The sequence below is a fragment of the Hemiscyllium ocellatum genome, chromosome 4 (assembly GCF_020745735.1).
Source record: "Hemiscyllium ocellatum isolate sHemOce1 chromosome 4, sHemOce1.pat.X.cur, whole genome shotgun sequence".
NCBI lineage: Eukaryota > Metazoa > Chordata > Chondrichthyes > Orectolobiformes > Hemiscylliidae > Hemiscyllium > Hemiscyllium ocellatum.
In genome coordinates this window covers 98,968,604-99,112,782 of record NC_083404.1, presented here as the reverse complement: position 1 = coordinate 99,112,782, position 144,179 = coordinate 98,968,604, and the positions used below count along the sequence as shown (strand labels likewise).

Here is a 144,179-nt window from a genome sequence, read left to right as displayed (position 1 = left end):
GGCTCTGAAAAACCTCCACATTGCACATGACCAAACAGAATTTCAGGGCACAATCCATGGGCTCCCACCCTTTGTCCACAGATATTGGCATTAGTATTTGCCAACCTCTCAAATCACCATGGCACCAGTCCAATACATTTTGAAGCTGCAGAGACTTGCATTGCAGGCACACCGGCAACTGGCATTGCAAGTCCTTCCTGAAGTGCATGGAGGCATTTGTCAGTCAATGGGTCCCAACTCAGTAAGTCAAGGGCAGCCTCCCATACCAGTCCAGGGGATTGGACACAGTCAGGCATCTGATTTGGATGTTCTTATTCAAAAGAAGGTCAATGTCTCTGCAGTCTGTGGAGTGGGTTACTATTTGTCCTGTGCCTCTGTAATGGCTAGTCTTGGGAGGTGTGGTTGAGTTTGGGAAAATGTGGTTGGGGAGTTGTATAGCAATCAGTCACACCAAAGGCTGTTCAATTAAGTCACTCAAGGGGCTGGGCCACAGTCAGTTCATGAGATTTTTCTGCAGAAACCTATGGATGGTGGGGTTTTGGGGTCAGTGCTGTGAGAAGGAGATTCAGTAGATTATCCTTCTGGATTAGGGGCTGCAGGCTGGAATGAAGGGAGGATGACAATTGGGAAGAGGGCAGTGTATGAGGACAATTGGCAATTGTTACCTCACATACCAGGGGTGGATGGGGACACTGAGCAGCTGCAGACTCATGCAGTTGGATTGAGTGAGGTCCTAGGAAGAACAAAGCCCCTGTGTAGTTCCAGGGGAGGGCTGCCGAGAAGAGGATTTACATTTCTGAGGATATCACCAACATCTTTAGGCAGAGGCTGAAAGTCACTAACCAAACAGCACTCATTGCAATGGAAACAGAAATACACAATAGAAATGAAAATGGCTGTGACCACAGCTGAGTGGGTGGGGTTGGTACTCAATTTGTGAGGAAGGGGTTTGCAGGACCTACTAATGTAAGGGCTGTAAAAGGGAAGCAACATTACACTCCGACCTTGCACTGAGGTCCCTAATTCCGAGCAATCATAATGCATGATCCCATTTGTTTCCTTTAGTCCTCCATGGCTCAGATTTCACTGACCAACTCATAAACACCAAAGCTTTTGGACATTGATACCGGGAAAGAATATTCTCAATGCACCTCGTTCTTCTTGCTCTTTCAGAGCCTCTTGCCACAGGCATTGATCCATGAAGATTTATCTCACATGGGAAAATTGACTTGGAGGTAGCAGAGAGTGACAGGCAATCAGATGAAAAGCCAAAATGGTGCTGCTTACACAAAAGAAGTACAATGAATATTGTCACCTGTGTTACCAAATTTACCTCACTAAGTTTTCTTCTTCCACTTACAAATTCCTTGTGTACTCTCTGATTGCACAGTTGAAAATGTGTTGCTGGTTAAAGCACAGCAGGTTAGGCAGCATCCAAGGAACAGGAAATTCGACGTTTCTGGCATAAGCCCTTCATCAGGAATGAGGAGATTGTGCCAAGCAGGCTAAGATAAAAGGTAGGGAGGAGGGACTTGGGGGAGGGGTGATGGAGATGTGATAGCTGGAAGGAGGTCAAGGTGAGGGTGATAGGCCGGAGTGGGGTGGGGGCGGAGAGGTTAGGAAGAAGATTGCAGGTTAGGAGGGCGGTGCTGAGTTGAGGGAACCGACTGAGACAAGGTGGGGGGAGGGGAAATGAGGAAACTGGAGAAATCTGACTTCATCCCTTGTGGTTGGAGGGTTCCCAGGCGGAAGATGAGGCGCTCCTCCTCCAGCCGTCGTGTTGTTATGTTCTGCCGGTGGAGGAGTCCAAGGACCTGCATGTCCTCGGTGGAGTGGGAGGGAGAGTTAAAGTGTTGAGCCACGGGGTGGTTGGGTTGGTTGGTCCGGGCGTCCCTGAGGTGTTCTCTGAAGCGTTCCGCAAGTAAGCGGCCCATCTCCCCAATGTAGAGGAGGCCACATCGGGTGCAGTGGATGCAATAGATGATGTGTGTGGAGGTACAGGTGAACTTGTGGCGGATATGGAAGGATCCCTTGGGGCCTTGGAGGGAAGTGAGGGAGGAGGTGTGGACGCAAGTTTTACATTTCCTGCGGTTGCAGGGGAAGGTACAGTGAGTGGAGGTTGGGTTGGTGGGGGGTGTGGACCTGACGAGGGAGTCATGAAGGGAGTGGTCTTTGCGGAACGCTGACAGGGGAGGGGAGGGAAATATATCCCTGGTGGTGGGGTCCGTTTGGAGGTGGCGGAAATGACGGCGGATGATACATTGTATACGGAGGTTGGTGGGGTGGTAGGTGAGAACCAGTGGGGTTCTGTCTTGGTGGTGGTTGGAGGAGCAGGGCTCAAGGGCGGAGGAGCGGGAAGTGGAGGAGATGTGGTGGAGGGCATCGTCGATCACGTTTGGGGGGAATCTGCGGTCCTTGAAGAAGGAGGCCATCTGGGCTGTGCGGTGTTGGAACTGGTCCTCCTGGGAGCAGATGCGGGTGGAAGGAGACTGCTCATCAATGGAGCCTGTTGGCCCTGGAGGTTGCTGTGTGTAGAACAGACCAGACATCCTGAGGGTCTTCATGACAGTCATAACTTGATCCTCCTTAGCTGCAACTTTCAAGAACTGGAGCACCCAGAGAAAACCCACACAGACACGGGTAGAATACATAAACTCCACACAGACAGTCCCCCGAGGCTAGAATCAAACCTGGGACCCTGGTGCTGTGAAGCAGCAGTGCTAACCATTGAGCCACATTGACTGGGATACACTTAACACCAGAGGTCTGGATAGGATAGAATTTGTAAGTAGCATCCAAGAGAGTTTTCTAGAGCATTATGTCAATAGTCTGATGAGGGAAGGGGCCATATTGGACCTTGTATTGGGGAATGAGCCAGGATAGGTGGTAGAAGTTGCGGTGGAAGATTTCTTTGGGAACAGTGACCAGAATTCTGTAAGTTTTAGAATACACATAGACAAAGACGAGAGTGGTCCTAAAGGAAGAGTAGTAAACTGGGCCATGGGCAATTATATCAAAATTAGGCAGGATAGGCATGTCCATTGAAGGCAAAGGATAGGAAAGGCAAGATTCGTGAACCGTGTTTGACAGGAGAAATTGTACGACGAGCCAAGAGGAAAAGGGAAGCATACATAAGGTCTAGGCAGCTAAGAACAGAATGGGCCCTGGAGGAATATCAGAAGAGTAGGACTAGTCTTAAATGAGAAATCAAGCGGTCTAAAAGGAGTCATGAAATAGCTTTAGTGAGCAGAATTAAGGAGAATCCCAAAGCATTTTATTCTTATATAAGAAGCAATCAAGTAACTAGAGAAAGGATTGATCCACTAAAGAATAATGAAAGAAGACTGTGTGTCAAACCTGAGAGAATGGGTGAGATTCTGAATGATTACTTTGCATCAGTGTTCACTGAGGAGAGGAACATGATGAATCTTGAGATTAGAGATAGAAGTTTGATTAGTCTGGATCACATTGACATAAGTAGGGAAGATGTGTTGGGTATGCTAGAAGTTATTAAGGTGGACAAATCCCTAGGACCGGAGGGGATCTATCCCAGGTTGCTGAGGGAGGCAAGAGAGGAAATAGTTGGGGCTCTGACAGATATCTTTGTAGCATCCTTAAACACAGGTGAGGTGCCAAAGGACTGGAAGGTTGCTCATGTTGTCCCCCTGTACAAGAAGGGTAGTAGGGATATTCTGGGTAACTACGGACCAGTGAGCCTGACATCAGTGGTGGGAAAGTTGCTGGAGAAGGTACTGACGGATAGGAAAAAATTATATTTAGAAAAGAATGGACTTATCAGTGATAAGCAACATGGTTTTGTGTGGGGGAGATTGTGCCTTGCCAACTTAATAAAGTTCTTTGCGGAAGTGACCAAGTTGATAGATGAAGGAAGGGCTGTTGATATCATATACATGGACTTTGATAAGGTAAACTAATGGAGAAATTGGAATAGCCATTTGGATTCAGATCTGGCTCGAAGATAGAAGACACAGGGTGGTGGTGGAGGTTTGCTTTTTAGACTGGAGGCCTGTGACCAGCGGTATGTCACATGAATCAGTGCTGGATCCACTGCTTTTCATCATTAATAAATACAATTTTGATGTGAACGTAGAAGGTATAGTAAGTAAGTTTGCAGGTGGCACCAAAATTGAAGGTTACCTCAGATTACAACAAGATCTTGATCAGATGGGCCAATAGGCTGAGGAGTGGCAAATGGAGTTTAATTTAGATAAATGTGAGGTGCTATATTTTAGAAAGGCAAATCAAAGCAGGATTTATATACTTAATGGTATTGGCGGGAAGTGGGTGCAGGAGCAAAGATGGAGTGAGTGTGAGGAAGCAAAGGAAAGAGTGTAGCACTTAAGCTGGTGCAACAGAGAAGGTATGTGACCTTATTCCAGCACTGCTGACCATTCCCCTGGATCCCATGGAGTTGGCATTGACCTTGAGCACCAACCTTGGATTAGGCTGCCAGAGTCTGATGTCAGGACTTTCTTTATTGGTTCCCCAGGATGAAGACTCCTCTTATTCATTTCACACCTTTCACCAGAACCTTCAGGTCTCTGTCGAACATTTTCAGTTGATCAGCCATGCTAAAATTGTCCATAGTATTCAGGAATATGGAGGTTAGATGGGCTAGCCTTGGTAAATGTAGGGTTATGAGGATACTGTAGAGGATTAAGTCTGGGTGGGATGCTCAATGTTAGGTCAGTGCAGGCTCAACAAGATTTTCCACAGTGTATTGATTCTGTGATTGTACAATACAGACCGACTCACAAAAACATAGGACCAGCCTCATAGCCAAAATAATGAAGTGTAAGTAGAACCTGGCGGGTACCTAACTTTGCATGAAAATTAATTGCAACAAAATATGGAATTGGGTCGCATTTAAGGTTTATTTTCAAATAATTTCCCTGTGTTTGCTCTCTTCTTGTTACTTCAATGATTAATCCATGAATTTGATTTATGTTAATATTGCAGGGGTTAGGTATTTGTATTATCAATCCCACTCCCATCAATTGAGAAAGCAGAGACGTGTTGGGAGATTGACTGACATAAAGAGAAGCTTATCAGTAGAATTTTAAGCAATAATGGACAAGAAGAAATATAGCAGATTCCAACTGAGGTTGGACAGTTTGATTGAAGAGCAAGACGGCAAGCTCTGTTTGGGTGATATTCACTGTTGTACATCATCTTTAAGATTAATGCATTCAGCTGTAAATCGAAAATGTTTAAACAAAAATATAAACTTTGACCAATTCGTATCTTTAATTTGCACAATTTTGATCAACTTGGATTTTGTCCATCTTTGATTCGAGTTATTTTAATAGCTTGGAGCTAACTTGATTTTTCCTTTGGTTGATGAATCTTGCCAAATGCTTTTATAGTTAGTTCACCTCAGCAATGAAACTACATTAAAATCTGCTCTAATTTTATGGGAAAGTTGACAAGAAGATCTGAAATTCATTTTAGTGTTTCCAAAACATATGTTCAGCATTTTCATGATTCCATTCTAAAATACACAGATACTCTTGCAATGACGCTTTCTGTTACAGTGCCATTATATCGTTATAATGTTGTTAATATTGTCATCATTCTCTTCTCAAGGACTGTGTGTGGTTATTCCTACCAATAATGTCATGGATAAATGTATCTGTGACAAATAAATTGTGTTTTGCAATTCTCTATCTATATCACTCCTTTACTTCCTTGAGCACTTCCATTGTTTTTTACTCTTGAACCTAACCATTCATTTCCCATCCTTCCATGTTGAACACAATTTGGAGGATGCACCAAAGGTACAAAGACACATAATTTACTCTTAGTAGAGAACCTCAATGTCCATAACCAAGTGTAACTTGCTTGTACCACTACTGACTGAGCTAATCAAATCCTGCCACATTCAGTCATATACAGTGGTGGACAACTAAACAACTATTTCAACAGACAAACCTTTATGGTCTGTGCATAGCAGTGACTTCAGAAACATTGAGCATTTACACAACTTAGAAGGAACACAGCATGTATCAAAATCTTCAAAGATGAAGCACATTGGTGCAAAAGACAAGTGTCTTCATTTTCAAGTGCTGAGTGGATTATCCATCTCAGACTCTTTCTGAGATTTTCAGTATTGTGGATGCCCATCTTTAGCTAATTTGATTCACTCTACATAACACCAAGTATTGGTTGAAGGCTCAGGATACTACAAAGGCTATGGATCTGACAACATTGCAAGAGAGACAAAAATGAGGTTTGCAGATGCTGGAGGTTAGAATCTAGATTAGAGTGGTGCTAGAAAAGCACAGCAGGTCACGCAGCATCTGAGGAGCAGGAAAATCGATGTTTTGGGCAAAAGCCTTTCATCAGGAGTCAATTTTCCTGCTCCTTGGATGCTGCCTGACCTGTTGTGCTTTCCCAACACCACTCTCATCTCAACATTCCAAAAAACTTGAGCTCCAGAACTCCTCATGCCTCTAACGAAGCTATTTCAGTATAATCATCTACCCAGCAAAGTGGAAAATCACCCTGATTGGGTGAATGGGTTACACACTCAATCAGGAGTACAATGATGCAGTGACATTGACTGTGCTATCAAGCAGCACTTCCTCAGCAATCATTTTCTTACTGCTGCTCAATTTGAATTTTGACAGGCCCCCTCAACCTTTTACCTCATTAAGACTCCGGTACAAACATGGACAAAAGAGCTGAATCCAAGTGGGGATGTGAGGGTGGCTCCACATTATATCATTGGATTGAGTGTAGTATCAAAGAGCCCTAGCAAATCCATCAACAGGGGAAAGAACTCTGCGGGTTCAAGTCATACCTGAAACAAAGGATGATGGTTGTTGGGAAGTCAGCCATCTCAATGCCAGGGCATCTTTAGGTCTTAGGGTAATGCCGTCAGCCCAACATCTTTATCTGCTTCTTCAATCACCTTCCCTTCATCAAAATGGTGGATGTGGGGATATTCACTGATGATATCACAAATTCTGGAACCATCTGTAACTTCTCAGAAACTGAAGCACTCTACGCCATATGTAGCCAGGTTAACAGCTATGCTTAGAGTGATAAGTGGCAAGTTACATTTGTGCCACACAAGTACGAGGCAATGACCATCTCTAAAATAAGCTCATCCAACCCATCAGTCTTTGACATTCATTTGCTGAATTCTCCAGTATCAACATCCTGATCACTACCATTGACCAGAATCTGAACAAGATCATCCATTAGATGGCTACAAGAGCAGGTGGCTTGGAATTCTATGGAAGGTAATTCACCTCCTTGCTCCTCACTTGACCATCTTTAAGGCAGATGTTAGGAATGCATTGGAATATTTTACACCCACTTAGCTGAGTGCAATTCCAAAATCACTCAAGAAGTTCAATGCCATCCAAGATAAATCAGACTGCTTGTTTGGCACACTATTCACTCCCTCCACCACAGTGAAAGCAGTGTGTATCATCACAAAATACATTGCAACAACTTACTAAGTTGTTCCTTGCGCAAAATTTTCCAAACAGGCCATCCTCTACCATCTAGAGGGACAACATCAACAGAAGTAGCAGGTTCCCCTCCAAGGCAAAAGTGAGGACTGCAGATGCTGGAGATTAGAGTCAAAAGTGTGGTGCTGGAAAAGCACAGCAGGTCAGGCAGCATCCTAGGAGCAGGAAAATCGATGTCTCAGGCAAAAGCCTTTCATCCCCTTCAAGCTATGCACCATTCTGACTTGGAATGATATCACCATTCCTTCATTGTTTTTGGACAAAAATCATCAAACTCCTTCCCTAATAGCATTGTTATGTGTCCCTACACCACATGGGCTACTATGCTTCAGGAAGCAGCTCCTCGCCACCTTCTCAAGGACAATTAAGGATGATGAATACATGCTGCCTTAACTTGACACATTTACATTCCATGAATGAATAAAAAGATGGCCTGTTTAGAATCATATTGGGCCTTTCATGATATCATTGTCATTTGTTTACTTCAATGCTTTATGCCAGGCAATCATTTCATTATCGTTTTGACCCATATCTCTCTCTCTCGGATGGCATAGATAGCCATTTCCTCCAGAACATGGATATACCCAAATGGGTGACACAGAGACAAACCTCCTTGAAAGCATTTCATTCAACATCATATTCAATTTGTATTGGGTTGCTCAATTGGTATGCAGTCTAGGGATTCCCTTTCCTTAATTTTAGCTGCCATTTTTAAAAATAGATGGCCCTTTCACTTTTTGCCAGGGGGCTAAAATGTTAAGGTGTTTGGCTCCCAATCCTGTGAGTAACAAAGACAGAGGCAGTGATGGTTGCCAGCTAGAGAGCCAATTTGATACACTTTGGATTCTTTCCACCACACATACATCTGAACATTTCTCTGAAAATATTCCCAAAACCTATTTGTGTTTGCACCTGGAATTGTGACTAATTAATCAATCTAGCTTCGACTGGATGACTGAGCTTGATTTCTACTTGATCGCTCATTCAAAAACATTTAGAATTGACTTAGTCAGGAAACTATGAATAAATTGCCAATGTTGTGCATTATAAGACATAAAAACTAAGAGCAAGAGTCAGTAATTCAGCCCTTGAGCCTGCCCTGCCATTTGATATAATCATGGCTAATCTCTTCTCAATCTCAACTCTGCTTTCTTGCTTGCTCTCCATAACCCTTCAACCCTTTATCAATTAAAAATCTGTCTAGCTCCTCCTTAACTCTACTCAATGCCCTGATATCCATTGTACTCTGGGGTAGTGAATTCAACAGATTCATCTTTGTTTTAAATCTGCTGTCATTTCCTAAAATCTTTTGTTCTAGATAGCTACACATGAGAAATCATCCTCTCTTGGTCTACTTAGTCAATCCCCTTTAGCATCTTATATACCGCCATTAAATCTTCTCTCATTCTTCTAATCTGCAGAGAGTATACACAATACTTCAGGTACAGTTTCACTAGTACCTTATACCGTTGCAGTTATGTCTCAAAGGAGGTCATTCACCTCAGCTCCAGGGCATCTGTGCAGGAGTTCCTCAACATAGTGGCACAAGCCCTACCATCTTCAGCAGCTTCATCTTCAGGTCAGAATTAGAGATGTCCACTGATGAATGCACTATGTTCAGCAACATTCATGATGCCTCAGATATTGCAGCTATTCATATCCAAATTCAATGAAGTTGTTCAATATCCAAACTTGGTTGAAAAGTGATAAGTACTAGGCAATGACCATCTTCAATATGCGACCATTGAACCACTACCTCTTACCATTCAAAGCATTTGCATTCACTGAATCTGTTACTATTAACATCCTGGGAATTGCATTGACCAAAAGCTGAAATGGACTAGACATATAAGTACAGTAGTTACAAAAGCATGTCAGAGACAAGGATTCCCGCATCAAGGCACTTACCTTCTATCTCTCCAAAACCTGTCCACCTTCTCAAAGGCACAAGTCATCAGTATGATGGAATATTCATCACTTGCACTCCAACAAGAAGTTTAACACCATCTAGGACAAGGAAGCCTGTTTGATAGACACTATATTCATAAATATCCACTCCATTCATCACCAATGCTCAGTACCAACATGTGTACCATCTACAAGATAAACTGCAGAAATTCACCAAAAGCTCATTAGAAAGTTCCAAACTTATGGCTACTTTTACCTAAAAAGACAAGGGCATCAGTTACATGGAAACACCATCTCTTGCAAGTTCACTCCATGTCACTCACCATACTGATTTGGAAATATATCGCTGTCGGTGTTATTAAGTCAAAATCCTGGAATTCCCTTCCTAAACGCATGGACTCCATTGGTTCAAGAAGGCAGCCCACCACTGCCTTCTCAAGGGCATGTAGGGATAGGCAATACGTGTTGGCTCAGCCAGCAATATCCATATCCATGAGTAAAATTTTTCAAAATGTTTCTCTGAAACTAAAACGTTCAGCTATCTAGTCTGGATGAGTGTATTTTAACTTGTTTAAATTGTCCAAATTGTTTTTAACTTTCTCCAAGACAAAATTCTGCTCTTATGAGATCAAGAATGATCAATATTGAAAATAGAGCATAGATTTTCATGTCATTGACATGCGACTCAGATAACATCGATCATCTAAAGAATAAAACTCCATATCACCTTTCAAAAATATATATTAATCACCACAACCTCCAAGGAATCTTACTCACTAGAGTAAGGGTTTCCATTTTCTACAGCAATCATTTGATGTTCTCTCTGATTTACACTCAACTAGTTAGTGTCAAGTGCAGCTAATTTTACCTGTTTTCCACTAAGAATGTCAGTGAAACGGTTCAAACTAATTTGATTTGAAATGTTTTCATCCAGCACAGAAAGGCAAGACTTTGATCTTTTCTGTCAGGGCTAGTAGCTGGATTCAAACACAGAATCTGGAGGTTATTTTGTAGAACAGAAAATAAATCGTGTGACCTCGGTTTCCAACTGAAATGTATGACCAGAATTTGATCTTCTCCTTGTTTGGAACAGTAAGGGAAAGAAGTAATTAATATTTCATTGATAATAAACTGTATCTTGAAGCATCCTCAGCATTACAGTTATAACTGTTTACAAAGATACTAGCAACCTAACACAATATAAGCAAAGGCATCATGTAAACTCAAATGAGAAAGAAGAAAAATAATTGCACCCTGCATACTACTTCATAAAAATTGTTCTAGAAATACTACTAACGCTTGTACAGGAATTACGTTTTCAGCACTGTGCATGTGATCAATCTTTCTGCACATTGTAATATTTTACCAAACACTTTGTATGTGAGCACTAAATAAGTTAATTCCAAATAGGATCGAGACCTTCTGGGATTCAAGCCCTGGTGCACATTCCAGTGGGACTGACTGGAATTTTGATTTCTATATCTGGAATTACTGTATGATCAATCTCTCCCTTGTGAAAGGAGTCATCTTGGCTGTGTGCATAAATACAGCTTACATCGATGTAACTAGAGCTCATTTTTTTGTGGTGCGAAGCAAGCTTGCCAACATAAACTTAGCACAGATGTGTTTGGTGAACATAAGCTTTTCCGTGAAAATGCCTGCACCTGTGTAAACAAAAAATGGATTTCCAAGCAGTTCAACTCCAGCTGCAATGACAGACTCAGAGCACTGAGAAGAAAAAAAAATGCTTAAGCCAAGCTATTAGGAGTTACTGTGATTCTCTCTTAAACTCCAGAATACGATGAAAATAAATCACAAAGCCTAGGTTGAGGCATTCACTGGGCTAGCTGATATGAGTGCATGCAGTTTTAAAATTAATCAGCCTCTACTAAAGTAGTACATTTGTGAACATTTTATTGACACATTTTCATCTGCATGTCTCGTCACAGGTGTCAGTGCCATTTAGCTACAGTGCCCTGGAGGCTTCATTGCATAGAATCTTATTAGACTTCAATTAAAGAACACATATCTGCCAGAGAGATAGGAGAACATTTATTTCTTGATGACTATTAAGTTATGCCACAGGCCTCTCATCAACTGATTTTTTTTTTCTCAGTTGGTTTTTAAGACACTCCAAACATTTTATGAAATATTGAGAAAAAACACAATTTTGTTACTTGTTTCAATGGTACCTTTATTTCTTCAAAGAATACTTTGATGACAACAAACTTGAACTATCTCCACAAAATATATTAAAGATATTCTATTATGAATCAATATTCCAATCTGTATCCTTGACTATAATTATAACAGCTTGAAGGTACGAGGCAAGTCCCTGAAGATTATCCTACACATGCAAACAATAGTAATGAACTATCTGTGGTTCTTCGTTGTAAAGCTTGTTCTCAATTTTAATAAAAAATTCATGTATCTGTTTCTACTATCTTTTTCTCCCCATGGTCTTCAAATCACTCTACTTTCAGTGGTCTTGTCATCATAATACCTGAGAGAGAGATGCTTCTATGCAGTAAAATGGTGTAATGGAGTTTGCCTTTGGAAGAGAATGTCAGAATCGCATTGTCTGGAATCCCATAGGAATTGGTAGCACTGAAAACTGCATGTCATGGAGATAGAGTGACTATTCTATTGTTACAGGTTACACTGTCTGTTGTTTTATAAACAAAATAGGCATTTATACAGTTGCGGGCAAACTCATTTTCATGTATCAATAAGAAGGAAAATAACAATATATTCTGTGCTGCAATCATCTTTCAATGGTTTTGCCTGATTCAAAGAAAGTGAATTGTTATAGTTCAAATACATTTTCTGCGACTCTTTGATCTTCTACTTTTGTTTTTCTCTGCACCTTTGCAGTATTGAGAATGCCCCAGGCTCAAACACTAGCACAGAACTCAACGTTAATGGTACAATGAGAAAGTGACGTGCTGAATCCCATCACCTGCAGAGGCATCTCATGAGGGTACTGTCAATCCCCTCAATTGAGTTGAAGCACAAAGTGTTCAAAAGATCAGAAGGCTTTGCATTTAAATATGCACATACATTATCATGTCAAAGACAGGGTAGGTAGGTGAGCGAAGGATATGAGTTGGGATTGGATTCTGATTCTTTTAATATATCTTTGCTTGGCAAAAAAGAACAAATATATCTATTGAATCATAGTTTTCAACATTGATACGCATCTATGATTTCAGACATTTTATTTTTGTAGTATAACCAATGCCAAATGAATATCTTCAGACCATCCTTGCTATTCGTAGACTGTCCTTACAAATCAACAATGAGAAAAATCAAATATAACTGGCAACATTATAATAAGTAGATTAAAAGCTTTACTTTGCTGTGGCATTCTTATTTTTAATTCTTTTGGTATAATAGAGAAGTGTGTCTTACGTTGCTTAGTCATCAATTTTATTTATACAGTAATAACCAGTTTATCAGATAACACTGACACTACAATGGGAAGCAGGGTGCATCCCCAATGACTAATAAGGGGGATTATGGATATTTCATTTCAAAGATACAGCTCTGCTCTACCTCTTTACAAGATGGAAGCATTGTTTTTCAAATACCACAATGTCAAGACAAGGAAAAATCAAAAGATTTTAATACCTTTAGTTATGCTTTATCAGGTTAGTGGTCAGCAAATTACTAACTTCTTCATAGTTGAGTGATCCAGTTGGAATCCTAACAGATTTCAGTGAGCAGTGTTATTCGTGTGTATATGCTTCTTGATCGCACTTTACAGTTTTACTGATGATTGCAAGTAGCTTGAAAGAGCAATAATTGGCTGAAGTTCTTTTGTTTCTCCTTTTTTTTGGACTGGATGCATGTCAGCAATTTCCCATTTTATTGCATTGTATCCAGTTTTGAAACAACATTAGAACAGTTTGGTTAGAGGCACCACTGGAACACAATGCTTCAGCCCTATTTTATGATATCATGTGCAGTGTACTGAAGTGGATGATTAATGGCATCTGTGATGGTAAGGAACTTGATATTTCTGGCTGAAAGTGATTGCCACTTCTTCAAACTAGCTATGTACAGTCAGGTTCTAGAGTCAGCTCTCAATAAGGATCAATAAGAGGCACCAATTTTAGTTAGCTGGTCAATTGTCCCCACCATTCATGACTGGATATCGAACTGACCTAATCCATCGGTTGGTGCATTGCATGAATTTAGTCTTGTTTTGTTGCTTAATTATCTTGGCACCTCTGTGTATTAAAGGATTTGGCTAACAATGGGTATGTTGCAGATCAGTCATGATTTCATTGAATGGCAGTACAGACTCAAGAGGCTAAATGTCATACTCCCGTCCCAAAGTAATTGATCCATTAGCTGAAGGAGGTCATTAAACGATTACCAGTGGGAGTTTCCTTGCCCATATTTGACCTGATGTCATGAGATTTCATGAGTTGAGTGTCAACGTGAGAACTTCCAGAATCACTCCCACTTCTGGTGAGTCTATTCTGCTGGTGTTTATGATAATCTGATAAGTTTATGATCACCATTTCTGATACCAGCCTTGCATTCCAGGCTTTTGTTCTTGATTAAAGTCTAATTCATAAACTGTCAGTGTGGAATTTTGTCTTACGTCACTAAAATGGAATCCTTGTAGTATGAGATATAATGTACTATTATGGAATTGGTGGGGAGATTTAGTGTCCAGATTATTCAGTTTTCATAATAGGGGTACAGATTGCTTCGTATTTTTCAAATATTAAATGGAAGCAATTTATCTTTAATTATGTACTTTCATCATATTGCTGAGCACCCATAAAGTCAATTTCCTGTAACTGCTGGACAAAAACAAACATCTGCAAAATAACAGTGGTTTGCCATCCCCAATAAAATGTAAAGAAGTAAATAGCTACATTTACTTGGCAGTAAGTTTGCATGATTAACAGACCTCAATAATACTGTAGTTTGCTAGAATCTCTCTCTGTGATATCAGAAGAGCCTTAGCATTCAATGAATCTCTAATTCACACCAATAATTTGAACAAATAAAATGTGAATCCGAAGAAAGCTGCCTTTATTCAATAATAAAATAATTCTAATGTGATTGTTTTAAGTCATAGGAATGACTTTTAGACATTCACTACAGAGATCAAGCCCATGTTTATAATAGCCCATATGAATAAGATCAGTTAAACATATTACTTGCTTATAGTTTAAAATTCTTGAGGAGAATAAATTCATTAAGTGATTTGAAAGCTGCAATATATTTCTTGACAGCACAATGTCTCATGCTGAATTATAAGTGCCTTGGAATTAGATGACCATTTTAAATTTTATCAATTTATTCCAATTGCTTGTTAATATGACCCTAGTGTTTGGGATGCAATTGAATGTAATTTGATTTTGTCTTCTGAATTTACTGACATTAATGCCTGCCTCATTAATCACGGTATTCTCATTGAGCTTTCATAGCCTGCATGAAGTTCATTTCTACCAAAATGAAGTCTGTCAAGAAAAACAATGTACGCTACACAAATGGAACATCTGGCTCCAGCTGGAAATCCCAGCTCTGGTTTAAGTGCAAAGTGAAAACTGTTCATTACATTTATAATTGTCTCTTAAGGTCAATTGTGTCACAAACAAGAGAAACTAACAAAGTCTCCCTAACATGATGCATGATTTTGCAGGCACATAAATTCTGTATATACACTGGAATGTGGCAAATGAGATTTCCCAAACACAAATGATTTTCTGAAAACTAGATAGCTTGTACTTTTGGGTATTTTTGAAGCAAAGCTGCAACTGAGACTCATACAGCATGCCAACTAAATGAAGTTTCTGCCAAAGGTTAGAGTGTTATTGCCAAACATATAAATACAATTGGGCAGCCTAATGGCCATGTGCCATGCAATGGCTTCATTTCTCACTCTATTCTAATCAATTCACCATGTTAATGTCACTGGTTTAGGGGCTGATGAGGCTCCCCTCAGATTCTGGTAGAATTTTATCTGTACTTACAAATTGGGATCCATGAAGGGGGATGTCATTTTGAAGTGCCCACCAGAGCTTTCTCATAAAATAAACTTCTTGAGAAGTGAACAAGTACCACAAACTGAAGTTCAAAAAAGTGAGGCAAACAAGAATAGTTATGCTTCTATGGGCCCCAACAGAAATGTTCTTTGCTCCTCCCACTCTCTAGCGGTGAGACGTGTGCTGCACCTCCATCTCCTATGGCAGCACAGTTGCTCAGTGGTTAGCACTGTGGCCTCACAGCACCTCGGACCCGGGTTCGATCTCATCCTCGAGTGACTGACAGTGTGGAATTTTACATTCTCCTCTTCCCTGCATGGGTTTCCTTTGGGTGCTACAGTTTCCGCCCACAGTCCAAAGATGTGCAGCTTGGGTGAATTGGCCATGTTAACCTGCCCATAGGGATGTGTAAGTTAGCTGCATTAGTCTGTGGTAAATGTTGAATAGTAGGGGAATGGGTCTGAGTTGGTGTGGACTTGTTGGGCCGAAGGGTCTGTTTCCACACTGCAAGGATTCTATGTCAGAGTTACTGTGTTGCTCATGGCCTGTCCCAGTTGCTGGCAGAGCGTGAGCCATAGAAATCTCATTTTCCTACTGCCATGTTCTGCCCTGAATGAGCTGTTGCTTCAGAATGCTCAAGTCAGTGTCTTCAAAGAAATGATACTTTCCGTAATAGGGATTTAGTACGGCACAGGCAATCTTAGAGTAAAGAAAAACAGCACACCCGAAATTCAAAATGCATAAAAGCGAATTGACATCCTGAGATTTTGTATTCTACTAATGGCAAACTGTAAAGAAACCTACAGTGCAGATAGGTTATTCAGCCCATGAAGTCTGCACCAACCCTCTGAAGACCATCCCTGTTGCCTCACATTAATCACCTATCCTGCACAACGCTGGACATTACGCGGCAATTTAACATGGCCAATCCAGCTAACCTGCACATCTTCAGATTGTGGGAGGAAAAGTGAACACCCAGCAGAAACTCACACAGACATGGGGAGAACATGCAAACTCCTCACATACAATCACTGAAGGCTAGAATTGAATCCAGAACCCTCGCGCTGTGAGGTTGCAGTGCCAACCAATGTGGCATTGTGCCATCCAAAAGAAGGAGAATTTACTGGTGTGATTGCCACCAGGGTAGTAGAAATCTGGGCTGTTTTACTCCCAGGAGGTATTTAAGGTTTCAAAGCTGAGATCCTTTGATTTATGTTAGGTGTGAGAGAGTACCAAGAAATATGGAACTAAGATAGGCAAATGGACTTCAGGTATAGATCATCCTGATTTAATTGAATGGTGAAGATGGTTTAAGCAGCAGAATGATCTGCCCTGTTCCTGTGATTCTACGTTGCTGTGTGAATGTTATCCCTCTACAGGACTGTAAATTTTATTATTGTTGTGCCAAAGATATTATTCCATCAAGATACCTTACCTTGCAATATGAATGCGACAAACACATTTTTGTGTGCCTGTATGTTGTTCCTCGATTGTAGATTTAGTTTCCTGCAGAAGATCTGGTGAAAGTAATTTTTTATTGTATTTTCTCAGCACAGCAAAACTAAATCAGTGAAAATCAAAGCTAGGCCATCCTTTTATTTGTGATGCAACAACCCACCTCAAGCAATTTACCGTTTGTTTATATGTTAAAAACAGACTAAAAACCTCTACATGCATCTTACAGCAAGTCAGTAGCATATTACATCAATACATTATAACCAGATTACATCTATTAGTTACCGCTGTGCACCATGTATGCTGTGTATTAAAATAAATCTGCAGAAAATCTATGGGAAATTGAAAATCATTTTAAACTTCAATAAGCTTAAATCAGAAGCAACTTACCCTTTGTAATCCAACTACTGCCCCAGGGCACTGGTCTAACAGGATGTGATTACATAAAGTTAATTCTATGGACTGCAGTACATTTAGCCATCATATTTAAATTGTACAAACTCACTTTGTTTCATTCCAATCCTGATAAGTTTAAGTATCCTATATATTACACATTATTACACTCAAAAGTATTTTATGCATTAAAGTAATTCAAATTTTGTGAAGCAAACTTTGCAAATTGATATAATTTGTGAACATTTTCATTTGCTAATTTGAAAAATTGTCTCCTACTGAACAGTGGCTTCCTATCAAAACCCCCACTTCAAGTAATTGTAATTTCACCTGAAGTCCTTGAAGTAAAAAGTTGAATTGTGTAGTTTCATAAAATTCTCTTGGAATAACTCTGAACAATTCATGGGGACAAAAAAAATCACATTCTTCCATCATTGTTTGTCAGAAGTTCCGACTGGCAGTTAAAACACTTCATATCCTTCATGTAGTTCACTAAGCCTGTGCAATGAATAAGGTTTTGTTTTATTTACTTACAGGATGTGGCCTGCAATTATTGCCCCTCCATAGTTACCCTTAAGAAGGTGTTGGTGAGCTATTGAATGGGAAGTTCCAGAATTTTGTCCCAGTAACACTGGAAGAACAGTAATATATTTCCAAGTCTGGATGTTGAATAGCTTGGAAGGGAATGCACAAATGGTAATGTATGCATGAATCTGCTGCCCCTGTCCTTCTAGATGGTAGTGATTGTGGGAACATGTTCAAATATTGACTGGAATCAGTGAGTGGTGAAAACAGCATCTTTATTCAGCACTCACAGCACAAATTTGAAGCAGCAATAGAATCCCAAAATACAGTTCTTACAAAAGCCCCTTTCTACGCATTTCTTATGTATATTAAAATCCCATATACTATGATATTATATTGTTTTATCTCTAGTACACAAAGGTTTGAAGGGCTTCAGTCCTGGGAGACAGGAGATGGGTTAAAACATGTGCAAAGTGTGGCTGCTACCTCTGATGGGATGTCTGTCTGGTCTGCTTGCATAAATAGGAGGTGTTAGCCCTTTTGTCGTTTAAGTTAGTAAATATTATTAAAACTGCTCAGCCTATATGCTGTAAATAAGTTAAAAGTTGCACCCAAACTTAATAAAAGTTTAAAAGATATTAAACTCATTACTGAAACTGGGTGGTGAGATTTATTCACTATTTGCCAGTATGAGTTTCATTCATTCATGCAATTTCATGAAAGTGCTGATTTGTCAGTTTCTTAAAGGGATAGTGGCCCAGTTAAAAGGTATTTAACTGGTTCCGGGAAATGGTTGGTAATGGCTGATTAATATTATAATGTATGCTTGATGGGGATGGTATGCTACACTTATTCAGAGGTAAGCACTGCTTGTAGTAAGGGCCGATAAGGTGTGGAAATGCAGTGATGGGTTTGAAACGATTGCTTTTAAATTTGGACACTACAGAACTGCTGTTTTATGAATAATGAATGAAACCATGTTATTGTAAATAACAGACTAGTAAAGGGTAATTAATTAATGAATGGGAACCTAGTATTAATAAATATAGTGAGCTGGTAAGCGAGTTAATAAAGATAGCTATAACATAATATCTCAAATGGTCATGGGTTTGGAAGATGCCAAGAGCTTTGATGAAGTTCTGCTACTGAGCGTCAGTGGTGGAGGGACTGAATGATTTTGGATCATTTTTCCAAATTGATGCAGGAAGGCTAGGGATGGGAGATAAGGAAATAGCTGAAGAACTTAATAAATACTTTGTGTCAGTCTTCACAGTGGAAGACATGAGTAATATCCCAACAATTAAGGAGAGTCAAGGGTGGCCATTACAAAAGAGAAAGTGCGAGAAAAGCTAAAAGGTCTAAAAATTGATAAATCTCCTGGCCTGGATTGGCTGCATCCTAGAGATCTGAGGGACATGGCTGAAGAAATAGCAGAGCCATTGGTTGTAATCTTTCAAAAATCACTGGAGTCTGGGAAAGTCCCAGATGATTGGAAAATCACTGTTGTAACCCTCTTGTTCAAGAAAGGATCAATTCACGAGATGGAAAATTATAGGCTGATTAGCCTAACCTCAGTTGTAGGTAAAATTCTAGAATCCATCGTTAGGGATGAGAGTTCTAAATTCTTGAAAGTGCAGGATTGGATTAGAACAAGTCAGCATGGATTTAGTAAGGGGAGGCCGTGTCTGACAAACCTGTTAAAATTCTTTGAAGAAGTAACAAGTAGGTTAGACCAGGGGAACCCAGTGGATGTTACCTACCTAGACCTCCACAAGGCCTTTGATAAGGTGCCTCACGGGAGGTTGCTCAGTAAGGTGAGGGTCCATGGAGTTCGAGGTGAGCTATTGGCATGGATTGAGGATTGACTGTCTGACAGAAGGCAGAGAGTTGGGATAAAAGTTTATTTTTCAGAATGGCAGCTAATGACAAGTAGTGTCCTGCAGGGTTCAGTGTTGGGGCCACACTACTCACTTTATATATTAATGATTTGGATGAAGGGACTGGGGGCATTCTGGTGAAGTTCACTGATGATACAAAATTAGGCAGACAGGCAGGTAGTGCTGAGGAGGTGGGGAGGCTGCAGAAAGATTTAGACAGGTTGGGAGAGTGGTCCAAGAATTGGCTGATGAAATTCAAAGTGAGCAAATGTGAGGTCTTGCACTTTGGCAAAAAGAATATAGACATGGACTATTTTCTAAATGGTGAGAAAATTCATAAAGACAAAGTACAAAGGCATCCGGATGTGCTTGTCCAGGATTCTCTAAAAGTTGACTTGCAGGTTGAGTCCGTGGTAAAGAAAGCAAATGTAATGTTGTCATTTATCTCAAGAGCGTTGGAATGTATTAGCTGCGATGTGCTACTGAGACTTTATAAAGCTCTGGTTAGGTCCCATTTTAGAATACTGTGTCCAGTTTTGGGCCCCACACCTCAGGAAGCACATACTGGCACTGGAGCATGTGCAGCGGAAATTCATACAGATGATCCCTGGAATGGTAGGCTTAACATATGATGAACGGCTGAGGATCCTGGGATTGTATTCATTAGGGTTTAGAAATTTGAGGGGAGATCTAATAGAAACTTACAAGATAATGCATGGCTTAGAAAGGGTGGATGCTGGGAATTTGTTTCTGTTAGGCAGGGATACTAGGCATGGGCACAGCCTTAGAAGTAGAGAGGGTCAATTTAAAATGGAAATGAGAAGACATTTCTTCAGTCAGAGTGGTGGGCCTGTGGAATTCATTGCCATAGAGTGCAGTGGAGGCCAAGACATTAAACGTCTTCAAGACAAAGATTGATAACTTATTAATCTTTCAAGGAATTAAGGGATACGGGAGGAGTGTGGGTAGGTGATGTTGAAATGCCCATCAGCCATGATTGAATAGTGGAGTGGACTCGATGGGCCAAATGGCCTTACTTCCACTCCAATATCTTATGGATCTGGTGCCCATCAAGCTGGCTGCTTTGTCCTGGATAGTGTCAAGCTTCTTAGTGTTGTTGGAGTTGTACTCATCCAGGCAAGTGAGGTGTATTCCATCACGCTTCTGACTGTAGCTTGTAAATGGTGGACAGGCATTGAAAAGTCAGGAAGTGAGTTTCTCTCTGCAAGATTCCTAACATGTGCAATTTGTTTTTCCAATTAAAGAAAAATAACAAAGATTTGCAGTTATGCAACTCCTTTCATCATCACTGGATGTTTCAAAGTACATATACAATCCACAAAGTATTTTTGAAGGATTGTCCCTATTGTACTGCAATCAGATCAAGCATTTTAGTTATAGTCCTGATGGATTATTGCAATAATCAGGATGAATGCCTTTTCAATAAGAAACAGGACACATACCCAGTTCTGTCACCCAAGGTTAAATGCAAACATTGCTCAATATAAATAGGGAATGATCTGATGCAAGGCTGAAGGGAATGACATTCTTACTATTAAAAAGTTCTAACAAAATGACGGGAACGAGCACATTTTTAAAAACAAAAGTATTCATGTGGGCATGGTTGGAAATTGCCCTTAAAAAGCCAAGTTATTTTTTGAACTAATATGTCTGTATGGTATTGGCACTCCCATGTCCTTTGAATGACAAATCCACTTTTCTACAATGACTATATTTTGCTCAGATTATTGATTGGAGATGTTTTAGTACCAACATATTTTTATCTCGATTTTATTGAGTTTAATGACAGTTAATAATTGATATTTATTAATTTTACTTTAAAGTTAAGCACAAGCTCTAACAGCTGGCAGAGGCCAGAGAATTTAGTTTGCCAATTTGGTCTGGATTTGAAAGGGTAAGGAGCAAAGGTCTATTTTTCTGCAGTGCACCGCTTGTGCTGTCATTCCAATGAATAGAGGCTGCTGTCGGCCTATTCTGGTAATAATTATGTGTTCCTTGCATGAATTAGGTACTGTGTGGAGAATATGTTTGCTGCAGGATGGGTTATCCAGTCGAGCAGAAAATCTGAAGAGATGCAGCTCTGCTGTAAAGAGGAATGAGCTTGTTTTACACTATTTTAAAATTTAGGTACCAAGTAACATCATTGCAACTTTGTGTTAGTTGAAGGAAGTGTCAATGGGCAAGGCAAAAATAAGGAGGCTGCTCCCTTTAATTGAGAGTGATCTGGAAGTGATGCAAAAAAAAAATGCCATATTTGATTACATAGGCACCCTCTTCAGCAGGCTGCTACAAAGCTACAGAGAAATAATCTAATAGTGTAAGTGATTGTAGTGCATCTGGTATCTATGACATCACGATAAATGGATGCATTTCCACCCTTAAGAAACTAGATAAGAAAAACATACCATGTATTTAGCTTCAAATGTAATGATATGACAGCCCAGTACAAATATTCATATTTTCTTTTATTTGTTCAGATATAAATATAAAGGAATATGGTCAACTCCAAGGGTGGCATAGTGGTTCAGTGATCAACACTACTGCCTCACATTGCCAAGGACCCAGGTTCAATTCCATCCTTGGGAAACTGCCTGTGTGGAGTTTACACATTGTCCCCATGTCTGTATGATTTTCCTTCAGATGCCCCAGTTTCCTCTCACAGTCCGAAGATGCGTAGATTGGTCATGAGAAATGTAGGGTGACAGGAATAGGATAGGGAGGTGTTTGTGGATGGGATGGTCATCAGAATGTTAGTGTGTACTCAATGGGCTGAATGACCTGCTTTCACACTGTAGGAATCCTATGATTGTAAGTAATAGGGATGACTATAACAGAGCATTATGACAGTAGTTGCTATAGTTTTCACTGACTTTCTGATGCAATCTTATGATAGTTAAAGTCATCCATTCACAAATTGAAGATACTTTTTTCTCTTAGAACGTGACTATCACTGGAAAGACCATAATTTATTACCCATGACTATATCTACAAGGGAAGACGGTAATGAGCCAACCTTTTGACCTGATGTAGTCTATGTGGCATAGGTATTACCACAATGTTGTAAATGAAGGAACTGAACGATTTTATTTCAGTGATGTGGCTGTGGTGAGTCACTTTTGAGGAGAATTTGTACACAGAAGGGTGTCCCAATTCACTAGTTAGTGTAAACGTTGTATTAATAGAGGCTGAAAGAAATACATAAAAGACATCTAGATCACTTTTGTGCAAGCTGATAATAAATTGTCGATATTGAAGTGACTCACCTTGCTGTGAGAGTTGGTTAGCTTACTCCACAGAGCCGGGTGTCCCTCCACAAAGTCACCCTTTATTTATATATGGAGTGTGAATTGATACTAATCCAGGTCCCTCAGAGCCAGCTCTCAGAGTGAACAGGTTGTCTAACAGGATGTCTTCTGCCTTGGGACCCTCCAACCAAATGCCTCAATGTGGACTTCACCAGTTTCCTCATTTCCCCTTCCCCCCCACACCTTATCCCAGTTCCAACCTTCCAGTTTGGCACCACCCTCATGATCTGTTCTATCTGTCCATCTTCCTTCCCACCTATCCACTCCCCTCCTCTCTGACCTATCACCATTATCCCCACTTTTATCTATCTATCCCTCCAATTTATCTCTCCACCCACTTGGCTTACAAGCCTCATTCCTGATGAAAGGCTTATGCTCGAAACATCAACTCCCCTGCCCCTCGGATGCTGACTGACCTTCTGTGCTTTTATAGCACCCCACTCTTGACTGTGATCTCCAGCATCTGCAGTCCTCACTTTCTCCAGGATGTCTAATGCTCTTGTTCTTATCTGTCAGCCAATGCTCCCTAACTGGACTAGCCCCAAACAGAGAACTCATATTCTCTGAGGTCCAATTGGCTGATCTTGTTACAGTAAAAAATGAGGTCTGCAGATGCTGGAGATCACAGCTGCAAATGTGTTGCTGGTCAAAGCACAGCAGGTTAGGCAGCATCTCAGGAATAGAGAATTCGACGTTTCGAGCATAAGCCCTTCATCAGGAATAAGAGAGAGAGAGCCAAGCAGGCTGAGATAAAAGGTAGGGAGGAGGGACTAGGGGGAGGGGCGATGGAGGTGGGATAGGTGGAAGGAGGTCAAGGTGAGGGTGTTAGGCCGGAGTGGGGTGGGGGCGGAGAGGTCAGGAAGAGGATTGCAGGTTAGGAGGGCGGTGCTGAGTTGAGGGAACCGACTGAGACAAGGTGGGGGGAGGGGAAATGAGGAAGCTGGAGAAATCTGAATTCATACCTTGTGGTTGGAGGGTTCCCAGGCGGAAGATGAGGCGCTCCTCCTCCAGCCGTTGTGTAGTTGTGTTCTGCCGGTGGAGATCTTGTTACAGTCACTACAGATTGGATGGCTGGTTTACAAGACACAATGATGCCCACATATGGGTTCAATTTCTGCATTAACTGAAGTTACTATGAAGGATTCTCCTTCTCAACCACTACCTTCATTTGAGGTGTGATGATCCACCACCACTGCCGCTGTCTAACAAGGGAATAGCCTTGAGGTCTGGTAGGACTATGGCAACTTTACCTTTTCTTAAATTCATATCAGCCATATCTGCTCCCAAGAGGACCAGTTCTACCACAGAGACACACCAGATAGCCTCCTTCTTCAAAGACTGTAATTTCCCCTCCCACGTGGTTGAAGTTGCCCTCCAACACATCTCAGGCATATCCCGCGCCTCCGTCCTCAAACCCCACCCCTCCAACCGCAACAAGGACAGAACCCCCATGATTCTCAACTTCCACCCTACCAACCTTGGCATAAACTGTATCATCCACTTAACATTCCCGTCGCCTACAAACAGACCCCACTACTAGGGATATGTGTCACTCCCCGCCCCTACCTGCTTTCCACAAGGCCATTCCCTCCATGACTACCTGGTCAGGTTAACGCCCCCAACAACCCACCTTCCCCTGCCACTGCAGGAATTGCAAAACCTGCATCCACACCTCCTCCCTCACCTCCATCCAAAGCCCCAAAGGAGCCTTCCACATCCAAAGTTTCACCCGCACACCCACCAATGTCATTTATTGTATCCATTGCTCCCGATGCGGTCTCCTTTACATTGGGGAGACTGGACACCTTCTTGCAGAGCACTTTAGAGAACATCTCCGTGACACGCACACCAATCAACACCACCGCCCTGTGGCCCAACATTTCAACTCCCCCTCCCACTCTGCCGAGGACAAGCAAGTCCTGGGCTCCTTTCACCGCTGCTCCCTCACCACGTGATGCCTGGAGGAAAAATACCTCATCTTCCGCCTCAGAACACTTCAACCCTAGGGCATCAATGTAGATTTCACCAGTTTCCTCATTCCCCCCCACCCCACCTTACCCCAATTCCAACCTGCCAGCTCAGCACCATCCTCATGACCTGTCCTACCTGCCAGTCTTCCTTCCCACCTATCCACTCCACCCTCCTCTCCAACCTATTCCCTTCATCCCCACCTCCACCCACCTATTGCACTCTTAGCTACTCTTTCCCCAGTCTCACCCCCCTCCCATTTATCTCTCCACCCCACAAGCTCCCAGACTCATTCCTGATGAAGGGCTTTTGCCTGAAACGTTGATTTTCCTACTCCTCAGATGCTGCCTGACCTGCTGTGCTGTTCTAGCACCACTCTAATGTTGATTAAAATTATACCAAGCTAGGCTTCTATCTACAGATGCCATAGCTAAGATTTTTAATCTGTCTTTTGCATTTTCATTATGTTTTTCCTTCCTTCATTCTTCTTATCATGACTGTAATTCGTGGAAATTTCTTTCTGCTATTTAATCTCGTTACTAATGGTTTGAATCCAAGCTATTCAGGCATGGTCAGCAAGGACAAAATTATTCTCACCCAATGTTCCCATATGTCCTGGACTTATTGGGTTGGGAGAAGACAAAGAAAAATGCACATTTTCTCCATTCGGGCATTTATACTGAAATTGTCCTGCTATTTTCGTCTGCTAAAAGTTTTCTAACAGCTTTTTGCTTTTGTGTTTGCATGAATCTTTAGCAAGTATTCTTTCTTTTTATCCTGTACATAATTTTTTTTACATATTGTGCTTCAATTTTTCAGAACATTACCAACTTACCGCTATGATTTAAAAAAGAGCTTCTTCTGCGCCTCCTGCTGTTCAACACTATCATGGGCACTGGGTTCACATCCTTTGCGATCTTGTTGGCTGATTGAGAAATGTTACAGATTCATCCTGATAGATGTATTACAATTGGCTGTTTTCACTTTATTACAACTAAAGGAAGTCGTTGTTTTAAATTGGTATGTTTTCAACAATGAAACTGTGCATTTATTTCGTGCATGGAAATTTAGCCTACTTACATCTATTGAATGCACAGAAAAATTACGAGTGTTTATCCTTAAGTACTGTATTGTGTGGTCTGTACCAAACACAACATAGAATGCAAGACATAGCCCAGATGCTTTGTGTGTTTTAAATGGCTTACTGTTGCACAATTGTGCCATAGAAATTGTGCAGTGTAAAATTTTATAAGGAACAGTAAGATAGCAATAATGAACCAATTTATATATGTTGCTACAATACACAGTTTAACAGTTACATAGAGACTGATTATGTCAAGTTATTAGTAATTTATTCATTTAAGCTAATTTTCTCCCTTCCCTTCTCAACCTTTAGTTGGATATAAACCCATGCACATTAGTCTTTCACTGTTATCACGTTCAAGTGACCATTATTCATGTATGAGCTTTAACTGTAAACATTAAAGGTTGTTCAATCACAAAAGACTGCAGAGGCAAATTTGATTCGTTTGTCATCACCTGATGTTCACACAAGCAATTTCAGCAGGGGTCATCGGATAGTGAAGAAGAGCAGCAACCGTGCTTGATTATCCTCTTCCTCACCTCCGGTGCTAAGGCTAATTACAGTGCCTTTACTGCTGCTTCAACTGTAATTAACTAATGCAGCATAGATCAGCAATCAGGCTGGGAAATTCTTGATCTATAGCTTAGCTATTTAGTATCTACCGTCACTGAGTCTTCAGAAGCACCAAGTATATATTCAAGCAATAATTATACAAATAAATATAATATTCACTTTGGTGTCATTTTGAAAATTTCCTGATTAAAGATTTTATAGAGAGAGCAAAAAGTAAATAACCTACCTTATAGTGAAGCCACATCATTAGGATGCATTCAATGGAATGGAAAGTATGCCCATAAATATCATAGTTGGCACACTCTCACAAATAGATTAAAATGCTTAATGGCTCTGCACATACTTGGGATAATTCAATTATGCACAGGTTTCATAAGTGAATTGAAGTGGAAAAATTGAATTGTGTACAATGAATGTTTGAAATGCTTCGGTGTAAAGGAAATATTGAAATATTTGAAAGATAACCTTTTACAAAGTATCTGGACAGATGCAGTTCCTGACTAATGGGAAGGAGGAAAGTTATTTTTCAAATCATTTACTATTTGAAGGAAAGCCAATCTAGATATTCCTTCTCCAGATGTTTATTTGAAAATCCAAACAAAATTGCTTAGAAGTGTCTCACAGTGAGCTATTGCAACATATGATTGTTGTTGTTGTATAGGTAAATAGTACACACATGAAAAAAAAGCTCATATTAAAGGGGGTAGTAAACTTGGAAAGAACTAAATGCAATATTAATGTGCAACTGTAGTGAAGTCTCTACATCTGCAATAATATTTCTGACTTCCGTTCACCACCTAGTAATGCTTAGAAAGTAAGTGTTTATAAAGCTAGTCCTAATTGCTGCCATTTTCTATTGAGAGCTTTCCTAAAATTCTCACTGTCTCAGCCACCACCTCATATACTGAAATTACAATTATATTTGAGGGTCATGTAGAATTGGGTCAGCACATTAAGGATCACCATGCTTGGCTGTGCTGCAACCAGTCCAGACTAAAAGCATGGTTCACTTCCAGATCAATAATGGCAGACAAATATGGCTGCAGAAGACTTAGATAAGGATGTTGATAGTAGAGAACATAAGCTTGCACACTGAGGTTGTAGGTGCAGCCAGAGTTTAATTGTGCTGCATTGACCTGAGAATACAACTTAATCTTAGTAATGAATTTAACATCCTGTTCTATAGGTTGGTCAATGGGAGCTCTAGACAAGCATCTGCAGTTATTTGCAGCTGGCCCTTAAGATTTACTATTTCATAGGTGAACCTTAGTAATCTCAACCAGAATCTCAGGATCCTCTGATGCACTTTTGAAATTCCTTGTCACCAAGCAAGTAAACCAAGAGTTTGTGACCTGTCTCTGTCAATCTTTGAGTGAATATACAATCTGAGCATTTTTTTAAGCCCACATGACTGCGAGTGCATTGTTCTCTGTGATCTTCATAGAAAAGTTTCAATCTGTGTACCAAATTGGTCTGCAACATTCATCTAACTGTTCCTGAGAAAGCACTGAGAAATCTGCTACATGTTTCATCAGTAGTGAGGAGTTGTTATGCATGAAGATAGAAAAGCTGATTTTGCCAGCTTAATTACTTGAAATGTTTGCTCCTGATGTTCTTCCCACCATCATGTAGGACCATTCTTCAATAGTTATCATAAGAGTTTAGTAACTTATGGTGGATTCTGTAGAAAATTTGCAATCTGATCCCAAGGAATCCCAAGAAAAGTAGGAATTGAGAATTCACCAGCGGCATTTGTCTTTTGTGAGTCTGCCATTATGCCCTATGAACAATACGCCCAAAAAGATAAATAAAAGCTGCTGAGAGTTCATGCTTTTCATTAAGTATCACATCATTTTCTTTGTCAACAAGTTAAAACTATGCTAATCCACAATTCATGCTCTTTGACCACTTCACTTCGGATGAAGATGTTGTCTATATGACAAATCTGGAAAGAACTGGATGGGCTGCCCATTGAGGAGTGCTTAATGGTGGATTTGCATTTGGGGAATGTTCATGCAAAATATTAATGACGAGTATGACTTTCTGCCCCACAAGTTTTGACAAGGTACTGAGAACATTTGATAATAAGATGGTAACAAGATAAGTTTAAGTTAAGTCTACCATTAGGTTTAGGAACTGAAAATCATTCCAGACCACTCTGTAGATTTAGTGTTAGGAGAAAGTATTCCTATTCCTGGTCAATTCTTCCAACTGAAATTAGAATTGCTTTATTAATAGGTGTGGTATCTTCCTTGTGAATAAGCTTTTAGGAATCACATCTTTAACAAAGTCATATTATGTTGAGCCTTTCATCATCCTTTACCAGTAATTATTTTGGAAATTCTTTTCTGAATTAGCAATTTCTGGTTCCTTGGAATTAATTTCTCCAACTTTTCTGATAAAAGTCTATGCAAACTATTTTACTTAAAACAGGAAAAAAAAACCTGTTTCTACAGAACACACAAAGTTTCCAAACTCTGCTTTCCCTTATATGGGAATGCTGTTTGTTGCATTTGCTTAACTCTCACCCCTTCCTGCACCATGTAACTTGGTTGTAGAAGACATTTTGATAAACATAATTCATGGTCCGACACGACTGTTACATTTTCTCCATTGCCTAGTTTAAATTTTGTGGTATGCCTATTAGAATCTATATTTACATTCCAGAATTTATTAAGTATAATTTTTCATTTCTCTTCAGGTGGAGATTTTTCAAAATAATTTATAGCTCTTTGCATAAGACATTTCCTTTAAATCCTATAAAGGTAGAGGTTTCATTTTTTCCCCCCCAAAACAGCTAACTTTCTTGCATCACGTTTTGTTTGCAGAGCATCATTCACAGCTATGGGTCTTTTTGGCCTCACAACACTGGTAGGGTTTTATGAAATATTATAGTTTCCCTCCCATGGATACTGCCTTTTGTTTTGTAGTTCTTGCTTAAAGTACTGCCTGGTCTTTGGTGATATCCTGAAGCAAGTATTTCTTTCCCTTCACAGAATTATTCTGTGCTATTTATGAACCTTTTGTTTCACCAGTTGTATCACTTTTTCTAGTGTGAAATCTTCATTAAACAGCAATGGGTCTGATAGGCATTTGAGAGCAATACCTATGGTGTCATTAGCTAAACTTTGAGATTTCCATATTCACATCCTTCAACAAGCCTGTAAAGGTTATTAATAAAGTGTCTACTAGGTCACAAGTGTTTTTTTAGACACTTCTGTTGAATTTGGATCTTTCTAGAATCTTGTCATTCATGAGGTTGACCTAACTATCAAAGATCTTTAAGACTTGTTCAAATTTATCTGCTGTCTCATCAATGCCTTGTCTAGTAATTACATCTACTACTATTCCAATGGAGTAAAAATAATGCATTGACTTGATCTACTTCAAACTTGCGATGTAATGTTGAAGCAATTCTGTCTTTCCAATCTTTTTCTCCAAGGTATCCAATTTTGTACTTTATCTGTTCTTCCATGTGCACCAACTTCCAATAGATGTGCAAATTTAGGATGCACAGCTTTTTAAAACTTTCTAGGTAGTTTCTTGGACATTTTCCTACTCTTTTAAACCCTGTGTTTTCTTCCTCGATGATCACTATCTTTTCCTGTCAAACATCTCTGCTAGTTTCATTTTAAATTGAGAAAACCATTGAACAGAACTTTACTGCTTTATTTAATCAATCTGAATGTGCTCTATTCCTGATGTTAGGAATATATGCAGTTATTTTCTAATTTGCCCTTTGTTTTTTAAGTCACGGTTGCCACATGTAATAGCATTGACATTGGATTGGAACTACTCAATATTATATTTAAGCTGTCCTTTTGGCAAATTGGATTTCCCAATGCCTCCTGCTGAGTGGACCACTAGATTTTTTTTTACCCTGTTCAAGGTTTGCTCACTAGATCTTTCATCTTTGTTTGCTTCCTTGACTTAAGTCATGCGTTTTGCCTTCATTTTGAAGAGGGAGCAGTAATTCACAATCATTTCTGTTCAGTTTGGACAATCCTTTTTTCTTCAGAAATGACTGTCTATCCTCATTTTAAAGTCGTTTACAAAGTTTCTTGTCTTCTTGAGGAGGGGGCAAACTGTGACGTACTTTTTTTTAAGATTAGATTACCTACAGTGTGGAAACAGGCCCTTTAGCCCAACAAGTCCACACTGACCCGCCGAAGCGCAACCCACCCATACCCCTACGTTTACCCCTTACCTAACACTACGGGCAATTTAGCATGGCCAATTCACCTGACCCGCACATCTTTGGACTGTGGGAGGAAACCGGAGCACCGGAGGAAACCCACGCAGACACGGGGAGAACGTGCAAACTCCACACAGTTTGTCGCCTGAGTCGGGAATTGAACCCGGGTCTCAGGCGCTGCGAGGCAGCAGTGCTAACCACTGTGCCACCGTGCCGCCCATGTACTGCTTTAATGCAAAGAATATGAAGCCAAGAGTTGCGTGAAGGAGGGAAATAAGCTGAGGAAATGAATGATAAATTAATTAAATAAAAAATGCAACAAACATAATAAATATGGCAGGACAGGTGATGTGTCATAGCTGTAGCATTTGGGTGCTCCTTGACGTCACAGCAAACCATGACAACAACACTTATTAGATTCCCTACAGTGTGGAAACAAGCCCTTCAGCCCAACCAGTTCACACCAACCCTCTGAAGAGGAACCCACCCAGACCCGTTTCCCTCTGACTAATGCTCATAACACTATGGGCAATTTGCCATGGCCAATTCACCTGCCATCTTTGGACTGTGGGAGGAAACCGGAAATCCCAGAGGAAACCCACACAGACACAAGGCGAATGTGCAAACTCCACACAGATAGTCGCCCAAGGCTGGAATCAAACCTGAGATCCTCGTGTTGTGAGGCCACAGTGCTAACAACTGAACCTCATACCACCCTTATGGTGAGTGTCTGCAGCTAGAACAGCAGTTTTTGAGTTAAAGCCACCTACAGAAACTGCAACTCATCAGGGAAAGGGACAAATACCTGGATATCCTGTTCCAGAGAGCAGCCACAACCTTTAAGTTAGCATCATCCACTTTTCTCAGTAGTCGGTGGAAGGTGAGTGACTGCAATTTAGGATCCCAAAAAGGTGGTAGTGGAAAGGTGTGAGCCCTTGCAATTGTCCAACAGGTTTCAGTATTAGCAGCTTGCAGGTATTAAAATAAACAAAATCTCACTGCTGTCACCATGTATGATAGGGTATTACTGCCACCAAATCTTACTGGCATTAGTCCAAACTTCTGACACCAAATAGAGAAGGTCACCTACACAAAGTCTTCAGAAGTGAATGAGCTCAATCTTGATAAATAACGAAGGCTTACTAAATAGTACTTGTTATCCAGTTACTTCACATAGAATTTCATGATTGTTTCTTATGATACATCAGACTCAACTTAGCAGGAAGTAGCTGTTCCTGAAATATACTGCGACTGTCTTGGAAATTAAAACTGCACAATAAGAAAGAAGATGATGCCTACACGGAAATGGGGGTTGAAGTGATTCGACTTAAGGAGAGGTGGCTGCTGGACTTATTGATGTGAGGATCTTTAAAGGGAAACAGCATTACACACAGACCCATGCAGTATACAAGACACAGGTCTGTGAGGTCCCTAATTCCTATCCATTGTAACGCACTGGTCGTCTGTTTGTTGTGCACCTCCTTTGCCCAGACGTAGTGGACCACCTCATTCATTCCAACACTTTAGGACACAGAGGCTCAGGAAAGAATCAGGATGGGTGTGTGTGTGTGTGTATATACGCACATGCGGGGAGCTAATGTCCTGTGTACACCTTGTTCCTTTCATTGCCACATGGTTCAGCAGGCTCTCATCATAGACATTAATCGTGCATCTTGTGTCGATGTGACATTAGGTAACATACTGACATGGTTATATTTGGAGTTACAGGAAGACTCAAAACACACAGATGTAAAGTCAAAATGCTGACTTTTCACAAACATGAGAGATTGTGTGCAGTGTATTGTTATCCATGTCACCAAAGTCCCCTGAATAGGATTTCTTCTTCCTCTCCCTCTCATTAGATCTCAGTGTACTCTCTGGATCCACTGCTGAGTGAAGGGAGCATGCTCAGTACTGTAGCCCACTAGCCCGAGAGGGTTGTGTGTGAGGGTCTTCCTGCCAGAGGCAAGTGATCAGTCTTTGTCCACAACTTCTAAGGGGCAGAAAAGAGTAGGTAGGGTGAAGGAGAAGGGCCCACCTGTCTCTGGGATGCCCTGATCGGAGATTTCTGAAAGGCCAACATGTGCTTCTTCCTCCACCTGGATGCTTCCTTGATGCCATCCTGTCTGTTGTGAGGAAAGGGCAGCTGGAGTGTGCAACTGGTTCCCTGTCCCCTCAGCTCATGCCTTCAGTCCTGAAGATCAATGTCTGGGCTAATGTGTGCACTGTTTGGCAGACCTTGATGATACTGACCTAGCTCTCCATGGCAACCCACTAACCAGCTTATCAGACCACAATCAATGCTTTTACTCCAGCTTATCAGATCACTTTCCCCAAGTTGCTGAAAACCTTACTGCGAATCCTATGCCACTGATGCCCACCCTGAAGTACTCCTTCTCCCTCCACATGTATCTCAGCAAGTCTCTCTCCCCCTGCACCCTGCAGATCATCTCCTCTGCCCTGAAGCAGACCTACTACGACAGCCACATCTCCTTCCCCACAAAGGGCGAAAATGAGGACGGCAGAAGCTGGAGATCAGAGTCAAGATTAGAGTGGTGCTGGAAAAGCACAGGTCTGGCAGCATCCGAGGAGCAGGAAAATCGATGCTTTGGGCAAAAACCCTTCTTCCCAATGGATTCTAGACTACATTCAGATCATTGCAATTTGGTCTTGAATGGGATAGTCACTACCTATGGCAAATCCAAAGCCTCCAAATACGGTTATCCCTCTGGATCCTCTGCTCCATGCTCACAGCCATGCACCGGCACCTACTCTTCTTGCAGCCAGTCCTACCCCAGCTCAGGGCCTCACTCTCCCAAACCTGTAAAGGACCTCCACTGTTCTTCATCCTCAGAAGGTTCCGCACCCTCATCTAACGCTTTTTCTCCAGCTTATCAGGCACTCTCCAGAACCCACTAACCTATCCATGGATGTATGTAGATAGGCACATGGTTCACAGCACTGACCAAACTTCTCAGCAATGAGGACATGTTATCTAACACATCTTTCTGCCGTTCCTGTTGCTTCTTCAGCATTCTGACAAAATCCTTGATGCTGACACCACAGGGTCTTCTCCTATTGAGATAGGTGCCTGATCTCCAGGCAACTCCAAATGCCAGCAGCCGAGAGCTTTTCCTCAGATAGCTGCAGAATTGTCACAGTGATTGCTCACCAGCCTGAACTCCCAAACCTTGTAATGCTAGCATTTTTACGAGTGCCTGAATGTGTGAGAGGTACAAGAGGCAGCATTGCTGATGCTTCTTTCTGACGCTTCAGTAATCTTGTTCTCCGAGCTCAAGGAAGTGGTGTGTGGTGGTGCTGGCAGATTTTCAGTGTAATGGTGGATATTCCACTGTTAACTGCAGTGGAATAACTATTGGCTGGCGAATGTTCACTTCTAAAGAAGAGTCATATCAACTCTTAGCTTTGTTTTTCTCTCTACAGACTTGAGTTTCTCCAGCGTTTTCTCCTTTAATTTCAGATTGCCAATATCTGCTGTTTTGTTTTTTACATGAGGAAAAGGTTTTCCCTTTCAACTTAATCTTTCTGTGGTTCTGTTTCTAATCCTTGTCCAACTGTTGCAGAAAAGTGACACACAGAGTCAAAGGAAAACCAAACTGTTTTTCAATGTTGACAAGATTGTTCTGAAAATGCTTGCTTGCCACTCATGAATCTCTGAACAATGATCAAAGCCACATTTGCCTTTGGGATCATCAGTAGAACCATCATGGTGTGCAAAGATTTCTTGAAAAGCTTCTTGGGAAATCTTTTCCTGCTTTTTTCAATGTTCCTTTTTTTTTGAACAGATTGAGTAGGGAGTGATTGAATGAACTCAGAATAATTGTCTGTAGAATTGTAGAATGACCAGTGCATTGCAGCTTGCTGATTGATAGCCCTGGTGGGATTGCGAGGGCTGGTGGTGAGGAGCACAGGAAGAGATCAATGGGGTCTACTACTTACTGTAAATTTTCATTAAACTATTGCCAATATATCACATATCAATAATTCTAAACTACAGAATAATTTAGTTTACTGTAAGTTGTAAATATCATTTCATGATATATTTTAGAATCTCACTATTCATTTTACAATTGGAACTTATGTGTTCATAATAAAATATACAATATATTTCATTCCAATGTAATAACTGAAGCTCTTTGAAGTTTTTTTTGAGGTTGACTAATCTACAAAAAATTCTCCAATATTATTTCATAGATATTCTAAAGCAACCCTACTTCAAGCACAGGGCACCTATCATCGTCCTTCCAACATTGTTCCACTCACCTACATCATGGTACGAGAACAGCTTTGCAGAAAAATAGGTTGTAAAGATGGTCATAAATATTTTGTGATGTGCTAAGAACAAAACTGATTCATGTCCCACACCCTGATCCACCTCTTATATATGCAGCTTCACTATACGTTGCCTTTCACAACTTCTAGATGTGTCAAAGAGCTTTGCACCTAATGATGTGTAAACCCTATTCTAGCACATTGAAGCATTTATTCAATTAGTCTGATGCTACTAATGAAGATTTTACATAACTTTGTGAATATAAATATAGTATTAACTACAAAATAATTTAGTCTCCTGCAAGTTGTAAATACCATATTGTAGAGATTCACGTTTCCTCTTGCAATTGGAGCTGACATGGTCATAATAAAATATACAACACAATCCATTCCAATGTAATGACTGAAGCTCTTTGAGGTTGCTTTTGTGAAGCTGACAAACCTAAAATAAAATCCAATATTATTTTATGGATATCCTCTGTCAAGAAACAATATTTTATTTTTGTTTCAGTGATTCAATAGATTATCATGAATTATTTATATGGTTCACTCTTCATTTTCTTCACGTTGCCTTTTCCCTTCTGGAATTCTGTAAACAAAAATAATTATTTGCATGCTTTTTAAAAATTATTATCTGATAGTAGAATTTTGATTATTGTCAGCAAATGACTTTTTTTAGATTTTGCAATAAAATATTAATTATACCATATTCTAGACGGTCCACATTCATATTCTCTATGCTACATTAGGTACAAACTACATTTAATGCACATAATTTGCATTAGCATTAACAATTCAAAATGCCCTGATATAAACATTCCAGTTTACATTGTGACACAAGCTCAAACAGATTGATGAACAAATTCTAGTTCATTTCCATTACGCTTTCATGTTTTGTACCCTGTGAATCTAACCAAGCACCCTAGAAAGTAAAAGAGAACCTTACACAGAAGCAAAAAATGTAACAGGCCTAAATTATTTCAAAAGTCACTGAATTGGTTTGAATTCCATCAAAGTGGAGTATTACAATTTGTTTTATTTTTTTCTTTATACAATTGCGTATTAGTTCACATCAGACTTGGGAGGCAATTTGAGTCTAACCTGTTGTAGTAATGCTACAATTTTATTAATTTTTTTTCTGTTCTGCACGAGTTGTTTTATGGCATGCAAAATTAGTCATGCTCATCAAATTACTCTTTATCTGTTCTTGAGATTTTTGCTCTTGCTTAATTCTGTGCCAGTAATCTTTCAAAATATGTTCGACTGTTTTTTGCTGTGCTATGTATTGATCTAACTTTGGGAATGTTCTAACAAGAATACATATTTTTCAAGAACAGCAGATATCTAGGCACTTGGAAACAAGAAACCTCACCATTTACCATTTTCAGTTTATCATTTTACACTATTCATTTCACAATTAGAACTAATTTCAAGAAAAAGCAGCAGACTTAGATTTTTTCAATGCAGAGTGTTCATGTTTTTTTTGGTAGTTCTTTGTTGTTTACCCAAGTAAGAATTCTATCAATTTTAGATTTTACTATTATTTTAAATATATAATTACATTTGTTATTTTGAGCATGATTTTAATACTTCTTGTATTTCAAAGGTACGTGTCAAAACGTTCCGATGAAGCATGCAAACAATTAGTACGTAACACACAATAATACGATGGAACAATATTGAGTTTCTCTACGCTTTCTTGGCAAGAAACTGACTGAAATTTGTGTCTGCAGCTGTTGAATGATACTCCATTCTATAACTACCATTTACATTTTTGTCAAATGTTATTCATTTGAATTAATGACCACCAATTCTATTTTTAAAATATAGAACGTACCTTTATATATGAATTGTAACTTCAAACGTCCAGATAGGTTTGTAATCCAAGGGGCATCTGTTGATCACAGACATTGCAATTAACAATTAGCCAGTGTTAAGTTTGTTCTACTTTTCATTGAGGAATAATTGTAAACCCGAAAACATTAAACCGCAACAATTAACAGTGAAGTGGTAGTGTCCCTACCTGTGATTCAGGAGACCCAGGTCTAAAGCTCACCTGCTCCAGAGGGGTGCAACAACATCTTACCTTATCTACTTTAATGTTGAGGAGTGTTCAAACTGTTGTAGACAGGCACAAGTTAAACAAATACTGTAAAAGGCATGTATATATAAAGAGACCATCAAATGGTGAAGGTGGTGACTTTTAAGGATCTTCCTGAAAGGAGTGAAAAGGAAAGGTATAGAAAGATTTAGGGAGGCAAATCTAAGGTGGGACTGAGTGTGCTATGGGTAGGGCCACCAGGGTGGGGAGAAAAAAGGAATGGATGAGAGACTGTAATTACAGGAGAAAAGAGCTGGGCAGGCAGGGTTGTAGACCTGGAAGTGCATAAGATGATTAGTTGAATTGGACTGGAAAAATTAGAGAGATTTAGAAACAAAGATAATTCTTTTTTAAATTTGAAGTTCAGGGCAACTTACAATTCATGCAGCCCAGTGACAATATAATTCATGAACAACTGGGAGTCTGAAATAGGATCCGAGCTGGCCAAGAGTCACTCGGAATGAATATTAATGTCCCAAACACTGAACAAGCAGCCCAGGAGTAAAACCACGAGATTACTTAAACAATACTGCTTTTTGTTCTTTTTTTAAACACTTTTATTTATTGGTCATTGAAAGGCAGTATAAAACACAGAGTTGGAGTTTGAGGTGAAGATTGTTGAAGGGTCTACTAGATGGATTTGAGTGCTGTGGTATGCTATATTTGGAGGATTAATGGTGTAGTAGGTTTTTAATGGAGGATGTGGTGAGATGTTTGTTGTGTATTTTCCAGGGTATTCAGTGTTATAATGAAACTCTGTTGGAATGTGTTAGTGCCACGGTTTCATTGCAGAATATAGATACTTCTGGATGCCAGTGTGATTCGGGGCAAACAGTCAGCAGTAAGTGTTTATAACTTGAAGAGCTCTACTTTGAGGTGGAGGCCAAACTACAGACAATGCAACACATTATGGATGGAAAAGTTACCTGAAGATGTTGTTCCAGAAGGTGGTCACATGCATTAGGACAGGATCTACAGATTCTGTCACTGGTGGAGGGTATGACTGCAAGTGAGATAGGGGAGGGGACGTAGAGAAAGCATCGGCTTTTGCTATTGTTCAATAGATTCACAATTAATTCAGTTTTGTATACATTCAAGGAGATAGTTTAGAAAATGCAGTATAGTTACATTTCAATTTTTAAAAAAAATTCAACAGGAGGAATTACCCATCTATTAGTAATTTAAAAAAATTCAAATGGCATTAAACTTAAAGAAAAAACATAAAATTGTGCAGTGAGGGTGTCAGCGAAGAAGATTGTACAGTATATAAAATACAGCAATGAATGATAAAAATAATAACAAGGGGGACAGTTGGAGCATGAAAGAAAGCTAGCTAGATTTATCGAGCTGAATCTTACTTTTTTTTAAGCTAAGTGCAATTTACTTTGAGTTTTTTGTGAGGCCAACTGAGTTTTCACACCTTATCTTTAACCAACTTGCTGCATTAATTACCTACACTGCCTCAATGGCATCCCTCATAATTTCCACCCCATCTTATTGCGTGCTCTTTTCACAGCAACTCACCACTGAGTGGCTATCTGCCCAATGACAAACATTCCTTGCAGCTACATCATTTTGAAAGACTGCTGTTCACTTGCCCAAGCATTGACAATCCAAATTGCTCATCAGCAGTAATAGCTTTGCACAACAGTTACAAAGCCATGTTGCTTACAGCACATATCCAACATGACCAAAACTCCTTCACAAATGCAACCGCACTCTCTTGTCTTAGTCCACATGGAACTACTATGCAACTCACTTTGCCCCTGTCCCGAGCTACACCCTGTCTGAACATCCTCAAAGTACTGCTCAAACCTCAATTGTGGAATGTACCCTTAGGCTTATTGACATGGAATTCAATCAATCAATCATGAATGTTGGGCCTGGGAACTCAGGAAATATGGAGGCAACACTGCCCTGTAAATTAGTTTGGTAACAAACTGGAATTGCACTGGCAATTAGGCACTTGTATCCAATCTCAAGAATCCTAAAGAATATGGTCTATGGAGAAAAGATTGAATCACCAGATGTGAGTGCTTACTTATGCAGCCTGTGACAAAGCATCTTTGACAGGTTTCCGAGGTTAATTTTTTGAAAGTAATGCACTGGAACCCGTTGCAAGGGAGGCAAAGTTTTGATGAGATTTGGTGACTCACAGTGCCACAAACTGGATCGCTGAGAAATCCATGGGATGAATCTTAACTGCATTGTTATTTAATGTATCCTGGTGTGTTTAATCACAGCTTATCTGACATCCATTTTTAACTTATGTTAGTTCTGAACATTAGAATACATATGCAGGTATAACAATGGCAGGTGTTTATGGGTATAATGCAGAAGACGCAGGATCAGTTCATTCCAAAAAGGAAGAAAGATCCTAAGGGGAGGCAGGGATGGCCGTGGCTGACGAGGGAAGTTAAGGACCATATAAAGACAAAAGGGAAAAAGTATAACATAAAAAAGATGAGTGGGAAATCAGAGAACTGGGAAGCCTTTAAAGAACAACAGAGGATAACTAAAAAGGAAATACACAAAGAAAAAATAAGGTACGAAGGTAAACTGGCCAAAAATATAAAGGAGGATAGTAAAGGCTTTTTTAGGTATGTGAAAAGAAAAAGAGGTTAAGATTATAATTGGGCCCTTGAAGACAGAAACAATTGAATTTATTACAGGAAACAAAGAAATGGCAGAAGAGTTGAATTGGTACTTTAGATCTGTCTTCACTGGGGAAGACATGAGCAATCTCCCAGATGTAATAGTGGCTGAAGGACCTGAACTGAAGGGAATTTATATTTACCAGGAATTGGTGTTAGGTCTGAAGGCTGATAAGTCCCCGGGGCCTGATGGTCTGCAACCCAGGATACTGAAGGAGGTGGCTCCAGAAATCGTTGATAAATGATCACCAATGCATCCATGTTCTATACACTCAGGATCAGTTCCTGTGGATTGGAGGGTGGCTAATGTTGTCCCACTTTTTAAGAAAGAAGGAAGAGAGAAAACAGAGAATTATAGATCAGTTAGTCTGACCTCAGTGGTGGGAAAAATACTGGAGTCAATTATAAAGGAGAAAATTACGACACAACTGGACAGCAGTAACAGGATAGGTCAGAGTTAGCATGGATTTATGAAGGGGAAATCATGCTTGACTAATCTTCTGGAATTTTTTGAGGATGTAACTCTGAAGATGGACAAGGGAGATCTAGTGGATGTAGCATACCTGGACTTTCAGAAAGCCTTTGATAAAGTCCTACATAGGAGGTTAAGTGAGCAAAATTAGGGTACATGGTATTAGAGGCAAAATACTGACATGGATTGAAAGTTGGTTGACAGGAAATAAACCAAATAAACGGCCCCCTTTCTGAATGGGAGGCAGTGACCAGCGGTGTGCCGCAGAGATCAATGCTGGGACCGCAGCTTTTTACAATATATGTTAATGATATAGAAGATGGTATTATTAATAACATTATCAAATTTGCTGATGACACAAAGCTGGGTGGCAGGGTGAAATGTGAGGAGGATGTTCGGAGAATACAGGGTACCTGGACAGGCTAGTGGATGGATGCATGGCAAATGCAGTTTAATGTGGATAAATGTGTGGTTATCCACTTTGGTGGCAAGAACAGGAAGGCAGATTACTACCTAAATGAAGTCAAGTTAGGTAAAGGGGCAGTACAACGAGATCTAGGTGTTCTTGTACATCAGTCAATGAAAGCAAGCATGCAGGTACAGCAGGCAGTGAAGAAAGCCAATAGCATGCTGGCCTTCATAACAAGAGGAATTGAGTAAAGAAGCAAAGACGTCCTTCTGCAGCTGTACAGGGCCCTGGTGAGACCGCACCTGGAATATTGTGCGCAGTTTTGGTCTCCAAATTTGAGGACAGACATTCTAGCCATTGAGGGAATACAGCGTAGGTTCACAAGGTCAATTCTCGGAATGGCAGGACTATCTTACGCTGAAAGATTGGAGCGACTGGGCTCGTATATGCTGGAGTTTAGAAGGCTGAGAGGGGGTCTGATTGAGACATAAGATTATTAAAGGATTGGACACTCTGGAGGCAGAAAGCATGTTTCCGCTGACGAGTGAGTCCCGAAGCAGAGGACAAAGTTTCAAAATAAGGGGTAGGCCACTTAGAACAGAGTTGAGGAGAAACTTCTTCACCCAAAGAGTGGTGAGTGTATGGAATGCTCTGCCCCAGAGGCTGTGGAGGCGAAGTCTCTGGATACTTTCAAGAAAGAGTTGGATAGAGCTCTTAGGGATAGTGGAATCAAGGGTTATGGGGATAAGGCAGGATAATGACTGAGGATGACCAGTCATGATCATAATGAATGGTGATGCTGGTTCGAAGGGCAGAATGGACTACTCCTGCACCTATTGTCTATTGTTACACATTTTAAACTTTGCATAGCAACTTTTTTTTGTCTGTTTCAGTAATTTGAGGCTTTATTCAATAAGTACCTGGGATCTCAAATTACATTTACTTTAAAATTTAAAAAAATGTTACTGGCTGCTAATAAGATTGTAGTATGAATTTGGCACTCTTGTCTACGATCAAAATATAAATTTGTGGATCTACCAGAGGTTGTAACATAATTAACATCATTCTCTTTATTCTTAGGATGGGAAATTAGTGGCCACCTTTACTTAAAAAGTGAAGGAGACAAAACAAAATAATAGGTTGACTTAACATCTGTAATTGGGAAAATGTTAGAGTCTATTACATAAGATGTAATGGCAGAGCACTTAAAATACATAGTATTATCAAGCAAAGTTACTGTGGTTTTATGAAGGGTAAATCATGTCTGACAAATTTATTAGAAGAATTTGAAGAGGTAATAAGCAGAGTAAAATGGGAAGCAATGAACGGATTTTGAGAAAGAGAGTGTGATTAAGGTATCACAGGTTAGGTTATTTGATACTACCAGTGTCCATGGTGTTGGAGATATATTAGCATGGATAGAGCAATGGCTAACTATTAGAGATTTATTAAGGAATGGTTAACTGAGAAGAAGGGAGGCATTTTCAGCATGGGAACCTGTAGCTAGCAGAGTACCAGAGATCAGTGCTGAGGCCACAATTAATCACAATATAAAATTATGGCTTGGATAAGATAAACGAATATACAATAGCCAAGTTTTTTTTAAAGATTAGATTACTTACAGTGTGGAAACAGGCCCTTCGGCCCAACAAGTCCACACCAACCCGCCGAAGCGCAACCCACCCATACATATACCCCTTACCTAACACTACAGGCAATTTAGCATGGCCAATTCACCTGAATCGCACATCTTTGGAATGTGGGAGGAAACCGGAGCACCCGGAGGAAACCCACGCAGACACAGGGAAAATGTGCAAACTCCACACAGTCAGTCGCCTGAGGCGGGAATTGAACCGGGTCTCTGGCGCTGTGAGGCAGCAGTGCTAACCACTGTGCCACCGTACCGCCCACGAAGTTGTGAATGAAACAAAAATAGATGGGAAGGCAAGCAGTGAGGATGCCACAAAGATTCTACAGAGGGTTATGGAGAGGTTAAGTGAATGCTCAAAAAACAGTCTGAAGTAATATAATGTGGGAAATGTGAGGTTATGCACTTTGGCAGCAAGAATAGAGAAGCTGAATATTATTTAAATGGCTAAAGAATTCAGAAAGCTATAGAGGGATTTGGGAATCCTTGTGCATAAATCCACTAAAATGCTAGCATCCAAATTCAGCAGCTAATAGGGAAAGCAAATGGAATGTTGCCTTTTATTTCAAAGGGCATAAAATACAAAACATATGGACAACTTGCTAAAATAATGCAAGGCACTAGTCAGATCACACCTGCACTATGTGAACAGTTTTGGTGCTCATATTCAAGAAAAGACATACTAGCATTTTAGACAGTCATTGGAGGTTCCCCGGGGTGATCCTGGGCATGGAGGGATTGTGTAATGGGGAGATGTTGAATAGTTTGGGCCTGTACTCACTGGAGTTTAGAAAAAAAAGAGGCAACCTCATTGAAACATCCAAGATTCTGAAGGGACTTGACAGGGTGGAAAGTTTGTTTCCCCTTGTAGCAGAATTTACGACGAAAGGTTGTAATCTTAGAATAAGCTATTTCACATCTAAATCAGAAATGAGGAGGTATTTCCTTCCTCAGATGGTAGTAAATCTGTGGAACTCTTTAGCCCTGACAGCTGTAGGTACTGGTGCACCGAGTGCATTCAAGAGTGAAGTTGATAACGTTTTAAAAATCAGTAAAGGAATCAGGAATTTGGGGAGAAGGCAGAAAAGTGGAGTTGAGAATGACCAGAGCATGATTTCATTGAATGGTGGAACTCGATGGGCCGAATGGCCAACAAAAACCTTTATAATATTAATGACCTCACTATTCATTCACTTTTTTTTTGCACAGAAGGAGTCTTTGAAAATCCTCTTTGTACCTCGCCTAAGAGGCTGGTAGTTCACCATTGAAAGCAATGGCTATTGCTAGTACCAAATGTTTACCTTCAAGTGGCACCAGGGCAGGAAGTGAGCAGTATCCCCATTTGGGACTCTCCCACATCCAATCAAATACTCCAGCCCTACCTCCTACGAGAACATTAAATTGTACCTGATGTTTTCCATGATGAAGGAATCTAAAACTAAGAGGCATGTTTTCAAATAAGGAGGTGGAGATAACAAGAATTTCATTTCTCAGAGGATTGTGGAATTCTCAATCCAGGTAATTGCTTGAGTCATGTTAGATGTAGTACATGGATACATTTTTGGATAGTGATTGAGACAAGGATTATGAGAACAGCCAGAAAAATCAAATTGGTAAAAATTCAGATCTACCACAAAATGATACAATGATGGAGCATTCTCAAGATATCAATGGCCTATTCCTACTTTCATCCTTATGTTCATGACACTAAATAAAAACTGAAACAACTGCGGATGCTGTAAATCAGAAACAAAAACAGAAGTTGCTGGAAAAGCTCAGCAGTTCTGAGGAAGGGTCTCTGGACCCAAACTGTTAACTTTGATTTCTCTTCACAAATGCTGCCCGACTTGCTGAGCTTTTCCAGCAATTTCTGTTCTTGTTCATGACAAGAAACTTCCTTATGATCTCCCTCATTGATCAGAAGCTTTACTGGACCAATTATATAAACACTGAGGCCAGGAATGGGGTGAGTAACATGCCTCTTTAATCCTCAAAGCCTGCCTATGTACAAGATTTAAGTGAGGCATTTGATGCAATACTCACCACTTACCTGGATAAGTGCAGCTCCACTAATGTTCAAGGAGCTTGACACATTCAGGACAAAGCAGTTCACTTGATGACCCTATCTACCAATTTAAAGTATTCACACTCTACACCACATGCACATTGGCAGCAGTGTGCACCATCTACAACATTCACTGCAGCAATTTACTAGTGACCAGTATCACTATCACAAAAGAAGCAAAGACATACATGCAACCACCTGCCCATTGGCCTTATAGTCACATATCACCCGGACTTGAAATATCTCGCCATTCCTTCACAGTGGGGAGACCAATCATGAAGCTACCACAACAGTGGGGTGGACATCGGATCAACTGCAGTCATTCAAGAAGGCTGCTTGTTATCCACAGGAAATACCTGCAATGGCCAAAAGGAAATAATGGCACTACCAACGCACCACATGTCCCATGAATGAACAAAAGAAAAAAGATAATCAATAGGTTTAGGGTTCGAGATTACAATAAGATAAAACAAAGAACTGTGGATACTTAACATCTGAAACAAACAAAAACACAAGTTGTTGGAGAAACTCAGCAGCAACTGTAGAAGGGTGACTGGACTGAAAACAATACTATCAAGATTAGTGGTGCTGGAAAAGCACAGTAAATCATGCAGCATCCAGGGAGCAGGAGAATCCATTTTTCGGGCAAAGCCCTTCATACTCTTCCAGCATCACTCTAATCTTGACTCTGACCTCCAGCATCTGCATTCTGCCCTGAAAACAATACTGTTTTCTCTCGCTACAGATCCGCCAGCCCTGCCGAGTTTCTCAGCAATTTCTGCTTGCTTCGGGAACGCAAACAGTGGCCGAGAAGCTGCCTTTGAAAGTTACAGTACGTGCATTGGACAAAAAGGGGAGCTGTGGTGGAGAAGCGAGCTCCGTGGCTGATTGCTGTGGGAAGACTGAGCCCCTGCCGCGGATTGAGCGGAAATGGGAGCGCGAGGCGATCCGGGCCAGGTTCTATAGCCGCTCGGCCCAGCCACCCGGGACTATCAGCACAGGCACTGACCGCTAGTTCCTCCACACCCACTACCAGCACCATAACTACCCGAACACTGAGTCTTCCGAGTGGGCTTTATGCACCATACCCGAGAGGAAAGGGATTGGCCTCAGGAAGAACACGGAACACCTTCCATTGCTGGTTTATGGCCACTTTCGAGCCTTTGATTGGTTGTCGCAGACGTCAATTTAGGACTGGTCTGACTCGGAAGCAACGTTGACAATTTTTTTTCGTGTGATCGGTTCATCAGGGGAGCTCACCGAATTTTTATCACATTTGCAGTGAGAGGTAATGGATTATTGTGTTTTAGGATGGCGAGAGGGTACAGTGGTAAAATGTGCAAACAGGCTTGAGCAAATAATTTAGGATCAGTTTCATTATACATTTCTAATTCGAACTGCTGCACTCTTGCCAACCTAAAAAAAGGGAGAAAGGATTTGCATGTGAGTATCATGCTGTATGCATCAAACTTTTCAAAGAATTTTGCACAAGGCATTATTTCAAGTGTAAACTCTGGATTGCTACGTTTGGTCCAAGATATGTTTGAAAGTCTGATCAGGTTATTAGAATCACCTGATGAAGGAGTGGCACTCCAAAAGCTAGTGTGCTTCCAATTAAACCTGTTGGACTATAACCTGATGTTATGTGATTTTTAACTTTGTACACTCCAGTCCAACACCGGCATCTCCAAATCAGGTTATTATCAATCGTCTTGGCACTGTTTCTTTGCTGCAATTGACCAGACCAAGGGTAAGGACACACTTATAAAAGTAGACGACACCTCCACCCCCCAAATTACTACACAGTAGAACAGAGGATAGTTCAGAGATAATGAAGGCATGTAATAAAGGGAGAAATCATCATGTTGGTTGGGACAGTCAGATTGGAAGAGAAGATGAAATAACTTTAGAGGCTGGTATCATATTACCAAGACACCCTTTGACTAGATTCACACTCCCAATCAGGGAATTCATATTCTGTGAGGTGACCTCAGTGCAATCACTACAGAAGGAATAGGAAGAACTCAGTGTATTTGGGACACTTTACTATAACAGTATGTTATAGATCCAACTAGGGATCAGGTTATTCTGTTAACACTATGTCCCATGATGTTCCTGGGCCCTTTTAGCACCAGGTCAGGTTCCTTTGATTTGGCATCTGACACAGGCGTAACTCTTGGATCAGTAGTGCCTCAGTAAACTTTCATTCTTCTTCTGGCGGCAAAGGTGTTGAGGTGGCTTCTTCTGTCTTTGTATTCATCTTTGATTTAACAAGGTTTGATGGAGAGGTGAATCCATGGGCTCTGGCAGTATTTCCAAAGGGGCATGGCACATTTTGTGCTCACAGCATCTGAAAATTCACAGCTTTCAAAATTTCTTGATTTGGAGATGCCGGTGTTGGACTGGGGTTTACAAAGTTAAAAATCACACAACACCAGGTTATAGTCCAATAGGTTTAATTGGAAGCACACTAGCTTTTGGAGCGCCGCTCCTTCACCTGATGAAGCTAGTGTGCTTACAATTAAAGCTGTTGGACTATAACCTGGTGTTGTATGATTTTTAACTTCAAAATCTCTGCTTATTCAGGACTGTTGTACTTACCTGAACTTTAAACGTTGCTGGCCTTGACCTCACATTGACCATGCCTCCTACCCATTCAGAACCATTTCTGTGATTCTTACACCAAACTTCATCCCCTTGTCAAACTCTCTCACTTGGTAGTCTTGGATCTGGCATTGGAGTTCCTGACACCGTTTCACACTCAACCCACCCTCGGTCTGGGAAGATCTTGGTATGGAGTCTTCAACCTATTAGGCACGTTGCCGATGCTATCCCTGCAGTTGCATGTGGGGTGGTCCTATAATCAAATAGGACCTGCACATTTGTGGGCAGCATGGTTCAATTCCCACCTCAGGCGACTGACTGTGTGGAGTTTGCACATTCTCCCCGTGTCTGCGTGGGTTTCCTCCGGGTGCTCCGGTTTCCTCCCACAGTCCAAAAATGTGCAGGTCAGGTGAATTGGCCATGCTAAATTGCTCGTAGTGTTAGGGGCAGGGGATGTAAATGTAGGGGAATAGGTCTGAGTGGGTTATGCTTCGGCGGGTCGGTGTGTACTTGTTGGGCCGAAGGGCCTGTTTCCACACTGTAAGTAATCTAATCTAATCAAATAAGAACGGTGCTACCTTGGTATCTCACGAGGCTGTAGACGTTTCTTCAATCTAGCCTTTAATGTTTGGACCACTCTTTCTGCCAGGCAATTAGATGATGGTATGGAGCTAGGCAGTTAGATGGTGGCATGGGAGTTGTCCTTATATGTCCTTATATGTCCTCAACTCCAGAAATAACCAGCTTCCCTGCTAGTACACGATGGCCTGTTATCTGTGACCAACACTTGCGGGACTCTTTGTGCTGCAAAAGATGTGCACAGTTTTTCTATTGTTGTCCTAGTATTGATGAATGGACCCTATGCACGTCCAACCACTTTGAGTGAGCATGTTCAATGATTAAAACATGGAATCCTTGAAAGGACCTACATAGATGACATGTGACTGAGTCCAAGGTTTACCCAGCCATTCCAACAGTTGTGGAGGTGCTAGTGGTGGTAATCGTACTTATTGGCACTCTGGGCACTGCCCCACCAATGCAGCTATGTCTACATATAAACCTTGCCACCAGACATAACTTCTCACCAATATCTTCATTTTGGAGACTCTAAATGATTCTGGTGGAGTTTATCCAGTATCTGCTGGCAACTTTGCTTAGGACAATCACTCTTGTTCCCCACCAATATGCTATCCTCTACTGTGAGCCAGTCCCTCCTGGTCTAAAAAGGTTTCAGTTGTAGTTGTGATGGCCTTTGGTTTCCCCCATTAATACTAATTGTTTCAATTTGAAAAGGATTGTATCTCTCTGTGACCAAAGTCTGACCACACCATTGTCAGCTGTGACTGGGAGTGTGTAACGAAAATTTAATATCATTATAGACTCTTCTATTGGGGATACCAGTGGTGGTGTATCTGCTAATGGGAGGCGGCTCAATGCATGTGCATTCACTATTCAGCCTCGAAGTTCTAACTTATAAAGACTTAGTATTAGAGGCTACTGCTGAATGGGGCCTCAGGCTGTTGGGTGGTGCTGCCTTAACCTCTTTAAGCAGACCAAGAGTTGTTTGTGATTTGTGGTCCATAAAGGTGTTGGTGGAACCTCTTGACACCAAACATGACTGTCAATCTTTCTTTTCCTATCTGGCTATATTTATGCTGTGCATTAGCCAAAGTGCTGGATGTATAAGTTATTGGATGTTCAGCTCCATTGGGCCATCAATGAGCTAATACCACTCTGATGCTGTACAGGGAGGCATTGCATATCACTACCAGATCTTTCTTAGGATCAGAGTGTGCCAACACCTTAGAGTATGATAACTGCTTTGTTACTTCTTTGAAAGCTAAGGCTTGTCTGTGAGACCGTTTCCAAGGCTAACCCTCTTTTAAGGATTGATGCAATGTTGCCAGGATGGATGGTAATTTATGTATGAACTTTCTATAATATTTTACCAGCCCAAGAAATGACCTGAACTCCTGGACAGACATGAGAATTGGGCACCTTTAATCATCTTTACTTTATTTTCCAGTGGGCGTAACCTGTTCTGGTTCACCCTGTAGCCCAAGAAGGCCTTTTGGAGTACTGGAACACATTTTTCCCTTCTTAGGTATACACCCACCTTGGAAAAAGCATCTTAGGACTATATACAAGTACTCAGTTTTCCCTGTTAGCAGGAAGTCATCCAGGTAAATGGTGGTCTGAGGTAGACCTTACAAAATGTTCTCCATCCTCCACTGAAAAATTGAACAGGCTGACAATATGCTAAATGGCAGTCTCATATGTTGCTACGAGCCTTTATGGGTATTAATTGTAGCAGACTCCTAGTAATCCTGATCTAAATGCTATAACAGCTATGTGTGGCACATGTCTAGCTGTGTGAAAGACAGGCCCCCTGTCAGTGTTGTGTATAAGTCTTCTATCCGAGGGATTGGGTAATTATATAGCTGAAAAAAGGGGTTCACTGTTTATGTAAAACCTGCACAAAAACGAACTCACCGATCGGGCATCAACATCGGTACACTGTTTGTGCCTATTTCACAAATTGGACTGGTCTGATGATTCCTTGACTTTCCAGGCTTCTGTAAGGCAAATGGCACAAATGGGCCTTGCAGAATTGAGGAATTGCTTCCTCATCAACATGAAAGGTGGGCTTGGCTCATCTGATAGTCCCTTGACCTTCCTGGAAAACGTCTGGGTATTTAAATAAGTCTTCACTCATGCAGCCATTTTCTAATAACAAAAATGTTGACCCCAATCTAGGTGAATCTTTCCCCACCAATTTCACGCTAACAACCTTGAGCCTTTTGCTACAATTACTGGTAACTGAACAATCTGCTTTTCTTGAGAAGTTGGACGTTTTATCTGTAAAGGTTCCCCCATATAGATTTTCAGCCTAGCTGAGGTCTTGCACAAAGTTGAGGGCTGAAGTCCAGGGTGAATTTTATTAAAAACTGGTTCTGTGATCATTAATATTGCCGCGCCAGTATTGGAAATGGATGACTGTTTAACCAGAAGGTATTTTGATTGGTTCTGATTTGGATGTTACTAAGCAATTTAAGGTAGAAGACAGAGAGTGGTGGTGGGGTGGGGTTGGGTTGCTTTCAGACTGTAGGCCTGTGGCCAACAGTAGTGTGCCACAAGGAACATGCTGGGTTCACTGCTTTTTGTCATTTATATAAATGATTTGGATGTGAACATAAGAGATATAGTTAGTAAGTTTGTAGGTGACACCAAAATTGTTGGCGGAGCAGACAGCAAAGAAGGTTATGGAATCTTGATCAGATGAGCCAATGGGTTGAGGAGTTTAAATAAATGTGAAGTCCTGCATTTTACAAGTGCAAATCATAGCAGGACTTATACACTTAATGGAAAGGTACTTGGGAGTATTGCTGAACAAGGAGACCTTGGAATGCCGGTTTATAGGTTCTTGAAAGTGGAGTCACAAATAGATATGATAGTGAAGAAGGTGTTTGGAATGCTTACCTGTATTGATCAGAGCATTGAGTATAGGAATTGGGAGGTTATGCTGTGCCTGTACAGAACATTGGTAAGTCCACCTTTGGAATATTGTATGCAATTCTGGTCTCCCTGTGAAACTTGAAAGGGTTCAGAAAAGATTTACAAGGATGCTGCCGGGGTTGGAGGTTTTGAGCTATAGGGAGCAGCTGAAGGCAGGGGCTGTTTTCCCTGGAGCATTGGAGGCTGAGGCTGACCTTATAAAGGTTTATAATATCATGAGGTGCATGGATAGGATAAATAGACAAGGTCTTTTTCCTGGGGTGGGGGAGCCCAGAACAGGAGGGCATAGGTTTAAGGTGAGAGGGGAAAGATTTAAAAGGGACCTGAGAGGCAACATTTTCACACAGAGGGTGGTGTATGTTTTGAATGAACTGCCAGAGGATGTGATGGAGGCTGGTACAATTACCACATTAGCAGGCATCTGGAAAGATATGAGGAGTTTAGAGGGATATGGGCCAAGTGCTGGCAAATGGGACTAGATTAATTTATGATATCTGATTGGCATGAATGATTTGGACTTAAGGGTCTCTTTCTGTATTGTATATCTTTATGACTGTATGACTCTTTAACTGTTGCAAGTCAGATGTTGCAAGACTTTCTAGGGTGTACACTCTTCTGAATACTGCCAGTGAGTCCTCTTACTCAGTTTAGGTCAAGTGAGACTGTTTTGCTGTCTTGAGTCCGCATACTGGCAACAGCTATAATGGCTTGCTGTCAGATCATGAATGAAATTATAACTTTGGCTGGGGCTTGGTTTTGTTTTGGGGTTTTGCTGTGGGCCAACCTCGAGTCCCTATGATCAAGAGATGTCCTGAGTGAGGCTATACAGTTGTTTGCATTCAAGTGGTGTTTCCCAAGCTGAGTCGGACTGGCAAGGGTGTCCAATTCCATTCAAATATCTTGTTCCTTGTATGCTCCACTTGCTGCATTTTCCAGTGATAAAGCCAGTTGTTTGAAAGCTAGTTGTCTCTTTGAAATTCAGATGTGCTTCAGCTAGCAGGTAGTTTTGCATAGTTATATCATTAATCTCACATACCAGATGGTCTCTGAACATTTCAGTAAGGGTTAAAGCAAATTCACGAACTTCTGCTAATTATCTTAACCTTGATAAAAAAACCCAGAATTGTTTCTGCTGGTTCTTGAATTGCTGAGTAAAAACGATAGAATCTCAGAATTAGAGGAGGCTTGGGTTCATAATATTCCTTAACTATATCTGTCAATTCTTAAAAGGTTTTAGTATTTTGGTACCTCAGGGAAAGTTACACTCCTAATGACAGAAAAAGCTGCAACTTCACAGGCTGTCAGGAAATTTACTTGTTATTTTTCATCTGCCATAATGTCATTGGTTCAGAAAAATAACACAGTCTTTCCACGTATTGGGCGGCAGGGTCAAATGAGTCAAGCACCTCAAACATGGCATAATGTAAGATAATACTTACCCCAACTCAAACGCAATTGTTGTGAGCAAGTTTCTTCAGGATCATGCTGTACTCTCATCACCACTGAAATAACCATTTAGAGGCTGGTATCCAGTCACCAATTCACGGTTTACTTACACATGAACAGTCTTTGACTGTCATCTATCTCATACAGAATCAGGCATCAGTGTGTCAGTATTCCTGACGTGCAACCTTTTCATGTCAACCAGGGCTCCCTGACTGGACCACATTAATAGCCCCAGTCATATTCTCCGTGGTGCAATTGGCTGACCATCTTACAATTACTCCAGAAGGCATGAGGAAGAATTTGTAGTGTGTACTCTGGATAGTTTCTAAGAATAATATGTTGTGAATCCTACCATGGATCAGGTTATTTTGAATCTGTTGATGTGTAGTGGTTTAATAAATGAGGTCAGACTAAAATATCCCCTTGCAAACAGTGATTATAATGTGATAGCATTTGTTTTGAGATGGAGTAATTTTTGTTGGAGACAACTGTGCTAAACTTAAAAAAGTGAATTACAAAGAATGAGAGCAGAGCTGGCTGGAGTGGACTGTGAAAGGATTTTAGCAGCAAAGATATTAAGGAACATTGGTAGATGTTTAAGAAAATAGTTAATGACTCACATCAAATATATATTTAATTGAGGAAAAGTTAAGGGTAACATCAGATTTAAGGGAACGAAACATACAATGTGTCAAAGATTAGTGGTAAGATGGAGGATTGCTAAAGTTTAAAAAGAAACAACAGAAAATAACCAATATAATAAAGAAGGAAAAAATAAAGGTTGAGGGTAAACTTGCAACGAACATCGAGATAGAAGGTAAGAACAATTTTAAATTCATAAAAAAGAAGAGAAACATCAAAGTGAACATAGACCACTTGGAGAAAGTGGCTGGGGAAATAATAATGGGGAACCAGGAAACGGCAGAGAAATTCAATAAAAACTTTGCATCAGTCTTCACACTGGAAGACATTAATAGCATTTCAAGATCACTAAAAAATCAAGGAGCAAAAGCAGGAGAGGAAATAAATATAATACCAATTAGTAAAAAAAAGCTCAGAAAACTAATGGGATTAAAGGCCAGTAAGTCCCTTGCACGTGATGGGGTTCATCCAGTTGCTCCAGAGATAGTGGATTCATTGATAATAATCTTCCCGGAATCCTTAGATTCTGGAAAGAGTTTTCCAATCTGACAACAGTCAGTATAACACTTTATTTAAAAAGGGAAAGAGACAAAAACAAGTAACTATAGATCAATTAGATTAATGTTAATGTCCGTTATGAGGGAAATGTTAGAATTTATTATAAAATATGCATTGGCAAAATATTTAAGAATACATGTTATGGTCAAGCAGAGTCAGGAGGGCTTCGTGAAGGGTTTTCTGCCTGGTAAATTGACTAGATTCTTTGAGGTGACAAGCATGAAAGATTAACAGGAAGCAATGGATTTAATAGATTTAGATTTACAGAAGGCATTCAGTGAGATCATGGTTGATTTTGTAATCCTCAACTCCACTTTCTTGATTAGCTTACATTTAAAAGTCTGTCTATCCCAGCCTTGCTTATATTTAACTACCCAACTTCAATAACCCTCTATGGTAAATAATTCTACAGACTCATTTCCACTGAGAGAAGAAATTCCACTCTTGTCTTAAATGTGCAGCCCTTATTCTGACCTTATGTTCTATGGTCCAAGACTCTTCTCACAAGAGGCATCAACCTTTCTGCATCTACTCTGTCAAGTCTCCTAAGAATCTTTATTTCAATGAAGTAGCCTCTTATTCTTCCAAATTCCAGGGAGTGGCCCAACCTATTCAATCTCTCCACTTAAGAAGGTATTGGACCTGTTACCAGTTTTGTGAACCTTCTATGAACTGCCTCCAATGCAAGTATGTGTTTCCTTAGTGAAGGGGCCCAAATCTGTGTTCCAGCTATATCTCACTAGTGCCCTATATAATTTTAGCAAAAGCCTCCCTACTTTCATACTGTACTCACTTTGAACTAAAGGAAAACATTCCATAGCCTTCCCTATTATCTGTTGAACTTGGATGCTGGCTTTTAGTGATGTATGTGTGTGAACTCCTAAATCCCTCTATTCTGTAGCCTACCAAAGTCTTTCCCTATTTAAATAATAGGTGTTTTGTAAGAAAATACATGTGACCATAAATAAAATCAACATAGGTTTAGATTACCTACAGTTTGGAAACAGGTCTTTAGGCTCAACAAGTCCATGCTGACATTCTGAAGAGTAACCCATCCCTCTACTCTATAGTTACCCCTGACTAATGCACCTAACACTCTGGGCAATTTAGCATGGCCAATTCACCTACATCTTTGGATTGCGAGAGGAAACCGGAGTACCTGGAGGAAACCCACACAGACATGGGGAGAATGTGCAAACTCCACACATATAATCACCCGAGACAGGAATTGAACCCGGGTCCCTGATGCTGTGAGGTAGCAGCGCTAACTACTGAGCCACCATGCCACCCTCATTTACAAGAATGATACCTGGAATTCAGGGGTTGAGTTATGAGGATAGATTATACAAATTAGGCTGGTTTTCTCTAGAATTTAGAAAGTTAAAGGATGATATTATCAGGAGAAGACATGATAGGTAAAGATAAACTATTTCCGTCGATTGGAGATTATATAATTCGGGTCATAGTGTGAGAATTAGGGCCAGACCATTCAGGAGAGATGTTAGGAAATACTTCTACACAAAGGGTGGTGAAGCTTTTGGCAGTTGATGCTAGATCAGCTGTAACTTTAAATCTGAGACAGACACATTTTTATTCATCAAAGGTATGAAGAGTTATGGGCCAAAGGCTGGTGCTATATATGGAATTAGGCTACAGATCAGCTCTGATCTCAATAAATGGCAGAACACTCTCAAGGGACATACTCTTGTTCTTGTGTTCACTGGTTTTTAAAATTCACACACAACCATTCTCTTTTCTTGAGAACAGGCCTCATTTGAGCTGAATGAACAATGCAGTGGCAAATGCGCAACTAGATCTCGATGTTATTTCTGGACAGAAATTTCTAGTCTAAGCCAAGTTGTGTGAGAGGCACAGGTCAGCAAATAAAACCTTAAGTGAAAGAATTAAAAAACACAAAAGACTATAGATCAAGCTAAGTACATTGTGAAGCATATCTTTTTAAATATGTCGATCAGATTCCTGTTCTGCATGTAACAAATTTCAGTTATTGTGGAATAAATGGCAGTTAAATACATTTTCAGAAGTTGCTGGAAGAATCTTGGGAACCCATGGGCTGGATTTATTACAAGGTCAGGTGTATGCTTTCTTTATCTATTATAAATGTGGAATTAGCAATTAACAGTTGAAGAATACTGTAAATTGATGTAAATGAAAGATTTGTTCCCTCTCTCTCAGTCACATTTAGTGGGTAAACATGAACACAATTAAAGCTGACTGTCAGAAGTCATTAGCTCACCTTAATATTTTTCTGCTTTAAGTTCCCAAGCAGCCAGTTGTGGAGGACAGAAATACCTGATCTCACAGCCTCCAATTTCTGCCTTTGAGCTGGTTTGATCGTTTTTTGCTGAGTGCGTATGTATCCTATCCTTGAGTTGGTAAACTTGTTTTAAATTATGGGACATGGGAACATGGAGGAACAAAAAATGAGCCATTTACATAAATCATGAAAAAAACAAATGCACTGTTACGGAGGCGACTCAACCTGAGGGCCGGAGAATGACTATGAGAGTGTGGGATTGTGCATGAAAACATTTCAAGTCCTAAGTGCAGGAAGGTTTGGTTTTGAACAGAAGGAGTGTGATTTGAAAGACAGTGCTAGAGGAGAGTGTTGAATGCAGTAAAGCATCAGATTGGAGAACAAAGAGAATAAGTGAGGCCTGTGGTAAAATTAAGGAGACTAACCCGTAGAGTTTTTACGCAAAGTCTTCTTATTGGAAGATGTATGGAAGAATGTGGGAGTTCAGTGTCTTTTCACAATGTATGGGCAGATTGAAAAGTTGCAGTACAAAAGACAATTTATGCTGGCCTAGAACTAAAGTTATTAGGTATGTAACTACTAAGTTGTATGTATTTGTAAAGTCTCAAGAGAATGTATGACGTTCTTTGAAAACACATTTTGCTGTATTACACTGAATGTTATCTGTTTAAAGTTCCAACTGTAGCAAACTGCCTGTAACAATGTTATGTGAATGGTATGCTTAAACTTAAAACTTAAAGACTTTTTGGTAGGTGTATAACACAGATTCCACACAGTCAGTATGGAATAAAAAAGACATGTAGGAAGTTTTAAAAGAGGTGTAAACATTATAGAGTAATAATAGTAGGGGATTTCAACTTAGAGTCAGAGAGTCATAGAGATGTACAGCACTGAAACAGACCCTTCGGTCCAACCCGTCCATGCTGATCAGATATCCCAACTCAATCTAGTCCCACCTGCCAGCACCCAGCCCATATCCCTCCAAACCCTTCCTATTCATATACCCATCCAGATGCCTTTTAAATGTTGCAATTGGACCAGCCTCCACCACTTCTTCCGGCAGCTCATTCTGTACAAGTACCACCCTCTGCGTGAAAAAGTTGCCCCTTAGGTCTCTTTCATATCTTTCCCCTCTCACCATAAACTATGCCCTCTAGTTCTGTACTCCCCCACCCCAGGGGAAAGACATTGTCTATTTATCCTATCCATGCCCCTCATGATTTAATAAATGTCTATAAGGTCACCCCTCAGCCTCTGATGCTCCAGGGAAAACAGCCCTAGACTATTCAGCCTCTCCCTGTAGCTCAAATCCTCCAACCCTGGCAACATCCGTGTAAATCTTTTCAGAACCCTTTCAAGTTTCACAATATCCTTCTGATAGGAAGGAGACCAGAATTGCACACAATATTCCAAAAATGGCCTAACCAATGTCCTGTACAATAGCAACATGACCTCCCAACTCAATGCCAAATGCCTTCTTCATTCTCCTATCTGTGCGACTCCACTTTCGAGGAACGGTGAACCTGCACTACAAGGTCTCCTTGTTCAGCAACGACTTTACCATTAAGTCCTGCTAAGATTTGCTTTCCCAAATGCAGCACCTCGCATTTATCTGAATTAAACTCCATCTATCACTTCTGTGCCCATTGACCCATTTGATCAAGATCTCATTGTAATCTGAGGTAACCTTCTTCGCTATCCACTACACCTCCAATTTTGGTGTCATCTGCAAGCTTACTAACTGTACCTCTTATGCTCAAATCCAAATCATTTATATAAATGATGAAAAGTAGTGGACCAAGCACCAATCCTTGTGGCACTCCACTGGTCACAGGCCTCCAGTCTGAAAAAACAACCCTCTACTACCACCCTCTATCTTCTACCTTTGAGCCAGTACTGTATCCAAATGGCTAGTTCTCCCTGTATTCCATGAGATTTAACCTTGCTGACCAGTCTTCCGTGGGGAACCTTGTTGAATGCCTTATTAAAGTCCATATAGATCACATCTACCACTCTGCCCTCTTTGTTACTTCTTCAAAAACTCCGTCAAGTTTGTGAGACATGATTTCCCAAACACAAAGCCATGTTGACTATCTCTAATCAGTCCTTGCCTTTCCTGTACATCCTGTCCCTCAGGATTCCCTCCAACAATTTGCAGACCATCAGCATCAGACTCACTGGTCTATAGTTCTCTGGCTTGTCCTTACCATCTTTCTTAAATAGTAGCATCATGTTAGCCAATCTCCAGTCTTCCAGCACCTCCCCTGTAACATCGATGATACACATACCTCAGTAAGAGGCCCAGCAATCACTTTCCACAGAGTTCGAGGATATACGTCCCTGCGATTCATCCCAACTTTATGCAGTTCAAGACATCCAGCACTTCCTCCTCTGTAACATAGACATTTTTCAAGATGTCACCATCTATTTCCCTACATTCTATATCTTCCGTGTCCTTTTTCACAGTAAATAAAGTGATGCAAAATATTCGTTTAGTATTTTCCCCCATCTCCTGCAGCTGCACACAAAGGCCGCCTTGCTGATCTTTGAGGAGCCCTATTCTCTCCCTAGTTACCCTTTTGTCCTTAATGTATTTGTAAAATCCCTTTGCCTTTTCCTTAACTCTATCTGCCAAAGCTATCTCATGTACCCTTTTTGCCCTCCTGATGTCCCTCTTAAGTATATTCCTACTGCCTTTAAACTTTTCTAAGGATTCACTGGATCTATCTTGTCTATACTTGCTTCCTTCTTTTTCGTAACCGAAGCCTCAATTTCTTTAATCATCCAGCATTCCCTACACTACCAGCCTTTCCTTTTACAGGAATATACTGTCTCTGGGCTCTCGTTATCTCATTTTTGAAGGCTTCCCATTTTCAGCCATCCTTTTACCTGTGAAAGTAAGCTTTTGAAAGTTCTTGCCTTATTCTGGGGAAGGTGGCACCTGTACAAACAGGATGGTCTTCACTTGAACCAGAGGGGTAGTAATGTTCTGGGTGGAAAATTTGCTGGTGCTATTCGGGTGTGTTTAAACTAGCTCAGCAGGGGAATGGGAACCTGAGGTGTAGTTGAAGTGCACAGGAGGATGAGAGTAGAGAGGACAGGGGCAGGAATTCACGTTCACAGGAATGTGTTGACAGACAGCAAGCTGGTTTGAAACATGTCTACTTCAACGCCAGAAGTATCTGAAGTAAGGTAGGTGAGCTTGCAGCATGGATCGGTACCTGGGACTTTGATGTTTGTGGCCATTTCAGAGACATGGATAGAAAGGGTGAGGAATGAATGTTGCAGGTTTCAGGATTTAGATCTTTCATTAAGAACAGGCAAGGTGGTAAAAGAGGGGGAGATGTGGCCTTGTTAGTCAAGGATAGTATAACTTTGGCTGAAAGAACTTCTGACGAGGACTCGTCTACTGAGGTAGTGTGGGCTGAGGTTAGAAACAGGAGAGGAGAGGTCACACTGCTTGGAGTTTTTTATAGGCCTCCGCAGAGTTCCAGGGAGGTGGAAGAGAGGATTGGCAAAATGGTTTTGGGTAGGAGTGAAAGGAACAGGGTGGTCATTATGGGGGACTTTAACTTCCCCAACATTGACTGGAAATGTTGTAACTCTAGTACATCAGATGGATCAGTTTTTGTCCAGTGTGTATGGGAAGGTTTCCTGACACAGTATGTCAAAGGGCCGACAAGAAGGGAGGCCACACTGGATCTGGTGCTTGGTAATGAACGAGGCTGGGTTTTTGATTTAGTGGTAGGTGAGCATTTTGGAAAGAGTGACCATAATTCAGTTACATTTAGTTTAGTGGTGGAAAGGGATAGGTACATGCCACAGGTCAAGAGTTATCGATGGGACAAGGGCAGTTATAATGCGATTAGGCAAGACTTAGGATGCATAGAATGGGGTAGCAAAAAGCAGGGGATGCAGACAATGGAAATGTGGAGCTTGTTTAAGGAACAGGTATTACGTGTCCTTGATAGGAATGTCCCTGTCAGGCAGGGAGGAAGTTATAAGGTGAGGGAACCGTGGCTGACTACAGAAATTGCATCCCTTGTTAAGCAGAAGGAGGAGGCTTATGTCTTGATGAAGCGATGGAGAAGTTACAGATCAGCGAAGAAGGATTTAAATAGTGAATTATGAAGAGCAAGGAGAGAACACGAGCAGTCTTTAGCAAATAGAATAAAGGAGAACCCTAAAGTTTTCTATAGGTATGTGAGGAATAAAAGGATGACAGGAATAGGGCCACTCAAAGTCAAAAGTGGGAAGTTGTGTTTGGACCCTGTGCAGATCGGAGAGGTGCTAAACGAACATTTCTCGTCGGTTTTCATTCAGGAAAAGGAGAATATTGTAGAGGAGAAGAATGAGGTACGAGATATTAGACTCAAAAGGATCGAGGTTAGTTACAAACAGGTGTTATCAATGCTAGAAGGAGTGAAAGTAGACAAGTTCCCTGGGCTGGATGGGATTTATCTGAGGATTGTCTGGGAAGCTAGGGAGGAGATTAGTAGAGCCTTTGACTTTGATATTTGCGTCATCATTGTCTACAGGTTTAGTACCAGAGGACTGGAGGATTGCAAATATTGTGCCCTTGTTCAAGAAGGGCAGCAGAGATGACCCAGGTAATTATAGACCAGTGAGCCTTGCCTCTGTTATAGGAAAGGTTTTGGAAAGGATTATAAGAGATAAGATTTATAATCATCCAGCAAGCAACAATTTGATTTCAGATAGTCAACATGGTTTCATCAAGGGCAGGTTGTGTCTCACAAACCTCATTGAGTTTTATCAGAAGGTGACCATGCGTGTAGGTGAGGGTTGGGCAGTTGATGTGGTATACATGGACTTCAGTAAAGCCTTTGATAAGGTTCCACATGGTAGGCTGTTGGAGAAAATACAGAAGCTTGGCATTGAGGGTGATTTAGCAGTTTGGATTAGAAACTGGCTTTCTGAAAGAAGGTACGAGTGGTGGTTAATGAAAAATATTCAGCCTGGAGTCCGGTTACTAGTGGTGTGCCACAAGGTTCTGTTTTGGGAACACTGCTGTTTGCTATTTTTATAAATGACTTAACCGCAGGCATAGGTGGATGGATTAGTAAATTTGCAGATGACACTAAAGTCGGTGAGTAGTGGACAGTTTGGAAGAATGTTACAGGTTGGAGGGTTTTGGATAAACTGCATGCATTGAGCTGAGAGGTGGCAATGCAGCAAAATGTGAGGTGATGCACTTTGGGAAGAATAATAGGAAGGCAGAGTACTGGGTCAATGGAAAGATTCTTGGTAGTGTGGATGTGCAGAGGGATCTTGGAGTCCATGTACATAGATCCCTGAAAGTTGCCACCCAGGTTGATAGTGCTGTTAGGAAGGCATACAGTGTGTTAGGTTTCATTGGTTGAGGGATTGAGTTCCGGAGCTGCAATGTCATGCTGCAACTGTCCAAAATGCTAGTGTAGCCACACTTGAAATATTGTGTACAGTTCTGGTCGCCATATTTCGGGAAGGATGTGGAAGCAATGGAAAAGATGCAGAGGAGATTTACCAGGTTGTTACAAGATAATCAGAGGATTAGATAGGGTAGACAGTGACAGTCTTTTTTCCGAAGATGATGACGTTAGCTTGTACAAGGGGGCATAGCTACAAATTGAGGGGTGACAGATTTAAGACAGATGATAGAGGCAGGACCTTTACTCAGAGAGTGGTAAGGGCGTGGAATGTTCTACCTGTCAGTGTAATTAACTCAGCCACATCAGGGAGATGGAAACAATCCTTGGATAAGCACATGGATGATGGTGGGATAGTGTAGGGGGATGAGCTGAGAATAGTTCACAGATTGGCGCAACATCGAGGGCCGAAGGGCCAGTTCTGCGCTGTATTGTTCGATGTTTTATGTTTTACTGTCAAAATTGGCCTTCCTCCAATTTCGAACTTCAACTTTTAGATCTGGTCTATCTTTTTCCATCACTATTTTAAAATTAATAGAATTATGGTCTCTGGCCCCAAAGTGCTCTTCCACTGACACCCCCGTCACCTGCCCTGCCTTATTTCCCAAGAGTTGGTCATGTTTTGCAACTTCTCTCGTAGGTACACCCACATATTGAATCAGAAAATTGTCTTGTACACATTTAACAAATTCCTCTCCATCTAAACCCTTAACACTATGGCGGCCTCAGTCTATGTTTGGAAAGTTAAAATCTCCTACCATAACCACCCTATTATTGTCCAACAGGTTTATTTGGAAGCACTAGCTTTGAGTGCTGCTCCTTCATCAGAAGCAGTCCAACACCGGCATCTCCAAATCACCCTATTATTCTTACAGATAACTGAGATTTCCTTACAAATTTATTTCTCAATTTCCTGCTGACTGTTAGGAGGTGTATAAAATACAATCCCAATAAGGTGATCATCTCTTTCCTATTTTGCAGTTCAACCCAAATAACTTCCCTGGATGTATTTCCAGAATATCCTCCCTCAGCACAGCCGTAATGTTATCCCTTATTAAAAACGCCACTTCCCCTCCCCTCTTGCCTCCCTTTCTGTTCTTCCTGTAGCATTTGTATCCTGGAACATTAAGCTGCCAATCCTGCCCATCCCTGAGCCATGTTTCTGCAATTGCTATGATATCCCAGTCCCATATTCCTAACCATGTCCTGAGTTCATCTGCCTTCCCTTTTAGGCCCCTTGCATTGAAATAAATGCAGTTTACTTTATCAGTCCTACCTTGTTCTCTGCTATGTCCCTGCCTGCCCTGACTGTTTGACTCGCTTCTTTTCTCAACTGTACCAGTCTCAGATTGATCTCTTTCCTCAGTATCTCCCTAGGTCCCCACCCTCCCACCTTACTAGTTTGAATCCTCTGAGCAGCTCTCGCAAATCTCCCTGCCAGTATATTAGTCCCCTTCCAATTCAAGTGCAATCCATCCTTCTTGGACAGGTCACTTCTACCTATACAAGAAGAGATTCCAATGATCCAAAAATGTGAATCCTTCTCCCATACACCAGATCCTCGGCCATGCATTCATCTGCTCTATCCTCCAATTCCTACCCTCACTAGCTCTTAGCACTGGGAGTAATCCAGATATTACTACTCTCGAGGATCTCCTTTTTAAATTCCTGCCTAACTCTCTGTAATCTCCCTTCAGAATCCCATCCTTTTCCCTTCCTCTGTTATTGATTCCAATGTGTACAATGACCTCTTGCTGGCCCCTCTCTCCCTTGAGAACATTCTGCATCCTCTCTCAGACATCCTTAATCCTGGCACCAGGGAGGCAACACATCATTCTGATTTTTCGTTGCTGGCCACAGAAACATCTGTCTGTGCCTCAGACTAGGAAGTCCCCTAATACATTCGATCGCTTAGGCCCCGACGTACCTCTTAGTACATTAGAGCCAGTCTCAATACTAGAAATTTGACTGTCGTGCTATATTCCCTTGAGAATACATCACCCCCCTACATTTTCCAAAATAGCATACTTGTTTGACAGAAGACACCTGCCCTAGGTGCCTACCTCTCTTATCTTTCCTGGAGTTAACCCACATATGTGATTGTATCAGCAACCTTTCTTCTCTCCTGTAACTGCCTTCCATTACACCCCCTTGCTCTTGTAAATTCCTCATTGCCTCTAACTGTCTCTCCAACTGATCCATTCAGTCTGATAAGATTTGCAACCAACGGCATTTATTTCAGATATAATCCTGAGTAACATGTAAGCTCTCCCTAAACTCCCACATCTGACAAGAGGCGCATATTACTCTACTAAAGGCCATTATTGCTTCTTTCAATCTACAGACCCAGAAAATAGCACTGTCTTATTCCCCTATAAAACACTGCTCCAGACTAACGTAATACTTATGGCTTATATTTTTAAGTTTAATCAAGAGACATATCTCAATAAAACATATAATCAAGAAAGAACCCACTCTACTCACTACTGCAGACTTACTGTAAAGGCCACATTTAAAACTATTCACTTATATGTTTCTGTGCTGTGACTTCTCCCAAACAGATTCCTCCAAGATCAGGTATGAATTTTACAGTTTGTTAATTTTCCCAGATGCAGTTTGATGTCCAGCAATACATTCTTTTGAACAGCAAAGGCAATAACTGTGCAGGTCCCTCAATATTTTCTTGAATAGACAAAATGTGAAACACTTAGGGTGGAATTCTTAAAATATGTCCAGAAGAGTATTTAAGCCTGCTGCAGAGGGTGTGATGCTGGACTGACTTTTAGAAAACGAAGCCAGGCAAGTGGTAGATGTGTTAGTGGAGGAGTATTTTGGAGATAGTGACCATAATTCAGTAAGATATAGGATCATTTTGGATAGTGACAAAGGTAAATGGGAAATTTAAGGTTCTGAATTGGGAGAAGGCCGATTTTGATCACACAGAATCTGACCAAAATGAACTGGGAGCAGCAACTTGCAGGAAAATCCGCATCAGAGCAGCAGGAGTCATTCAAAAAGATAACAGTGAGAGTGCGGGCCAACTCTCTTGTCAAGGTGAAGGGTCTGACAAATAGGTCCAGAGAACCCTGAACATAAAAGATGAATAGGATCAGATAGGGAAAAATGCAGCGGGCTCAAAACAGCAGATGCCCCAGGGTATAGAAGGTACAGGGTGTTACATAAAAAAGAAATTCAGAAATCAAAGATGGAACATCGAAAAACACTGGTTGGGAACATTAGAGAATAAATTTCTAAATATGTTTGGGATAAGAGAATAACGAGGGAAATAGTAGGGCTCATTAGGGACCAAAATGACCATCTGTTGACCCAGGAGATGTAGATTACAATTTAATTAGTAGTTTGCATCTGCATTCACAATAGAAAAGGTCTGTAGGTAAGGCATGTGATCAAAAGGCCAATGGAAAATCCCTTATTTCGAAAGAAATTGAACATAGAAGTCAGGATGTCATGTTGCAGTTGTACATGGCACCAGTGACTCCAGATTTCAATTACTTCATGCAGGCTTGGTCTATTTATTTAAGGAAGGATGACAATGCAATAGAGGCGGTTCAAAGGAGGTTTACAAGATTGGGAGATGGAGTGCGTGGGTTATCTGAGAGGACAGGCTGTGATTATTTCCACTGGCCGACAAGATTAATGAGTGACATGATTGAAATGTCCAAGATCCTGAATAGTTTTGACAAGATGGATGTGGAAAAGATGTTGCCTGTTTTCAGTCAGTCTAGAACAAAAATGCACTGTTTGGACATTTGGAGTCTCCATTTTAGGATGGAGATGATGTGCAATTGTTTTTGCGGGCTGTGCAATTTTGGAACACACTGTGTCTCAGAAAGAGGAGGTAGGGGCCTTAAATATTTTGAAGCCACAGGTGGTTATATGGTTATTAGACAGGGGAATCCGGGTTATTGTGGGTAGATTAAATGTGAAATTCAAATCACAAACAGATGAACCATGATCTTGTTGAATGGCTAACTTTTATAATCAGTGCCCCGACTAATGAAGGCAAGCATGCCATATGCCCTCTTCACCACCTTACCCACTTATGTCGCCACTTTCAGGGAGCTATGGACTTGCACCCCAAGATCCCACTGTATATCCATGCTCCTCAGGGTCCTGCTAGTTACAAAGAACAAAGAACAAAGAAAATTAAAGCACAGGAACAAGCCCATCAGCCCTCCAAGCCTGCGCCAATCCAAATCCTCGATCTAAAGCTGTTGTCTATTTTCTAAGCGTCTGTATCCCTTTGCTCCCTGCCCATTCATGTATCTGTCTAGATCTTAAATGACAGTATTTTACCCGCCTCTACCACCTCTGCTGGCAACACGTTCTAGGCACCCCCACCCTCTGCATAAAGAACTTTCCATGCATATCTCTCTAAACTTCTCCCCTCTCACTTTGAACTCGGTAACTGAATTTCGCACTCTGGAAAAAAAGCTTCTTGCTATCCACCCTGTTTGTACTTCTCATAATTTTGTAGACTTCAATCAGGTGCCCCCTCAACCTCCTGTCTTTCTAATGAAAATAACCCTAATCTACTCAACTCTCTTCATAGCTAGCCCGCTCCATACCAGGCAACATCCTGGTGAACCTCCTCTGCTCCCTGTCCAAAGCATCCACATCCTCCTGGTAATGTGGCGACTAGAACTGTACGCAGTATTCCAAATGTAGCCGAATCAAACTCCTATTCAACTGTAACATGACCTGCAAACTCTTGTACTCAATACTCTGATGAAGGAAAACATGCAGTATGCCTTCTTGACCACCTGTATTGATCTGTATTGCCACTTTCAGGGCAAATAGGCCTGAACATCCAGATCTCTCTGTACATCAATTTTCCCTGGGACTTTTCCATTTCATGTATACTTCAATCTTGAATTGGATCTTCCAAAATGCATTACTTTGTATTTGCCCTGATTGAACTCTCATCTGCCATTTCTCTGCTCATCTCTCCAATCTATCTATATTCTGCTGTATTCTCTAACAGTCCCCTTCACTATCTGCTATTCCATCAACCTTGGGGCCATCTGCAAACTTGCTAACCCTGACCATCTATATCTTCCTCCAAATCATTTATGTATATCACAAACAACAGTGGTCCCTGCACGGATCCCTGTGGAACACTACTGGTCACAGGTCTCCATTTTGAGAAACTCCCTTCCGCTACTGCTCTCTGTCTCCTGTTGCCCAGCCAGTTCTCTATCCATATTTTACCTCTTTTTTGACCTCCCAAATGCATTACTCCACACTTGTCAGGATTAAACTCCATCTCCCATTTCTCTACCCAACTTTCCAACTAATTTATATCCTGCTTTATGCTTTGATAATCTTCTCACTATCTACAATTCTACCTATTTTCATATTATCTGCAAACTTACTAATCAGGCCACCCACATTTTCATCCAAAGTCATTTAGGTCCCAGCACTGGATCTTTGCAGAACACCATTGATCACAGATTCCAGTCTGAAAAATTCTCCTCAACAACTACCTTCTGACTTCTATGACCAAGCCAATTTTGTATTCAACTCACCAATTTACCGTGGATCCGATGTGACTTCATCTTCTAGGCCAGCCTATCATGTGGGATCTTGTCAAATGCTTGAGTAAAGTCCATGGGGACAACATCCACTGCCCTACCCTCATCAATCATCTTCATCACTTCCTCAAAACCTCAATCAGATTTATGAAACAAGACCCTCCACTGCATAAGGCCATACAGACTATCCCTACTGTGACTTCATTCTCTCCTACAAAGCATCCTGATAAGGGCCTCACATTGCACACACAGAGCTTGTGTGCTCGGAAAGAAAGACAAGCTAACAGCACTAATTCTGGTGGTGGTTGCAAACACTTTTCATTTCCAGGCTGCACTTATGATTCATGTGAAAATGTATGGCAATGCAAGTCATGTTTAGCAGAAGCAGACAACAGACTCAGCTTGGGAACCAAAGGACTCCCCTGAACCTCCGTGATTGTTTCTTCCTTGCATTCCCTGTCGAGTCAATCAATACTAAGTTTCCACACATTCCCACAGAACTCTTCCATTTACAAACTTCATCTCACAGCATTACCCCACAGGGCCTTGCCCTCTAGCTACGCCACACCGACCATTCTGCTGCACTATCTCACGCCGATGCCAAGGTGACGGTGATAAACGATGGACGTGCACTCACACAATAACCCATGGCCTCCAACACACTGTTGTTTTGTGCCCTCCCCCACGAATATGTTGACTCCCTCTCAGTTTTCACAATTACTGTTCACTCTCCCTCCGAACAGGCTGTCCCCAGTGCCCCGAACTCCAGAGCTGGCTCCCCCAACTTCCCTCCGACGGAACTGGCCCTCGAAAACCTTCTTGAAAGTCATTGAACTGAACCCCAATGATAGGATCAGACAGAGTCAGCGTGGATTTCCTGTTTGGCCACGTTTTTTTTATTAGATTCCATACAGTGTGGAAACAGGCCCTTCGGCCCAACCAGTCCACACCGACCCTCTGAAGAGTAACTCACCCAGACCCATTTCCCTCTGACTAATGCACCTAACACTATGGGCAATTTATCATGGCCAATTCACGTGGCCTGCACATTTTTTGGACTATGGGAGGAAACCGGAGCACCTGGAGAAAACCCACGCGGACACGGGGAGAACGTGCAAACTCCACACAGACAGTCGCCCGAGGCTGGAATTAAACCTGGTGCTGTGAAGCAGCAGTGCTAACCACTGAGCCACCGTGCCGCCCCATGTTGATTTATTAATGGAAAGACCTGCATTCGGATAGCATTTCTCCAAACTACTAGCTGTCTCAAAGCACTTTGCAGCTAATGCAATATTTGTGAAGTGCAATCCCTGTTTTTGGAAAGGCAGCAGTTAGTTAGTATTGGGAGACTCCCGTGAATAGCAAAGTGATAATGACCAGATAATCTGTTGATTGGGCCAGAGTACTGGGAAAACTCCTGTACTCTTTTTTTTGAAATAGCTCTCTGGTATCTTTTACATCTTTCTCGGAGGCAGAAGGTGCTTTAGTTTAATACTAATCCAAAAAGGGCACTGTAACCATGCAACGCTAGCTCCGTACTGCAGTGTCTACTTTGAATCTTGTGCTCAAATCCTGGACATGGAACTTGAATCAAGAATCTTCTGCCTCAAGATGTGAGAGTACTGCCAACTGAGCCACAGCTAACACACAGGTACCTGAGAACAGAAGTTCTTGTGTTTTGATATTGATGATTAATGATGTATACATGTATTAAAGCTTTGCAAAGCAGATAATTTACAAAGCAGTTTGCAGCTTTGGATGTAAGTTGTTTAAAGTGTGCAGGAATGTAAATTCACTTCTCAGCTGGGCTGTTAGGTATAATGCAATCACTGTGCAAAAACGAGAGGCGAGTGAATTATTTTTACCGTCCCTCTCCTGTTCATAGTAGAGATGGTTCTTAATTTTCTTTTCTTGGTTTCTTTTACCTTTTGAAAAGAAGCATCCTGTATTTCTCCAAATGCTCTATCTGAAGTCCACTTTTAAAGTGATCCACAGCATATTCTTTCGGGTTGAAACACGTGAGGCCTTGAGGCTGCATTCAAAATCCGGAGAATGGTTCACACTCACACGCACCCAAAGACAGAAAGAGAAAGGGAAGGAGAGAAATAGCAAATTACTTAAAACAAAGAAATCTCAATTAGTTTACTTAAATTAGAGTCCAATGAGTCAGCATACACTTGAGGTTCTTTCACTTGGCTGTACACAAAGTGCCTTTTTGTTGGAGTTCAAGGCAGTTTTTTCTTATATTTAACTCACTCAGATGTGGTCATCACTGGCTGGGCCAGAATTTCGTGCCAGTCCTTAGTTGCCATTGAGAATGTGGTAATGAGCTGCCTTCTTGAGTTGCTGCAGTCCGTGTGCTGTAGACCCCCAATGCCACTGGGGAGGGAATTGCAACATTTGGACCGATTGACAGTGCAGGAGCAGAGATACACTTCCAAGTCAGAATGATGAGTGGCCTGGAGGGGAGCCTGTGGATGGTGGTATTCCCATGTAACTGCTGCTCTTGTTCTTCAAATTGGAAATTTTTGTGTGTTTAGAAAGTGCTGACAAAGCAACTTGGGTGAATTTCTGCAGTGCAGTTTGTAAGTAGAATACACTGTAACTACTGAGCATCAGTGGGAAAGGAAATGAATGTTTGGGGATGTGGTACCAATCAAGTAGGCTGTTTTGGCTTGGATGGTGTCTAGTTTCTTGTTTTGTTGGAGCTGCACTCATCTAGGCAAGTGGGTAAAGCCCATCAGATTCCTGACCTATGCCTTGTGGATAGTGGACAGGCTTTGGGGAGTCAGGTGGTGAGTTACTTGTTGCAGCATTCCTAACCTTTGATCTACTCTTTTAGAAACTGTATTCATATGGAGAGTCCAGTTCAGTTTCTGGCCAATGGTTAACCCCAGATGTTGCTAGTGGGGGATCCAGTGATGGTAATCTCATTGATTGTCAAGAGGTGGTAGTTATCTTGTTTCTTATTGGAAATGGTCATTGCCTGACGTTTTGTGAGATGAATGTTCCTTGCCACTTTTCAGCCCAAGCTGAATTTGTCCAGGTCTTGTTGCACTTCTGAAGAAGGTTCAGTGATTGTAAGCTGGAATTTGAATTACTTTGCAATGAAGTACAGGTTTATGTTCAGGAATCGGTCTTTCAAGTAGTATTGAGATCAGAAATAAACCGAAAACTAAACTTGGAGTAGTTTACCCTTTCGGTGTTTCAAGTAGACTGACAAACAAAAGTCAAACCTTTATAATGAAAGTTGGTTCAAACAAACCAGCTATTTAGTCTTGACTGGGGTTTGTTGTTGAGACACTAAGCTCTGTGTCTGACTCTGTGACTGTCACCATGGTTGAGGAAAAGAGAGAACAAGTTACCAAGAAGGGCACTCACAAAATGGTGAAGAGAGCGCTGTCAAAGAGTGGTCGGAGGAGGAGAAAGTCCAGGAAAGAAAGTTATTCTATCTACATCTACAGAGTGATGAGCATCATGGACTTGTTGGTCAATGATATTTTCGGGCGTATTGCTGGGAACCTTCCTATCTGGACCATGACAACAAGCGCAGCACCGTCTGCTCCCGAGAGATCCAGACTGCGTGCACCTGCTGCTGCCTGGGGACCAGGCCAAGCTCATTGTGTCGGGGTCAGGAGGTGGGTGGGGCAGAACTGCAATGTCCTAGTTCATCAGCTCGAAGTGAAAAAGAACATCACGCTGAACAAAAACAAAGTGGTTTTGATGTTGCCTCATCAGAACCCATTGTGTTTTTGTAGTGAATAACTTGGAGTTATTCATACCAAGTAAAGTCATAATGTGTTTTGATGGTATTCTTTGTCAGAATTGGCTGAGGTAGACATCTTGGCTATAGCCCTTTAGATTAGCTTGGAGTAAAAAGTGAGGTCTGCAGATGCTGGAGATCAGAGCTGAAAATGTGTTGCTGGTTAAAGCACAGCAGGTCAGGCAGCATCCAAGGAACAGGAAATTCGACGTTTCGGGCCAGAGCCCTTCATCAGGAATGAGGAGAGGGTGCCAGACAGGCTAAGATAAAAGGTAGGGAGGAGGGACTTGGGGGAGGGGCGATGGAGATGTGATAGGTGGAAGGAGGTCAAGGAGAGGGTGATAGGCCGGAGTGGGGTGGGGGCGGAGAGGTCAGGAAGAGGATTGCAGGTTAGGAGGGCGGTGCTGAGTTCAAGGGAATTGACTGAGACAAGGTGGGGGGAGGGGAAATGAGGAAACTGGAGAAATCCGAGTTCATCCCTTGTGGCTGGAGGGTTCCCAGGCGGAAGATGAGGCGCTCTTCCTCCAACCGTCGTGATGTTATGTTCTGGCGATGGAGGAGTCCAAGGACCTGCATGTCTTTGGTGGAGTGGGAGGGAGAGTCAAAGTGTTGAGCCACGGGGTGGTTGGGTTGGTTGGTTTGGGCGTCCCAGAGGTGTTCCCTGAAGCATTCTGCAAGTAGGCGGCCTGTCTCCCCAATATAGAGGAGGCCACATCGGGTGCAGCGGATGCAATAGATGTCTTGGTGGCGGTTGGAGGGGCGGGGCTCAAGGGCGGAGGAGCGGGATTACCGTACAGCCCAGATGGCCTCCTCCTTCAAGGACCGCAGATTCCCCCCCAGACGTGATCGACGATGCCCTCCACCGCATCTCCTCCACTTCCCGCTCCTCCGTCCTTGAGCCCCGCCCCTCCAACCGCCACCAAGACAGAACCCCACTGGTTCTCACCTACCACCCCACCAACCTCCGTATACAGCGTATCATCTGCCGTCATTTCCGCCAACTCCAAACGGACCCCACCACCAGGGATATATTTCCCTCCCCTCCCCTATCAGCGTTCCGCAAAGACCACTCCCTTCGTGACTCCCTCGTCAGGTCCACACCCCCCACCAACCCAACCTCCACTCCCGGCACCTTCCCCTGCAACCGTAGGAAATGCAAAACTTGTGCCCACACCTCCTCCCTTACTTCTCTCCAAGGCCCCAAAGGATCCTTCCATATCCGCCACAAATTCACCTGCACCTCCACACACATCATCTATTGCATCCGCTGCACCCGATGTGGCCTCCTCTATATTGGGAAGACAGGCCGCCTACTTGCAGAACGCTTCAGGGAACACCTCTGGGACGCCCGAGCCAACTAACCCAACCACCCCGTGGCTCAGCACTTTAACTCTCCCTCCCACTCCACCGAAGACATGCAGGTCCTTGGACTCCTCCATCGCCAGAACATAACAACACGACGGTTGGAGGAAGTGCGCCTCATCTTCCGCCTGGGAACCCTCCAGCCACAAGGGATGAACTCGGATTTCTCCAGTTTCCTCATTTCCCCTCCCCCCACCTTGTCTCAGTCGATTCCCTTGAACTCAGCACCGCCCTCCTAACCTGCAAACGTCTTCCTGACCTCTCTCCGCTCCCACCCCACTCCGGCCTATCACCCTCACCTTGACCCCCTTCCACCTATCACATCTCCATCGCCCCTCCTCCAAGTCCCTCCTCCCTACCTTTTATCTTAGCCTGCCTGGCACCCTCTCCTCATTCCTGATGAAGGGCTCTGGCCCGAAACGTCGAATTTCCTGTTCCTTGGATGCTGCCTGACCTGCTGTGCTTTAACCAGCAACACATTTTCAGCTTTAGATTAGCTTGGCTAGAATGTTTATACGATGTAATTAGTATCACCTTTTAGGAAGTATTGAATTTGCTAATTGCTAGATTTTTCTGGGAGCAGTCAACTTTCTCCTGAAAACAAAAATGGAAAGATGGCTCAACAGTGGCTCACAAGGGAAATTAACAATAGTATTAGATCCAAAGAAGAGGCATTCAAATTGACTAAAACAAGCAGCAGGCCTGAGGATTGGGAGTACATTAGATTATAGAAAAGGAAAACAAAGGGATTGGTTAAGAGGGGGAAAATAGAATATGGAAGGAAGATTAATAAAGTCAAGTGCAGGCCTCTGACAGTCAGAAACAGGAAGTTACAGCAGAGTACAAGGAGATGACAGGGAAATACATATTTTGTTTCTGTCTTCATAAAGGAAAATGTTGGAGAATACGGGATCTAGTGAGAAGAGGAACTGAAGGAAATCAGAATAGTAGGGAAGAGCTGTTAGTTGAATTGATGGGATTAATGGCTGAAAGAACCAAAAGATCTGATAATCTACATCCCAAATTACTTCAGGAAGTGGTCCTGGAAATAGTGAATGCAGTTGCTACCTTTCAAGATTCTATCAACTTTGAAACATGGGAGGGTAACGAATGCAACCCCACTGTTTAAAGAAAGGCGGTAGAGATGAGAAAGGGATTATGGAAAGGAATTGGATAGCTTTACATTGACCATGGGTAAAATGCTCAAGTCTATTGTAAAAGATTTAATAGAAAATAGGATTGGACAGAGTCATGATAGATTTACAAAAGGGAAACCATGGTTGAGAAACCAACAGGAATTGTTTTCAGAATGTAATAGAATTGATGAAGGGGTGTTAGCAGATTTGTTTTTTTTTTGGACTTTCAGAGGACTTTCGATAAGGTCCCACACAGGTAATTAGCATGTAAAATTAAAGCATGTGGGATTGAGGGTATTGTACCGAAATGGGTAGGGAACTGGTTGGCAGACGGGAAACAAACAGTAGGAGTAATCTGGCTTTTTCCAAGTGGCAGCCAGTGATTAATGAGGTACTGCAGGTGTCAGTACTTGGACTCCAGCTATTCATAATATATATTAATGATTTAGAAGACTGAACTAAACATGTTATCTCCATGTCTGCAGATGATACAAAGCTGGGTGGGAGGGTGAAATGTGAGGGAGATGCAGAAGTATTTCATTGTGATTTAGACAAATTGAATGAGTGGGCATGTACATGGCAGATGAGGTGCAATGTGGGTCAATGTGAAGTTATTCACTTTGGTAGCACAGACAGAAAGGCAGATTGTTACCTGACTGCGATAGGTGAGGTTCAACAAGACCTGGGTGTCTTTACACTAAATGCTGGAAGTATGCAAGTGCAGCAGGCAGTGAAGAAAGCAAATGCTGTGGTGGTTTCCATAGCGAGAGGATTCAAATACAGGAGCAGTGATGTCTCACTGTCATTGTGCAGGGCCTTGGTGAAACCATGTCTGGAGTATTCTGTTTCAATCTCCTCAACTGGAAAGGAATTTCAGGTGTGGAGGGAGTGCAGCAAAGTCTTACAGGACTGATGCCTGGGATGGCAGGACTGATGTATGAACAAAGACTAAATCAGTTAGGACGATACTCATTGTAGTTTAGCAGAATGAGAGAGGAATCTCGTAAAAACTGTAAACATCCTAATAGGACTGGAAGTGATAAATGCAGAAAGATGTTCCTGATAACTGGGGAGTCCAGAAGCAGGGGGCATAGTCTCAGGATATAGGGTAGCCCATTTAGGATTGAAATGGAGAAACATTTCTTTACTCAAAGATTGGTGAACCTATAGAATTCTCTACCACAGATATTGGTTGAAGTCAAAGGGTTGAATATTTTGAAGAAAGAATTTAATATTGTTCTTAGGGTTAAAAGAATCAAAGAGTATGGAGTAAAAGCAAGAACAGGGTATGAAATTGATCACCTGTGATCGTACTGAATGGTGGAGCAGGCTTGAGGGGCTGACTGGCCTAATCCTGCTCAATTTTCGATGTTACATTCAGTATATAACAACAGCCGTTTTACATGCAGCAAGAGTCATTAAAATTGTAGAAGTTCATATAGTTTTTTTTTAAACAAAAAAATTAATTCTAGGCACAACACACACAAAATGGCAACTTTAGACTTAGTTTTATAATACACATATATTTATATATAATTAACAATTACAGAGTGACATGACAATTACTGACCAATAGAAATATTTTTCATTTTGACCAGGTGGCCCTTAGTGACCTTGTACTTTCTTATGTCTTTACAAAACAGATTAGTGTGTCTCTTTAAGTGCATAAGCCAGAATATTCTGCCTTCATAACTGATAAGGAAAGGAGGTTGGAGGCATTGGGGAGAGATTCAAATAAAGAAAAGAGAGAAAGGTGGAAGCATATGAATTGCACACTTCAGTTCTGCTTCTGAGCTGATAGGCTTTTTAAGTTTTTACTGTAGTTCTTAGGGTTAAAAGATTTCTGCTGACTTGTGCATTTACACAAAATTTCCGATTTGTATATGACATTTTACCCAAGTTCAGATTCTGACTTAGTTCCAATTGATGTTAATATTTTTGGTAATGTATTCATGCTCTGGTAATATTCAGCTATTAAAAATTAGCATTAAGATTTATGAAGTAAGACCTCAGATGATCGATAGGTTTGAATTCGTGATCTTTCAGCTGTACGGCCTAGAATAAAATGAAAATACTCTTAACACTCAGCAGATGTGCAAGGTACCTTGCAGGAGGGGCATTTCTAGGTTAGGAATTGCATTGACATGATTAGTCCAATCTTTACTATATTTACCTAAAATAAATGCTAGGCCCCAAATGTTAGACTAGATTTGATCATGGTTTAGACCCAATAGCTGCTGTATAAGAAGTTCAGACATCAATAAAGCTACCTATGTGCAGACATGAAGGAACCCATGTTTCCTGGCCTAGAGGTAGGGACACTACCACTGCACCACAAGTGTCCTAGTCACAGCGATGGTCAGATGCTTCATCAATGACCTACCCTCCATCATGAGATTAGAGTTTTAAATGTTTGCTGAGGATTGCACAATGTACAAATTAGCCGCAACTCCTGATACAGACATAGCCATGTCCAAATTCAACAAGACCCGAATAACATGCAGGCTGAGCTGAAAAGGTCATAAAATCCCTCCAGTGTGGAAGCAGCCATTCGGCCCATCAAGTCCACACCGACCCTCCGAAGAGCATTCCACCCAGATCCCCCCTCATCCCCCCATCGTATCCCTGTAACCCTTTATTTCCTGTGGCTAATCCACCTAGCCTGCACATCCCTAGACACTATAGGCAATTTAGCCTGGCTAATCCATCTAATCTGCACATCTTTGGACTGTGGGAGAACACTGGAGGACCCAGCGGAAACCCTAGCAGACACAGAGAGAATGTGCAATCTCCACACACAGAATCATTCAAGGGTGGAATCAAACCTGGGTCCCTGACGCTGTGCTAGCCACTGTGTTATAAAAGTGTCAGAAAATGACGATCTTCAAGAAATGATAATCCAACTATCGACATACATTGGCATTACTATTACAGATTCCTCCACTCTAAATAACCTCAAGATTACCATTGGCCAGTACAGGGAGGGAGTGTGATGGAATGCAACTTACAAAAAAGTTCGACGACTTACAAAGGCTTTTTGGCTAGCACCTTCCAAGCTCATGATCTCAATTATCATAAAGGACAAAAAAACCACCTGTATGCTCCTCCAAGCCAGAAACTATCCTGTCTTGGAACTATATCGTTCCTTCACTGCCTTTCAAACAGCTGTATGGGTGTATCTATCCTCCATGGACTGCAGTGGTTCAGGAAGACAACTCCTCACCATCTTCTCAAAATCAATTGGAGATGGGTAATGAGTGTGGGCCTAGACTCATCCATGAATAAATAATATTTTTTTAAAATTACAAACATATGAATACCATCACCAGAGTGACAACTGGTATGTTTTGCAATTGAAATGTGCATGCATGCATCTGACACAATTTTAGATCTCTAATGGCACCCATCACAACCTAAAAGACAGATGCTGCCCAGAGCAATATTTCTTGAAGTTTGTAAGATTACTTAAACCATGGCTGATTACTTCGCCCCTTTCCTCAAACCCACAGATGCTGCAATGCTGACGATGTTGTCCAAGTTCAAATGAGCTATCTCAGCCAGAACCATTGTTTGAATGAGGAATATTCCTGCCATACCTCGTGGTGCATTTAGCTATCCAACTGTTACTGAACAACTTATCTTTTCAGAAGAAATTTCTAGGCCTCTAACCTCATTCTGAAAATGCAACATTAACTCAAGCAGTAAACTTGATGCCTGGAGTTGAGGTAACTATGAAGTATAATGTCCTTTGAATTGCAATTTCCAAAAAGGTTTCAACTCTGATTCCCTACACAGTGATACTAATTGTCTGAGTGGCTGATAAAGTACTTTCTTAAATTGAACCATTGCAATTTAATTTGGTCAAGGTTAAATAAATGTTCAAATAACTTATGTGTACCCACAAGTAATATAGTAAAAAAATCTTAATGTTTTGGAGGCTGCAGTGGGTTTCTTTCCTAGAGTGTTTCATCAATCGTGTGAGAATATCAATGTAGTTTGGTCTTCTGAGGCATAAACTAGACTTTATGAGAGTACAGTGGTGATGAGTTACAGTCCCAAAGGAATGTGTTTTTGATAACAGCCTTCATTTCAAACATACCAATATAGATCTATTATTCCCTTTTCACATCTACAGCAACACATTTTAAATTACACTTGATACTTTATGCAAATGGCTATCTGATTAGACACTGTGGCAGCGTCTGCTGATGTCTCCCAGGATTTCTGTAGAGTTTTGTTTACTAACCATCAAAGCAGTCTGAGAGAATGAAGATTATTGGTAGCTTTGAAAGAGGATTGCTAGCTCACTGTAATATGCATCTTATAATTAGAAGTGCACTGTAGACTACAATTTCCAGAATGCTTTCACTTTAAATATAGTTAAATATTAAGGTACAATAATTCTTATATTCTAGCATATTTCTTAAAAGCTTCTGAAATATACAGTAGCAATGCAAAGGCAAATTGAATTTGAAGTTGTATAAGCAATCAGATATAAATTCATCCTGCAAAGCATTGATGAGACTTCATTTTAAATATGGTAAAGATTTGTGGCCATTGTACTCAGTAGAAGAAATGATACATTTGTAATATACATGGACTGACAAGGTATATGAAAAACAATCTCTTTATAACTTAAGGTGAAGTAAAGATTTAGTTAAAGGGAATTTAATAATTGGCTGAAGTGAAAAAAGCACCAAGCTAAGAAAGCATGGGCCACAGTGGAGAAGGTACTGATTGATTGGTGGCAGAGTTTACAGTGTAAATTGAGTGCAATTCCCAAGCAGGACTTATTGGCCACAGAAGGAATGTTCATGACATGACTCAAAGGGCTAATAACCAGACCAGAAATCATTTTATCCACTGTTCCCCAAAGTGAAAAAGAGATATTTGTAGATAGCATGATTGACCAGGATGATGTCATGGATAAAAGTACAGAGAAGGGTACTAATATCCTGGAGGTTATCATTGATCAGAAACTGAACTGGGCGAGCTATATAAGTACTGAGGCTACAAGAGCAAGTCAGAGATTAGAAATCATGCAGTGAGTAACTCCTAACCTCCACCCCACCACCCAAAAAATAACACACATCCCCCATCCTGTCCACCATCCATAAGACACTACTCAGGAGGTCAGGACTGTAATAGAATACATCGACTTGCCTGGATGAATGCAGATTCAACAACAATCAAGAAGCCAGAAGAGAGCAACTTATGCTGATTGGCACCATATCCAGCAACATTTGCTCCCTCCAAAGCCTATACACAATTTAATAACAGTGTGTACCATGTACAAGGTACACTGCAGAAATTCACCAAGGTTCTGTAGATAGTACCTTACAAAGCCGTGTCATTTGAAGGGAGTAGGGCAGCAGATACATGGTGATGGGAACATCACCACCCACAGGTTTTTCATTAATATGTAAATCCCAGAACTTTTTTCAAGGCACAATCCTGAGAAAACTTAAGATTTTATTTTTTTAAAAAGTGACTTCTCAGCTCAGACAAGCATTAAAGGTGTGAGGTTAAAATCTGTATGTCTTCCAATCTGTATGAATCAGACTGGTTCTATTTACAAAGTAGGAATTTATAAAATATCACATGGATTGAAGTTCTGGAATTGACATATTAATGAATCAAAACCTACAACCAATCTAAAAGATGAAAGATTTAACAGCAATCTAGATATGTTCAATATTTTGCGTCAGTTGTCTGAAGTGATCTTTTGCTATAAATTCTGTGTCATTTGATCCTGCTCCATTAGTTACCTGACAAAGGAGTGGTGCTCCAAAAGTTTGTACTTCCAAATGAACCTATTGGACCATAGCCTGGTGTAATGTGATTTTTAATTTTGACTCCCTAGTCCAACACCGGCACCTCCAAACTAAGTCAATAAGTTAGAACATTTGAATGCCTCAGACTGCAACGTGTTACATAGATTCTTAAGTTATAAAACTAAATATAAGTTAAAAGAATGATAGACGAGTTTAAGATAATTTATTTGAAGTGTTTTATGATAGAAAGCTCTATCCATAAAGAATCTACAGTAGCCAACCATTTCAATACTTATCCATGTCTTTTGGAATGAAAAAGCTTTAAATGCTATGGAGCAGGGGAGGAGAAAAGAGACAAAACTCTGTCAGAGAACTGGTACAGGTGCGATTGGCCAAGTAATGTCTCTGTGCAAAATTACAGGTATTTTTAATCAGCCTGTTTGTGGATGTTATTAGACACATCTGGAGCAGGTGGAATTTGAACCGGAGTGTCCTGACCTAGAGGCACGGACAGTATAATAATGCAAAATCTGGTTGCAATTTAAAATAAAAAATTTAGTGGCCCAAAGTTTGTTTGAATATCATTTAAGAATGTGATTCTGGAGATTAAAAGTAAGCTGATAGGATTCAAGAGATTGTAAGAGCAAGCAAACTTATTGCCCAGACTAAAGGGAGAAGTAGTCGTTTGATTTGGCCCCGCACGTGGGTCTAAATATAATACACATTCTTTTCAAATTAAATTGGCTATAAAACAATTGAAGAATTTATACCATTATTTGTAGAGTGCAAACTTTCCTTACTGCATTGGCTATAACGCAATTCCGGCCCCATTGGTTTAAATAGTGCTGCTATTATTCGATTTCTTATAAAACGAGATCGCATGGAAACAGAGCTATTGTGTAAATCAGAACAGACTATAAATGGGTCTGGAGAGGTGTAATGACTTTTTCTTCTTCCTCTCCCTTTTCATCGAAGGGAAGTGATCTATGAGTTATCGTAGAAAAGATGTGGTAAGATACAGTTCATTTCAATGAATGAAATAATGACATTGTTGTAAAGGTGATGTTATTACATGCTGTTATATCTCTTCTGTGGTGGTTAGAAAAACTGTAATTTTACCTCTGATGTTTACTTGTCCTTAAATCAAGACCATTGAAAAACTGTATCATTTTCTCGTATAATCAGTTCGTAGTATTGTTTAATTTTGCAGATAAAATAGAAAAGTTTATGGTATGCATACAATTGTTATTAAAATAAAAATCCTACTGTGTGTTTTGTAATTTGCTGCTTTATGTTAATATAAATATGGTGATATTGAGTAAAGCTATCCACAATATGTTTGGAATATATTTAGTTGACAGTTATGGGAAATTTTAAGTTTTGTTTTTTGTGACTTGGATTTAACCTGAGGAAAAGTGACAATTATTTGGCTCACTCACACCACTCATTCACATTTAATGTTAGATCTGTGTGTGTTATTAGCAGACTGACAGAACCACATCTAGGCATGATTGGATAATGACTACTGTAAAAGAATAATACTGTGGGTTGTCCTCAAATGCTTTTTTACATTATAAAGCAAAGTTGACATAGTCCCTGACAAACTCTGGATCAGATATGTTGATGACACCTTTGTAATCATCAAAAACACGGATATAGAAAAAACACACAGAATCATCAATGCCACACTCACAGGAATCCGATTCACACGAGAAGAAGAAAAGGATAGCCAACTCCCATTCCTAGACGTGTTAGTAGAGAGAACACCCAACGGAGAATTCACCACAAGGATACACAGGAAACCAACACACACAGACCAAGTCTTAAACTATGAAAGTAACCACCCCAACACACACAAACGAAGCTGCATCAGGACACTATTCAAAAGGGCCACAACACACTGCAGTACACCGGAACTGCGAAAAGAGGAAGAGGAACATCTATACAAGGTATTCGCCAAAAACGGATACCCACGCAACTTTATCACCAGATGCCTAAGAGATAGACCACGGAACGAGGACATGCCACAACCAAAAGGACTAGCCACTCTACCATACGTCAGGAGTGTCTCAGAACTGACAGCCAGACTACTGCGACCCTTAGGAATCATAACAGCACACAAGCCAACATCCACGCTCAGACAACAACTCACTAGAACAAAGGACCCAATACCCAGCATGAGCCAAACTAACGTAGTTTACAAAATACCATGCAAGGACTGCACAAAACACTATATAGGACAAACAGGAAGACAGCTAACAATCCGCATCCAAGAACATCAGCTAGCCACAAAACGACACGACCAGCTATCTCTAGTAGCCATACACTCAGACAACCAGCAACATGAATTTGACTGGGAAAACACCACTATCATAGGACAAGCCAGACAGAGAACAGCCAGAGAATTCCTAGAAGCATGGCATTCATCCCCAAACTCCATCAATAGACACATTGACCTGGACACCATATACAAACCACTACAACTGAAACTGACACCCGGAAACGGCAAGAACATCCATCAACAGACACACCGACCTGGACCCCAGATACAAATCACTGCAGCTGAAACTGACACCCGGAAGCGGCAAGAACAAACCAATATAAATACCGGAAGAAACATCAAAGCAGCGCTTCACACGAGGCTCCCACCGCACTGATGATGTTCCCTAGCCAGGGAACGAAACGTTTGCAGCAAAAACTTCCAGCTCGGCGAACAGAACCACAACAACGGATACCCGAGCTACAAATCTTCAATCAGATTTTGACATAGTCCCATTGGAACCAGAGGCTGGTCTATTATTAGAGAGAGATGATTGGTGGTGAGAGTCACCATAGCTCAGACATTGCACGGCTGGAAAATCCAGAGTCAATTCATTTTATACTTTTGCATAATTGTTAAAACCCTTGCTGATTTTTCGTTAGCCTACTTTTCTCTTTTTATTGTTTGGTTTGGAGCTGTGAACTGTGAGCTGAGAGCTGAACATGACCTTTTGACTGTGCACAGCACCTTGTGTTTTCAAAAACAATATCTGTTATTTGTTTTAGAGATCAGGCCGGAAAATTAATTGCAGCTAGATTTTTGTTAAAAATGTCCATATATACTGCAAATCCAAAGAGACCCTATGCTCAGTCAGATGGTGGATGTTGAATGTTAACCGTGACCTCATGGAGAGATGGTCAATCTGGCAGATAAAGGTCAGGGTTTGACTTGGTTTGTGAGCTTTGTTTAGGTCAGAAAGATTGAAATACAAAAATTACAGCATAGAGGTTGGATGGTTCCCTGATGTCCCGTCATCATCAACTTGATGGAGAATGGCATCTCAGTTATAAGAATTAAATAAATATTCCTCAGAAACTGCTGGAAGCTATCTGCAAATTCAGTGTCAGCATAAACCAAGCTGTAATCCCATATGTCAGTGACGTTATAGATTGTGGAGAATGCTAAGTGAACCGGCCAGTTATTTCTTATTTATTTTTTCCTTTTGATTTTTCTTTTAACTCTGTTTGTTTGTCTATCTATCTTTGTGTGAAGGTGGGGACTAGAATTAAAGGGGATTGGGATTAAATCTTAGATATTGATTAGATTACCTTGCTGTCTAACTTTGCTCTGCTAAACTTACTGTATTGTTAATAAATTGTTAAGTCTTTTGTTTAAGCTACAAATCAGGTGCCTTCTATCAATGATTCACAATGTCTGGTACTGCTTATTCAAAAAGTCTGGCTATGCACCATTGGGTTCAATTTTGAAGGTCACTGAGTATTCTAATTTTACTGTGTTGTAAAGACAGAGATAGGACGGCTGATTTGATTCAACTGACTGTCTCAGTGTGGTAACAATAGTCATTACAAAATCTTTAGACCTGGCTTTCACTGTACACGGTGTGCTATGAAATGATGAAAGCATTAGCATTAAGATGCAGAAAATAATATCAAAACTAACTTTGACTTTTTAAAGAAAATTATGATGTTTGAAATATTTGTGTGCACTATCAATTGAGAAATGATATTTTTTATTATAAATCTGTTTCTTTGACAATCTTCATATGAAACAATTTAAAATATTAGAAGGGTTTTTACATTATATGCATCAAAATAAACAACCTGCTGAGTGTTGTTATAGTGGTGAGTTTTAGAAGAGGCTGAATGTTGGATAAAGATCGAGAGCGACTGCTGCATCTAAGCTATTTGTAGCGATTACCTTTGTCATTTAACAATCTGTTAACTATTTACACTACTTAACATAGCACTGGGCACCGTACAGAATCATTTCCCTTCAAAGTATGCTGTCATGTGATCTCTCACACTACTGTACATCTCTGCTAAGTCTCTGACTTTATACTTTAATTATGTTTCCTATTCTACCCCCCAAAAAGAAAGCTGTTTATCTTCATCCCTGGTTCATAGAGATAAATGTTTTGGTAGTTTTGCAAATCTCTCAGACCTTGTTTTTGGTCCTCGCGGAAGAAGATGAGGATCTCTGTACTCTTTAAAGTTTCATTTTTCTCTCTGCTATTTTGTTTAATTGTGTAATATCAGGACAAGGGTCCTGTTTGGTTTTGGCACTGACACCTTAAAATCAAACCAAATGACAGAATCACTTTGTTGACTTTGTTGCTGGTGAATTAATTCCCTGATATAACATTGCCTCAATATCATGCTTCACATTCTTTAAAAGTGGATGTGCAACTTTCCTTGGAGTGAATAAGTGCATAGCTTTAGTATCCAATCTCAATGTAATATGGTAAGCTAATTCTGATTTTCCGAACAATTTTGTGAAATTCACTCTGAATCCTTTGCGTCTTCCCAATTTGTTAATGTTATTAATAAGTCCCAGATTGTTACAAGCTTTGCAGCTTAGTAACAAACAACTGATTTTGATTCACATTTAGGGGTTCTGTGATTTAGTTTCCTGTATGTTGCAGTGTTACAGTTAACTGATCTTTAATTTTGAGTTGAATCTTTCTTGGTCCTTGGAATCGAACAGTTCAAAGCTGAAGTTCTTTTTTAGCCAATTTTCTGTGACTGAAACAGCTGCTGCACTGACTAACTTAAAAATTGTTTTGTTGCTGTTTAGTTTGATTTAAGCAGTCCAGTAATTTCACTTGGATCCTTTTATTTCATTGCGTTTAGGGTTGTCAATCTCTTGAAAGCTTCATGAACTGGTAAATTTGTCTTTTTGGTTTTGAGTTTTTTACTATGGCAAACAGTTTTAAAATATCCTGTCTTCCGGTGGGAACGTCACTCCCATTTTTATCAGGGCAGTTTTCATGTCAGTGCAGCTTTTTTTAACACAGCAAGAACACTGCATAATAGGCAGCTATCACTTTCTCATTGTGCTTTTTTGACCTTCGTTTAGCTGCATTGTCACTTCCATGACATACCAACTACACTGCCTCAATTGGTTTTCTCCATGAAGCCTCCCTGATGTCTCAAAGAAAGTGCAGGACTCTTTTTTTTTTCACCTCTGCCTTGCTAATTGCATGATGTTAGCTAGTGTCTAATCTCCCTTTTATAGAAAAATATAATAAAATCTCTTCCAATACTCTGACCACAATCTAATCAGGGTTTCACATTCGCAATTATCTGTTAATCGATCCAAATCATTCGTTAAAAGAATGGATGCTCTCACCTGGTTGTTCTTAAAGGGTTTGTTAAATTTCACCCTTTCTGCCGTGATATTTCAGCCTTTGAAGACATGTTTGTTGAAAGCTGAAATAACATCCTCAAATGTGACAGTTTCTTTGTTTATCCCTTACCTCGCTAAAACATTTTTCTGTTTTGAATGCTGCCGATTGCAGAGAGAAAGGTTCTGATCTGATCTTTGTTTGGTTTACCTGCTAACCTTGAAGGATTCCTATACTTAGTGAACTGTTTGTGCCAGTTTTGCCACATCTTTGTTTTGGTACTTCCAAGTGCTCGAAAGATTCGGGCAGCAGTAAAATTTGTTCTGTGGCTTGTCTTTGCTAGAATTACTTCCTGCACTGTCCCATACTCACAGTCACTGTGCTTATGACTGCTTTCCAGTCACTTGCTTTGTTCTCTGCACTGCTCTGTTTTGTTACTATTGGGCTTTGTCTTTGGTGCTTTTATCTACTGTCTTTCTCCTACTGCTGGGTCAGTCACTCGCTGCTACCATCTGTTGTCATGGTGGTGAGTCTAAGAAGAGGTTGTGTCCTGGATAAGGATCTAGAAAATCTGCTGAGTCTAAGCTGTTGGTGAGATTATCTTTTTAGTCAACATTTTGTGCAGAATAATTTCTTGACTTGTGATCTCCTACACCACTACTAATAGAGGCTGACTGTTTACTGTTTGAGTATTAACCCTTGAGACCAAGGAATGGATAAACTCAACACGATCAACAAAAAAATTACAAACACAAATAAGTAAATCAAAATCCCAAACACATCCAAAGTAAGCCTGTCTATGTAATAGCTTATTCTTTGTGGAATTTGAAGTGATTTTCAAAGCGTGTTCTTTATAAAAACTTAGAACATAAAAAAACAGCACAGAACAGGCCCTTCAGCTCAAGATGTTGGGCCGAGGATTAATCCTAATCTAAAACAAAATAAACTAACCTACACTCCCCTCAATTCACTGCTGACTATGTGCATGTCCTGCAGTTGCTTAAATGTTCCTCATAACTCTGCTTCCAGCACCACTGCTGGCAACGCATTCCATGCGTTCACAACTCTCTGCGATAAAGAACCTACCTCTGATGTCTCCTTTATACCTTCCTCCTGACACCTTAAAACCATGACCTGAGATGGCAGTCAGTCCTACCCTGGGGAAAAGTCTCTGACTATAGACTCTATCCGTGCCTCTCAATACCTTGTACACCTCGATCAGGTCACCTCTCTTTCTCCTTCTCTCCAGAAAGAAGAGTCCGAGCTTAGTCAGCCTCTCTTCGTAAGACAAGACCTCCAGTCCAGGCAGCATCCTGGCAAACCTTCTTTGCACCCTCTCTAAAGCCCCCGAATCTTTCCTATAGTAAGGCGACCAGAACTGGATACAATATTCCAAGTGTGGTCTCACCAGGGTCTTGTAGCGCTGCATCAAAACCTCACAGCACTTAAACTTGATCCTCCTGTTAATGAAAGCCAAAACACCACATGCTTTCTTAACAACCCTATCCACTTGAGTGGCAACTTTGAGGGATCTGTGCACTTGCACACCAAGCTACTTCCATTCTGCCAAGAATCCTGTCTTTAGTCCTATATTCAGCATTCAAGTTCGACCTTCCAAAATGCATCACTTTGCATTTATCTAGGTTGAACTCCATCTGCCATTTCTCAACCCAGCTCTGCATCCTGTCAATATCGCGGTGCAGCATGCAATAGCCCTCAATACTACCAATGGTATCTCCAATCTTTGCGTCATCAGCAAATTTACTAACCCATCCCTCAACCTCCTTATTCTATATCATTTATAAAAACTACAAAGAGCAGAGGCCCAAGAACAGAGCCCTGCAGGTCACCACTCACCACTGACCTGTAGGCAGAATACTTTCCATCTACAACTACTCTCTGCCTTCTGTCAGCCAACCAATTCTGAATCCAGCTAGCCAAATCTCCCTGCATCCCATACCTCCTGACTTTATGAATGAGCCTACAGTGGGGAATTTTATCAAATGTATTGCTGAAGTCCACATATACCATATCCACTGCTCAACATTCATCGACCTGTCTCATCACCTCCTCAAAGAACTCAATAGATTTGTGAGGCATGACCTTCCCCTCACAAAGCCATGCTGAGGGCCTTTAATCACGCTATGGTTTTCCAAATAGTCATAAATCCTATCCCTGATAATTCTTTCTCAAACCTTGCTGATCACAGAAGTAAGACTAATTGGTCTGTAATTGCCAGAGATTTCCCTATTCCCTTCTTGAAAAGAGGAACAACATTCCCCTCCCTCCAATCCTTGGTATGACTCCCGTGGAGAGTGAGGAAGCAAAATCTTCACCCTCCTTTCTCGCTTCCCGGAGCAACCTATGTCCAGGGGACTTATCAATCTTAATGTTTTCCAAAATTTCCAGCACATCAACTTCATCAATCTTGATCTGTTCAAGTCTATTTCCCAGCTCCTCAAAGTTCTCATTCACAACAAGGTCCCTTTCCATAGTGAAAACCGAAGCAAAAAACTTATTTAGGGCTTCCCCAACTGCTCAGACTCCATGCACGAGTTCCCTCCGCTATCCCTGATCGGCCCTACCTTCTCCCTGATCATTCTCTTATTCCTCACGTATAAGTAAAATTAGGGTTATCCCTAATCCTTCCCGCGAAGCTTTTTTCATGCCCCATCCTGGCTCTCCTCAGTCCATTTCTGAGCTCGTTTCTAGCAAGCCTGTAATCCTCTAAAGCTGTGCTAGACCCTTGCTTCCTCCCTCTTACGTAAGCTGCCTTGTTTCTTTTGACGAGAATCTCGTCATCCAAGGCTCCTTAATCTTACTCCTTTTTGCTTATCTAAGAGGAACAAATTCATGCATCACTCACAACAGCTGCACCTTAAACAGTCTGCACATGTCTGTTGTGCTCTTCCTGTGGAACGATTGCTCCCAATCTATACTTCCCAACTCCTGCCTGATAGCGTCATAATTTCCTTTTCTCCAATCAGGTATCTTCCTATGGTAACAGCTCCTTTCCCTCTCCATGGCTATGGTAAATATGATTCTGGATCAGTGGTGCTGGAAGAGCACAGCAGTTCAGGCTGCAGATTTCACTGCACTTTGGATGCTGCCTGAACTGCTGTGCTCTTCCAGCACCACTGATCCAGAATCTGATTTCCAGCATCTGCAGTCATTGTTTTTACCTGTATGGTAAATGTGAGGCAGTTATGGTCACTGTCACCAAAGTGTTCTCCCATCGCGTGATCTGACACCTGTCCTGGCTCATTGCCGAGCACCAAATCCAAAATGACCCCTCCCCTCATTGGCCTGTATGCATACTGAGTAAGGAAACCCTCCTGAACACACCTGACAAACACAGCTCCACCCAAACCATCTGCACTAAGGAGGTTCCTGTCAATATTGGGAAAGTTGAAGTCACCCATAACAACAACCCTGTTACATCTGCATTTTTCCAAAATCTGCCTGCCTATGAGTTCTTTGATCTCCCTACTGCTATTAGGGAGTGTGTAGAAAACCTCTGATGAGGTGGCTGCACCCTTGCTGTTCCTAACTTCCATCCATACTGACTCAGCAGACAAACCTTCCTTGACAACCTTGGTTTCTGTAGCTGTGATGCATTCTCTGATTAGCAATGCTACACACCCTTCTCTTTTTCCACGCTCCCTGTTCTTTTTAAGCATTCTAAACCCTGGAACATCAAGGAACCATTTCTATCCCTGTGAAACCCACATCTCCATTATGGCCACAACATCATAGTCCCAAGTACTGATCCATACTCTTAAGTTTATCACTCTTATTTCTGACACTCCCTGCATTAAAGCAGACACACTTTAACTGATCCCTTTGTTTCATCACATGAAAAATTTCCAGATAGATTCACTACATCCTGTCACTGCCCCATCTACAACTACCCCCTTTCAGACGTTTGCCTCTGGTTTCCACCCCTCTGTCAAACTAGTTTAAACCCTCCCGAATCACACGAGCAAATCTCCCACCCTTCTGTTGAAGTGCAACCCATCCTTAACGTACAGGTCCCACCTTCCTCAGAAGGCATCCCAATGGTCTAAGTATTTGAAGCTGTCCATCTTGCATCAGCCTCACAGCCATGTGTTAAGCTGCACTCGCTGACTGTTCCTCACCTCGCCATCTTGCGGCACCGGTAGCAAACCTGAGATCACTAAACGACTCGTCCTGCCTTTCAGCTTCCAGCCTTGCTCTCTGTTGTCACTTTGCAAATCCTCAGTCCCTTTCCTGGCTGTATCATTGGTGCCAATATGTACCATGATTTCTGGCTGCTCACCATCCCCCTTCAGAATCCTATAAACCTGATCAGCGACATCCCGGACCCTGGCACCGGGAAGACAATGTACCTTCCGGGAGACCCGTTCCTGACCACAAAGTCTCCTGTCAATCCGTCTAACTATTGAGTCCCCTACCACTAGAGTATTTCTATTTTCCCCCCTTCCCTCCCCCACTGACTTACAAACTTCCTGGCAGCACACGTTTCTCTCCACCCTCTCTCCTCACCACTCTATTCAAAAATGTATTGATGAACTCTTCCCTCCGTTTTAGGTTCTGCCTGGTTTCTAAAAGTATAAACTTAAAGTCAAGATCAAACTCAAGTTAGTAATTTGTTTATATATGAAACTTCTAGGGAAACAACCTACAGGCGTATGCCCAATAACTTAATCTTATACGCCATTGCAAATATTTGCATTTGAGATCATGCCCAGCCTTAAAGGCCAATGGATTATCAGTTTCAGGGCTGTTATTGAGAATGTTGACCTCAATTGTTTTGCATTCCTTGCTGAAAGCTTGTCAACAGTGATATGGAGGAAAGTCAGTCACTATAAGGGCACATTGGAAAGATACTTCAAATTCTAGAGTGATTAGACCAAGGAGAGCTGACGTTGGGAAGATGTTTCCATTGGCAGGAGAGACAAGGACCTGAAGGCACAGCCTTAGAGTGAAGGGAAGACTCTTTAGAATGGAGATAAGGAGAAACATCTTCAGCTAGAGATGGTGAATCTATGGAAGTCACTGTTACAGAAGGCTGCGGAGGCCAGGTCATTGAGTATATTTAAAACAAAGATATATAAGTTCTTGATAACCTTTGATCTTCTTGGTCATGGGGAAAAAGCAGGAAAATGGGATGGAGAAACCTGTCAACCATGATTGAATGGCATAGCAGACTCAAAGGGCTGAAAGGCCTAATTTCTGCTCCTATGTCATGTGATCTATTGGTGTTGGTGACAGAATCTTTCAGCTGTGTGTTGTGAGACAATTGATTACTAAGGATAGGAGCAAAGTTAAGGAATTGAGGTTCCACCAGTTTCAGGTCTGGCGATGATAACACATGAAAATCTTTGAAAACAGTAGTCATTGCTTGTAAAATAACTAGAATCAATTACTGTACTCTATTAGTACGGATGTATCCAGTGAAATATTGTTATTAAGTAGCCAGTGAAGAACATGTAGCTGAAACTGAATATGGCAAATGATAAATTTTGTCACTTGTCCTATTGTGTTTGGAAAATTTACGCAATTGGGATATTATTTCTTCCTTTTACAGGAACAGACCCCCAACTAAAGAGATTACAGCTGTGTCATTGATTTCAGGCAGAAATTTAGAAAACAAAAAAAAATAAATTATGTTAAAACTACTTGAACAATTTGCTTATTAGTCCTCCAGTGTTTGGAAAAGGATAAAGAATACAATAAGCTGATTGAGAAGGTAAACGATAGATGTGAGATTTATAAGAAATACTAAAGGACACTATCCTAGCCAATAGTAATTCAAAACTGAGCAAGAAATTTAATTTAGGCACTATCTCTAAATTTGAAGGTTTAAGAGAGAGAAGAAAACATTCATTTTATCTTGTGTAGACTTGGCAATCAGATTTATTCAGTTGACAATAAAAGATATAACACTGGGGTGACACAGTGGGACAGTGATTAGCACTGTGATGTTAGAGTTCAATTCGATGGTGTGTGTGTGTGTGTAGTTTGCACATACTCCCCATATCTTTGGGTGCTCCAGCTTCCTCTCTCGTTCCAAAGATGTGCACATTAGACGAATTGGCCAGAGAAAATACAGAGTTACAGGGATAGGGTGGGGGGGGGGGGGGGGGGGGGGGATGGGTTGCTGTTTGGAAGGTCGGTATGGACTCGATGGGCTGAATAGCCTACGTCTACACTGCAGGGATTCTATGATTGTAAAGGATAGGAAAATATTTGTAGTTAAGATATCAGAAATGTGGTTAGGGACTGGACTTGGAACACTTGCAATATTTCTCCCTCCTAATGAGGGAAATTTGCTGATGATGAATTTGTGTGCAAACATTAACATAATCATAATGAATATGGTAGTAGAAAGTCCTTTTAGCAATGGGGGTGTGTGAAATAAACTATTTGATATTAGATAAAATGGTTCCTAAAATTTTGACAGATCAACCAAAAAGTAAAGCTTGGCTTTCCATGGCTAAGAATTTGCTGCGTGCAATGGGAGGATGTTTTTTACGCCAGTTACTTTTCAATAGAAAACCAAAAGTTCCATCAGCCGTAAGTGATTAGCTGAAAACTAAGAAGGTGACCACAATTAGCTGTAACGTTTTGCATCATTTGAATGCATTGCAAACAAGCAGAAAGACTTTCATTAAAGCTAAAATCTCACAAAAACATTCTCAAACCTTAAGACACAATGTAAGGGAAATGAAAACCAGTTTCAAATAAGGAGGTATGGTTTATTTTAAAGAGAGCAGCTTGAAAACAGACTAGTGGTATGAGTTTCTGAAGAAAAATGAGGATCAAGGTATAATTGTAAGTTCCTTCATAGCAGGAAAAGTGTTTTTGAAGATGTTCCTGGATTACTATAAACGAATACTTGACAGTGTAGACCAGTTGTTTTTAATGCTGCATTTCTGCAGGGGGATTAGCCAGAAATTAAGTCTTTCTGTGCCTTTCAAAAGAGGCGGCAGTATAGCCGTGACACTTATTTTTATGGCCGATATGATGCCTCTGGTGTTTGGTAGTTCTTAGTAAGGTCTGTCTTATTAAAATTGTCTGTCTCCAGTTGAAAGCAGACCCTGCACTGATTTACTGGGACCATAGTGGACAGCTATCAGGCATCTTTATGATGCATGATTTTATTTGGGTTGACTCTAGGACAGGTAGGAGGGGTAGGCAGATAGTGCATGAGTCCTCTGTGGCTATCCCCATTTCAAACAAGGATGCTGTTTTGGAAAATGTAAAGGGTCATGGAATCTCAGGGGAATGAAGAATGAACAGCCAAGTTTCTGGTATCAAGATAGGCTCTAATATAATGAGGGGTATGTCAGGTTCCAAGTGATTGATTGTAATAGGGGATATCCAGAGAAAGGCACAAATAAACATTTCTGCAGCCAGCAGCGAAAAATGAGAATGATGTGTTGTGTCTCTGGTGCCACTATCAAGGATGCCTCAGAGAGGGTGCAGAATGTTCTCAAAGGGGAGAGGAACAAGTAGGAGGTCATTGTCCACATTGTACACATTGGAACCAATGACATAGGAGGGGAAAAAGGAAAATATAGAGAGTTAGGCAGGAATTTAAAAAGGAGGATCTCGAAGATAGTAAGATCTGGATTAGTCCCAGTGCTACGAGCTAGTGAGGGCAGGAATAGAAGGATAGAGCAGATGAATGCATGGCTGAGGAGGTGGTGTATGGGAGAAGGATTCACATTTTTGGATCATTGGAATCTCTTTTGGGGTAGCAGTGACCTGTACAAGAAGGACAGATTGCACCTGAATTGGAAGGGGACAAATATACTGGCAGGGAGATTTGCTAGAGCTGCTCAGGAGGATTTAAACTAGTAAGGTGGGAGGTAGGGACCCAAGGAAATAGTGAGGAAAGAGGTTAATCTGAGACTGGTACAGTTGAGAAGAGAAGCGAATCAGTCAGGGCCAAGGTAGGACTGGCAAATTAAACTGCATTTACTTCAATGCAAAGGGCCTAACAAGGAAGGCAGATGAACTCAGAGCATGGTTAGGAACATGGGACTGGTATATCATAGCAATTGCAGAAACATGGGTCAGGGATGGGCAGGATGGGCAGCTCAATGTTCCAGGATACGAATGATACAGGAAGGACAGAAAGGGAAGTAAGAGAGATAGGGGGGCATGGCGTTTTTGATAAGGGATAGCATTACAGCTGTACAGAGGGAGGATATTTCTGGAAATACATCCACGGAAGCTTTTGGCTGGAACTGAGAAATAAGCAAGGGATGAAAAACTTATTGGGATTGTATTATAGACCCCCTAATAGTCAGAGGGAAATTGAGAAACAAATTTGTCAGGAGATTTCAGTTATCTGTAAGAATAATAGGGTGGTTATGGTAGGGGATTTTAACTTTCCAGTGTAGACTGGGACTGGCATAGTGTTAAGGATTCAGATGGAGAGAAATTTGGTAAATATGTACAAGAAAATTTTCCAGTTCATTATGTGGATATACCGACTAGAGAAGGTGCAAAACTTGGCCTATTCTTGGGAAAAAAAGCAGGGCAAGCGACTGAGGTGTCAGTGGGGGAGCACTTTGGGGCCAGCGACCATAATTCTATTAATTTTAAAATAATGGTGGAAAAGAATAGACCGGATCTAAATGTTGAAGTTCTAAATTGGAGAAAGGCTAATTTTGATGGTAATAGGCAAGGACTTTCAAAAGCTAATTGGGGGCAGATGTTCACAGGTAAAGAGATGGCTGGAAAATGTGAAGCCTTCAGAAATGAGATTGCGAGAGTCCAGAGAAAGTATATTCCTGTTAGGGTGAAAGGAAAGGCTGGTAGATATAGGAAAGGCTGGTAGAAATAGATGGTGACAACTTGAAAAATGTCCATATTACAGAGGAGGAAGTGCTGGATGTCTTGAAATGCATAAAGGACCTGATCAGGTGTACCCTAGAACTCTGTGTGATGCTAGCGAAATGATTGCTGGGCCTCTTGCTGAGATATTTGTATCATCGATAGTCATAGATGAGGTGCCGGAAGACTGGAGGTTTGCTAACACAGTACCATTATTTCAGAAAGGTGGTAAGGCAAAGCCACGGAACTATAGACCGGTGACCCTGACATCAGTGGTGGGCAAGTTGTTGGAGGGAATCCTGACGGACAGGATTTACATGTATTTGGAAAGGCAAGGACTGATTTGTGTGTGAGAAATCATGTCTCACAAATTTATTAAGTGTTTTGAAGAAGTAACAAAGAAGATTGATGAGGGCAGAGCAGTGGACATGTTCTATATGGACTTCAATGAGGCTTTCGACAAGGTTCCCCATGGGAGACTGGTTAGCAAGGTTAGAACTCAATACTGGGAGAACTAGCTAAAGGTAGAAGACAGGCTGGTGGTTTTTCAGAATGGAGGCCTGTAACCAATGGAGTGCCACAAAGATCAGTGCTGGGTCCACTTATTTTCATCATTTATGTAAATGATTTGGATGTAAACATAGGAGGTATAGTTAGTAAGTTTTCACATGACACCAAAATTGGAGGTGTAGTGGACAGCGAAGAAGATTACCTCAGATTACAATGAGATCTTGATCAGATGGGCCAGTGGGCTGAGGAGTGGCAGATGGAGTTTAATTTAGATAAGTGTGAGGTGCTGCATTTTGGGAAAGCAAATCTTAGCAGGACTTATATACTTAATGGTAAAGTCTTAGGGAGTGTTGCTGAACAAAGAGACCTTGGAGTGCAGGTTCATAGCTTCTTGAAAGTAGAGATGCAGGTAGATAGGATAGTGAAAAAGGCATTTGGTATGCTTTCCTTCATTGGTCAGAGTATTGAGTACAGGAGTTGGGTGGTCATGTTGCAGCTATACAGGACATTGGCTAAGCTACTTTAGGATTATTGTGTGCAGTTCTGGTCTCCTTCCTATCAAAGGATGTTGTGAAACTTGAAAGGGTTCAGAAAAGGATGTTGCCCGGGTTGGAGGATTTGAGCTAAAGGGAGAGGCTGAATAGGCTGGGGCTGTTTTCTGTGGAGCTTCGGAGGCTGAGGGGTGACCTTTTACAGGTTTATAAAATCATGGGGCGCATGGATAGGATAGATAGACAAAGTCTTTTCCCTGGGGTGGGGAGTCCAGAACTAGCGGGCATAGGTTTAGGGTGAGAGGGGAAAGATATAAAAAAGACTAAATTGGGCAACATTTTCACACAGAGGGTGGTGCATGTATGGAATGAGCTTCCAGAGGAAATGGTGGAGGCTGGTCCAGTTGCAACATTTAAAAGGCATCTGGATGGGTACATGAATATGACAGGTTCAGAGGGATATGAGCCAAGTGCTGGCAAATGGGACGAGATTGGGTTGGGATATCTGGTCGGCATGGACGAGTTGGACCGAAGGATCTGTTTCCATGCTGTACATCTCTATGACTCTATGACTGTATTTGTGGTATGGTAGGAATGAATTTGAAAACATTCATAAATGGACTTAAAATTGGAAGCCATGCTGCAAGGATTTAAGTATATTGGATTGGAAAACAGGCAAAATAGATCAAGTATTGCTTTCTGTCACCAAGCTTATTTGAAAAATAGCAACCCCATTGCTGTGCCAGAAAGACATAGCTCTTTCCAACTAAAATAGGGAAATTACAAAGTCTGATTGGATAGCTGCATTGGTCTTCACTAAATGAGGCCAATGCGGTTTTGAGGTCTTATAATTGAGTATGACATGAAAAATCCCAAGGTGAAAGATACGATTTCAGCAAAGGGGGGGCATTGAAAACATTTCAATTGGCGTCTTGTATTATGAAATTTCTGCCGTTAGGATGTGTCTGAAACATAAAGCTTATTGATTTGGATTTTCTGAGGAATGGCAACCATAGTCAGATTGTCACTTCATTCCAGGTTTTGGTATTATGATTGAGCTCCAAGTTCCTGGCCAACAGCTCCGATCCCAGCTCTTTCAGGGTTGTGTAATGTACCTAAAGGCCAACAGTTCTCTTGTACTTCAGGACGGCCAAGAGATGTCAGACCAAATTGGGAGGGGGAAAGATAGGGTGTTTAGGTCCAGAAGAGATGAAATTTCGTCCAGGGTGACGTCAGTTTGACAGATTGGATTTTGCTGTCAGGCTGGTAGGTGCAAGGGATACGTTTGGATCTGGGGGTTTGAGGCCAGCAACAGTGGGATGTTGGTTCCTGGAGGAGTGTGGTTGGAATTGTGCAGGTTTGGGGTAGGGCTTATTGGTTGGATACTTGTTAGAGGTTTGGGGGATTGTAATGGTGTAAAAGATGAGTAGGGAGTCAGTATAATAGTGACCACAGAGGTTAGACTAAGTTTTTGGCATTCTAAATTTTCCTGGGTAACTTTGTGAAACTGGATAAGAATTTTTTAATGGATTTCTTTTTGAGCATTACAGATGCTGGGTAGTCCTTTTAGAATTTTCAATTTCTGTATAATACCCAGGGAGTCAACTGCATTTAGGATTCCTTATGGTTCCAGTGATCACTTCCAGTCAGTGCTGCGGAGACCATCAGAATATTTAGCCCATTGATTTTAGTGACAATTTAATGCAAATCTCTCTACTAGGTTGTTGAGTACAGGGGCATATCTGCCTTTTCTTTCAGAATGTTGCCCTTTGACTTAGAAAACTGAAACAAAAAAAAAATCAGAACAGCAACACTCAGGAAGCTTGAAACCAGCCAGGATAAAGCAACCTATTTAATCTACATCCTGTCAACTTCCTTAAGCATTCACCCATCACCACATCATGGCTGCAGTGTGTAGCATTAACAAAATGGACAACTCTTCCAGGTTTCTTCAACAGCAGCCCTCCAAATCAACATCCTCCTGTGTCTTCAAGTTGCTTCATCGTAAACTGGATCAATATCCTGAGGTTTTCCAGCTGGCAGCTCTGTATCATGGACTGTCTCAATTCACAGGCTGCTCACCATCACCTTCTCAAGGAAATTACAGATGGACAACAAATGTTTACTTTGTCAACAACACTTGCATCCTATGGAATAATGGAAACAAATTTTTTTGGAAGAAGAATTGGGTGTCCACCTAAACTTTGTTCGAAAATATGAAATGGAGAGATGAATATCTTAATTTATGTTGCAAAGTGATTTTAAAGGGGCAATTCACTTTAATTAGAGTTAGAACTCATTAAGTTAAATAATCATTATTAAAATATTTGAGTTTCTTTTTGAACATACCTCCTGATCACACTGTTCTTAACTTGTAGATATTCTGTGCAACACTGAAAATGGGAAGGAAAGATGCTGCTGCTTCTAAAATCCCAATTGATCACTACCGGAAACAGATAGGTATTAATTCTTTTAGTATTGCATATTCCAGATTTTGAAATAACTATAAAAGTCTTAACTTACCAATTATAGAGTAAATCATTATATTTTGCTGAAGAATTAGTCCAAATATCTTTGTGCATTAATTAGGAAATTCCACCAATTTTTTGACACATTATTTATCAAAGAGTTTAAACATAGACCTGATCATTTGGAAATAGCCATTAGAATGTCGAACATGGAACATTACAGCGCACTACAGGCCCTTCAGCCCTGGATGTTGCACCGACCTGTGAAACCAATCTGAAGCCCATCTAACTTACACTATTCCATTATCATCCATATGTTTATCTAATGACCATTTAAATGCCCTTAAAGTTGGCATTGCAGGCAGGGTGTTTCAAGCCCTCACTATACTCTGAGTAAAGAAACTACCTCCGACAACTGTCCTATATCTATCACCCCTCAATTTAAAGCTATATCTCCTCGTGCTAGCCATCACCATCCGAGGAAAAAGGCTCTTACTGCCCACCCTATCTAATCCCCTGATCATCTTGTACGCCTCTATTAAGTCACCTGCCAACCTTCTTCTCTGTATTGAAAACAGCCTCAGGTCCCTCAGCCTTTCTTCATAAGACCTTCCCTTCAGACCAGGCACATCTTGGCAAATCTCCTCTGAACCCTTTCTAATGCTTCCACATGCTTTCTATAATGCAGCGACCAGATCTGTACGTAATACTCCAAGTGCGGCTGCACCAGAGTTTTGTATAGTTTTGTACCTCATGGCCCTGAAACTCAATCCCTCCACCAGTAAAACCTAACACGCCATACACCTTCTCAACAACCCTATTCCTGGGTGGCAACTTGCAGTGATTTATGCACATGGACACCGAGATCTCTCTTCTCATCTACGTTACCAAGAATCTTACCATTAGCCCAGTACTGTGTATTCCTGTTACTCCTTTCAAAGTGAATCACCTCACACTTCCCCACATTAAACTCCGTTTGCCACCTCTCAGCCCAGCTCTGCAGCTTATCTATGTCCCTCTGTAACCTGCAACATCCTTCATCACTGTCCACAACTCCACCGACTTTAGTGTCATCCTCAAATTTACTAACGCATCCTTCTATGCCCTCATCCAGGTCATTTATAAAATGACAACATCAGTGGCCCCAAAACAGATCTTTGTGGTACACCACTAACAACTGAACTCCAGGATGAATATTTCCCATCAACCATCACCCTTTGTCTTCTTACGGCAAGCCAATTTCTGATCCAAACTGCTAAATTGTCCTCAATCCCATGCGCTGGTATTTTCTGCAATAGCCTACCATGGGGAACCTTTACTGAAATCCATATACACCGTATCAACCACTTTACCCTCATCTACCTGTTTGGTCACCTTCTCAAAGAACTCAATAAGGTTTGTGAGGCACGACCTACTCTTCACAAAACCATGTTGACTATCCCTAATCAAATTATTCTTTTTTAGATAATTGAAAATCCTATCTTTTAAAATCCTTTCCAACACTTTGCCCACAACCGATGTAAGGCTCACAGGTCTATAATTTCCAGGGTTGTCTTGACTTCCCTTCTTGAACAACGGAACATTTGCTCTCCTTCAATCTTCTGGCACTATTCCTGTAAACAATGATGACATAAAGACCAAAGATAGAAGCACTGTAATCTCCTCCCTAGCTTCCCAGAGAATCCTAGGATAAATCCCATCTGGCCCAGGGGATTTATCTATTTTCACATTTTTCAGAATTGCTAACACCTCCTTATGAACGTCAAACCCATCTAGTCTAATAGCCTGTATCACAGTATTCTCCTTGACAACATTATATTTTTCCTGTGTGAATACGGCAAAAAATATTCATTTAGCGCCCCTCTTATCTCCTCGGTCACCATACACAACTTCCCACTACTGTCCTTGATTGGCCCTAACCTTCCTCTCATCATTCTTTTATTCCTGACATACCTATAGAAAGCTTTAGAGTTTTCCTTGATCCTATCCACCAACAATTTCTCTTTCCCCTTCTGGCTCTTCTTAGCTCTCTCTGTAGGTCCTTTCTGGCTAACTTGTAACTCTCAAGTGCTCGAACTGAGTGTTCACATCTCATCTTTACACAAGTGTCCTTCTTCCTCTTAACAAGAGATTCAACCCCCTTAGTGAACCACAGTTCCCTCACTTGACCACTTCCTCCCTGCCTGACACGTACATACTTTTCAAGGACACACAATAGCTGATCCTTGAACAAGCTCCACATTTCAATTGTGCCCATCCCCTGCAATTTCTTCCCCATCCTATGCAGCCTAAATCTTGCCTAATTGCATCATAATTGCCTTTTCCCCATCTATAACTCTTATCCTGTGATATAACCTATCCCTTTCCATTGCTAAGGTAAACATAACCAAATTGTGGTCACTATCACCAAAGTGCTGTAAATTTAACACCTGACCTGGTTCATTACCCAGTACCAAATCCAATGTGGTCTCGCCTCTTGTTGGCCTATCTACATATTGTGTCAGGAAATTCTCCTGCACACATTGGACAAAAACTGACCCATCTAAAGTACTCAAACTATAGTGTTTCCAGTCAATATTTCGAAAGTTAAAGTCCCCATAACAACTACCCTGTTACTTTTGCTCCTATCCAGAATTATCTTTGCAATCCTTTTCTCTATATTTTTCAGTTTATGGGAAAATGTTTCCAATTTGGCCAGGTAGTATGCAACAATTAACATCATTGGAGTCACTAGTTATACTTAAGTCAATTAAGTTTGCTCATTCGTCACTCCTGTCCCTTTTGTTTTGTATCAACTACTTGTCCCCAATCCTATTATATTCTAAATCGTCACTGTTAGCATTAAATCTCTGTCTTATCTCATTTCAGTGTTGTCCTTTAATCTGCCGCCTTGGCCAACAAGTCTTCTTGGTGGCAGACTTCAGTTCTTCTTCTAGCCTTTGTGTACAAAAGCAAAATACTATTGATGTTGGAAATCTGAAATAAAAGCCGAAAACGCTGTGGGCACTGTCTTCCCATAATCCCATAATTCTTTTCTTTCATCAGTTTAAAAGCCTTGTCAACTATTTGCTTTCTGCCAGTTCGACTAATCACTTCCTCCATTGATTAACATCTATTTCCTCATCTATTTATTTAGTACTTTTTCTCTGCCCTCTAAGGAGCCCTGGACTTTTTCTGTGTTAAATGAGAATACAACCAAAATTTGTTCATTGCCTTTGTCCAGTGGTAGATTGGAATGGAAACGTAGAGTTAACAATCCATCACCTGGATTTGCAATACTATTGATAGACTAGTTTGCCAATCCAGTTCATTAATGGAATCTAAAATGAAAGGTTTTCTAGTGAGGCTGTGATCCTTTCCACTTGGTTTAATTCCCTGTTTAGGAAAGGTAAGCGTAGCTAGCTGAGCAGTTGGAAGCTCCTAATGTTTTGAACTGGTTAAGCTATGGGCTTTCAACTGGTTTAGTTCCACTTTATCCCTTGGGATTCCTAAAGCTTCACTGCCGACTACCTGTAATTAAGGGAGCCTGGACGTGGGTATTTTATAAGTGAACATACAGTGAGAGAGTGTGCACTGTACATCGGGTAAATAGCAAGTTCATTTGTGAATTTCTCAATAGCTTAGTTTGGATACACTTAAAGTGATGGGCTCCCCAGCAATTTCCCCTTTGCAACATTCCAACAGGTATCCTGCATAAACTCTAACTTGTTCCAATTACGGCTACCCAAATCCTTCCCATTTTGCCCAACTTGCCTGCTGAACGGCATTACCTTCATAAAAATTGAGTTTAAATCCTTAATATCTTTCTCAGATTGTGAACTCAGCTGTTCTGGGGAATCAAACCTGTATGACAATAGCATAGTTTTTCATGTCTCCACTTCACTCTGTGTATCTTGATGTTTACTATATTTGTAACTCTTTTTATATTTAGTTTGTGTGAGTGTTTGTATGCAAAGAAATGACTAGTCAGCCATATCCACTGCTATTCTTCAGTGGTAAGATGTGAATGACGTCATAATTTTTGATGACCTGATGTTTGGTGAATTTTTGCAACTTCTGCTTCTGGGTTGCATTACAATAATTTACTTTTAATTAAATGCAACTACTGCATGTGACAGAACTGTTAACTGACTTGCTATAACGGAAGCAATTCGTAATAAAATATACAAAATAATGGATATCTTGTTAATATGCCTGTCATATTTTCACCCTATTATGTTATGTTGTCTCGCTGTGACAGTTTATCGCGTAGTAACTGGAGCTATGCAAGTTCCAAATCAGTTGCAGGACATGTGATCCTGAAGAGCAAAATTAAATGATTGTGTATACGTATTAAGAATTACTACAGGCCAATCAGTTTCACGTTAAAGATGGAAAACTACTTGAGACCAATGTCTAGGACAAAATTAATTCTCAAAGGGAGAAGAATGGGTTGAGAAGGAACAGCCAGTACGAATTTGTTAAGAAGTGTTGAACAGACATTTTGTGCCTTCTTTGACTGTAAGAGAATCAAATATCAACCGAGAAATATTTGTAATCAAGAGGTGAAAGAGAGGGATGAACTTAACAACTGTAATCACAAGGGGAATGATAGTGAAAAACTATTAGCACTAGAGACTGACAAGGCCCCGGAACCTGATGGACTTCAGGAGTCCGAATAAAAATGGTTATTCAAAAACTCCTTTGATCTTGAAAGTTTCCATGAGATTGTAAAATAGCAAATATTATTCAAGAAAGGAAGGAGATAACTACAGGCCAGTTAGATTAAAGTTTGTCATAGGGAAAAGCATAACTATTATTCAGGAGGTTACAGTAGGACATTTAGAAAACGTTAATGCAGTTAGGCAGAGTGAAGTTAGTTGTGTGAAAGTGAAACCATGTTTGATTAATTTATGAGTTATTGTATAATGTAATAGATAATATGGATAAAGGAGATACCTTAGATGGTGGATACTTAGATTTCTAAAATATGTTTGATAAATTGCCACATCAAAAGTTCCCACACAAAGTAATAGCTCATGATGTAGGGTGGACCAGACCATGTGGTTAAAGGATTCTTGATTAGCTAACAGGACCCAGTGAGTAAGGCTAACTGGATAATTTTCCAAATGGCAAGTTGTCTTTTGAGGAGTAGCGCAGGGTTCAGTGATAGAGTGTCAACTATATTTGATCTATTTAGAGTCATAGAGATGTACAGCATGGAAACAGACACTTTGGTCCAACCCGTCTATGCCGACCAGACATCCCAACCCAATATAGTCCCACCTGCCAGCACCCAGCCCATATCCCTCCAAACCCTTCCTATTCATATACCCATCCAAATGCCTTTTAAATGTTGCAATTGTACCAACCTCCATCACTTCCTCTGGCAGCTCGTTCCATACACGTACCACCCTCTGCGTGAAAAGGTTGCCCCTTAGGTCTCTTTTATATCTTTCCCCTATCACCTTCAACTTATGCTCTCTAGTTCTGGGCTCCCCCAACTCAGGGAAAATACCTTGTCTATTTACCCTATCCATGCCACTCATAATTTTGTAAACCTCTAAAAGGTCATCCCTCAGCCTCCGACGCTCCAGGGAAAACAGCCCCAGCCTGTTCAGCCTCTCCCTATAGCTGGCAACATCCTTGTAAATCTTTTCTGAACCCTTCCAAGTTTCACAACATCTTTCCGATAGGAAGGAGACCAGAGCTGCATGCACTATATCAACAGTGGTCTAACCAATGTCCTGTACAGCTGCAACATGACCTCCTAACTCCTGTACTCAATACTCTGACCAATAAAGGAAAACATACCAAACGCCTTGCTCACTATCCTATTGACCTGCAACTCCACTTTCAAGGAGGTATGAACCTGCACTCCTCGGACCTTGCCATTAATTGTATAAGTCCTGCTAGGATTTGCTTTCCTAAAATGCAGGACCTCGCATGTATCTGAATTAAACTCCATCTGCCACTTCTCAGCCCTTTGGCCCATCTGATCAAGATCCTCTTGTAATCTGAGGTAACACTCTTCAGTGTCCACTACACCTCCCATTTTGGTGTCATCTGCAAACTTACCATCTATATCTCTTATGTTCACATCCAAATCATTTATATAAATGACGAAAAGTAGAGGACCCCTCCCAGCACTGATCCATTTAAATGATTTGGATGAAGGGACCAATGGCATGGTTGCTAAATGTGCTGATGAGACATGGATAAGAAAGTAAATGGTGAGCGGAATCAGAAAAAGTCGGCAAAGTGATTTAGGCTAATTGAGTGGGAAGAACATTATAAAATAGTGTATAATGCAGGAAAACATACCTGTCCACTTTGACAGAAGAATAGAAAAGCAGCCTGTTATTTGAACATGGTTGTGAAAAACCATGAGTGATTGTAAAACTCTTTACACAGCGATCTGGGTGTTCATAAATGTGAATCAGAGAAAGTTGGTATGCAGGTACATCAATATTGTGAGAAGAATGGAACAGAAAAGTAAGGAAACTTTTGCTGAGTTGTATCGGACATTAATGAGAACCTATCTGGAATACGGTGTACTGTGTTAGAAGCAATTTAGAGAAGGTTCATTTGACCTATTCCTGGGATGAAGGTGTTATTTTATGTGGAAAGATTGAACAGATTGGGCTTATATATCCATTGAATTTTATATAAATGAGAAGTGATCTTATTAAAAAAAAAGGTCCTGAGGGGAATTGACACGTAGATGCTGAAAGGATGGTTCCCTTTGTAGGAGAAACTATAACTAGTTTAAAAATAAGAGTCTCCCATTTTAGATGGAGATGGGAAGATTTTGTATTCTCTGAGGGCTGTTGGGCTGTGGAATTCTGTTTCCTAGAGAGCAGTGGAGGTAGAGTCGTTGTATATTCCTTTAGATAGCATTGCATTGATTTTTGATCATCAAAATGAGTAAAATGGAGATAGTATATTAGCATGGGTGGAGATAAGCCAATCAATAAAAGAGAGTTGGGATAAGGAGGCTATTTTCAGGATGGCAACCTATAACTAGGAGAATGCCACAAGATCAGCACTGGGCCACAATTATTAACTGTATGTATTTAATGACTTGGAAGATTAGAGTTAGTGTACTATAGATTAGTTTGTGCATGACATAAAAATAGGTGGGAAAGCAAGTAATGAAGATAAAAAAGCCTTTGACAAGTTTCCTCATGGTAGATTAAATACTGAAGTTAGATCACATGGGATTCAGAGTGAGCTAATAATTGCATACAAAATTGGCTTGATGGTAGGAAACACGGTGGGTGGTGAAGGGTTGTTTTTCAGACTGGAGTCCTGTGATCAGAGGTGTTCTGCAGGGATTGGTACTGGGTCCACTTTTATTTGTTGTTTATGTAAATGATTTGAATGAGAATATAGGAGGCATAGTTAGTAAGTTTGCAGATGACTTCAAAATTGATGGGATATTGGACAGTGAAGAAGCTTATCGAAGATTAAAAAGAGATATTGATCAATTAGGTCAATGGGCTGAGGACTGGCAGCTGGAGTTTAATTTGGATAAAAGTAAGATATTGCATTTTGGTAATGCTAAAAAGGACAGGATTTATACAATTAATGGTAGGGCCCTGCGTAGTATTGTCGAACACCTATTTTTAGGTACATAATTCTTTGAAATTTGCATTCCAGGGTAGTCAGCATGGTTGAAAAGGCATTCAATGTACTTGCCTCCATTGCCCAGTTGAGTATAAGAGTTGAGACATTATTTTAAGGTTGTATAGGATGTTGGTGAGGCCTGTTCTGTTTACTGTGTACAGTTCTGGTCACTCTTCTATACGAGAGAGAGTTCAAAAAAGATTTACCAGGATGTTTCCAGGAGTGGAGGATTTGAGATGGAAAAATAGACTGAAAAGGCTGGGACGTTTTTCACTGGAGCATAGGAGGTTGAGGGGTGACTTTATAGAGGTTTATAAAGTCATGAGGGGCTTAGATAAGGTGAATGACGAGCCTTTTTCCGAGGTGGGGAGTCGAAAACTAGGAGGCACATTTTTCAGGTGAGAGGCGAAAGATTTAAAAGGATGTGAGGAGCACAATTTTTACACAGAGAGTGGTTCAATTGTGGAATGAACTGCCAGAGAAAGTGGTGGAAGTTGCAACATTTAAAAGACATTTGGATAAGTTCACGAAAAAGAAAGTTTGAAGTGATATGGGCCAACCGCAAGCAGATGGGACTAATTTAGTTTGGGATTATGGTTGGCATGGACTTATTGGACTGAAGGGTCTGTTTCCATACTATATGACTCTGACTTTAGCACAAAATGTCTGCAGAGGGAGATAAACAGGTTAAGCTTGTGGGTGCAAACTTGGCAGATGTAAGAAAATGTAAGATTATGTACTTTGACAGAAGGAGTTGAATATTATTTAAATGGAGAGAGCCTATAGAAAGTTACTGAATACAGGAATTTGGGAGTCCTCATGCATGAATCACAGAAAGTTCAGTGGTAAAATGAAAGCAAATGGAAAGTTGGCCTTTATTTCAAAGGGAATGGAGGAATGTTTTTCTAAAACTATATAAGGTGTTAGTCATAGAGTCATACAGCAAGGAAACTGACCCTTCGTCCCAACTTGCTCATGCCGACCAAGTTGCCCAAACTAAAGTACTCCATTCGCCTGCGTTTGGCTCATATCTCTAAATCCTTCCTATTCATATACCCATCCAGATGCTTTTTAAATGTTATAATTGTACTTGCCTCCACCATAGAGTCAGAGACTCTGACAACACGGAGACAGGCCCTTTGACCCAAACTGGTCCATACTGACCAAAACGTCCATCTGTGTTAACCTCATTTCCCTGTACTTGGCCCATGTCCTTCTAAACCTTTCCTATCCATGTAGTTGTCCAAATGGCTTTTAAATATTGTTAATGTACCCACCTCAATCACTTCTGCTGGCAGCTCATTCCACATGTGTACCACCCACTGTGTAAAAAAATTGCCCCTCAGGTTCCCTTTTATTCTTTCCCCTCTAACCTTAAACTGATGCCCTCTAGCCCTTGACTCTCCAAACCTGGGGAAAAAAGACTGAGTGCACTCATCCTATCCCCGCCTCTCGTAATCTTATACTCTTCTATAAGATCCTCCTCAGTCTCCTACATTCTAAAGAAAAAAGTCCTGGCAACATCCATGTAAATTTCTTCTGTACTCTTACCAGTTTAATAACCTCCTTTCTGTAACAAGGTGATCAAAATTGAACACAGTACTCCCAAGTACAGCCTCACCAACATCCTGTACCTCTGCAACATAACTTCCCAACTTTGATACTCAGTGCCCTGACTGATGAAGGTCAGTGTGCCAAAAGCCTTCCTCATTGCCCTGTCTACCTGTGACTCCACTTTCAGAGAACCTTGCACCTGAACTCCAATATCCCTCTGTTCCACTACACTCCTTAAGGCTCTACCACTAACCATGAAATTCCGATTTCATTTGACTTTCCAAAATGCAAGACTTCACACTTATCTATATTAAACTCCATTTGCCATTTCTAGGCCACTTCCCCAGCTGATCAAGCTCCTGCTGCAATATCTGAGAACCTTCCTCACTGTCCCACGATATTGCCTGTTTCAGTGTCATCAGCAAACTTACTAATCATGTCTTGTATATTCTCATCCAAGTCACTGATATAGCATTGGGCCCAGCACCATTCCCTGAGTCACTCCACTAGTCACAGGCATCCAGCCCAACAAGCATTTTTCTACTATGCTTCTTACCATCAAGCCAATTTTGTATCCAATTTGCCAGCTAACCCTGAACTCCATGCAATCTAACTTTCCAGAGCAGCTTACCATATGGCACCTTATCAAAGGCCCTACTGAAAGCCACATAGACTACATCTACTGCCCTGCCCTCATCAGCCTTCCTGGTCACTCCATCAAGAACTCTACCAAATTTGTGAGGCATGATCTCCCACGGACAAAGCCGTGCTGACTACTCCTAATCAAATGCTGTGTTTCCAAATGCATGTATATGTTATCCATCAGAACCACTTACTCTGGCAACTTGTTCCATACATGCACCAGCCTCTGTGTGAAAAAGTTACCCCTCTGGTCCTTTTTAAATCTTTCTCATCTTACCTTAAACCTATACCCTCTAGTTTCGTACTCCCCCATCCCAGGAAAAAGACCTTGGCTATTCATCCTATCCATGCCTCTCATTATTTAATGAACCTCCATGAGGTCACCCCTCAGCCTGCAATGCTGCAGGAGAAAAATCCCCAGCCTATTCAGCTTCACACTATAACCCAAACCCTCCAGCCCTGGCAACATTCTTGTAAATATTTTCTGTGCCTTCTCAAATTTAACAGCATCCTTTCTGTGAAAAGGTGACTGGAATTGTATGCAATATTCTAAAAATGGCCTCACCAATGTCCAGAACAACCACAACATGACATGCCAACTCCTATTCTCAATGTTCTGACCTTTGAAGGCAAGTGTGCCAAATGCCTCCTTCACTACCAGGTCTACCTGCGACTCCACCTTCAAGGAATTATGCACCTTCACCCCCAACAACAATCCCCAGGGCCCTACCATTACTTGTATAAGTCCTGCCACGGTTTGCCTTACCAAAATGCAACACCTCACATTTATCTAAATTAATCTCTATCTGTCACTCATACAAGACAGATTGGAGGCCTGTGACAAGCAATGTGCCACAAGGTTCAGTGCTAGGTCCACTGCTTTATGTCATTTATATAAATGATTTAAACATGAAAATAGGAGATATGGTTATAAGTTTGCAGGTAATACCAAAATCAGTGGTGTTGTGGTCAGTGAAGAAGGTTATCTAGAGTACAACGGGACCTTGATCAGATGGGAGAATTGGCCAATATTGCAAGTGTTTTTGAGAGTTTAGGGGAGCTCACTTTTACCAAACAAAATGCACATCAAGTTGAAAGTAAAATTATCTTGTAAAGCACCCTTTGCACCTCTTTACCTTTCTTTGCTTGAAGAATCTTGTAACATTTTGATGTTTTATCTTTTTTCTATTCATTTATGGTACACGGGCATCATTACTGGGACCGGCTTTATTGCTCATCCCTAGTTGTGCTTAATCAACCATATTAAACTCCTTATTTTTATAACTCAGATATTTTATAAGGATATATTTTACTGCCATTTCCATCATCCTTTCTCCATTTTTCAGATTTCTCCTATTTCATTCTGATATTTTTACTTTTACCATTTCCACTTCAGTTAAAATACACACATGCTCAGTAACAGCTGTGGCCTTATAGGATTGTCCCATATTCTGATTCAACTTCAATAATCTACATTCTTATTAAAGTATATCCCACGCCTCCTAATTCTTCTAATTATCAATTGAATCTATTCCTGGGTGGAAAAAAGTGAGGACTGCAGATGCTAGAGATCAGAGCTGAAAATGTGTTGCTGGAAAAGCGCAGCAGGTCAGGCAGCATCCAAGGAGCAGGAGAATCGCCGTTTCAGGCATGAGCCCTTCTTCAGGAATCCTGAAGAAGGGCTCATGCCCGAAACATCGATTCGCCTGCTCTTTGGATGCTGCCTGGCCTGCTGCGCTTTTCCAGCAACACATTTTCAGCTCTATTCCTGGGTGCTCTTGTGGTGAAGTGGTAGTGTCCCTACCTCTGGTTCAGTCGCCCAAGTTGAAGCCCCACCTGCTCTAGGGGTGTGTAGTAATAGGTTGATGAGAAAATATCTTAAATGTGCTTCTGCTCCTAAAAATCTGCTCACTCCACTCTAAGCAACTGACATTTAAACAATGCACTTTAGCTGTATTTCAGCAAACTTGATTTTCCATATCAGCTAGCCCCTTTTACACAGATGGAGAAAATAGTTTAAAGGTGCACAGTTTACTTTCTTGTTAAATTTTGTACTTCAGTACCACCATAAGATCTTGAATCTCTCAGCGAAACTATACAGCGCAAAATGATATGTGCAGCAACAGATACACACAGCTGACATTAGCCAGCCAGTGCTCATCAGCTGTTATGTACATCAGACAAAAGGGAATTTGGCTCAATAGCATCTCCTCCAAAGAAGAAAAATTCCAATTTAACTCAAGCAAGGCAGCATTAATTAGACTTACTTAACTCCGTAATGGAATAATTGTTCTCTGTTTACAAAAAGGACACATGTATAAACATAAACATAAAAGCGCAATTCGATATTTACTCCTATTCCTCCCCCTTCCCTTCCTCACAACCCCCCTAATTTTCTCTCCAACATCACTGCAGGTGGTGCTCATGGCATTATATGGTTTCATTAGTACCGGCAGTTTTCTGGTACCCATCCAAGTTGGCATTCTTCACATGAGAGTTTAGACAGTGAGTGCCAAGAGGCTATTCTATAGGAAGCACTGCAGCATAGCCCCATTCTGTCCTTGCGTGACATCCAAGCACACACAATCCAGCAGGTGTCCTGAAGTAGTAATCAGGAACTGCAACTACTGGCTGGCTTTCTCTGAGGCACCAGACACTGAAACCAAATTACCCTGCTTCCATTACTACCCTGACTAGATGAGATCATTTGTTGTTCTATAATTTTGATACAGGCAGCACGACTAAAACTGAATCAGATGTTGAGAAGGCTGGTTTTATGCAGTAAATAAGAACTAGAATCTGTTATCTGATAATCCGCTGCTTGATTGTGATTAGCAATACTGTTGTCCTTTCTTAAAAAAAATTATAAGTGTTTTGTTCATAATGAATTAAACAAGATTATTCAAATACTTGACATAAAAACATTGTGCAGTTGATGCTAGAATACTGTGGATACACATCGATTTTTAATTTCAAAAACTTGTTATATATGTAAACCTACTAGTAATTATGTCACTGATAAGAATTAAATCACGGCATATGTACTGTCAATACATTTGTTGATTTATATTCACTCAAATAGAAATCAATTAAAATATCTGAAGAATCCCCCCTCTTTTGTTTCATTTGAAAACTGAATGGCATTTATGTTTCATCATACATGCAGAAGTAATATATTTTTCGTCTGAGATTTTCTAATTGCTGTGCTTCTATCCAAAGCCAAACAAAGATTATGACCTTGTGTTTTTCCACTTGAATCATTTCATTGTACTGAAATACTAAATCTAATCTCTTGAAAAAAAAGTGCAATATTTCAAAACTAAATTTATTCCAGATAAAAAAGAATACTAAGTGAGTTTCATTAATTTTATTTGAATCGTTTCCATACATGCATGTACTGCAGACACAAATTGGTTTAGCTGAACAGAAATTTATTTGAATTTTCAGGAAAGTCGAAAGCTAACTCATTCAAGAAAAGTGATTAAACCTGCCATTAACTATTTCCCTTTCATTAAAGATTATATTTTCATTGATGTGTGAGAAAACGTTATAATAAACAGTCCCAGTGAGAATTTAATGCCAGAATATTTCTTTAAAGTCACACGCAGAAGAACGTTTTCCTATACATGACCCATATTTATAAAGGTGTCGAGTTGATGTGCTTAAAGCAGTGTATAGGAGGGATAGAGGGAACCTTTTTTTTTCTGGTGGGGAAATCATGGAATGTGGGGCATAATCTTGAAATCAGATATGGATAACTCGGGAGTGATGACAGATGGTACATCTTCACATAAAGAATGGTGAAAATATGAACGATTCCCCCAAAACCGGTTGAAATGAGTTTAGGAGAATTACAAATCTGCAATTCATACGTTTTGGACTATTGAACTATTAAACAGGCTTGAAGAACTGGGTAGACTCCTCCCATTCTTTCATTGCTAATAAAATTACCTTTGTCTCTTGTTTTCTATGTCATTGGATGTGAATCTGAATTTTGAGAAAAAGAGATAAGCAACACACACTTTTTCCCAATAAAAATACAAAGCATTAAATATTGCACGAAAATGTTAAATCAATTTTTGTTTGGCTCCACTTGGAATTTTAGCTCCTTACAATATTTGACTCTCAGATTTTTGCCAATTCCCATCTTCCCATGACTAATCCTGAATGACTGTGCACTCTTACTATATCCTTTCCCCTCTCTCTAATGTGAGTACTATTTTATGAACCTACAGATCAGAAACGACAGTAGACCAATATTTCTCATCCTTTCAATAAGGTCATGGCTATTGATTGTAACCATTCGCGGTCCTGCTTATCTCTACTAACCTTTGATTCCTGGCTTAACAAAAAATTATTTACATCTGCCTTAAAAGCATTCCATGACTGCGTCCATCAGCTTTTTAGAAAAAGATTCAGAGACTCACGACAGTCTGAGAGAAAAAAAACCCCACTTCTTCTCAGTTTGAAATGACCGATCGCTGATTTTTAAACAGTGATCCCTAGTTCTTTATTTTCTCATCAGAAGAAATACGCTGTCCATTTCTATCCTTTCAAGACTTCTGGATACTCGATCCTCATTGCAAGTTTCCATCTCAGTCTTCAAATTTTAAAAACCTGAACTATCACTCTAGCACAATATATTTATAGCTGCAAATGTGTTGCTGGTCAAAGCACAGCAGGTTAGGCAGCATCTCAGGAATAGAGAATTCGACGTTTCGAGCATAAGCCCTTCATCAGGAATAAGAGAGAGAGAGCCAAGCAGGCTGAGATAACCAGCTTGGCTCTCTCTCTCTTATTCCTGATGAAGGGCTTATGCTCGAAACGTCGAATTCTCTATTCCTGAGATGCTGCCTAACCTGCTGTGCTTTGACCAGCAACACATTTGCAGCTGTGATCTCCAGCATCTGCAGACCTCATTTTTTACACAATATATTTATACTAAAGTCATTTTAAACTGCTTTCAGTCTTGGAAGTTATGGTGTTTGACTTTTGAATAGCAATTTAAAATAATTGGTCATTCTAGATTTCCCATATTTATGTTTTTTTCCTTCTTGCTAATGCTTTTATTTTTGTTGTCTTTTTGTGTGAACCATTTTGTTTTTGATTAAATTCTCAAAATTCCACCAATACCTAATCCAAAATCACAGAGATTTTAGGTAAACATTTAGGGGCTGTGAAAAGATCATGTTCTCATCTTCATTCTAGAGTATCTACTCCACAAATCTCTTGTTTTTCCAAATAGTATCGACAGAGTGCTTTAAGCTTGTTTCTATAGCAACTGCATGCAAACAGCAAATCATCAAAAATAAGTTCACTGCGTTTAATGTGCCATTAGTTTCAGAAAGGTTAAGTCAAACTATTGAACTCTCAACCTTGGAAGAAAACTCAATTATTGGAATTCAGCAATATAATTGTTTATTTCTACCATTCTCTTATCTGATATTTCTTTAAGTCCCATTCCAATTAATGGCAAATGTAATTAAAAGAGTTGTATAAAAGATTCAAGAATTAAAAACATCCATTTGGGAAATAATGAAATGCACCCATTAGGAAAACACTTGAATGATGGGCATAAATTTAATTCATATTCTTTATGAAAAGATTTCAATGTTAGTTGTAACAATCTCCAGGGTATTGTCAAGCATTCAGGTATCATGGGCATAGAATTTATTGGTGAATGCTTGTAGGTTATTTTTCGCTAAATCTGAAGTAATCATTGCTAGATGTTGTTGTCAACTTTGATCGCTATTGCTGACACAAAAATTGGCCAAAATAGAATAATGCTTCTATCCACACTGGAAAACAAAGTCAAAAATACATACATGTGAGAGCACTTCAATATGAAAATTGGCAGTTGTTTAAAACTCTCAGTCTGTGAAGCAAGCCACTTGATAAGTCAAAGATTTTGGCAGGTGGCTGTAACTATTGTGGTACATCGACTAAGAAAAACCATAAAATGGTAAGAAATCACAAAGACCGAGGAATGATCACAGTCAAACTCTCAATGCTCACATATTTGCATAAAATGTGTCTGGGTACCTCAACTGAACAATGACATCAAATACATTTTCAAATTGCCTTTGTTAATAACAGGAAGAACTTTATTTTCATATATGCTTACACATTGCCATAATTTTAAGACTTTTTTTAAGAGTTTCCTATATAAAATATAGTGACGCTTTGTCACATGTTAAATGGTTATTCCTTTTGGGCAGTGATAATGTTCGTAAACTGGCCTTTATTTTTTATGCTGTTGATGTCAGTCTATAATTATATGTATTATTGCCTTGCGATATGTGTTATCTTGTATGTAATGCAACATTACATACTGTAGGAAAAAATTATTCGTGAAATCACATGTGGCAGTTGGCTTCAGAACTTTGCCAAAATAATGTCACAATTTTGCTCAGTGTCATGTTGCAGTGAAATAATTGCTGAATAAAACAAATTAGAAGAAAAGCTAATTTTACTAATTTAGAATTGCAGTAATTATTATAATATATTCACAGTACAAAGCTTAGTCAATGTATGCCTGAATTAATCAATACATCAATGAGTTACTCACTTCTGGCTACATAATCTACCCTATGATGACAACACATCAGAATGCCAAGAATTATTTTTGTTTTCATTTTGTTTAAGTGCAAGTTTTATTCCAATATTTTATTGTTTATTTTGATGTATATTCTAATAGAAGAAGCCATCTGACATGGAAAAGTAAACTCTGTCAGAGACAGAGGACAGGATTCTCCCAGCATCTGAGCAGCATGGGCTGTGCTGAGCAAGTTGGGAGAAAATAGCTAGAACGAGGAAATAAACTTCTTGACATTGAGGAAAAAAAAATCTAATCTTCCCCTGAGGCTTTCAACAGTTAACTGAGAAGAACCTCGTTTGTAAGCAGTGAACTGCTGCTAAAATGCATTAACATTTTATTATGACCTAATCTTGCCTAATGCGCAGGTTTCACTTCTGCCAGGTACTGGTAAGAAACCAAACAGTGTCAATTCCTGATTTGAATGTCAAAGCTCTTGCCTCAAAGTTGCAGCTCACTAGTGTCTTCTCAGAGCCTTCAGATGGGCTAGCATTCCCCAACATCTCGGAATACACTCCAAGAGCAGTGACCTCCAACAGCCTTCAACCACATCAATCGATGTCAGCAGAGCACCAGTTTCACCACATTATTGTGACTAACCGCGACTAAAACACACGTCTTCAACTCATGTTGCAGTACTACTGCCATGCAGTACTTTCCATGCAGCGGAAGGCAGCAAGAACCATTGCAGGGTTCAGAGCTTGCATTTGTAGTGCTGAATCACATTGCTTGGTTGCTCACAACAACTCTGCCTTGCCTCGTGCCTTTCAACACAATAGGCAGCATAGATTTATGAAGAGCCAAGTCACGTCTGACTAATCCAGTTAAATTTTCAGAGGAGATCACCAGTGTGCTGGATGTGGATGTTGTATATATGGACTCCTACAAGATATTTGATGAGACTCAAGATTAGATTGGCAAAAGTGAGAGCGTGGAGAATCAAAGGGAACATTTTGATATCAGTCAGTAATTACTTGGGAGACTAAGAGGAAAGATAAAGGGTTTGCTGTCTGACTAATGGAATGTGACAAATGATGTTCCGAGGAATCTGCACTTCAGCCTCATTTTTTCAGCATCATTTTAGAATGATTAATAACGTAATTGAAGAAATCGAGAGTTGCCTGTCAAATTTGACAGGTGAAACTAAATTAGGAGGCACAGCATGTTGTCAGGGATTAAGACATCAAATTGCACAAGGCCTTATCACAGCATTAATCCAGTATTGATATCAAAGTAACATTTGACGAATTGTGGCACCAGAGAGCCCAAGCACAATTGGACTTAATACGAACTGGGGGGAATCTCACCATTGGGCACATTCACAGCAAGCAAAACTAGTCCAAATCTGTGACCTTGACCACCCAGTTGGTCAATGGCAGTAGGCGCAAGAACACCACCATTTGCAAATTCCCCTTCATACCATACACAGTCCTGACTTGGAATTGCATCCCTACTTTTCTTCAACACTTGGACAATATCCTGGAACTTCCTATATGAAGCTGCTGTGGATACAGCTTTACCACACAATCTTCAATGGTTCAAAAAGATGGTGCCCTGCCACCTTCTCGAGGGCAACAAAGGATGGTGAAAAAAATATTGTCCCTACTAGTGATGCCCACATCTAATCAATAAATAGTTTTAATGCAAGACAAAAATCAGAATTTGTGAGATAATATCAAAGGAATTTTTTTTGATAAAGAAATTCACTTATGTTGCATTAGATGTTTTAAGTGTGTTCAGAATCCTAACAACCAGATGAATTCTGGGGATTAAACTGTCATCTCAACTGTGAAAATGCAAATGATCTAATTAGCCAGGAGATTAGATTGGTCCCCAGTTGGAGGAGGCAGGAACTGGCTCCCTTGAGCTGTTCGGCAAAGGAGGCAACCAACATGATCACGGCTGTGCTACCTGCCTTGCCAATGAGAAAATACAGTCCAGGAATGTAAACATGATGAAAAGTGGCCGCGAGGGACAAAGTTAGAAGCAACATGCATGCTAGAGCTAGTTTGTCCTATATCTATGAATAAATAGCAACTTCAAAGAAATGTATTTATGCCCCATGCTGAATCCGACACATCTCGTACACTGAATTGTTTTGACCATTGATCATAACCCCAATCACCTGAGCACAATACCAACTTTAATTGAAATGTGTGTATTTTGAAAAAAAATGAATGCGCAGACATGAGTGTAAGTTCATTAACTGCCTAGAGAGAGACTCTGGAATGTCACATCTGATCAGGTGTCAAAGAAACTTAAAAGGGAGAAAACCTACTACAAACTGAACTTGTAAGCTCCTGAGGCATCTCAGGCTATGGATATGATGGTAAAACATGACAGCGATCTAAGCAAGAAGCACGTTTGCATTTCTCCCCTTTCAAGAATACACAGGGACGGGTAGTACACGGATGGGTGGTAAAGCCAAGCTTCAGTCTTAGTCTCTGTCTGTCAGTGTCCTAATGTCTTCATGTGTGGACTGCTATACTATGAGGGGCATAACTCTGAGAACAACCACTTAAACATCCTTGCAATTAAAAGAAAGTGCTGCCAGTTAGCTGCTGCTAAACTAGTTGAGGATAGGAGGGTTTCAATCAACCTACAAAGTGAAAGCATTCAAAATTGACCTTCAGCAACTAACATCAGTGCTTCTGATAATATCCACTGCCATGGTCACAATGTTCAGCTTTCTGTTCCTCAACTCAGAGACTGATCCATGTATTTTTTTTTACTTTTTGTTTGGACTCACCTCTTACTTCTAATATGTGTGTGGACATGTGTTGTGTTCCTGCTTTTTCCCATGTTTACTCACTAATAAACTGACCCTGCTAGTTAATTCAAGAAAGCCTGATTAAATTGCCTCCTTTTAAGCCACAGGTTCATTTGGGTTTGGGCACAAAGTATCCTTTTGGGCACAAGGGAAGGGATCCTTTTAAAATTAACATTGTTACAACCGAAGGGAACGCTTGAATAACCAAGAGGAGCCATTTCCTGGTTCCAGGGAAGTTAGCAGTTTAAGGTATCCCAGCTGGAACGGAAACTAATTGTGGAACCTTTCCTGGGGACTAGTCATAATACAATGCACAGTTTGGGCTTACTAAATGGATGTGTCCCTTATTGGATTCTTTAAGGGGTTTTTAATTGATGGCAGTTACATTTCATGCTTCATTCACTTCCCCCATTGACGTTTTGAAAATATTAAACTGTCTCAGCAACATTGGGATCCGAAGGTAAACTCTGAGGCTATAACTTTTTAAGTCTGTCACTAATCCCAAGCCTATGGTCCTTTGAATACTCCTTTGAGTAAATTAAATAAATAAACAATTTTGGGGTAAAGGCTCTCCTCACAGAAACTCACTCAAAAGAAATGTAATTGCAACATCAGATGAGGAGCTGAATATATCCAACTTTTTGTGTTTGATTACTAATTGGCAAAGTGGGACCAATCCAAGCGAACCTGCAGATCTGACCTTTTTTGATGTGTTCAGGAAGAAACATCCTCTTTTGCAGCATGCAGGGTGGTCAGTTACATTACTATTTAATTTTCACTGCATTTTTAGTCCTTCTATCCTCTGCTGCTGGTGTGCCTCCAGTACCTTATGAAGTAACAGTTTCACATACTTGGACCTTGTCAGTGAATGTCAACTTAGTGTTCCACTGCAAAGAATGTTCAGTCTGATGTCAATGCTTTGCCTGCCACCAATGACATGTAATCAGCAAGTGTACAATGTTGATTTTGTTCTCCTGCTCTATTAACCTTTCCAAATATACTGAGACCAGTTTCCCTCACTGATGGCCCAACAAAAGTTTGAGTAAAAGCACAAGTTGGCACTTGCCCGGTGTGGTTCACTTCTCAGATACTCACTGGCCATACTGGTTGGGCCACCTGAGGCACAAGAGATTAAATTTCTAAAGCAGTCTTGCAAGGATCAAACTATTGTTCATGCTCAGTGATTATTTTGTGTCATATCATATGATCAGTTCTAGAATATATTTGCAAGATTAAAGCTTTGATTTTTTTTTCCTAATCAAGAGCAATTAAGTATTTGCAGTTTTAAAAAAAATTAAAACAAGCGTGGCGCTAAACACAGCTGAGAGTCCATTTGCAGGTGAAAGGATGAATATTCTTTGAAGCTGTACCAGCTGTGTGTTTGTTGAAAGAACAGTTTACTGAGCTTCTGTGCAACTGTCCACTGGTATGTATAATGTAGTCATAAGCAGCTTATGTAGTATTCAGAAATAGCACTGCATTAATTTTTCAAGCACTAAATGCATAAGAGGCACAATACTGCTACAGGATGATAATGAAACTCGAATGTTAAAGTCTGTAGGGAATAAAGCTCTGAGCCAGTGAGATGTAAGTGTTCATCAAATAATTTGGAGATATTCACATGTTAATGAACCTGGTCAACAATATCAATGAATGTTTGGATTTCTAGTTTCAGTGTTTATCTTCAATAATTTCTGCCTATGCCAATTTTTTTTTTATATATACGAGTTAGTATCATTTAAAAGATGTAAAGTTGGAATGAGTTCAGGTGGGAGTGGAAATCTTGAGTATCAGTCACTTATAGTGTCTGAGCAGAATGAATACTAAAGCAAAAGATCATGAAACAAAGCTTGAATTCTGTTTCACTGAGCTGGAATGACTATCGGTTAAAATAATTCACAATTCTACTGACCTTCAAAGCTAGATTTAACCATTGTAAGAATTCATCAGTTACTAAGTCATTGGTAGCATTTTGATTCTTTTCTTTGCAATTGGTGTTTCTTCAACAACTACTGAGCATTTCAGAAGAAAAATGATGAAAAGCCAGGAATCAGTGACACAGGTAGACAAAAGGTTGGGGTCTTGCAGTCTCTGGAGCTAGAAAGGAAGTTAAAAATCAGATTCTCATAGCTATTAACCTCTGGATTACTACCAGTGCCATGAGCTAATAAATGTCAGGGATAGTAGGGGAAAACAGGAAAACCTTGTTTTTATTACTTATTCACAGAATGTAAGCCTCACTGACTAGGCCAGTATTTACTGTCCATCCTAATTGCCCTTGAGAAAGTGACAGTGAGCTGCCTTCTTGACTATCTCAGTCCAAGTGATTGAGGTACACCCACAGTTCTTCTAGGAATAGAGTTCCAGAGTTTTGATACAGTAACAATGAACAAACACTGACAGAAATCGAAGTCATGATAATATGTAGTTTTGAGGGAATCTTGTAGGTGGTGTTGGTGGCATTCCTATGTACCTTCTTCCCTTGTCCTTTTCGATGGTAGTGATCATATGTTTGGATGTTGCTGTCAAAGGATCCTTGCAATGTATCCTATAGATGGTATTCATTTAATCTACTGTGCATTGGTGCTGGAATGAGGGAATATTTGCAAGTTTTAGATGGGGTACTGATCAAGCAGGCTGTTTTGTATGAGGTGTCCTCATACTTGTAGTGTTCATTTTGGATACCTGTAGAATATGATGAAGGGTTCAGTTTTCACATGCAGCAGATAGGTTCTCAGTTCCTTTCAGACTGGACCTTTCAGCACCTGCAGTACACCAACAGATGTCTAGGCTCCAGTTTGTGTTGAGGGCTGTTGTAGCTGCAATCATCCAAGCAAATGTATTCCATCACACTTCTCGTTTGTGTCTTTTAGCTGGGGGGGGCATTTTTTGAGTCAGCAGGTTATTCAATGCAGAACCCCTCGCTTTTGACTTGCATTTGAAAACACAGTATTTATATATCTTGAGTAAAGTGAGCAGTTTTGGTCTCCTAATTTGAGGAAACGTATAATTTAATTAGAGTCAATTCAGAGAAGGTTCACTAGGATGATCCCTGTTAAGGACAGAATGCCTTATGAGCAAAGGTTACTTAAAATGAATTAACAGGAGGATGAGCACAAAACATTTGAGAGTGGCGTACTGGGTTATGGGGATGGGGTGATTAAAAGTCATTGATTTTTTTTAGATTAGATTAGATTACTTACAGTGTGGAAACAGGCCCTTCGGCCCAACAAGTCCACACCGACCCGCCGAAGCGCAATCCACCCATACCCCTACATTTACCCTTTACCTAACACTACAGGCAATTTAGCATGGCCAATTCACCTGACCTGCACATCTTTGGACAGTGGGAGGAAACCGGAGCACCCGGAGGAAACCCACGCAGACACAGGGAGAACGTGCAAACTCCACACAGTCAGTCGCCTGAGTTGGGAATTGAACCCGGGTCTCAAGCACTGTGAGGCAGCAGCGCTAACCACTGTGCCACCGTGCCGCCCACAAGCTCAATGGGCTGAATGGCCTAGTCCTAATCCCACGTCCTTTGGAACAAACAAGGTACACAGAAGGTCGATAGATACGAATAGCACTAAAGTGAAGAATAATTAAGATCTTGAAATGATCAAACTGTTGGTCAATGGAAATTGGTCAAATATGAATCCAGAATCCATGAGCTATATATTCAGACCCAAACAGGATGGGGCTTGGTGGTCATTAGTCCTGCCAGCCTGTATCCAAAGCTCTGTCTTCAAGCTATTTTTTAATCTAAAGCCTGTGTGCATTACTGGATGAAATCTGCAAATTATTAAGTGTTTTCTGCTTAAATTGCATAAAGTTTTTTTCATAAACAAATTCAATTTGAAAACTTCTCAAGGAAAAATAGTGGGCTAATTGCATCCACCTCTATTGATTTAAAATTTCCTCAATATAAACATTCTAATTCAGCACGCCCTGATAGTCATCCAAAACTGTAAGTATGCTCTTTGTGTTTCAAAGAGGCAGATGTTGGCCACCACAAGTGACTTTGTGATTACAGTACTAGTGGGTAGCTGAATGAGTAAAACAGGCAGCAGAGTGATTTTTCAATCTCTTCTTTTTCCATCCAGATATGCTATTACGCACCTCTGAGCCTTTTGCTTACCTCCACTAAATCACCCCTGTTTGTAAATAAAGACCAATTATCAATTATTACCCACTGAGCAATAATAATAAATGCAGAATAAGTTAGGAAAATTGGAGGGAACGAAATTAAAATGGAGTTGAGGGGGAAATAATGCAGTCTAACCCTTGGCAGTACCTACCTCTCTCTAAATGCATCAAGGGTTGCTGGGTATTGAAGGCTCCAACTCTAAAGAATATCCAGGCGTAAGTGTGGCCATGAATGAGGGGCAGGCATTTGCAGCAGACCGATTAAAAGTACACAGTGAATTGTAGTATTTCAGGGGTCAGATGCAAATCCAACCACTTTGTCCTGTGTCTCCTCCTCAATGCTGTTAAATGTTACTGACTCTCATTGCTGCCAAATTTTAATTCTTTTGTAAAAATTGAAGCCACTTGGCCCTTAAGCCAGGTCCGCCAGATCATGGCTAATCTATATATTCCACATTCCTACCTACTCTTGATAATTTTTCAGCTCCAATTATCACTTATCAATGACTCTATTTCCACTTCTGAGGATGAGGATTCAAAAAGCTTGTGAGAAAAACTTTTTCTTCGTCTCTGCCTTAAATCATCAAACCCTAGTTTTTAAACAGTGATCTATAGTTCCACTCACAAGCGGAAACTTTCTCTCTTAGTCACCCTGTCAAGACCCCTTAGTATTTTTCATGTTTCCCTCAAATTGCATCTTCCTCTTCTAAACTCCAAATCATTCTTTGCCTACTCAACCTTTTCCAATAGACACCTACTCATTCCAGATGCTAGTCTCGGAAATATTGTCTAAACTGCTCCCAGTGCATTCATGTCTTTCCTTAAATAAGGAGATCAATGCTTTACACAGTAGTCGAGTTCTGTTTGGACTAAAATGGTATGCCTCTATTTTTGTATTTGTAATAAACAATTATACTATATTAGTTTTCCTAATTGTTTGCTGTATCTGAATATGAATGTTATGTGATTCATGGGCAAGACCAACCAGAGCCCCTTGCATTTCAGAACTCTGAAATCTCTCACCATTGTGATAATATACTTGTTTGTATCTTCCATGCCAAAATGGAAAATTTATATTTTCCCACACCATTTTTCAGATCTTTGCCCATTCACTTAACCTATTTATGTCCCTTTGTGTCCTCTTTCCTATGCATTACTTTCCCATTTCTGATGAGCCATAAGCAAATTTAGCAACTATGCTTTCGGTCTCTTCATCATGTTATTTATACAGATTGTAAAACGTTGAGGCTCCAGCAATGATGCTGTGTACATTTAGAGACAGAGCGTTTAGCTCCATCATTTTATTATTTTTGAAGCTTCAAGCAATAGCTTTTGATTTGCCCTTCAATTTGTACTTCCTATCATTGCTCTGTCACAGTTTATCTTTCATATTAGTACCTTTCTCTCTTGCCTCTACATTTAATTTACTGCATCTTGCCAAATTTGATCCCTTGCCCCCACTATTTAGTCTCTACTTTATTAAATACTTGCATAGTACTACTTTTCTACCTGCAATGTTTTTAGTTTGCAGGGTACCCCTATCTATTTCATTTCCATCCCAGAATTGTACCTACTACTATCACCAGTAGATGCACTCCATTCCAAAGTCATTCTGGCCAGTAAGTAAGTACATACTAAGTAATTGTAATGCAGTCAATCAGGTGTACCTTATAAAATACGGGTTTCCAGAGCTGTTAATCTGGTCCAATCAGGGAGCCCTAGCTGACAGATAGGAACAGGAGTATCAAACAGCCTATTTACTCTGGGAGCTGGCTCGGAGGACCTGGATCAGTATCAAGCAGCCACCATGTGTAAATAAAGAGCGACTTGGTGATGGGATACTGATCTCTTTGGATTTATTTCACATATCTTATTTCCGGCACTACCATTCTCCTTATCAAAGTTACTTCCTAAAATACACTCTAAGATGTGTCACTCATCCCCGCTTCAGTACCTTATTTATTCTCCTGGGTTTTGTTCTCCCGACATGCTGTTTCCTCACCCTCAAAAACCACCCAAATGATTGCTCTTTGATACTGAATGTTTCTTTCTGTTTATAGGTTGAAATCCTAATGAATAATACATATCATCCAATCAGCTACAAGACATTTGCTTGGTGAAATATATTTGCAATACTCTCAACTTCAAAAAAAACTATTAACTTTACAAAGCAGCGAGCACATATTTCAAAATTATTAAAATGTGGGTGGAGAAAAACAATGGGCCAGAGATAATTAGAAAAGCTTTGAAAATATTAATGTTATAAATGATACAGTGGCAGCAACAATTTGATTACATTCTCAGTGGTCCCTAATCCTAGAACTACCCGAAACTTTCAGATTGTCTCCCAATATTCCCACATCCCATTTCCAGGATTCCACATTTAGTAGTAATGCCACAAATTCTGCACTGTATCTGGAACATCAGCCCCCAACCATATTACAGAACCGTCCATGTACTGTTCCTAGATCTTGGTGTATCCCATTGGATAAAGCTATATTTTGAGGATCCACACCATTAATACAAGATTCTACATGACCATGATCACAGATCTGCCTCTGTGCTGGTGAAGGTCATTGGTCCTAAGTGGCCTTAACCCTATACCTCTGTGTTTTTCAAAACTCTGATTCACTATGATTATTAGTCTTCCCACTGATATAGTAAAATTTTAGAATATACACACCCACTAAGTCTAAAACTCACTGTCTGTTGTTAGTGTTTCATTTATAACATTAATATTTTCAACATTTTTCTAGTTATCTTTGGCCTATTGTTTTTCTCTGCATACATTTTAATAATTTTAAATGAACATTCACTAATTTGTAAAGTTAATCAGTTTTTTTTGAAGTTGTGAGTATCACAAATGTGTTCCACCAAGCAAATTTCTAGTAGCTGATTGGATGATACGCATTATTCATCAGGATTTCAATTTGTCAGAGCACAATTTTAGCCAGAAAACCAATCAAGTTACACAGAAATTAGCAAGTCATTCTGCTCACATTTTTTTTAGTTGTCGGATATTTAATGTCCAAAGTAGATTTTTAAACATTATAAAAGACAAATGTTTGTCTTTTAATATCTTCATTAATGGATCTCATTCAAGATCAAACCTTGTTTCAACAAGCTGGTCTTAGACTAATCTAACCTCTCAGCTTAGAACAGTTGAAGCAATTTAGCAACAACTTTTGCAATGTACGTGTTGCAAATTTTCGTAAGTAAAATGTTATTGGCTTCAGGACTGTTACCTTTATCCTTGAATCCTAGAGACATGAAAGAAAGACTTGAATTTATATACCACTTGGCACAACCACAAAACGTTTGAATCCAATGAACTGTAGCCAATACTGTAATGTAGGAACACGGCAGTCAGTTTGTACACAGCACCCTCCTGCAAAGACCGATGTGATAATGACCACTTAATCTGCTTTCATGGTATTGATGAGAGATCATCATCAGCCAACAGATACCTCCTCTGCTCTTCTTCAGTGGAGCACCAGAGGACCTCATGCCCGACTGAGAGGGCAGACCATAGCTTAGTTTAACAACTAATGTTGTAGCAGTGCTGCATTTGCTAAGTACTGGATTGGGATGTGAGTTTTGATTTTTGTGTTTAAATCATGGAGTAGGAATTGATCCCTCCACCTTCTGAAAAGGCCTCATTTTTCTTTAAATTCTTTGTTCGCATAATCCAAATGGATCACTCTGCTTTGCTCATGCAACTCTTTATTTTCCTTTATTTTAGATTTTGATTACTTTTCTACTTTAGTTTCAATGGTTTCTGAGTGAACATTTCATACTCCAATAATCTCAGTAAAATTTCTTCTCACTGCTTCTGTCACTCTCATTTCCCATTTTAAATTGATACACACTCAAGTTTGACTCCCCAACTACAGGAAATACGTTAAAAGCCACAATTAAATCCTCCAGGGAAAATAGTCCTCATATACTAATGATATCGTTATAATTACTTATCTATGTACCATTCTGCTGAGCCTACCCTGTTGTCTGCGGCTATAGTGTTCTTCCAACAATGTGGTTCAATACTTGTACTTCAGTAGATGAAGTTCATTACTACCGCCTAGTCTTTGGCCAATTTACAAATTACTAATTCTAATTTTTTATGTTTCGTTTATTCATTCATGGGACATGGGTGTCACTAACTGGCCCTGCACTTATTATCCAACTCTATTGTGTGCATCAGTCTCTTGACAATTTAGTTTTTCTTTAATTCATTCAGGGAATATGTTTTTTTTCTGGCTGAGACAATATGTATTGCTTATCCCCAATTGCCCTGATGATAGTGAATGCCTTCTTGAATCATTGCAATTCTATTGGAGTAGATACACACAAATGCCATTAGGTCAAAAGTTCCAAGATTTTGATCCAGCCCCAATGGAGGAGCTGCAATATATTTCCTAGTCGGGTTGGTAACTAACTTGGAGAGGAGCTTGCAATTGGGAGTGTTACCATTGTATGCTGTTCTTGTCCTTCTGGATGGTAGTGGTTGTGGGTTGGAAGGCCCATCTTGTAGATGATACACTCTGAGGCTGCTGTGCATTGCAAATAAAGAAAGTGAACATTTGTGGATATGATGTCAATCAAGCATGCTGCTTTGTCATGGGTTTCTTGAGTGTTGTTGGAGCTGGACTCTCTCAGGCAAGTGGGGAGTATTCCATTGATCTTCCATATCATTATTTTCAATGTGTTCATGAAATGTGAGTGTTGCTGGCAAGGGCACTATTTCCCACTCAACTCCAACTGCTTTGAGATATTGGTGATCAGCTTCCAGCTTGAACTGTTGCTGTTCACATAATCTGAGTAGATTAAGTGAGGTAGATCCAGGAATTTGTTGCACTCGTGCTGATTGAATAAGAGAATAGAGTGTAAAAGTAAGGAAGTGTTGTTGCAATTGTACAAGGCATTAGCGAGACTGCACCTAGAGTATTGCTTATAATTTTGGTTTCCCTTACTTGAGGAAGAATATAGTTGCATTCAAAGCAGTTCACAGGAAGTTCACCAGATTGATGCCAGAGGGGTTTGTTTTATGAAGAGACATTGAGGAGTTTAGTTCTGTACTGTCTAGAGTTTAGGAGACTGAGAGCTTTAATTGCAGTACATAAGGCGCTAAAGGGGATTGATACAACAGACATAGAAAGGATGTTTCCTCAAATGTGGCAGTCTAAAGTGAGAGCTCATTGTTTAGGATAAGTGGTATCAAATTTAAAACTGAAATGGGAAGTAATTACTCTTCTTAAAGAGTTGTGAATCTATGGAATTCATTACCCCAAAGTGTGAGGGCTGCTTGGACATGGAGTAAATTTAAGGGGGAGGTAGACCATTTTTAATTAGTAATGGTTGAAGAGTTATGAAGAATGGGCAGGAAAGTGGAGTTGAGGCTGAGATGAAATCAGCCAATGCATAAAAGTGGCAGAGCAGGCCTGAGGGCTGAACTGTGGACTCCTGCTGCTGGTTCTTATGTTTTCAAAACCAAACTGTAGGGCTGCTTTCTCATTAGAGAGATGACTGGTGGTCGTTTACCTTAAGAGCCACTACACCTAATGTGAGGGGAGAGGTTGAGAAGGAGACTCCTCATGGTAACTTCAACTTGGTGTAGCAATTGAAACTATATTGTTTGTGTTATTCTGCATTTGGCCTTCTCGCTGACTGAGCTAACTGACCCATGGCTTTGTATAGTCACAGGATTTTTGGTAATTTGCTCATTGCAGATGTTACATGCTGCTGCTTCAGTTCACGAAGAGTGTAGGGAGTGAATGTTGTACGTGATGATAGAGGTGCTGGTCAAGTGGGCTATTTTGTCCTGGATGGATTTCAGCTCTTGAATATTAGAACTGAATCACTGAGGCAAGTGGAGAGTACTCTGCCTCACTTACTTGTGAATGATGGACAGGCTTTGAGAAGCCAGTTTGAAATAAAACAAATAGAAAAAAGTTTTAGAATCAAATGTGCAAACATAATTGTGGTATAATTTATTAGAGTAATGTAGGATTATATAAGTTTAATATGTAATATTCAGTGTGATCTGGTTTTAATTTAATAATATTTTCTGTAATATCAATGAGATTTAAAAATGCTTTTCATGTGGAAATAACACATTTCACTTACAATTGTTTTATTACCCCCAGGAAAACAAGATTATAAGAAAACCAGATCAGTTTTAAGAGCAACAAGATTGAAAGCAGAAGCCAAGAAAACAGCACCAGGAATAAGGGTGTGTGTAGTGGTTTGATAACCTTCATTAAATTTCAGGGACTGTCAAGTCTCTTTTCCCTAAAGATAAATGCACTGAATATTGATTATTTCTCTGGGATATTGTTTGTGACATTTCAAAATCTGTGTAGAATGTTAGAAACTAAATATTCATGCAGTACAACACTTAGTACTGGAAATTATTGTAAGACTTTAATGGTCTGTGAAAAAAATTACCCTGATGTTACTCTAATTCTAAATATTATATAAAACTCCAGGTAGTGCCTTATTCACTTTCTGTCTCTTTTTATTAAGTTGTTTGAGTAGTGTATTTCAGTTTATTGCATAGTACTTATTGTTTTAATTTGAATTCTTAATCCTCTGTTTCCACATTTCTGTGTAATTAATATCCAAAAATATACTACTGTAAATGTATTGCTTTGCTCCCATTGGGATTCCAACTTTAATTTAGCTGGATAAATGCATACCTGAACCAAGTATAGTTCTGGTAAAAGCTTGATGCCTTTATATTTCTGAGGATATTCAGTAAAATCTCACACAAAGGCTTACACAGATGAGGGTTGGTGGGATTCAGACCAATATGTGAGACTGCACTGAGGACTGGGTAATAGAGAGAAACTGGGGAGTAGGAAAAGGCGGATTTTTGCGGCAGCAGCTTGCTGTTAATGGTGGATCAATGTTTGAGCATCAGCAATTTACAATTTATATCAGTGATTCAGATGAGGGGACTGAGGGTAAGAAATATATTTGTAAGCTGTGAAGAGGATGCCTGAGGGACTTTTAATCATTTGTTCATGTAATATGGGTGTTGATAGCAGGAAGTAAGTGAAGACTGCAGATGCTGGAGATCAGAGCTGAAAATGTGTTGCTAGAAAAGCGCAGCAGGTCAGGCAGCATCCAAGGAGCAGGAGAATCGACGTTTCGGGCATGAGCCCTTCTTCAGGAATGAGGAAAGTGTGCCAAGCAGGCTAAGATAAAAGGTAGGGAGGAGGGACTTGGGGCAGTGGCGTTGGAAATGTGATAGGTGGAAGGAGGTTGGGGAGACAGGCTGCCTACTTGCGGAACGTTTCAGAGAACACCTCTGGGACACCCGGACCAACCAACCCAACCACCCCGTGGCTCAACACTTCAACTCCCCCTCCCACTCCACCAAGGACATGCAGGTCCTTGGACTCCTCCATCGCCAGACCATAGCAACACGACGGCTGGAGGAAGAGCGCCTCGTCTTCCGCCTAGGAACCCTCCAACCACAAGGGATGAACTCAGATTTCTCCAGTTTCCTCATTTCCCCTCCCCCCACCTTGTCTCAGTCCCAACCCTCGAACTCAGCACCACCTTCCTAACCTGCAATCTTCTTCTTGACCTCTCCGCCCCCACCCCTTCTCCGGCCTATCACCCTCATCTTAACCTCCTTCCACCTATCGCATCTCCAACACCCGTCCCCCAAGTCCCTCCTCCCTACCTTTTATCTTAGCCTGCTGGACACACTTTTCTCATTCCTGAAGAAGGTCTCATGCCTGAAACGTCGATTCTCCTGCTCCTTGGATGCTGCCTGACCTTTTCCAGCAACACCTTTCAGCTGTTGATAGCAGGGTCAGCATTTAATGATCATCCATGGGATTGGGGAGAGGTTTCTGAGCTGCCAGCATGAACTCAGCAGTTCAAGTGCTATAGGTACACCTACAGTACAGTCAGGTGTAGAGTATCTGGATTTTAACCCATGGATGATAAAGAAACAGTAATGTAGCTTCAAGTTCAGGGTGGTGACTTGCAGGGGACTTTTCAGGCTCTTGTAAATGCTGTCCTAATTCTCTGAGATAGCAGAGCAAGTTTGGAAAGTGCTGTTGAGAATCTCGGAGATTTGCTAAAGTGCATCGTCAAGATTGAAATACCGTTCACCACCAGTGTTTTGCGCAATTTTAAAAGTAGAATGTGTGGAAGAACCAATGGTAAAAACATGAGCAGCAGAACTTCAGAATAAATAATGTTAACTTATGTTTTTAAGTATTGGTATACTGACAGGTAAGATAATAATTCTAAGATATGCACATGGTATATTCAACATCATGTTCAGGATAAACATGAGATACTTAAGAGTTAACAGGCAAGCTGTGGTCAAAGTTACACAAACTATTCTTAAAATGGCCAGTGCAAGACAGATGTAACCCAGATGTTAGTAGTGCAATGAGTCATCAAATCTCTTTAAAACTCTCTCTCTTTGGTGAAGGATTCCAAATCTTCACTTTTGACGATCTCTCCTTGGAACTCCCTCAAAGCCACTTTAACTCGACTGCCTCAATGATTGCTGGCATCCTGGTAGTTCAGTCTTTGATCCTGAGACCACGTTCCCTAGGACTGTTCCCAAAATTCTAATTACCCACACAATTTCAATTTTTATCAAACAAGCTGACAGTGATATTACTCCAAATTCCAATTTTTTTCAGCTGCATCAAGTAAATCCTTTCTATGGGCTTCCTTCACCCCAATCTCAGCTACGTTGAACTAGCAATGGCTCCCAGGGCTTCTTCTTAGCCTTAACCTTTGTCTATGGCATGGAGCCATAATTTTCTATGATTTCTCCTGAGCCCTAAGAGCTAACAACAGCGTTTTCCGTCTGGACCTACTACTCTTGCTTCTGTACTGCCCTAGCACAAGAATACAATAACATCTCTCCTAGCAAATAAATTGCAAATATAAATTGAAAAACATTTTATAGCCTCATTTTTCTTCTTGATGCCACGTCCTTCTCTGAGCTAACCTTAACCTGATCTTAAAGTTAATATTATATTACTGTTTGCTTTGTTTTGATGAAGTAAACGTTTTTTACAGCTTTTTTGAATGCTTTTAACTAATTTAGTTGTACTCCCAAAACAATCCTTCTGGATTGTCATCACTGCAAGCCATGTAGACTCATCTGCAGCTCAGCAAGTCCAGCTGCTGTTTCTGATCCTACCTTTCCAGCTGTTAACCTCTTAAAGTTCCCAAAACTAACATGATATAGTGAAACACAGGAACTAGACAATCTCGACAAAAGAATCCAATCACCTAGATGCTTGGTAAATGTTCAATGTTATAGGAGGAAATTCTTCAAATAAGGAAATCATATCATCACAAGGGAAAGATTGTCACTTTAGTAAGCATCCAAAATGTCTTATGCTACTGGTTCAGCTCCTGGTAGAGAATGTTTCAGAACAGGAACTTGGATTCAGAATTTGATTAAAGACAATGCAGCAGGAAGTTATGATAAATTCCTTTGGACCAGTGCATTACCTAAAGTTTTCTTGTGTGCTTGTCTGTAGATTTAATCTTCTCTTTCAGAGCTGCAGAGCCAGCAAGATATATATAGTGATAAATAGATATTCCACCAGTGATAAAGGGGTATGAAAAAGAATCACAGTCAAAACACAACCTGAGGGATAGCAATTTAACTTGAATTTTAGAGAAATAGTCTTTAAAGTTGATATAAACAGTAACCAAGGTGTAAAATAGAGTGTTATATGGTAATGCTTGCTCAAAAATGCATTACCTTCCATACTAATGTCCCTGTCATCTTGTCACCTAAAAAGTCAACATTTAATATTATAGTTGACATGAGGCAATAATGATCTTAGAAAGCCTCCCCAGAAGGAAAGGCAAGAATGTTGGATATGACCATGGTAATGCTGCTTGGAATACCAATGGTTGTTTCAAACAGTCCTGCTGTCCACTGGCCTCACCAGATGGAGCCTGCAGTTGTGTGTCACTTGTTTATTACATCCTGTTAAGATTAGTAGCTGCATGGCCAGATGGGTCTGTGAGCACAGCTGTGAATACAGGAAAATAAATGGAAGCTCTCTTTCACAATCTTAGCCTCTTGAGATGTACAAATGTTGCGATTAGGACAGAAAAAGCCTCTTAAACTCTCTGCAGATGTTTTTGTTATAGATAAACTGTCCATAAACATTCGAAAAGTTAAACATTATATGGGGCTTGAATGAATGATTTTAACCAGTCAGTGTTTGGGTGATGCTGCAACACAAAAAACAGCTTCAATCTTACAATTATTTTGTAATTATTAAAATATCTTGTAATTATTTTCTGTTCATCTGCTGCTTACTTTCTTCCATAGCCTAAATTCCTCTGCTTAGGTTAGGTTATAACTTAGTCCAGGCCAGAGTTTTATTTTGATAGCCGTCTGTGCCAGTTCCAGGTCTGCCTGAATCTGATTTCTCCGGCAACTTATTTTAAAGCTAGGTCCTTACCCCTTACAACTTCACAGAATCACAGAAGTGTTACAGTGCAGGAGAGGCCATTTGGCCCATCATGTGTAGAGCTGCAGATCCAATGAGCATCATTGCCGAGGAGCCAGTCTCCTGCGTTTTCCCCAGACCCTTGCACATTATGTTTATCCAGATAATCATTCGGTGCCCACTCAAATACCTCACAATTGAGAAGTATTGCACTCTCCTGAAAAATTGCAGTGAGTTGCACAATTGACAACAGGTTAAATTTTCCCAGAGATTGTCCATCTCTTCAAATATTTTTCACACACATGATTCAAACTCATTAGGTACACAGTTAGACTCCTTTGTTGTCCCACTATTGTTGCCGCCTGAAGACTGAAAATGGTAGGGGCCATAATTCCAGCTGTCTTGATGCAGCTCACATGGATCCCATCAGCATTGGCATTCTGTTCACAATGTCAGTCAGCCATTCCAAGTAAGTTCCTGAATGTTTCAGACATTTGCTTGGACAAATGGACTGAAATCCTGTGCAGTCACTTTCTGCTAACCTGGGGTTCAGCTGCATGATGGACCATTCCCTCAACCAACCCTCGCTAATGCTGTTTTAAAGACCATGAACCTAATTTGTAGGTAAAATATTTTTGACTTACTTCTGCTATTGCATGTTTATGGGGAAACTTTGTGTCTGTAGTCTTTGAAGTGAGTTGCAGCGTACTTTCAGAAAATCTGGAGGAATTAGTGACTGACCTCTGCACAAGCTAATGAGGGGTGTGCTTACAGTTCCTCTCGGTGTGCAACATCACCAAGAAATGGAGCAGAAGCTTCAGAAATTGAAGGTTTTTAAGAGATGGAGGAGAAGTAGAGCGCTCCTCCTTCCCTCCATGAGTTTTTTAAAAAAACCTCTCTTACCTTAACCTGTTACTATCACACGAGGGTAAGGACAGCACTTCCAGTAGATGTAAAAGTCACAGCTACACACTGGAAGGGATTGGTTCAATGCTCTGTGACATTTTTTTTGCCATATCAGAACCAGTCAGATCAATACTACTCAACAGTGACAACACCAAAGCATCAAACATGTCAGTTTTGTCTGTTAATCAGCATTTTCCTCAATACCATCTCATTGACTCCTCATCTGTGTCTCTTGCTACAGAACCCCTCTACAACCACACTCGCCAGGAAGCTGATGGACAGACATCCTTTCATTTCTTCCCTAAATGTAGCTCACTCATGCCCGGTGACTCACCACATTGCAAATCCTGACTCTATACTAACCTCTGAAGACTGTGAAGTGCAATAACTGAGCTGGTGCCTATTGAAGTTAAGTGATGCTGCTTCTCTAACAGCAGACTATGCAGCCCTCTGAGGGTCCTGCGAGTACAATACATGACAGTTTTTGAATATTTGAAAGCAAACTGTCAGAAAGGGAAGAGTTGGGGTATGAAGCAAAGATCCAGAGTCACACGCTTCTGCAGCTTGTACTTTGTGTGAGATAGCTGAATGAGGTTGGAAGTGAGAGTTGAAAAGGGACAAAAAGCAGTAGTATAGCATCATTCTGAATGTCAAATGCGACTAGCTCAGCTGCAGCCAACCTCATAGTAAAGAAACATCATCCACTTTTTAGAGCTCAGGGATGAAGGTATGCCTGCTTCCTGTTGGTTCTTTGTTGCAGTCTTGTATTTTGTGTCACTATGATCTGCAGGACAGAAGACAGTGTGTGCCAGCAGTGTATTTGAGTGACATGCCTACTGTAGCTGAATAGCAGGAAAAATTTGGAGGCAGCACAGGGTGGGTTAGAATCTGTCATTACCAGAAGAGTTGAGAGAGTAAAGTGGACTAGCCAAATATTAAAGCTGATTCCCAAGTGTTGGGCAGTGCAGATAGGTTAAGTGGTGCATGAAATGTCTTTGAAGGTGCATTTGTTGATCTTGACTTCCCTCATGAAGTAATTAAAATTCTTTCAAAACTACAGCCAGATCCTTGGGGTCAAACTTCACGGGTTGACCTCTGTGGCCACCTGTTCCCATTCCTTCAGAGGGTGGTCCTCACTTGCAGAAGCAAGGTTCTGTTATCCTGTTCACTTCCGTGACTGTTCACTGCCACGATTAAGACATCCAGCATCATATTAATGAACTGCAGCCGTCTCTCTGCCCTTGTTCTCCATTCTCATTTTCTCCAGTTACAGTTAGTTGCAGCCCTTTCCTGTGAAGAGGCACAGAGTTCCTTTAAAAGCTGGAGTATGTGCTTGCCTCACATGTTCATAGGTCTCCTCGTATGTATTAATAACCAGTAGCAACGTAGCACTGAACTGCATGTAAAGATCATAGAGATAAGGTAGCAGAAGAAAGTATGTGTGCTGCTTGCTTGAACAGGAGCAAGCTGGGACAGACTTCAAATTGTGATCCTTGCCTGAAATCAGGCCCCGGTGAATTTCTAGCCCACTCCTTTTTGGTTGGGAGCTTACCACAACATCTGGAGTTCCAGAAAACCTATATCTGCTCTGGTGTTAGCAGGAGAGGACATTTTATTTGGCTCATGCGGACAGTCATTTTCTCTTACTGTCTCTGTTGTTGACATTTCTCACTTCATTCCCATCCCTACAACTGCAGTAATTTGCTGAAGTGTTTCACATTTATTAATGTGTTTGATGAAATTCTGGAGTGTTGAGGTTTCAGAATTCTAGAAATCTGTTCTTCAGGGATGGAAATTCAAGCTATTGGGAAATAAGCTTGTTAAAGAGCATTGTTAGGCTGCCAGTCGGCATCAGTGTGTTGAAATTCCTGGACTACTGGTGGAAAAGAAACTATTGAAGGATCCAGTATCACTGGAGATACAGAGCAATTACGAAACAACAATAGACTTTCAAAGTAAAGTCAAGTTCAAACTGGTGTACGACAAACAGAAAAAAAGGAGAGAACTACAGATTGATCGTCCACCATGGTTCTGGTAAGATCATATTTTATACACGTATCAAATAAACTTATTCCAGTCTCTATATACGGATAACATTGGTAGCTTAGCTGGCTAAATATGTTTTGAAATAATTATCATATCTTTGTCTTAAGTTTAGGTTGAAGATATCCATACATCTAATATAAACCATTTTTTAAAAAATCATGGATGGTTTGTTAAAATCGATAAATTAATATCTTTGCAGATTATTCCTCCACATCCAACCCACAGATGTCAGGAGGAGAGATACCATTGTGGTGTCTGAGAAAGAGAATAAATAGGACTTCAACAGAGGAGTGAATAGGACTTCAACAGAGAAGTGAAAGAATTGGAAAGATTGCCAGAACTAACATCTAAGGAGAAGAGGAGAGACTGGCAAATGCTTTCAAAGCAGGAAATCAATAAGGTCATCTCTGGAAGAACAGATGACTGAGCTGTAAGACACAAACCATATACAGTGATCAGGAATGCAATCCCCAAACTGCTTTCTTCTCACTAAGAGATAGAGATGGCAGTGTTCCCAGTTTTAAAGGCACTGAATACATGCACATTACCATACAGTCTGTTTTACATCAGCTGTACAGTAGCCCTTTCTATTACAAGTGTTAGAATGAGCCAAACATGCTTGCTCAATAATTAATTTGTTGAACTGAGTTAGTAAGACATTTATTTGTAGGTCAAAGGAAGGTTGTAAGTTGGAATCTGATGGCAGAACACTCCAGCAAAGTGCAAAGGATGTGCTATACTATCAGTAGTGTTTCAAATGAAAGCTTAAGTTGATGCCATATTCGTCTCTTCAAGGAAATTTAAAGGTTCCATGTCATTCCTAGAGCAAACATTGACTTACTCTTTGTTGTTTGTGGAATGTGATTGATGCAGATATACATGTTGTGTTTACCAACCTAACGGTTACTGAGAAGACTAATATAGAATCCCTACAGCAAAGTGGAGAACATGGGCATGGATCCCACTACCTCTTGCATGCTAAGTAAGCACTCTACCATTTGAGCGAATTCCCAACTGCACAAATCGCATGAAGCATTTTGATGTAATAAAGAACATGATACATTTGTTTCTCTGTATGTATTGTAATGTTTCTTGCGTGTCATGTTTATGTAAAATTAATGAATGTTTTTAAGAAAACTTCTATTATACATGGAGTAGCCTCATTTCCTGAACAAACAGCTAATGGCCTGTTGGGAAGTCCAAAGCATTTTCATTTCTGGCTTCACTTGATTGTTGGAGATGCCAAATAGATGCTCTGTTGCAGCTTGTTGATTTTGGGAGAAAAGGAAATTGATTGCTTCCCATGCTGAGTCAGCTAGCAGATAAGAACATAGTTAAGGGAACAGAGAAAACCTGGAAAGTAGTCCTCAAACATACATGGGTTCAAAGATTAAAATGAAAGAATCCCATGCCCATCTTTAAATCGCTTGCAATAGCTCCTTTAAGGACTTCTAATTTGGTCACTCAACACTTGGTAGAAATGGGGAGAGTTATTTTACACACTTGTCCCCAAAAGCAAAATAATTATCAGTGACATCTTAATATTGGTATTGGACCAGTGTTGATCTGAGAGCCAACCCTCAATTTTTATTATGGTTTAGTTAAGGATCAGTGAGCTTTTGTTCAAACTCAAAGCAGTTTGGGAATCAGAACTCCATGCTGATCAGATTCCATGGGTTGAAGCAACCAGACATAAAGTTGACAATACCAAATCAAAAAAGTAAAGATAAATATGGGTCCCTTACAGTTTGAAGCCAGGGGAATTATAATGGGGAGCAAAGAAATGGCAGAAGATTTGAACACAAACTTTGGTTCAGAAATGCTAGGGAACCAAGGGTCTAGTGACCCATCGTTCTAGATTCTCCCATAAGAAGAAACATTCATTCGCATATGCCCTGTTAAGACCCCTCAGGATCATAAATGTTTCAATCAATCACCTTTTCCTCTTTGAAACTTCACAAATGCAAGTCCAGCCTGTACAACCTTTCCTCATAAGCAACCCACCCACTCCAGGTGTTAGCTGTCTCGTAAACGTCCTCCTTACTGCTTCAATGCATTTACATCCTTCTGTAAATAAGGAGATCAATATTACACATGGTACTCCAGCTTAGAGTTTTTGCTGATTTCTTAGGATCATGCACAGCAGTGCAGAAGTGGAAGTCAGTTCTGCGAAGTGTGCTAAACCCTTGGAGCAACTGCAGCTCTGGAGCTCTGAATGTGCACTCAAGCATGACATCTCTCATTTTGTATTCACTTCTTTTGCAGTAAAGTTGTATTAGTTTTCCTCATTGTACCTGTCTACTAATCTGTGTTTCATGGACCAAGGAGACCCAGATCCCTCTTCATCTTAGAGCTCTCCTGTGTCTCACCATTTAAATAATATACTCTTTTTCTCTTCCTCCTATAGTGGACAACTTTATATTTTCCCACATCATATTTTATTTGCCATAGTTTCATGTTTTGGTAGATATTTGCCCACACTTAACTAATTTGTCACTTCTCCCCTTTTCACCTCTTAATCCAGCTCAGAAATAAGACAATGTTCACCATCACAACAGTATGGCAGATACCATATTAATCAGGCGCAAAAACATGTGCATGTGTTCACACAGAAGTTGCTAAGTCCTTCACCATAAACCTATTACCCTCTTTATGATACTGTTTCCTATGTTCAGTTTATAACACAATTTCATGCAAATTACCAGTCAAGATGTGTATGCTACTGGAAAGACTAGCCTTTAATGGCCATCCCGAATTGCTCTCAACAAACGTTAGAGGGATGGTGGGTATTGATTTTGTGTTTTATTAACTAACCCATGAACATAACCACTACTATTCTACTCCTATTGGATTATTCTTAATTATGTGGACACAATACACTCTTTTGCTGTATTTTTTTAAAAACGCAGTTTAACAGAGGGAAATTATTTATACTGTTAATATCATTTTTAGTCCAACATTAGTAAAATATCAAACTTCTTTATTGTATTAGAATTTATAAAATGGATAGTTAGTTGAAACTCTGTAATTAAGATAAATGGATAGCGAATGCATATGTAGATAATAAAGAATGAACATAAAACAACAAGACTTATTCTTATTGAATATTTATTCATATTTGACTTTTCATGCTTTCCACACAAAAGCAGCATATTACGTTTCTGATATTTTTTTCATGTAGTTCCTATTTAGCTCCTTATAATTGTTGTGGTTCATATTTAAGTTCATCAGTTCTGTTAGGGGACTGTGTAATATTAACAGGGTGAGAACAGTTTACCACCAGTAATATTTTATTTTCAGCAATGTGCATGCAGTTATTATTCCAGATATTATCCTTGAAAGTGAACAGTGGGTTTACTTGCTATTTACTTTTTCTTGTTAATGAGAACTGATTTGTTTCTGAATAAGATTTTTCACCTTATTTTCAAATGTGTAGGGCGTAGAAAGAATGTTAGGCATTACAGTGCAAGTTGCATAAAATCTTATTATCTTACGCATTGAATAAACAAAACACATCTTGTGTGACCAAATACTAGATACTGCTGATGGAAATGTGTCCACAAATTCCTGGCATATCAGGCTAACAATTAAAGTTCCCTGTTCCGAACACTCTCTTAGAAAATCATGCTGTTAACTTCATAAAGAAATGTGAGTTTTGTAAATTTCAAATTTATATTTCCTCTTCATTTTAACAGTTGTTTTCAGAGTGACCACATAGATATGTCCACACCTCTTTCAGAAGGTGTGTTTTTAAGTAAGCAGTCTGGCACAGTTACATAAATACAAACACTTTAATTCCTCCTCTCTGAAAATAAAAAAAAAATTCTGAGTTTCTCAAACATATGTGTTTGAAGCAAATTTAAGTAGAAAATAATGGATAGAAAACTGTAACCATATTATATTTTTCCAATATTAACAATTATTTTCTTTTTAGGATGTGGCACTCATCGTTGCAGCTATTCTGATTTTACTTGTGGCGATTTATGGTTTCTTTTACCTGAAATTCACCACAGAAGTAGACCTTGACCTGGATCTGGATGAAAATTCAGAAGTGTAAAAATATTCTTCTCTTGGGAAGCATTGATAACCACTTAAATGGAATTTGCTTAAGTATTTTGGACCATATGGAGACTAATGTGACTTTTACCTTGTATTTGCTAAGAATTCCAAAATGTGAACAATTTTACATCAATTTCACATCGCTGTGCTTACAAGATGATACAATCTGTACAACTCACCAGTCTGTATTTTAAAGTAAGCATATTTAATTGGTGGTAGTTTTTTGAAAATTCAGTTTACTAATATAGTGAGTAGTTGAGCCATCTGGGCCAGAAATATTCCAGATTCAATCTGTAATGCATGCTGACTTACATTTTACAGCTGAGACAAGTGTTTCTTTGCTGAAATTGGTCATGCCCTTTTCAGTTAGGACAAACCATATCAGCTCCTCTTGCTGATGAAAGATCAAATGTGGGCATTGGGTAAGAATGTGATTCATCTTATTATAATAACATATTGAATAAGTTGCCTCGGATCTTTGACCTGGCTCACAAAAGGCTCTGGATTTAATGGAGTGGCAGAGTCCCTACCTATACACTGTAACATCAAGGATAGACTTCAGTGACTCACCCCACTTTCTTTTAATATTCAGAGGGTGTTAGTTGCCTTGAGGCAAGACAGCCCTCCCTATGTGTGTTGAGAGTTCCTCTTCTGAGAGCTCCCAGACAATCAAAAGTTGGCAAAAGTATTTTATGATAGGCCAAGGGATTCACAGTACCCACAGAATTTGAAACTTACAGAGCCCCAGAAAAAGTCAGCACTTGAAGAAAAAGCACTTGAACAATGTATTCAAAAATTAATGAATGACTTTAGAGTTTTAAAACGTAATTACTTATGGGTCAGGAGAGATGCAAATTTGTAGACAGGAGGAGAAAAAACAGGAAAATTATATTTGTAAATTGATTGAATCAAATAAGCCAAGGATCCAATTTGTAAATATGATATTTCATTAAAAAGGGAACTGCACCACCTACCAGACAACCGTGCAAGAATCAATCCAAATAGAATAGCAGTATCATCATGAGGATGGACAAGTGAGAGCAAATGTAGCCAACAATCCAGGAATCAATTAATAATGGTGCTATCAACTCAGCAAGTAATTTAGCTTTGAAATGGGGAAACAAGCAATGAGTTGGGGAATTCTTTTAAATGAATAGACCGGAGGTTTAATAGTATAGGGTCAAAATTATCACACATGAAACCTTCTCAATACTCAGATTGATTGTAATTGTACATAGACACAGATACATGTTCAAACAGTAGCATTACAACAGCTCATTAAATTATACCATACATGAAGCATTGCATTGTTTACATTGAAAATATTGTTTCTATATTTTTATCCTCTTTAATTGAATGTGTTTTTAATATTTTTCAAACTTAATATCTTGACAATTGATGAAAATAATATGGTAATAATGTTTGTATGTTGTGCAGCATTATTGTCACATATTTTAAGCAAATTATATGAACGTCATTCTTGTATTTGCTACTAATGTATGCGTGTGTGGTCTGTTAAGGTGATTAAAAGTATCATAAAGGTAAATGTGTTTTACCCAGTGTACATTTGTTTGTAATACATATTGTGCATCGCTCAATTATCCTTCATGTGTTAAACAGCAATAATCTATCGCAATCTACATAAGTCAGATGGAAAATTACCTCTTGGTTACTAATTTCTTATTTTACTCTTGTTTAGTTATTTCTAAGTCCATAACAATATTTTATACCTGTTTTATACTCCAAAGTTGCTGATTACTCATGTTGTCTGAGAGACTCGGCAAAAATAAAATTGCTTGGAATTGGAACCAATCTTTAGACATGGAGAGAAATTGTTTTGCAAATAGGAATGGAGTTTGCAGATAATGAGTATGTACTTTGTAGGGATTGGAAAGAGGTCAGTCAGGTGGACTTCACAGAATACAAGTCCCCAGTTCGGGCAGTTAACCTGGTCCAATCAGGGAGTCCAGGCTTTGACAGTTATAAAGAAGAGTGTCAGGGGTTCTGTTTGTTCTGGGACCTGGCTCTGTGCTAGCTGGGTCAATGTCATATACTATGCATGTGTTAATAAAGGGTGACTTGGTGACAGTATACCAGCCTTCTTGGAGTTAGATCAAATTCTAATTGGCTGCATGTGATCGGTTGTATTCCCTAGTGATCTGTTGTGGGTCCTCAGCTTTTCAGTGTATTTATCGCTGACTTTGCTGAAGGACTAGAGAGCTGTAGGTCTAAGCAAGCAAATGACTCTGTGTTGGTAGCACAGTAACCCAGTGAAGCATTAAGTTACAAATGGACATTGATATGTTGAGTAAGTAGACAAAACTGAGGCTGGTGGAGTTTAATGTGAGATCATCTCTAGACTGAAGTAAGATGGACCAAGGCATTTTCCGAATCTTAAGGAATCAGGAATTGTGAAGAAACAGAGTGATTTAAAGGTCCATATACATAAATTACATTAAAACTAGGAGCACACTCGAAAATAAATGTGACTGGAATGTGCGCCTTTTTTCACAATGGGCTACAATACAAAGTAATGAAAGTTTAGCCAAAGTTGTATAAATTTCTGTCCAGACTTCATCTACAGTATAAAGCGTCCCATCTCGGGTAAGATGTACAGGATTGATTTTAAAGGGGTGCACCATGGATTAATCAAAATAATAGTGAGGTTAAAAATTTTAACTTTTGGGAACAGATACATCAACAAGACTTGTGTTCCCTTGAATATAGAAATGTGTTTAATCATTTAAAGGTCTGAAAGAATAACTTCACGCACAATGGACAATTAAAAAGTTGCTTCTGCTGGGCCATTGAGTTAAAGAGAGAAGGCTTGAAATAGCAGATGGCCAGCAGTCCCATCAGGAAACCTGGGTGCCGCTGAGACAGGAAGATTAGCAAAAGGACAACTCATAACAGAGCTGCTGTTTGACCAGATAGCTGAGGCCTGGAGCTGTAAAGGCCATCGGTGTGGAGGCAAAACATCTCCACAGGATGGATTGTGCCATTGATTTGGCCATTTTAGCCTTGTGACAGGAAGGATCTTCTCCTCCTGGAAATGAGTGGGATAGGTGATAAGAGGAGCCGATAAATAGGAGGGTTTGGCATTAGGGAATTACGAGCCGCTTTCCCGTCACCACAGGAATTAAGTTTGGGCAGGAAAGCACAGGCTGAATGTTCTCACCACACTGCCATTTGAGATCTTTAAATAGTCAATTTATTATCTCTGTTCCTGCCTGGGCTGCAATTGTTTTAGCTCTCGGCAGGTGGGTCTATTTGAATGATAAACCGATGCAGGCAGAGGTACCCCATCTGTCTGAATTAGTGCAACATCGAGTAACTGGACCTGGTTGGAGACTAGATTCCCCCAATGAGAAACAAACAGGAGCAATCTTGCCGGCAGGGATATTCTACTGGGGAGCCTGTGTCACGGCAGCAGTCACGGCCTCTGCTGTGTTGCCAATTTCTCGAGCAGTCAGCCTTGAGGTTCTAAGGCTCACTGCTTGATTGCTGGAAGATTCAGTGAGCTTACCTCAATAGGTTTCCCTGCTGGAAGTCCTTTTAATCTGTATTTCATTCCAAGGTGTTGAGAAGGGGGTTCCAGTGGTCCTCCGATCTGATTGAGGCCTTAATTGACTCATTTCACCAACCACTTCTGCGTTGTGTCTGTCAATTCCTTTGGAAACCCAACTCTCAGGAACGTACCTGGAGCCAGCCTAAGAGAACACCAGGGATCCATGCCACCAGATTTTCCAGCTGTTCTCCTCTCCCTGTATTTTCAAAGCCACCTCTCACAGTTCAAGAGAGTTCCACTGAATAAACGCCAACTAGCTTCAGACATTTCCTGGCTCTAATCAAGGATATCTTTAATCAACACTCAGAAGTGGCTACATCTGAACTTTATCCATGTTATTTCACTGGGAGCAGAAACTGGCGAGGTTCTACCAGACAGAAATTACATTGGCTTTGGGTGTTGCAATCACATTTGTTGACTCAATTAACAAACTTTGAAACTGCACAAACTTTGAGTTTTAACAGGACTGCTTCGGCCACAGGTTTAAGACTAACCATTCATTGGAAACGCAGTTAACCTCAGTCAGCAACACAACACAACGTGGCCAGTTGTCTAGGAACACACTTGGTGGTAAGGCCACCAATACTGTCCATAATGAGCCATAGCTGAGTCCCCCAGTGGTAATTGTGCTATGAGGTACACTGCTGAACCTTACAACCGAGAAATACAACGCTTAACCCCAAATTTATACTGCATTATTATTTCCAGCTACCCAAGAGAGACTCAGCGGATGGCTGCAATGCCCTTCAGCCGATAAGGGAAAACCGACCATGATATCTCATGATCACCATCTACTCAGCCTACTGCTGCAAGAGTACATTTATCATTCTTATATTTTTACTTCAAAAGGTTTTCAATTCATATTGGATCTGAGATTCTTGAACATGAGTTACTACAGATTTTTCAGCCTATTTTCTAAGATCATGAATGTTGTGAATTAGCTGGGAGTTGCACATGAATTTCTGAATCTGTTCTTTTAATCTGATGGAAGGGGTGAGTATTTGGATGTGCCAAAATTACAAGCACTAACAACCCTTTACCTGAGTTGCGGATAACCTTTAACAAGCTAGATTGTACATTTCTATGAACCCAAATTTCACTATGAGTGATTCTCCAAGTTTACAACAGCTTATATCTGAACAAAACAAACAGGAACAGGAGTAGGCCAATCAGCCCCTTGAACGTAATTATCAATAAGTAAGATCCCAGTAGATTTGGTGTGGTCTTGCCTCTAATTTCCTGCCTGGCCCCATAACCTTTGATTTCTTTGTAGATTTAAAATCTGTTACAACTCAAACTTGAATATATTCAACAACACAGCCTCCACTGCTCATTGGGATAGGGAATTCTAAAGATAAGTGTTGATTTGATTCATTATTGTCACATTTACCTAGGTGCAGCAGGCAGATTGAGCCACATGAAGTGCATGAGGGTATTGGAACAAAGTGAGGAATGCAGTGTTACAGTTGCCAAGAAGGTGCACAGAGAGCAAGATCACCAATAAATTTAAAATTTGAGAGATCTATTCAGAAGTCTAATGACAGGGGGGAAGAAGCTGTTCTTCAATCTGTTGGTTCATGTGTTGAAGTGTTTATATCTTCTGCGTAATGGAAGAGGTTGGAAGAGATTATAACCAGGGTGGGGGGGTTCTTTGATTATGTTGGCCATCTTAAGAAACTCCTCCACATCTCCATCTTAAATGGAAGACGTCTTTTCAAACTGCGCCCTCTAATTCTGATTTCCTCACTAGAGTTAGCATTGTTTTAGCTTTCACCCTGTTAACCACCTCAGAATCTTGAATGTTTCAATAAGTTCATCTCTCATTCTTATAACTCCAAAGAGCATTGGCCCAACCTGCCCAATCTTACCCCATGGACAGCCCACTCATTCCATGAATCAGTCTCATGAACTTTCTCCGAAATATGCCTCCTGTACAAACATGTCTCCCCTTAAGTAAGGTAATTGCATACGAGTTCTTCAGGTGTTGTCTTACTAATGCCCTTTACAGTTATAGTGAGATGACCCTTGTTTTCCACTCTATCTCCATTCTGTAAAAAACAATACCCTATTTGTCTTCTTAATTTACCGGCATACCACTTTTTTGTGAATCAAGCACAAGAACACAGGTTCCCTTGTACCACAGTGTTCTGTTGTGCTCATTTAAATTACACTCTGCTTTTCTAAACCTGCAAAATGGACAACCTCACATTTTATGACTTTATATTCCATCTGTTTTCTTTTAACCTGCTCAACTTATCTATCACTTACCCACCGACAGCATGCTTCTTACCTATTATCACATCATAAGCAAATTTGGCTACTGTGTAATAGGTACTTTCATCCAAGTCATTAATATAGATTAATATAGGGTGGCACGGTGGCTCAGTGGTTAGCATTACTGCCTCACGGTGCCAAGGACCCAGATTCGATTCCAGCATCAGGTGACTGTGGAGTTTGCACATTCTCCTTGTGTCTACAAGGGTTTCCTCCGGGTACTCCGGTTTCCTCCCATGGTCCAAAGATGTGCAGGTTAGATGAACTGGTCATGCTAAATTGTCCATAGAGTTAGGAGAATGGGTCTAGGTGGGTAACTCTTCGGAGGGTCGGTGTGGACTAGTTGGGCCAAAGGGCCTGTTTCTACACTGTAGGAAATCTAATCTAGATTGCAAATAGTTGAAGCCTCAAAACTGACACCTGTGATGTTCCACTAATACCATTTTGCCAACCTGAAAATTACCATTTATGTAAACTTATTTTCCTATTATTTAGCCAATCCTTTTTTCATTCTAATATATTGCCCCAAATACCAATGCTATTAACTTGGGTAGTGATGCCACCATAATGGGTTGGATCTCAATCAAAGAGATAGAATACAGGAAAGGGATAGAGAGCTCAGTGGCGAAGACAACAATCTCTCCCTCAACGTCAGCAAAGTGAAGGAGTTGGTCATTGATTTCAGGAAGCAAAGTGGAGGACATGCCCCTGTCTGTGTCAATGATTGGTGCAAGTGGTTGAGAGCTTCAAGTTCCAAGGAATATCACCAACAGCCTGTCCTGATCCATTCGTGGTGACGCTAGAGTTAGGAAAGCACGCTAACACTACTACTTCCTCAGAAGGCTAAGGAAATTCGGCATGTCCACAATGACCCTTACCAACTTTTATTTATATTCTATAGCAAGCATCCTATCCGAATGCATCACGGCACGGTATGGCTCAAGACCACAGAAAACTACAGAGTTGTGAATGCAGCACAGTCCATTGCACAAACCAGCCTTCCTTCCATTGAGGAAGTGAGAACTGCAGATGCTGGAGATCAGAGCTGAAAATGTGTTGCTGGAAAAACGCAGCAAGTCAGGCAGCATCCAAGGAACAGGAGAGGAAGAAGGG

At 40.4% G+C, this 144,179-nt stretch overlaps 1 protein-coding gene across 4 annotated transcripts; it reads left to right on the top strand.

Annotated features, from left to right (window-relative positions):
• The first annotated feature begins 45,192 nt into the window (after positions 1-45,192).
• triqk (triple QxxK/R motif containing) lies at positions 45,193-138,779 on the top strand. Of its 4 annotated transcripts, XM_060823655.1 has the most exons (5): positions 45,193-45,744; positions 76,252-76,467; positions 96,352-96,433; positions 125,900-125,985; positions 137,100-138,779. In XM_060823655.1, the coding sequence occupies exons 2-5, from the start codon at positions 76,453-76,455 to the stop codon at positions 137,220-137,222; spliced, it is 306 nt and encodes a 101-aa protein (XP_060679638.1). In that variant the 5' UTR covers positions 45,193-45,744; positions 76,252-76,452; the 3' UTR covers positions 137,223-138,779. The 4 variants fall into 4 exon arrangements, with proteins under 4 accessions (XP_060679638.1, XP_060679640.1, XP_060679639.1 ...); XM_060823657.1 differs by lacking the exon at positions 76,252-76,467 and having other exon boundaries at positions 45,194-45,899; XM_060823656.1 differs by lacking the exon at positions 76,252-76,467 and having other exon boundaries at positions 45,195-45,744.
• Positions 138,780-144,179: the final 5,400 nt, after the last annotated feature.

Coding starts and splice junctions, on each gene's coding strand:
- triqk (XM_060823655.1), top strand. Junction 96,434..125,899: donor TCACTACCGGAAACAGATAG/GTATTAATTCTT, acceptor TATTACCCCCAG/GAAAACAAGATTATAAGAAA. Junction 125,986..137,099: donor AAACAGCACCAGGAATAAGG/GTGTGTGTAGTG, acceptor TTTTCTTTTTAG/GATGTGGCACTCATCGTTGC.